This window comes from Microchirus variegatus, assembly GCF_963457635.1.
Source record: "Microchirus variegatus genome assembly, chromosome: 1".
NCBI classification, from domain to species: Eukaryota; Metazoa; Chordata; class Actinopteri; order Pleuronectiformes; family Soleidae; genus Microchirus; species Microchirus variegatus.
In genome coordinates this window covers 33,768,345-33,887,734 of record NC_139802.1, presented here as the reverse complement: position 1 = coordinate 33,887,734, position 119,390 = coordinate 33,768,345, and the positions used below count along the sequence as shown (strand labels likewise).

The following is a 119,390-nucleotide window of genomic DNA, read 5'->3' as shown; positions in this document are numbered from 1 at the left end:
CTCTGTCTTTTCTCAGGTGCGGCAGGTGCTGAAGGGAAACATGCTCAAGCTTAAGTAAAGCTCAAAAATCACTGTCAGTCAGACAGTCCTATCTATCTGAAGATTTGCCAAACACAAGGCAAATGCTAGTTGTTTCAGTGAAACAGTTGTTCATTACTAAGTAATGTACTTCTTTGTCTTATTGTTTATTCACTGTATTTGTTCAATTTTATTACTGGTTTATGCATTAGCTGGTTGTCAATGTGTTTTGAAAGTAATCACACCTTCAATGATAAGAACTTAATTATTACTTGCGGAAAATTGGGGTTTTGTACTGAGTTTGTGAGATTTTGCCGTCAAACTTTCACTTGTAATGTAATAAGAATGACTCATACATACATAATTTGTCTGTTTTTCTGAATTGTATTATTAGATTTAAAGGTGCATTATGTAATAAATCTAAAGCAATTGGCCATAAAATCCTCCTAATGCGTCACAGAGACTCGGGAATAATGTTCATATAACAAACTGAACTCACTAACAACAGTACAGCCAAAGAATTTGCATTAAAAAAAATCTTTTACAGACTGCAAATCATGTTTATATTTTGAAATCATGTTTTGGCATGTGGTGCCACCTATCGCCGTCTACCAATCATTGTAGTCAGTAGAGTCTCAGCTGCCGAGCAACCACGGGTTGCCAGTCACATCAAAAAACGAAACCTGAAAGACCTCGGTATTTTGAATTTGAATGTAACCGTTTTTGGCCACATTCTTACATATGGCACCTTTAAATATATTCCACATTGTGTATATAGATATTGTTGTTGGTTGTTCATTTTGCCTAATGAATCTGCTGATGAATATGCGTTTTGTGTTGGACAAATGTATTTAAAACCATACCTCTTAACTGCATAATAATGTTTATATAGATCCACAGATAATAGTGTGAACTAGTGGGTTCATGTTTGATCAAGTTAATGTGTCTGTCTTCATCTGAGGGTCTGACATTATCATCGTTGTCACTGAGAAAGCTTTTATTTTGTGAGTTTATTAAGAACAATCAGGGTCTTTTATGTGCAAAAGGTCACTGATGACGTCTTTCTCACTGTTCCATGTGTAAATACACACCTCCGTTTCTGTTTACTGACAACACGATGTTTTTTGACTGTAAACAAGTGTGTTGCTAAAGCATTCGCGTGACGAGACGTTTTCTCCTGCTCATTCAATGTGATTCTGTTTGTTATTAAATATAAATCTGAAATAAATTTTAAGTAGACATATTATACCCTATTTCTACAAGTTAACCTAGTTCCCTGGTGTCCTAATGAACATATCTGTGACATGCTTTGGTCAAAATACCTTAAGGATGAAGCACCACAGTAGTTCAATCACCCTGCCAAAACAGCCCTGTTCAGAACGCTCGGTTTTGAGTGTATGTCTCTTTAAATGCAAATGAGACACAGGAAACCTCATCGGTGTCACTGAGGCTCCGGCAGCTGATGGCAACTAGCATTTGGAAAAGCTGACTATTTGCTGACTCTAGCCGGCATATTGCCGTCATATATAAAATGTATAAATCGCGTTTTATAGGGACAAAGCGGAGCCCGCAAGACAACAATTCCAGGAATGTCTCATTGTAACGTTACAATGAGTGCGGAAGTCAACATCGCGTGTTTTATCTCCTGTACTTAGACTGAGGCGGACCACAAAAACATGAGTGAGTCATCTTTTTTCACACATAAGAATATTTTGTAGATTCTCTCCTTTTAATCTAAGTGAAGGCAGTACACAAACTGTCAAAAAAAAACTCATTTCCAGTCAACAAAATTGACAAACAGAAATACAGAAGATGCTGAAAAGCGAAGAGTCTCTTCTCTTAGTGGCTCAAACCACCAGTTCACAGAGATTTTCTCTGCACGCTCACAGTAAGACACCTCAGTGCTCATTTCTTCTTTTTATCCTGTGTGCTGGTGAACCACTGGTCCAGCAGCTTCTTGCTGTAGTAGATCTGCCAGCCGTGCACCTGCACGGCGATGACGATCACAAAGTACATGACGGAGACGGCCGAGAAGCCGAAGATGAAGCGGTACGCTTTGCCGTGGCGGTAGAGCTGCTGCGCCACGGGGAACATCTCCATGCCGCCATAGAGCAGCGGCGCCACGCAGAAGAGGCCGGCGCTGATCATGGAAATCACCAAGTAGCTGATGTTGTTGCGAGGCAGCGCTGAGAAGCTGAAGAGTGTGGGGATTATGCTCAGGAGGTACGGATACTCCCACTGGTAGGGTGAAGCTACCACTTTGTGGGAGACGAGGCTCAGCTGGCTCACCGTCACCTAAGAGAGAAGAGATGTCGCTATAAAAATATCGTTTGGTGTTTTCCAAAACTTGAAATAATGATGTTTACATATATCTTGTTTAGTCCATAAAATGTTGTCATGTGACTTGTGGTTTGTCATTACCTGAGCTGCCATCAGGACCCAGATCACAATATGGACAATGTTGAGTTTGCGGATTTCTGACTTCAAAGCAACGCTGCACAAGACCAGACAGAAGGGTGATGAGGAAATTATAATAAAAAAATTAAATGAAACACATTTTGTACACTCATGTCATACAAACCTCATCTGGTAGTGTGAAGCAACCCTTTCCCGGTGCTGGAAGTCACTGCCGTCTGTGCCTGCAGCTCTTGGACCTGCTCGAGAAGCCATGCTTGGACGTCTGGAAGCAAAACACCACAGAAGTCGATTGGTTAGCCCAGTGGTTTTTGTTCTCTCATCCTCCTCACATACACTTCACACACTGGTATAGTGACATGAGATCAAGATGGACCAAGAGATGAGGTGACTCTAATTATTACCACTACTTAGTTTATTATTATTCTTTGGCTGCGTGTGATTTTCTAGTGATGGCAGTGTGACGAAGCTTCAATACATGCTTCAAACCCTGAACTAAAATTCCATAGAACCACTGCTTTTAAAAAGGATCAAAGCAAAGATGATTCAGAACAAAGTGTCTTTTCCAAGTCGTTTCTCCAACACTGCTCATTGAGGTGTGTTGAATCATCATCATAATAACAACAATAATAATAATAAAAAACAGAGTTAAAAAAAAAAACATAACTAACCTGAGACTAAATGATGTGTTTACAAAATTAACTAAAACTAAAAATCCAAAGCTTATATAACCTTGGTGTGTAAATAAAGCCTCCTGTTCGCCTGCAGCCTTGCACTTCGCCAGGAGAGGTCACTGTAACTGAAGCTTCGTCTAATTAACCCATTTTCGAAAAACAGCTGGCTCAAGTGGTCCAGTTCTCCTCAAAAGCCTTATTTGCTCGTCACTATCCTTTTCTACACACCCCGGTCAAAAGTCCACCTCTCCACTCTCATCACATACCCTGGTAAATGCAGTGGAACAGTATTTCTCTTATGTAGCACAAGATGAAGCTCAGTTTGAGAACCACTGAGTTAGCCGATAAAAGTCTGACAATACAAATCGTTATAACAATGTATTTGGATATAGACTGCAAGCGCACGAACAATTGAATTTAAGAGAAAACATTTTTTTTTTTCTCGAAACATTAACAACAGTATACTGATACTCCCTGCTGGCTAACTGTTAGCTTATGTCGGTCAAACTTTTATATTGTTTGTTACGTTTTCTGTAGCATAAACTACGCGTCTATCAATCGTTTCTGGACTGTTTTGTGATGAAACACGTAACGAGTGAAACACAGCAACGTACCTTGTGTGTCCCGACAGTTATAACTGTGTGATAAGTACACGTATGGCGGCTAACACGGAGTTGAGAGCGTTCATGCTGTGCAATGATGATGCTGTCAACGTAGACTTCCGGGTTATTTAGGTAACATTTCCGCTTGTTCTGGAGCATAAGGGTCAAACAACAAAGAAAAACAAAGATGATCTTTCGAGAATAGGGAGTCGTAATATTGACACACAGTCTTTTTTCACCATTTAAATGACAAACATACGTATTGAAAATAAAAAAAATAATTTTATTTGATACAATAATGTCATAATGTCGCCAAATTTTGGACAACATACTAAAGTATGATTTTGTCAAATTTTGGACGACATACAAACATGACTTTTTGTCAAATTTTGGACGACATATAAATGTATGACTTTTTTTTGTCAAATTTTGTACGACTAACTCAACTATGACCTTTTTTTTGGTCAAATTTTGAATGACAAATAAGACTATTCTTTTTTAACTATTACATTTTTTAAGTGATTTTTGTACAACATACTATAATAACATTTCTTAGTGAGGCTTCACAAAAAAAGGAATCTGTGAGGAAGCGTGTCAGATGCTAAATGAACAGGCAAAGACGAAGGTGTAAACAGAGTGAGTTAATTAAATAATGATTAAAATGTTCCTCCACTAGAGGGAGCCAAGACTTAATGATGTCAGTGTTCATAGTAAACCGTCAAAAGCTCACAGAGAACCTCAAGGCTTGTGGGAGCTGCTGGCTCAGTGGGTAAAAGAGCTGCTGTGAAACTCACAAGCATCCCTGAGGTAGAGAGTTAAATTCTAACAGCCATCTGAAGTTCTTAGAACTTCTGACCAAAATAAGATACAATATCTTGTGCTGCAAGAAAAAGACTTGTATGTCTGAGGTTGTGAGATCAAACCTTATGGTCAACTTTTTGAGGGCAAGGTTAAAAGTAAACTCACTCAAAAGCTCAAAAAGAACCTGAGCGACTGTGGGAGCAGCTAGCTCAGTGGGCAAAACAGCTGGCTAGAAGTCCCCAAGTCATAGGTTCGGTTCTTGTGAGGAACAGGACATTTTTGAAAAGTGAAGATGTAAAAGAGAACACTAAGAAATTCAGAGAGAGATTGTAAGGACAAATAGCTCACACTGTCAGACGAAGTCTGTATGTCTGAGGTTGTGAGTTCAAACCTTATGGTCAACTGTTTGAGTGCAATGTTCAAAGTAAACACTCAAAATCTCTAAGAGAACCTGAGGAAGACAAGCTGCAGGTAGTTCAGTGGACAAGAACGCTGCATTGCAGTCGCTGAGGTTATAGGTTCAGTTCTTGTCAGGACCAGGACCTTTTAAAGGTCATCATCCAAAGTGAAGATTAAGATGAGACAAAAAGATCTAGACGAAGGCGGCATTGGTGGCGCGGAGGCTGTGTTCCCAACAAGAAAGTTGTGTCAGCAAGGTGGCAGGATCGGTTCCAGCACTCGATGGTTGTTGAGTGGAACTGAACCTAACCTCTTGCTAAGTGTCACTGTCGCCACCCCTCCACCACTCCTCTCTCTTCCTCTCATCCCTTGCCTCTCCTCCTCCGTCAACTCTCGCCTGTTGCAACCTGCAAGGGCCTGGAATCGAACCCACCACCATGTGGGCTCATTCCCATGGCTGTGAATAAAACCACCGCGCCACCATTTCTGACACCAATTGGGACTTTTGGTCTCCTTTCAATCTTCACTTTGGATGATGACCTTTAAAAGGTCCTGGTGCTGACAAGAACTGAACCCCCAACCTCAGCGATATCACAGCAGCGTTCTAGTCCACTGAGCTACCTGATCCGGTTTGAACTCATAACCTCAGAGACACTTGTGAACTTCGTTGCAGCTGCTTTACCCACTGAGCTAGCTGTTTCCACAGAGCTTCAGGTTCTCTTCAAGCCTTTGACTGTTTACTTTCAACATTGCGCTCAAAGAACAGTTGACCATAAAGTTTGAACTCACAACCTCACACATACAAGTCTTCCTCTTCCAGCGAGAGCTATTCTTGCTGACTTGCAGAACAGCACGTTGCTGGTATTTTTAAATTCTGATTTTGGTCAGACTTTCTAAAGTTGTAAGAAGTTCAGACGATTGTAAGATTTGAACTACCAACCTCAGAGATACTTGTGGACTTTTTTACCCAATGAACTAGATGCTCCCACCGGTCGCTCACGTGTTTTATGGACAAAGCAGAGCTCCACGAGACAACAATTCCAGGAAGTTAGCGCCTGTATATATATATATAAGTATTAAAATTATTAAAAAGTGGATTTGATTTACTTTAATTAACTCACTCTGTTTACACTGTCGTCTTTGCCTGTATATTTAGCATCTTCATCATATGTGATATTACGAAACATATTTGTTCTAACTTTTTCCAACTTCTAGCTTTTTATAGTATTAATATTAAATTATAAAAAAAAAAAAAAAAAAAAGGGGGGGGGGTATGCACAAGACATTTATTTATTTGACGTCAGTCATTCAATGTATTTTACAGATATAAGAGAAGCAGATAGAAATATCACATTGATTGATTGATTTAAAACAATATGTCTACTTATAAACCCCTTTACAACACCGACAATGAAGTGTTTTTACTTAGCATCAAATTATCATAATACATACAATAGTATGAGAAAACATACAGAAGGAAAGTGTCACAGTGCTGCTTTAAAAGCCTTTCTAAATAAATCTTTAACTGAAGTATGACTTTTTTGTCCAATTTTGGACGACATACTAAACTATGACTTTTTATTTTTCTGCAATAATCCAGTCAAGACAAATGTTTTAATTTCTTTATTAAAAGTCACCAGTTAAAGAAACACAGGCCTAAATGAACATATTTAGGCACAGTTGAATTTGCTTATGCTGTGCACCGTTGTCAAGAAGAAAAAAAATAAAGGAAAACAATAGGGAGGAAATTAATTTCATTTAAAAATGGCACATCTATGGATTAAACACTTGAGCTAAATGTAACAACTGTAATACACATACAAATGGATATGTGTTATTCATTTTTATTTTTACACAGAACATTTTTTATTGTGCTCTGCATTTTGTAACGAATCCCTTAATTTAGAGTTTAACAAAAAAACAGAGCAACCTCAACGAATCAGTAGTCAAACAAATAAATTACAGAGAATACTGACAAACTGACAAAAAAAAAAAAAACTTTCAAAAATCAATATTTAGTACAAAAACAAATATTTGGCATCAAATGGTCATACAGAAAGGACAGGATAACTTCCTATGACTGTTGAGTATTTTTGTTCTGGATTGAGATATGAAGTACATGAAGAACTGTCAACACGTATAAGAAAGCTGCATTATCCAAATGTCATAAAAAGACAAAGAATAATTTGACTACATGACCCCAAATACATAATCTGAATGTGTGCTGTGATAACTGAATAAATGCACTGTACAACAAAACCATCATATATGCCCAACGTAGAGTTTATTACTGTGAAGCCAAAGAGGAGTTTAAAAAAAATTAATACAATTCTGCAACAGAAAGTGATACTGTTTGAGGAATCATAAAGTGAAATGTCATAATAAATGCACAATGTAAGCATAGAATAATTATGGCAACTGAAATATGTAATGTTTTGACTCCCAAACAGAAACCGATATGGATATGCTGCTTCCTATGTCATGACCAACTGCCAGATGGTTTATCAGAATATTTATATACATACTGTGCTGATACTGCAATGTTAAGAACAGTTTAATGAGGTTTGTTGCCTCTATGAAAAACTATTTCACTTGACCCACATTGTACCATTTAGACAAAAATACTTTTACCATCAATATGGTACAATTTACAACTAAATGACATTACTGTCACTTTTCTTGAAACAACATTTCTTACATTGAGTACAACAGGTATCCAGAAAATGTTGAGTGCACATATTGACCAGCATAAAGTCCTGCAGCCTGGTCTGATGGCAGCTGCATATGCACAGTGTCTCCTTGTCGTAACGGGAGTACAGCACTCCCTGAAGCCTGATCCAGCAAGCCCTTCGTGTACTCATCGTAAGTGTACATTACTGGCTCATTGTTCTTCATGAGTGCCACCCACACGTTACTACCTTTGCAGTGGACATGGTAAGAAAAGTAATAGATTCCTGGTATGCTACAGGTGAAAATGCCAGTTTGGGGATTGTAGTCTTGATTACCATTGTGCAGAAGTTTGTCAAATATTACTGGAGAGCCAACAAGAGGGAATGGATTTGTGAGTTTAGCTGTGAACGAAGGCATCTCCACACCGTTTCCTCCAATCTCGCCTCCATTCTTCTGCTTCCTGTAGCTTTGTCTTTGGCCACTGTATGGACCAGTCACAGGGAGAATCTGTCCAAGGTCAGGAGAAACAGCAGGTTGTCCTGGGGGACCAGGTAGCCCAGGTTGTCCAGGTTGTCCTTGAAGTCCAGAAGGGCCACTGGGGCCAGGGTTACCTTGAGGACCAATATGACCAGGGGGTCCTTGCTTTCCATCACCAGGATAGCCAGGATTACCAGGCATGCCTAATTCCCCTTTTTGCCCTGGCAGTCCAGGAGGTCCAATTGGTCCACCTGGCCCTGTAAGCCCTGGAATTCCTTGAGGACCCTGGTGCCCTGTCTCTCCAGATTTTCCTGCATCTCCTTTTTGTCCTGTTAATCCTCCAGCACCAGGGGCTCCAGGTAAACCTCTCATACCAGCTTCTCCTTTTGGTCCGATAGGGCCTTGTAAACCTCTTGGTCCTTGTTGCCCAGCCTCTCCCGATCTACCAGGTTGTCCTGGAAGACCTGAATGCCCTAATTCACCTTTAATTCCAGGATTTCCCTTCAGTCCCATAACACCATCATCTCCCTTTTGCCCTGGGAAGCCAAGACTACCAGGAAGCCCTATTGGACCTGGTGGGCCAGGCATGCCACTAAGCCCACTAGGACCAATGACCCCTGCAGGCCCGCCATGACCTTTATCACCTTTAGGACCTGGAAATCCAGGAAGACCAGCATGTCCCTTGTGACCCTTAGGTCCAGGAAAACCTGGTTTGCCATAGCCTGGCATCCCTGCATTCCCTGGTAAACCGTGGGGACCTGGTTCTCCTTTCCCTCCTGGGTGCCCTGGTTGACCTCTAAAACCATCTTGTCCTGGTTTTCCAATGCCTTGCAAGCCAGATGGTCCTGGTTGGCCAGGTTCCCCAGGGGGTCCTGCCTGTCCTAGCTCTCCAGGAGGACCTGGCTTGCCTGGTATCCCTGGTTGTCCAGGTAGACCATTGAAACCAGTTTTACCAATGCCAGGGTTACCCACATGTCCACGTGGACCTGGTGGACCAACAGGTCCTTTCAAACCTGGCAAACCAGGTAGACCAACTCCGTTTTCCCCCCTAGAGCCTGTGGGGCCAGATTGCCCAGGTGGACCCTTTTGACCAGGCTCCCCTGGAGGCCCTTGCTGACCTGGGAACCCTTGTCCTCCGACTCTTGATATTGCAGGGAGTCCAGGTGGACCTGGAAGACCTGCCGGCCCAGGAAGTCCAGTTGGTCCTTCACCACCATGAGGGCCCAGGTCACCTTTTAGTCCTGGCAATCCTGGTCCTCCTGGTTTTCCTGGTAATCCTGGCATGCCAGGTTTTCCTATTCCAGAATAACCCTGAGGACCAGGAGACCCTGGCTTTCCTGGTAACCCTGGTAATCCTTGGCCCGGCAGTCCAGCAGGCCCCTGTGGTCCAATTGGTCCAGGGGGACCCTGAATTCCTCGTGGTCCCTCTCCACCAGGACCAGAAGGAGGTGGCCCTTTAGCGCCTCTGGGAAATGTTTGTCCTGGAAAAAAAAGGAAACGTTGAATGAATATTAACTCAAAATAACAATGAACACTAATCATGAAAAACTCATGATATTGATTATCTGATATTGTTTATTATTTACATCAGGTTATTGTATACAGTAAACATAAATGTGTAATTTAATAAAAATATTAATTTTAAATTTTTATTTGCCCTCAGTCAGTGGCCTTTCTATGCCTTTTTGGAAAGGCAGATGAGGAAGGTCTTTTCCAAACTGAGGCAACAATGGCATTAGTGGCATCTCATTCCCCAGAAACTGCTGCTGAGGATAGCCATCGTTGTGCTGTGGCAGGGGCTGGTGCTGTTGAGGTGGCTGCTTATGTCCATAATATGCTCCACCATGGGCCAGGCGAAATAAACACAACTGGAACACTGGTATGAGTAGATAGGAGAAGTGGAGGGATACAGCCTCCATTTTCTGCAGGAGAGAATTAAATACAAAGTAAAACCATGACACAAATATGAATCTCTCTTCATACAGGCAAAAATATTTATAAAGTGTGCTTATTCAGTAGTCACTGTCTTTAATATTTTTTTTTTTTATCAACAATCTATGCTGTATAAATGATAAACCTATATCTTGATATTCCTGGTCTCGTTCTTCTGTCCCTACGTGCCTAGTGCTTGCTCCTTGTGTTAATTGTTGGATTTCTCTTGTCTTCATAATACATATGTAAAACGTTTCTGCCTTACAATGAGTGTGATTTGGTACTATACTAATACAATTTACTTGAATTAATAATCGATGACAATTCATTTATTTGTTACATTTGACATTATTCAACTAACTGACTAACTGAAGCATAAACGGTAACCCTTTATATTCAGGAACACATATTCACCATTAATAAGGTGCTTACTAACATAAATAAGTAACATACAAGCCCTTTATTAGTAATTATTATGGATGTATTAAAAGGTGCATTATGTAATAAATCTAAAGCAACTGGCCATAAAATCCTCCTAATGTGTCACAGAGACTCAGGAATAATGTTCATATAACAAACTGAACTCACCAACAACAACAACAGTACAGACAAAATATTTTCATTAAAAAAAATATTTTGCAGACTGCAAATCATGTTTTTGTTTTGAAATCATGTTTTGGCATGTGGCGCCACCTACCGCTGTCTACCAATCATTGCAGTCAGTAGAGTCTCAGCTGCCGAGCAACCTTACATTTGAGGTTTATTTTATTGTCATTTTTGTATTTCTATTATGGTGTTTTTAATTAGTTTTACTGTTCAACCTATTGAGGCGGTACGGTTTTGCTCTATGAATGAATGAATGAATGAATGATGTGTCATAAAAGATCAGGCACTGACAGGGCAACTGGCTGTTGTTAAAGAGAGAAGACTTGATATTATTTGGTGACCAGCAGGCTGTGCTCTTCCATAAAGCTGATAAAAAAAGACATTATTTTCAAAGGCAACAGGTCGGTTCATATTAAAAGCCTCTGTGGTCAAACTCGACAATGAAAGAAAAGGCCCCTCTTTTCCCTGTGTTTACACATGGAAACCTCATAGTCTCATATGCTTGACGTGAATTACCCAAAGCACATTACTAAAATATATATCATAATTAACAGGGGCCCCACGTGGGCCAGTTTTGAGCATATTCTCCATCCTGAGACACGTCTGTGCTAAAGAGTCTGGTTCAACGCTGCCAAAGAGAACAGTGTGAAAACAAACAGTGGAGGGTGAACGTATGTTTTCCACCTCTGTGACGTTTGTGTGTTCTGAAATAGAACCAAAGAAGTGAAACAATGGAAATATAGTCCTGCTGACATTCTTTTTTTTGAAATGTGTGTCATTAATCAGCACCATCAATGTGTTGCAGATGGAAGAGGGTCGTCATGGGTTTCTCTGGAGGCTGATGAATGTCTTGAAGTTTAAAGGAACAGTTTGATGTTTTGGAAAAATATAAAGTACTATTTTTAAATACTGCAACAATGTCAGTTGGTTCAAATCACATTTTGCTGGATTTCTAGACCATGACTTGATGAATTTGGTTTGACGTAAGTACATTACAGAGCCTGTCCTTTCTTGCTTTTACTCATTTAACATTGTATTGAAACCTTTTTTAACCCTTTAACACTTGTATCACTGCACAAGCGCACTCTGCGTCACCGTAGTTCAAAAAATCCGCAAAAATCAGACGGTTTCTGAAAGCCGACACATGTCATTTGTGCTGTTGCAGGAAGCAGGAGGAGAGAGTGGGAAGAACACCTGTACATCGTTTCCATTTTTTTAACCTGTTTTTGGACATTGAGAGACAAAGACTAGAAAAATGTCAATCAAATATTAAATTTAACACGCAAAATCTGGTGTTCATGTACAGCGACAATGTTTTTCTTCATTTTAAATTGTTAATACTGCATTTTAAACATGCAGTACATTGTAAATAACTGCCAGGTATTGGAAGTTATTCTGGAAAAATTGGACAAAAACATTTACTTACAGGACATTTCCTGGTTAAAATAATAAAAGACAGACATTTTGGACATTGGATTAGGCGTTAAAGAGTTAAAGGTAAAGTTTGGTGATTTGCTGTGAACATGCTGTGTCCTCCAACTGAAAACTGACGGGGAGCATCTGACAAGAAGCATTTCGTCCATCTTAACGCTGAAATACGGATTTTTGCAAGCAGTACAATTCACTTGAGAAACTTTTCATGGACGCGTCTTTGTGTTTTAATGAGAAACAGAGAGAGTTGTGCGGAGCTGATTTTAGAGATTTGTTTGTCTTTACAAGTCACACACATGGTTTTAAGTAAAGAAAAAGTTTTACTTTTGCCATCTCCTGATGTATCATTTAAAACTGCACAATTAAAAGTTGACATTGGGTTGGTGTGCTCATATCTCATCTCACTTTCCCTGTAAAATCGACAAATTCTCTTGCTTTTCAAAGTTTAATCTGTTCCTCCTGTCAACCTGAAACCTCTCTCTGGCCAGCAGCTTCCTTTAAGTCGTCATTTCCAAGGCAAGAGTGGGACAGTGGCCACGCACGGGACTCCGGCCAGGTGTTAGCTATATATATGGATATGTATTGTATATATGGATATGAATGTCAGGTTCCTTAAACGTCTGCTTGGTGACATTTCACAGAGGGCTGGGATTTGTAACACTGTGCTGCCAAACACACGTGGTCGACATACTCTGGCCTTGATACAGTTGTGCAGAGACACACCTATTTCCTTGAGGAATGTCGGGACCAGGGGTAATAAAAACAAATAGAACAGGAGTGTAGAATTATAAAAGTGTCTTTTTGGAACATCTGGGAGATAAATATCCATTTTTCGAAACGCCGTGTGATGTAACACAGGAGAATTGTGAATGCAGATATGTGTGGAATCTCGCGCTACAATGGTCCGCTACTAGGATTACAAAGGAAATGAGTCGTTTGACGAGGAAAACAACCTGCAAAATGTACAGATCCTGCAGCTCGGACAGAGACTTCAGAGCCTGCACAGCTACAGTATATGACAGTGAACGGCTCATATTAGGAAAGTGCATCGAGGAGTTCTCTTTGGTTCTGTTTCATAGAGGAGTTTGAACCAGGAAAAGCAATCTCAAATACATTTTCATAGCCCCATTCACAAATTTCCTTCACAATCTACGAAACTGCAGTCAACGCAAATGTTGAATTCGTGATACGCAGATAAATAACTCTGTAGAACAGAGATGTCGAACTGGTGGCCCACCACTTAAAATCCTTTGACTTCCTCTATCCTTTAAACACAGTAGAATATAGTAATAAGAACATGTCATAATAGTATTTATATATGAGCTTATTAGGTGTTTTAATCACAGTTGACATGATTATTATTTATTGATTTAAGATTAATTTCCCCTTTTTTTGCACCATATGTTATTGCTGTGAACGATACATTGTTCCATGTCAACAACAAACACTTTTACTTTGAATTTCAGTGAAATATCATAATGAATATCTTGTCCAACCAAGACTGAACATTTTTTTTAATTGTATGACATATAATGTATTAGATACGATGTATATCGACTTATGGTGATAGAACATGGCTCTAACAACTATTTTCAGGTTGTTCATAATACGTTTTGTGAAAAAAAAAATACTGAATTAAATGTAAATCAAAGGGAAACAATCGGAGCTGTTGTTCTTCATAGGGTTCATTATGCTATTATTTTACTGGCCAAGCCCACTTGAGATTAAATTAAATTTGACACCCTTGGTGTATGATATATATATATAATGCATGTATGGTGTGTGATGTATGACATATATAAAGAAAGTGGAAAAGAGTTGACCTGTGTCTGTGTCGTATAGAGAGCAACAATCCTCTGTCCTTAGCCTCTCATTGTGGTAAACAACAACAACAACAGCAACAAACCCTTTAACTGACAATACTTTTGTTTTTATCATTTTAAAACGTCTTTGCACAAACGTGGACTCAATTTAACTTTCAGATTCAAATTCTTGTTTGTTGCCCACTCCCATTTTGAATGTCAACAGTGCACAGACGACAGAAGAACCAAGAGACATGACGTCCTTACACTGGCTCGCAGAATTGTATTTAATTTCTTTTAAAGTTATTTGTGGCCTGGCTCATTTTTTTTATACTGTGGGGTAGAATATTTGTTCTTAACAGTGACACGAACATCCAAGCACTAACCTGGCGAGGCCAGTTAAGATGACAAATTAAAATAACTTATATTTTATTAGCCCCAAACTCTGGTAATAAAAAAAAATGGACTGATCTTGTAAATTTGAACATGATTTCACACGGATGTTAAAGCCAATCTCAGCTGGTGTGAAAATCCTTTGCACTGTTCTCTCCAGACTAAATAGGGAGCATATGCTTTGGCGAGGAAATGAGACAAACTCCTGTAAAACAACCAGTCAGCAAAACAAAAGTTTCCTTCCACCTCCAAGGATACATCAAATGGTTTCATGGCTTATAGAAACAAAGGGAAAGGAAAAGATGCGCTTTTCCATCACATTTACAGAATGAGCTGCTTGAGTTGAGTTGAATGAACCTGGCTCGGTTCACTCTGTCTCTGTTATTATATAATGTTTACAACGTCTTCATCTCTGTTATTTGGTGTAACGTTACATGGCCTAAGACACATGGAAAAGTAGTATGTTGAAAACTCTCTGCTCTCACCTAAAAAAAACAATATCTAATAAGACCCAATTACACAAACGTTGACTATTCCAATTCTGAGGCAAAAAATATACCCCCCCCCCCCCCATCACCTGCCTCAGAATCATTTTCACAACATCCAGAACCATTTAAATGATCTATCAATATGTTGCTATGATCAATATGTACACAAAATAAAAGCTCACAGAATTTTGGATCCTTCATGAGTTTGGATTACAGATAAAGTGTCTGATAAAACAGATGAGACGGTTTAGTTTTGGGTATTTGGGTTTAAGGATTGACCTGGTGTTCGTCTTCTAAAATAAAATAAAAAACTAAAGAAGAAGAGTCTCAATTGTATCTTTATCACTTGGTATGAATACATATAGATATATAGAGCATTATTTAACACAATTTGTGAAAATGACATCTTATTGAAGAAGAGCTCAAACTAGTGATTGAGAGACCATTAGAACATCATCATTTCCAGATTTGACAAACACCGATCGACGATACCCATTCAAACGCTGCTGGTACAGCCGTCAGCCCAAGGACACATCGCCATGTAGACAAGCAGGGCCAGGATTCAAACCCACAACCATATGAAATGTGAGAGATGACTCACTACCACTGTTGTTGCCCCAGCCCCATAACTCCTTTTTACGGCAATGTCTACTGATGTTATGAATCAAGTCAGAAGTAGAATCTTATTTCATTCCAACGGAGTTGTTTTTGCCAGTGGAGTCGCCCTCTGGTGGCTATTCGGTATATTTTTTACTCAACCAAGGACACTGGAAGACTTGGGGTGAATTCCAATTCCTTGCTTAACCCTCAATCTCAGAAATGCGCTCCCTCTAGTGCAAGTACTGTCCCGATTGTCAGAAAAATCAAGTTGAGGGGCAAGTTTAAGGGATGTAACGCCCTCAATATTGAGACCACCCTTGGGAGCAACGGCTACCCAGAATGCATTGCGTGTTTTGACATAACAAAGATGGCGTCGAGAGCAATGAAACGAGTACGCTACAAATGAAGTATTTTCTTAGTTTAGGCCAATTTTATGGATTACTTACGTCATTGTTGCGTAACATTTATTTTTATTTTACGATCTTTTGTCAATAGCCGCCCGGTGCGGACAAGCGATTGTTTTTCCATCATTTACTTTTCAATAAGCCGTGTTGTGCGGTAACTGTCTGAATATGTCCGTGGTTGTGGTATTTGTATATATACGTATATACATATATGTATATACATATATATATCTATATGAAGATATATATAGATATATATATGCATTGAGTATCATCTTATAACTAACTGACAACCTAATAACTTGACTGACAAACGGATCATAATAAATAATCGTGACGTAAATGTGTTCTTCTTCTTCTTCTTTTGACAGACTGGATGCAGCTTTCGCGTTATTCTGCCCCCCACAGTCTGAAGACGTATGCTTTTTTTGCTTTTTAAGGGGTGTCCCATTTATAAGTGACAAAATAACCCTCAACACTTAAGATTAAGGGTTGAGCTTGAGGGTTAAGATTGAGGGTTAAGATAGGAATTGGAATTGGACCTTAGTCCTTTTTTTTTTTTTTTACTGTATATGGTTGTCCTGTCTTGTTACTCAAGGAACGTCCCTTACACCCACAGTTTAGTTGAACTAAAACAAATTTTCTTGACTCAACTGTGTCCTCCTTCACATCTCAGCACAAAAAAAAAAAAAAACCCAGGCAGAAAATATTTCTCAAGCGATTTCCTTGCTGATTTTCTGGAGTCTTTCATCTCGTGCATGACCTGCATTTTGATGAAAACTCCTCAGACAAACTCCACTCCTCCGTGATAATCCAGTGTAAACACAAGAGCTCTCGCTCCTCACAGCCAAATGTGGGCTCCTCTGGAACACGTTTGGCTGCGCTTGATGAGGAGACACATGTATTTTATCACCTCTAGCATATCTTTTGTTTTGAAAAAATAATCACATTTCCACTTCTCTTCTCTGACTGAGCCTCCTCTTCCTGACTGATTCCAGATGGAGGTGCTTTTGATAAACAAATGATGAAGAGCAGAGGCATGTCATTGCTTACAGATATGGCTGCCAGTCTTAACCACTTGTGGTCAGGCCTGGTTTGTGTGTTTTAAACAAAAGGAAGGTCATATATATGAAAATATATATGAAAACTGAGGGATTCTGTTATTAAGAAGTGGAGGAAAATCAAGATGGGAAGTCCAGCTCTTTTGGCTCGACCCCTCAGAAAAGCCATCTTCTCTTACTCAGAGTCTTCTTTTAGCCTAATTTAGCAATGGTTTGTGTGTTAGTGTTGGTTTTTGAATCAGTGTTTTCATAAAAGCCTAACCAACCAACCTAACCCTGCACTCTAACCCATTATCTTTGAAATGCAGCCACAGATGCCGCTACTTTTTTGTTTTTTTTGTTCATTTCTTTGTTTCCCCTGCGTGTGTACCTGGCCTGTACGGTTTGATTTCAAAACTTGGTAATAGTGTGGTCATAAGGAGACTATACGTCATTAATATAACTTTATTTCCAAAGGAATATCCTGGTAAAAGCTTGGTAATGAGAATGACTACAGTGAAATGACTTTGTCGACCATTGTTACTGCCAAAGTGCTTAGAAATATAATGGTTTCACTATAATATTATATAATAACACACTATTATGTCTTGTCAGGGTACTGTGATGTAAAGTGTTTAATTAAGTTTAAGTGACTCTCTCAAGCATCACTTTTAGGAGATTTTTATGCCAGATGCCGTTCCTGATGATGTATAGAGGCGCCCCAGCGCTTGATCCAAACTGGCAACCCTCTGGTTAGAAGCCCAATTCCCCTCTGCTCGGCCTTGAGCTGCCCTCTCAAGCAGTAGAGAGCTTTTAACTGATTGACTGCCAATGACGTCTATAGACGTCAATTTAAATACAATCATTCACTGCCAATGACGTCTGATGAAAGAAGGGAGTCTACTCTTTCTTTTGGTAGTTTTGGTGTTTACATTGTCATAGAACACACTGTTTTGTGGGTCTTGGAACATCAGTCAAAATGCTGTAAACGGTTGGCAGTATGGAGCTCTCTGTGCTGAAAATCTATCTATAAGTAAAAATCTGCCGCGGTTATTTCAAATGATGAATTATTAATTTTCTAGCAGCTTGACCGACTGAAATAGGGAATCTAACGGTCTATGGCTAAGTGTTTTCAGACTCCCCTTAACATTTTTAACAGCAAAATGAATCAAAAATACTTGCAATATTTCAGCCGGTGTGGCGTGGAAAACACACACACACTGAGGAATGCAAGCGAACAGCTAACATCAGTAGCATCCAAGAAATCTGGGGAATGCACCTGTGTGTGTGCGTATGTGTCCTTTCCTCAGGAACCCGTGGTCCGTGGAGACCAAAAACCTGGTCCTAATGAGGCAGAAACCTCGTTTCCTAGGAACTGGTTCATGTTTAGGGCTAAGATTTGAATTTTGGTTAGAGGTTATTAATCATTCACTGATTATGGTTAAAGGCTGGGGATTTTATTTTCGGTTGTCCAAATGAATGAATGACCTAAGAAAAATAGTTTTCTATAGTAACGCATAGGGGGAGTTTCTGAAGGCAAAAGATATCATTCAATTCATGAAATCATTAATCATTAACACCCTAAACTGGAATAATAATCTTTAGTTTTAATCAATGAACAGAGCACTGACTTCCCTGGGCGGAAAAAATTGCATTTTTATGCTTTAAATATGAAGATTTATTACCATTCTTAGAACCCACCAAAATTCTAATAAATAAAAACAAGGTATAGTACTTTATATTATATTCTAATCATGATGAAGGTCATGGGTCAAGGTCATATAGGCCATCGGTATGACATGACCCAAAGTGAGGCTGGAGCTTCAGTAGAGGGCACCAAACTCCATTTCTATTCCACTGATAGTTGTATCATTCTGCTGGAGGATTAAACGCTCTCTTTGTTGTGCCGATGACGGCGATTCAAACCCTTTTGTAAAGTGGTATTTTTCTATAATGAAGTGTAACTGGAGATTAGACGATGCATCCTGCGGTATTTTCCATCCACAGTGGTGGTTCAAGAGCAACATGTCGATCGATCAAAGCCGCATTATCCTCACAAACCATGAGTACATATTATTCTCAGCATATTCTGGACCTGGGGCTATTTTCCTTCTCTGAATTCACTGCCATTTACATCTGCGAGCAGGTAATTTATCCCGCCTCAGTCATTGAGCAACATTTTTTCGGTTTCCTCACATCCCAGCTTACGTAGTAGGGAGGCATGATATGGACTTTTGGATATGGACATGATATGGACTATTGGACTTCACTTAGAAATTACCTTATTTTTGAAGGAAAAACACTTTTTTTCAATGAATATAACATTAAATGAAATAGTTAACAAGTTAACCTAGTTCCCTCGTGTCCTAATGAACATGTCTGTGACATGCTTTGGTCAAAATACCTTAAGGATGAAGCACCACAGCAGTTCAATCACTCTGCCGAAACAGCCCTGTTCAGAACGCTTGGTTTTGAGTGTCTCTCTCTTTAAATGCATATGAGACACAGGAAACTACGTCAGCGTGAACAACCGAGGCTCCAGCAGCTAACAGCAGTTAGCATTTGGATAAGCGATCATTTGCCAACTCTAGCCGAGCACATTGGCATCATATACAACACGTAAATCCTCTGAGGCTGGAAGTTTGTGTCGAACTCTGTGCTGCACTGTGCAGCCAAGAATAGAACACTTCACGGACGTCTGTTCTATACTATTGCCCTCGCCAGCACTCTCGCGTTTTTTTAGGGACAAAGCGGAGCTCCGCGAGACAACAATTCCAGGAATTTGCACAATGTGACGTCACAATGAGTGCGGAAGTCAACATTACGTGTTTTCTATCCTGTATTTAGACTTAGAGGCGGACCACAAAAACATGAGTAAGTCATCTTTTTTCACACTTTGCCGACTCATAGGGCGTCCAGAATCCCAATTATAAGCATTAACATGATTAAAAAGTTGATTTTGCATCATATGTCCCCTTTAATACCAGGTGTATTATGCTTATATTTACCAAAGTCCTTGTGAGTGCTGCACTAATGCCTAACCCTAACCTAACCACAACTCCACTGCTACCTCTGTCATTATTCAGAGCCTCAGAAATAAAGTTCTGCCTCATTTAGTTTGGGCTTTGGTCCAGCTGAGGACTAGCGGTGCTGAAAAAGTCACAAACAGCACCTACTGTACACACACACACACACACACCCCCACACACGCACGCACGCACGGACGCACGCACGCACGCACGCACGCACGCACGCACGCACGCACGCACGCACGCACGCACGCACGCACGCACGCACGCACGCACGCACGCACGCACGCACGCACGCACGCACGCACACACACACACACACACACACACACACACACACACACACACACACACACACACACACACACACACACACACACACACAGAGCCTGAACGACCTGTTCACCCATCTCATCATTGACAGATTTTCTCCCTCCTACAGTTCTGGAAACCGCAGGCCACCGAATGTCTGGCCACAATTTTCATTTCAGGCAAAGATCGGAGAGGGAGGGAGGGTGGAGAATTATTTTCCTATTAGCTCTGAGCTCTGTCAAAACACAGTATCCGGTGTCAGTGGACAGAAAGTTAAAAGCAACTGCAGAACTGAGAGGCACTTCAGAGTTTCACATACTTTCACATCTTCACAGAGAATAAGCAATCAGTGGAAAACACGGGAGGACGCACTTTAGAGCTTATTTTACACGACGCGCTGCACTATCTCGGGCAGCGGGACAGAAACACTCGTGCGGTTGTCCGGACTTTTCCAAGTTTTTACTTTTAGTGACGGTCTCATCCAAGTTTCCCCCCTGAACTTCCTGTGATTTTTACCACATTTTTTACTGACCCCTCGTACTCTGGTTCTCAAAGGGACACTCCGCTGTCTGGTGATGATTATTTTTACAGGCAGCAACGGAGTTTGGCTACTAATCACATCTGATCACTTATGCTGCGCATAAACCGCAAACTCTGGGGGGAGTTCTGCCGTTCGCAGCTGCATAAACATATTTTGTGTAAACTGTGTAAATCAGAGAAGAGGCTGCATGTTGTTCCTTCTTTCTCTGTCTGAGCCTTTGCAGTGAACAGTGAAGGAAAGAAACTTCATTCACACAATTATTGCATGCAAGTACAGTTTTAAAGTAAGTGTATACACGATATCTTTTTTATTTTAAGTTCGAGAAAAAGCAATTCATGACAGCCAACGTGTTGTTTTAATCTCGAAATCTGAGGAAATGTACGTGCTTTGTCGTGATTTACACGCAGGCCTGCTGCCACAAGGTGACATAAGGTGAATTCTCTGGCTCTTCTGTTTACATTTTGCAGCCAATCGACGATGGAGAACATGTGTGAGACTATAGTGCACTGTTATACTGAAGTGGAACATTTTGACTGAAATAAGCAAGCGATATTGTGCTACATTCAGGTTATTTTGTCGCCTATACTCCAATTTATGTGTATTTAACTTTAGTTTAACCTTAAAGGTGCATTATGTAATAAATCTAAAGAAACTGGCCATAAAATCCTCCTAATATGTCACAGAGATTCAGGAATATTGTTCATATAACAAACTGAACTTACCAACAACAACAGTAAAGCCAAAATATTTGCATTAAAAAAATATTTTGCAGACTGCAAATCATGTTGTGGCGCCACCTACCGCCGTCTACCAATCATTACAGTCAGTAGAGTCTCATCTGCCAGTTACATCAGAAAATGAAACCTAAAAGACCTCGGTATTTTGAATTTGAATGTAGTAACTGTTTTTGGCCACATTCTTACACTTGGCACCTTTAATCTGTAACAATTTACAATAAGGGTCCCTTAATTAACGTTAGTTAGTACATTATTAAGCATTAACTCTTTAATAATATATTAGTTTTAAAGAGTTTTGAAGAACTCTTGACTGTGCTTATTCACTCCAAATAAACGCCATTAGTAAATGATTACCGGGGACATTATTAATGGCTTACTAATATATTAACTAATGTGTTAATTGATGCTGAGTAATGCATTCATAATGATAACTAATTACAATATGAAACTTTTATTAATGCTTAATATTCCATAAACATTAAACAACAACAATCCAGTAAACATGAATTAACTGCTTATTAATGCATTAACTGTTAACTAATGCTAAGTAACACATAATAATGATTGTTAATATATTATTAAACAGTTAATTAATGATTAATAATGTAGACATTTTGGCTCTGTCTGGTCTTCATGAACAGAAACCATGCAAAATGGATGAAATGTCCTTCATTTGAAAACAGGCTCTGTCAAACAATACTATCAGACCTGAACTGAGGGAGCGTTGTATGCAGCAGCAGAGCAGGGGGCGGGCACAAGAAGTGTTTATCCCATCAAACTGCTGGAGTTTTTTAAGCAGTATAAATCACCTCTGAATCAATTCGAGTGCACTTCTTTGGTTTTTCAGTCAAAGTCCAACCTGTTTGCAGTTGTCTCACTTTACTCGCGCAATGTTGCAAAATAATGTTTATAAATATGCAAAAGTACACAAAGAAAAGTATATTAAACCTAGTTTGAGGAAGCAAAACACACATTTTGTTTCTATTTAAATGTTATGTACGACAGCTTAAATAATGTAATAACGTTGTATCCAAAGATACATTTTGATCTTAGTTGTGAACACCTTATTTGACGATTTTTCTTGTCATGAATTCATTTTGGTATTTCTACTTTGTTCTTTCACCACTGCCATTTCACCGTATAAAGATCTCAACACGTCAAGAAAAAAAGCAATGCCACAAATTGACCATGATCACTTCAGAGGATTTCCGTCATCCTAGTGTTGAACGCTCTCGCAACTGAAACACACACAGAGGACAGCAAACAATTTAGTACAAGTGGGTGAAGGAAAGTTTCCAGAGGAGCTGTAATTGGTGGGCACGGTTTAATATTTAAAAAATGACTTGCTGGTGATTATATGTTGCTTTGAGAAAGAGAGAGTTTCTCAGGGTTTATTGCTGACAGTTCCACTTTGATGGTTTCCCCCCCCGAGAGGATTTTCAAACTCTACGTGAGGCGCACTGTCCAACAAGTCATCAGTCATTATGGCTTTCAGTCGTCTGCCTTTTCCAAACTCCAACAGCTCTGTGCACGTATCAATTTATTGAGATCACTGGGATCATTTTTACAGGCTCACTGCAACATGCACAGATCGTCTGTCTTGTGACGGACGTTTATCTACGACGGCGTTCTCGGGAGGCTTAATGCGTTACGCAGTTACACCGTAAAATATGCCACTCATGGAAGAAATATAATCCTTCCCTTTCCTAGTGTCCAGATGTTTCTGCGGTGGAGTATTTACGAGGCATAATAAGGACTACAACTCTGTCTACGAGGAGTTTAGATAAGAGATGCTTTGCAATAAATCTGCAGAATTTAAAACTGTACTTGCAGAATCGTGTATTTAAATTAAACTACCACTCGCTGGTGGCTAATGTGAGAGAATAATCGCTTGGTTCTTGATTTATAACGTGGAACAACCACAAGAGGGATTTAGGATTCCTATTCTGAGGCATCGGTGAGGCTGCAGCGCTCTGCACGGTAGCAGGAGGAGGAGTGTTTGGACACATGGCGCGACTCGCAGCTGCGGGATCAAGAGACACATTCTCTCTGCGCTACATAAACACTTCCTGTTCAGGAGGCGAGAACTTGCAAAGTGCAAGACAGAGACAGAGACAGAGGAAATACAGTCATGAGACTCGAACAGTAAGAGCCTGATGACAGGAGCATCGAGTCTGGAGACTCGGCATTCTATTCCTACAGCCTTGGATAAAAGCAAATATCTCAACAACAACATCATATTCAATCGGAATTTTACTTTTTAAAGGTCCAGTGTGTAAAAAATGTGTTAGTTTATTGACAATCTTGCCAGGCGCCAAGTTGATATCGTAACCCGAATGGGCAAACCATCCAGATTGTTGTTGATTGCAGGTTGCAGCACAGAGTTCTACACAAACGCACAGCCTCAGAGGATTTACATTTTATATATGACGGCAATGTGCAGGCTAGAGTCGGAAAATTATCAATTATCCAAATGCTAACTGCTGTTAGCTGCCGGAGCCTCAGTGACACTGATGTAGTTTCGTGTGTCTCATTTGCATTTAAAGAGACAGGCACTCAAAACCGAGCGTTCTGAACAGGGCTGTTTTGGCAGAGTGATTGAACTGCTGTGGTGCTTCATCCTTAAGGTATTTTGACCAAAGCATGTCACAGACATGTTCTTTAGGACACCAGGGAACTAGTTTAACTTGGAGAAATAGGTATGTCTCCTTTAACATCAAATTCCAAAGGGCTAACGTGACTGCTGACCAGTGAATACCTAGCTTAAAATGCGCACGTGTCCACCTTCCATCCACGGTATTAATCCACTGTGAAAACTCCCTGAATGTCCAATTATCATTTTTAAACAGTCAGCAGAACCCAATACATTTACGTTGAGTAAATGTGACAGTAAATAGAGTCAGTTCCTGGCAAGCACATAGTTTTGCAAAGCACAAGAGACATTTGTCTCCTGTGGAGCTTCTCGAGAGCCAAACCTCAGGAGTTCACGTGAGAAGCTCCATCTCAGACACACTTATACACACTTGGAGCCTCAAAAGCTATGCAATTGTCCATTGTTTAGTGTGGATGTGGTTGATTCTTTCCTTCACCTGGAACAGCTTCCAACAATGCGATGATTTGATTTGATCTCACACAGTTATAGTTATTTATTATAAAGTTCATTGTAAACATCAGGAATCATTTAAATGTATTCAGTCATAAGGGTTTGTTAAACTATAGAGCACTGTATAAAAATGTACTTACAGTATATCTTGCACTATTTGTCACATCCTAGTCAGAAATTATATAAATCTGTGCAAAAATCCTGTGACACTGCACTTTTTCATTTCTGTAGTTAAAAAGTGTGTATTCAGTATATTGCAACTGGTGTAATCATCAATATTTTTTCAATACTTGTAATAATATTTTCTCTCATGTTTCATATTTTGTTTTATTATCTTGTTGTATATATACCATATATATTATATTCTTATCAAATTGTGTATTTTTATATATCCTTATTGTCGATTTTTTTTTTTTTCTATTTTCATCAATATTTTTAAATAATAATAATAATTAAAAAAAATGTTTTATTGTTTGTTCTATTTCTATTTTCCGCTATTGCTTATCCTACTCATTATTTGTATGGGTATTTGTATATTCTTATTATTTTTGCTAATTCTATTCATATTGCATTTGTGCTTTTTTTTTTTTCTAGCTCCAAAAAACATCCTCAAAACGCATAAATTGTATGTTGAGAGGTCTGGTGTTCGGTCCAGACGTGCTGCTAGTTCTAAAATCTGCACTACGCTGTAATGCGAGTTTCCACTGTGCTAATTTAGTGTTTAACACTGATTAACCCTACTTTGCTTATACCAGCAGCCCTTCACGCTGACTTTAAGAGCTGTGGTAAACAAAATCCATCAGAAAGTGAATTGTCAGACTTATTTAATCTCAACTGTGTGAGCTCCTCTCACCACATTTTACCTCATTAGGAGTTTTCTCAGTGAGAAAGAGAAAAAACAAGAGCAAAAGCAAACATTGGGAGGATAGATCCATGAAACCTGACCTCATCATCATCTACTCCACCAGAACACGTCTACTGTGCTGCTTCTCTTGCATGCAATTCATTTTAACACATTTCTCACTCGCATGCAGCAGAAAAGTGAGGTGAAAAAAGCTCCATTTGTAAATTGGACATGCCTAACACTATGATAAAACTAAAGTGGGTGTGAAGCAGGGATTCCCAAATGCCTCCTGGCAGGTGCACACTCGGATACTCCGTGATCAGCTTGTGCTAAGAGGTTAAAGGTGCAAAAAGAATCTGTGTGAAAACGTTCACGTCTGCGTGTTTTTGGGTCAAAATGCAGAGAAAAACGTACAAAAGTTGCCTTAAAGATTTTTCTGAAACTTTCCATCTCTGAGTCATTTCTCAGCAAAGTGCTGCCAAGAAAGTCTCTTTTATAAAACGGATTCTAATCCTGTTTTCCTCTTATTTATGTGGAATAGTGGTGCAGTTAAAAAAACCTCAACACTGAATCCTTTTCTTCTTCAAACACTGGACGAAACAGTGTCTGCATTTTTCCCCCCCTTCTTTTCTTGAAAGACTAAAATTCCATTAACTCTTGCTTAATTCTATCAAGATGCTGTACAACATTTATTTGTACCAACGTTTTTATATGTATATGTGTGTGTGTTTCTTTGCATTTAGAAAACATTATCACAGCTGTGGAAGAATTTTGGAAGTCAAAGAAATCATCTAGATTTTCACTCTGCCCCTATAAACATTCCATTTTTTGAGTCATGCCATCCAAAAAAGTTGTTGAGATTGCTCCAAGAATTCAAAAAGACATGACTTTGCCAAGAGAGAAGGGGGAAATGTTCAAGTCAAGGCACAACAATGCAAGAAACACTCAAAAGTGTCAACTTGACTATGCCCTTTGTGGCCCATGATTGCTGATTCAGCACAAAAACAATGCCCAAACAAGACATGAACCCCTGCAGTGCCAGTGTCAAAGCATCCCTTACCTTAGTGCTGCTGTTGTGCAGGGTTGGAAGTATCACACAGCTCTGAGGGGTTTGCGTCAGACGCTGAACAGCAGCAGCTCCGTCGAGGGCTTGGCTTTTATCTGCAGGTGGGTGGAGCTGCCGGAGCTTGGAGAGGAGAAGCTCTGGATCTGGACATGTATGTGAGAGAAGGGAGGGGGGGAAACAGGGGGGGAAACAGAGACAAACATTACAGCAACTACATGTTTGCAGCGTCTGAGGCGATCAGACACACTTCATGAACTTCCCAATCAGCTGCACGTCCATATATCAAAAGGAGGAAAGATTCTTGTTTGACTTGGAGCTCATGTTGCATTCTTTGCATGCACAAAGATTTATGGGAATGGTCTCACTTTGGTTTCTCCAGCACTGGAGATCAGGATGAAGGGGAAGGGTTTTGTGTGACTACAAGTTGACAACAATGCCACCACAAGGCCCATTTACACGCAGTTCACATTGTTGACACATGTTTCATTTGGTCCAGTGTGTAAGATCAATAATTAGGAATAATGAATAGTTAGTTAGAATGAGCTCTTTGTCTTTACATCTGGAGTTGGTCTCCTCTACGCAGGACGCCGTGTTGGACCACCATGTTTTAAATGGACAACCCTTTTGAGCTTTAATGCTAACTGGCAGCTAACATAGGTTCTCCTACAAGCTTGGAGAAGAGTAAAGCTAGGTTTATGGTCGCCATATGGTTGCCGTGCGCGTGACAAAAATTCAGAGGTGCACGACCCAAAAATGAAGTCATTTTTGGGTCGTGCACCTCTGAATTTTTGTAACTTTGACAGCTGCGTTGCGCGCCAACTCAGGTCTTGTACAAGCATTTGTACAACTCTTCTGTCCGAGAGCACCGAGACAATCAAATGGCGTTAAATTCATGGAAGGAGATCGCCACCACGTTACAAAAAGACGATGGTTTTTGCCATAGTACGTGCAAAAACACATGGGAAATGGCTTTGTGGAAGTTGTTGTTTACTACTGTTGCGAGGCATTGTACTTTACTTACGCTTCATTTTGTGTGTTTATAGCACATGTTCTGTATTACTTATTGCACCACACAACAAAACAGTAAAATAAACTTGGTAACAACTCTGCTAAAGTCGTATATAGATGCAGCGTGGGTTGCCATTTTGGATAATGATGTATATCCGGCAGCACACGTCGACTTCCTGCTTATTCACTGAATATTTTGGTTGTACGCCCCCTGCCGTTGAGGTGAATACTGCAATGGACAACACGATGAGCATAAACGCATCCGTGCATGCTTGTAGGACTCACAAGCTTAAACAAGGCTTAAGGTGATAGATATTCACCTGCAACGCGCATCTCCTCCGAAAGATGTTGCTAAAACCTACACGCTGTACCTTCAAACTTAGTTTTATTCCAGTGCACTTTTTCTAGTTGGAGGTAGGATAAGTCCCACGTCAAACTGGTTTGGATGGGCTCTGGTACGCACCATTAGCTCAGGCCAATGTTTCCATCTTGCACCAACGAAGCACTAACCACAGTGCTAACCAATGACTTAGCTCACGGATGTGTAAGCCTTTGAAAGTACAGTAAAAACAAGTTTTTAGTCTGAAAAATCAAACATATTGAGCTCGCGTCCAAATTATTCACTTCACTGAAGGAACCAAACAGCTGGTTTACTTTAGAAGAATCAGTTTTTGTTAGCATTGCTGTTTTAGCTCATGCAGAACTTGTCTTGTAAATGTCCTTACGCTGCTAATACCTGATAGTTTGATTGATTTGCAAATTAAAAAAGTCATGATGAATTCTCAGCTTAGTTGAACACAAAAGACATCATAAGTCAAAAGTCATTTTGGCCTGTATTACACACAGCTTAAGAAAAAAGAACCTTTACTTTTCCTTCCAGTGGAGCAAGCTGGTACGCTTTGTTACAAGAATCTTTATTTTTTCCCCAGACTGAACAACAAGCAGTGGAAACACTGACGTCATACCCGTTTGCATGTTTATGTCGCTATTAACCTGCTTGATCTCAAAAATCAAAACACTGCAGCAACATTAAAAGCATAGAGAACTTCGCCCAGTTTCCTGTTCTCTAATCAGTGAATAATTTCATCCTGAAATGCAAACAGGTTCATGATACACATACACAGATTTTTCTTCTGTATCCTCTGTGAAAACACAGATGCCTTTTTTTCCCTGAACTTTTGGTCTTAGAATAAAAATGTCCATATCCAGAGATATCGAGCCAAACTTACAACATGACCTGTCAAACCGCTCCAATGTCTCCCTCATGCTGCAGCTGCTGTATATGACTGCCTGTGTTTCATTTTGATTGACTGGAACGTGATTAATCCAGTCACCGGGAATATAATTTGGCCAGAACTAGAAACACTTTGTGCTCCCAAACCAAAACTACAAAGACATGTATTGAAGTGGACAGTGGGAAAATGCCTTGACTTTCTTTTCAGGTTCTCGCAGTTCACAGAGAACTTTGTTCTCTGTGAACTCACAAACTTTTAATGTGGCCTTCATGGGATTTTTCAATCCATCAATACCACAGAAACAGCTGTACGATAAAAATATAAACATGTAAAAAAAAAAAAAAAGGTTTAATCATTGTTTTTTTTATTATAGCACTTCATAAAAAAGTGCATATCTGTTGATCCTTGTTCCAATGTTCACTTGTATTATTTTGTTTAATACTGCTTATTTTATACCCAGGCCTTAGAGAAAATGTCATATTTGTACCTGAAAACACATGTAAACCAGATAAGAAAAGTGACCTGGTTTATTTCCAAGGTAATTATGCAGATTTTTTGGCTTCTTCTGGAGGAAAGTGCACAGGAAATTAGTCTTTTTAAAGGACTGAAGTGATGAAAATTGGACCCACCTTAAAAATGTTAATCCTCAGTTTCAGCTTTCTGGTAAATGTAAGCACAGGAGTCGATTTTGGGGTTGAAGATGGTTCCTGCCATCCTTCACTTCTGCAGGGAATAGGTAAGGAAGCCTGATGGTGCAGGGGTTTCCAGGTGCGGCTCCCAAAGAGGCTGTGCCTAGGCGACCACAGAAATTCAAGTCTCTAACTTGACCAGCAAGGACAAAACTTGGCACAACAAGCTCAGTTGCGGCAACTCCGATACCCTTATGAGGTTTGTGGTGTGAACTGCAGTGGATGCTGGGAACAGGAGTTCTTAGAACAGTCCTTTGTCCTGAAGAAAGGACTCCCTTTGTGGGAATTTCCATCACTTCCATGCCGTCAGGCTTCTGACTTCTGCCACAACAATAGACGACATAGTCTGGGTTCTTCAGGGTACAGTCCATAATCCAAGAGCTCCTAGAGTTGGAAATGAGCACAGTTTATAGTCCAAGGTTTGACCGACATTGAGAATAGACTTCAACTGCTACACATTCTCTCTTTCGATAATTGAAAGGTTGAGTAGAAATCCTATCTCTTGACCTATCTCTTTTTATCTTTCCTATAGCTGCTCTACATTGCTCCATCTCACGTTGACTTAATTGTGAGTGACCTATGGCACCTGCCTGTCAAGAGATTTTTAACTATCACCCTCTATTGACAAATCTATATTCATTAATCCAGCCTCCAGCAGACTAACACACTAATCCAGCCTAGCTCCAGTTGACTTCAACATCTGAGAGAAAGAGAGCATCTCAGATTCTCCTAGTTAAGGCATACCTGGCTAACATAAGCCGGGTTATATGGCTTCTGGGGCCCCAGTAGTTGTGAAAATACTGGAATAGTAACAGAGAGAGGCTTGGGCTTCAGGGCCCAACAATAATCTATGTCCTGTAATCCTGTGAACGATTTAAACCTTAAAGGAGAATAAGGTATTAATCTTTGAGACAAGAAGGACTAACTGTGTGCAGATATGTTGAGCAAAGTAACTGATCTATTATGCAGTCAGCAGCTTCGACTCATCACTGTGAAACAAGCAAAGCCACTGCTGGAAGCAGTTACTACTTCATGCGGTGACGAGCCGTTAGCTCCCTCTCTTTCGCTCTCGCTCACGACCACCTCTGAATGTTTCTGTCTGGCTGTTAATCTGCTCGTCTCAATGGCTGCGACCCCAAACGTTCCTCTCCAAGTTTGGTGGATGTTTTTTTTTTGTGAATTTGGCAGAGGGGCAGCGACCGAGGGTGAGCGAGTCAGTGTGAACAGCACCAAGCTTTTCTCTCTGCAGTTACGACACAGCTGGCACAGACAGACGTGGAGGGAGACGTTCATGTCGTGACCACCAATGATGCTTTTGAGGTGCTGGGAAATAAGTTTGGCACACTCTCGCTCCCTGTGGATAGTTGTTTTTTTTTTTTTTTTACACTGGTGCTCATTTATAATTGACACATGTGCTGGCTGTCCCTCCAAATGTTGGGATGGAGCAATCAATCAAGAGCAATTTGACAGTTAAAGGTGCATTAAGTAATAAATCTAAATCAACTAGCCATAAAATCCTCGTAATATGTCACAGAGACTCTGGAATAATGTTCATATAACAAACTGAACTCACCAACAACAACAGTACAGACAAAATATTTGCATTAAAAAAAATATTTTGCAGACTGCAAATCATGTTTTGGCATGTGGCGCCACCTACTGCTGTCTACCAATCATTGCAGTCAGAGAGTAGAGTCACAGCTGCCGAGCAACCATGGGTTGCCAGTTATGTCACAAAACGAAACCTAAAAGACCTCTGTATTTTGAATTTTAATGTAGTAACCATTTTTGGCCACATTCTTACATATGGCACCTTTAATGATACAGAAACAGATCATACCAATATACACTACTGTTCTAAAGTTTGGGGTCACTTAGAAATGTCCTTATTTTTGAAGGGAAAGCACTTTTTTCAATGAATATAACATTAAATGAATCAGAAATACACTCATACATTGTTAATGTGGTAAACAACTATTAAATAGTTGTTTACCACACAACTATTAAATAGTTGTTTACCAGACGTTTGCAGCTAAAATTTTTAGCTGCAAACGTCTGGTTTTTAATAGAATATGTACATATGTATATAGAGGCCCATTTCCAGAAACCATCTCTCCAGTGTTCTAATGGTACATTGTGTTTGCTAATCGCATTAGAAGGCTATTGGATGATTAGCTCTTAATATATTGCATTTCTTCCATCTAACTGCTTTAAAATAGAGAACATATACAATGCCTAAATGTTCAAACTCCAGGTGCTTGTTGCAAACTAAATGACCCCGAAAGTCAAATATTATTGTTATTATCTCACAGCGAGCGAGCTGTTCACTGACGGCCTGTGCCACTTAGTCAAAGGGAAAAAACAACAACATTCTCTTGGTCACAGAGTGTGCTGTCACTGTGAAGTCAGTCAGTTCATTCACAGAACAAACCAAATTGCAGGGTGATATCACAGGAAAGGAATCATTAGCTGCAAAAAAACAAAAAAAACAAAACACCTTTCCCCGACATTTCCTCTGGTCATTAGGCCTGAAATGGGAGAGTTGCATGAGAGCAAACAGCCCTGACTCTGTACTGTACCACTCGGTGTGTGTTATTCCCTGTTGTTTTTGCTTAGTCAGTGTCACTGTCAGCATGTTAAGTGTGTGGATGGCAGGCAGCCATCTTGGTGATCCACTCCTCTTTCAGTTTGATTTTACTTGCGATGATGCAATCGTCTGGTTTGTGTAGACAAGGAAAAAACATTGTGATTTTAAACCATATAAAATGTTGGATTCTTTGGTTCTCAGTGTAATTTCACATGCGGCTCCACGGTTAGATATGATCAGTCTGCGGAACATTTCCATGTGGTTTTATTCTAACTTTTTTTGTTTTTGTTTTTTTTTATCGGCACACCCACTTTTATGGCCAACTGCCATTTTTGATTTCCTACATTTCCCAGAATGCAGCCTACAGGAGTTTTCTTTCTTTCTATGTGTCTATTTATTTGATGAATACATTAATCAAGCTCTATAAAAACAAGAGTTCCTATTTCCCACAATCCCATCTGATTGCATCTACACAGTTCAAACTTTCTTAAAAAAAACCCCAAAAAAACCATGTCAGTTCTGGCATGTTTATATTAGTACAATGTCATTTATACAGGCAGCAGCAGAGATTGTTGATAAAAAATGATACCGATATCAACTTTAATTATTGCATAATGATATTGATAATAATATACTGCTAATGGTAATAATAATAGCCTTGACACTGGATCTGGATCCTGCAGCCTGTAGGATGAGGACACAGAGAGGGAGCGAGGACAGGAAGTTTCTGATTCATAGGCACAGCAGCATTTTTTTTAATCAGGCCACTTAATTACTATCTTAATTAAAATCAACTATCTAATTAACCAATCACATGGGAGTAACTCGGCACATTTAAGTGTGTAGACGTGATGCAGATTAGCTGCTGAAGCACAAACCGTGCATTGGAATGGGGGAAAAAATGTGATTTAGGTGTCTTTGAATGTGCCAGCGGTCAGAGGAGGAGGATGACCAGACTGGTTTAAGAGGACATTAATTAAAATTTGTTACAACCAAGGTGTGAAGCTTATCAGCCCAAGGCATAAGCAAATTAATTTAAAACCAAACATAATCATAGTCAAGCACCAGTTACTACGAGGTGGTGGGAGGGGGACCCCCAAATTAAATTCTATGAGAACCGCATAAAGACTTGGGCCGGCACTGCTCTGAACAAACAAACACATCAAACCTTGAAGCAGCAAAAGACTGTGCCACTTTTAGGTGTACTTAATAGGAACCAATGAGTGTAAATGTCATAATTACAAATATTCACTCTGTGATTCAGGCCGATTTAAACCAAATTTAATGCACATGGGTTTGAGAGTTGATGTTTAAGCTCATGTTTGTAGCACACATAAGCCGAGTGACATCATTTTGGATTTTCCCTCCGAAGTTTCCACAGTTATGCGCTCCATGGTTAGCATCAGAGGTTCAGTTTCAGCTCAGTTTCTTTTTCGTCTCAGACTCGATGCTAACCAGAGCGTTTGTGTGCGTTCACGTGGCTTTAAGTCCATGTGTTTTTGTGTAAGTTACCTACAACCGGATTAGGGTCATTACATTAAGAGCATTACGGTGAATATGATCCACAACTGTATGCTTTTTCCTGCTTCTCTGCAGCCCGTCAGTCACCAAACACATCACACAGAAACACACACTCACGCGCCAAAAAAACATTGCGTGAGGAGATTTCACTGCACCAGACAGATTACATGTTCTACACGTACATAAAATAAGAACATTAAACAGTAAGGCTACATAACTCTGTTTAAAAATCGTCTATAATGTATAACTTTTTCAAGGTTCATGGTCTACTCTTTCATTAACTGTTTGCAAGCCAATTTAACCTGTGTACCTGTGCAAGCAAGTTTTATACTATAGAAGAACAATCAACTTGTCTTGTCTTAATAAGATATTACAGCTGACTTTATGATGTAAGTACCAGCACTTCAAAGAGACGTTATTTTACCAACAAGAAGTTCAATTTTGGCCCAGTTTTGTTGAGTTGCTTTCGTCAAAGAACCAGCAAAACTGTTTTCAGCTGTGCTAACATCATTGCACAAGGGTTTTCTAATCATCCAATAGCCTTTTAACACAGTTAGCAAACACAATGTACCATTAGAACACTGGAAATGGGCCTCTATACACCTATGTACATATTCCATTAAAAAGCAGACGTTTGCAGTTAGAATAGTTGTTCACCAGATTAACAATGTATAGAGTGTATTTCTGATTCATTTAATGTTATATTCATTGATAAAAAGTGTTTTTCCTTCAAAAATAAGGACATTTCTAAGTGAGCCCAAACTTTTGAACAGTAGTGTATATGCTGGTGTCTCACTCACTGGTATAAAGTGGGTCGGTACAACTTGTAAGAAAATGTACACTTTTCATAAACAAACAAACCAACCCCCAGGGTTCCACACCTTTTGCCATTTACTCTCCTCTCTGGTATTAACTTCATGTATATGAAGTTAATATGAAAAGTGTAAAGTAAATATCCTTCTATAATCTATAATAAAACCTATATTTTCCGCTACTTCGTGTCAACTTTATTGCGATTTGACTCTTTGGCCTTGGAGGTAATCTCAGTTGGTCGGGATTATGCAGCACGTATATGCGGCTTTAGGAGCGACTCCCTCTCTAATGTTCTATTTATGTGGCTCCAAGTTTGAGCCCAACACTTTGGTTTGTGTTTCATTCCCCTGCTGCCCTTGGAATTTGCGCCAGATACGTGTGGACTGGAAAAATCCCCGGTGCTCGATGTTGGGAAGCAAATTAATCAATTTTGGCAGATCTTTAAAAAAGACAGAAAGAGGGCTTTCTTGTAGCCGGGAAATCTGCTCAGTCATTGTATGTTTTATCTGGTCCTCAGGCTGGACAAAGTCTGGTTCCACTGGGGTTTTGGGGGCAAACGTTGTGAGTTAGCTCAGTGTGGATTCAGGAATTAGGCTGGAACATGAGCTCATGTCCAGGAGACCAAAGAAATATTGACTGTGAAAACAGCACAAGTGTTTAAATACACTTTTCTCACACTCAAATATAGCCTTAATAAAGCTAAAAATAACATATTCTCACACATCATATTTATAACCGTAACAGAGGATTTGACTTATTAAGTGCTGTAATCTTTATTCTCGTCAACCTTATGTACTCAGTAAATATTGTATTGGAATAGTGTTAAATGTTACTGTTTTTGGTGTCAATTTAATGGTAAAATAGCTCGGTAAATTTAACACTATTCTATGGTGGATTTGGTTCTAATCTGACTCTCATTTTAGCACTGCAAATTGTACAGTGCAACTCTGAGAGGAAACACAAAATGAGATATTTAAAGAAAGATTCAAAACAACTCCAATTTAGACCAAGAAAACGGGATAAAACCGTACAAACTACGTTTTGTTGATTGGCAAAATCTAATTTCAAAAGGAAACACTGTGGAGAAACACCGAGGCAAATCCTTCTGTAAAGACACATTCAGCCAGTGTTCAAACTTGTAATTTCAGCACTGTAATGGTCTGAATATTTGGGGCGTGTTCACTTTAATAATCTCATGTTTTTCTTCTGGAGTCAGGAGCGGCCGCTGTCTGACAGCCACGTGACTCGAGGTGAAGGTATGAAATGCCTCTTTCCTCTTTTCCATGAAGCTGTCTGCGCGAATTAAAAGACAATTTTCACATGAGTGATGGATTTTCCTGCTTCTCCTCTGTCGGTCACTCTGGAGTGAGAGGGTAAGGGGTCGTTTACAGGGCCCAGTACGAGCTTTTGAACTGTGAACAACATCGCACCGCAGCTATTGCAGCCCCCTGTTGTGAAACAGTCGAAGCTATCATTAGAGAGCCTTGTCATGCGAGATACTGAGCAAAACCATATAACACTGTTTCATTTCTGCACTTGGCACAAAAATATTCACATTAATAACTTCAAAACCAGGTCTACAATTCAACCACGCTGTGCAGCCTCAGAGGCTCTATGTTATAATCCCAGATTCTGGAAAACACAAGTGGACATTAATCTGAAATGTTACCGATGCCTTTGAAGCTGAACTTTGCAAGTGTGGTTACTTTTTCGTCTAACGTCTCTACGTAGCTCCCCCTACAGTTCTTCACAGGAAGAGGCAAAAGAATCAAACACAACGATGTCAAACTGTAGATCAGTTAAAAAGATTTAACAATCCTGAAAACGTGGGTTAATCTCCAACATTTAGCAAAGGGAACGTCTAAAACCTCTTAATTTAACAGACCATTTATCCACCATGTCTTAACGCTCCCTAAACGAGTCCTCGGATTCACAAAAACCTCATTCTGAAACCTTGATTTGTACAGTAACGGTCATATAATTTGGTGACACATTCCATTGAAAGACCCTTTAAAGCAAATGTTTCAGTCTTTCACATTGTATATTAAATATACAATGTGAAAGGGTCTCTGTAGTTCACGTCGAGGAACAACAAAACCGAGCCAAGCTGGAAACAGAACTTCGAGGAGACAGTGCAAACAATTCCCAACATTCCTCTGAGGAACAGACTAAACTCACCCTGACACTTATTTTCCACCGAGGCGGAGACACAGCGATGCCAGAGTGAGGGTGTTAACACGGTGGAACGTCCTCGTCGAGACTTCCTGTTGAACCTGAGTCTCTTACATTAGCAGAATAAATGAACCTCAGACGACTTAATTGGCCGTTCGCGAAGCAGGAATTTTGACAGAACACAGAAGGAAAAATCACACATGTAAACACTCACATTACTGAGTTACATTTTGCTTCCTCAGTTCCCCTGCTGTTTTCTTTTAGTAAAATACTGCATATATATATACATGTGTTTATATAGATCAAATAAACCAGACAGTATTCAAAGCTGAAAAATCATAGCACTGGATTAATTGATTATCAATTACAGACTATTTCATGTATATTAATAACATTTTTACTGATATGACACACAATGCTACTCTCTGCAAACTCTCACTGATTCTGTCTCGTCTTCTCACATTTACATAAACAGAGTACAAGCTTTTCTCTGTTGATACTTAAATCGTGATTTAATCAAGTTAATCTGTTTGTGTAAGTGCCATTTTACTATAGTGATTCATCAAAAATCTGGTAAACCTGCAAGAAAACAGGTGCGTATACACTGATCATACAATCGCAAGAAATAGCAAAAACTTTTGCTTTTTTTTAAAGGTGCATTATGTAATAAATCTAAAGCAACTGGCCATAAAATCCTCCTAATATGTCACAGAGACTCAGGAATAATGTTCATATAACAAACTGAACTCACCAACAACAACAGTACAGCCAAAATATTTGCATTAAAAAATATATTTTTCAGACTGCAAATCATGTTTATGTTTTGAAATCATGTTTTGGCATGTGGCGCCACCTACCGCCGTCTACCAATCATTGCAGTCAGTAGAGTCTCAGCTGCCGAGCAACCACTGGTTGCCAGTTACGTCAGAAAACAAAACCTAAAAGACGCCGGTATTTGAATGTAGTAACCGTTTTTGGCCACATTCTTACATATGGCACCTTTAAGACATGGATGCACTTTTATTTGGATGTTTTATATAGAAATAACCTAGAGTGAGTCAGCTCTGTAGATGCAGTCATTTTTAGCCCACCATCATTTGAGTTTGGATGCTAACTAGAGGCTACATAGCGTCATTCATCTGCAACTTCACCAACAAATATGGCTACATTTCACACACTGCACCTTTAAATCTACGCGTAACTTGCTAACGTTGCAGTTTTATGTACATTTGCCGTTTCAAAAAGTTACACACTACAGCTTTAACCCTTTAAGGTACGCACCAAGAAAAAAGCAAAAGCATTTTATATGATTTTATTTTATTTACTTATGATAACAATAATGTGAAATTAGACCCTACAGTATTTCAGATACAGGCTTCTACCAATCGGTTGAGACGTCTGTTCATAATAAACCTGGTTTGCATAATTCATAGAGTACAACATTCAGAACAAGTCACATTAAGTATTAGTGAGTTCAGCTTGATGCATTTTTCAATGAGATATAGTGACTTAAAGTGTGGTCGACCAAATGGTTGAGTAGAACCTTAAAGGGTTAAGAAATGCATTTACATTTTGCCTGATGAAGGATAAACACTGTATCTTGAAAACAAATATGCAAAGTATTTGTGTAGGGACAAAATGTGCTGTTGGCGCAAAAAAAATCATTTACATTTGGTGGAAAATGGAAAACAGCAGCCTCTTCTGAAACAAAGTCCGTTTTATAAGTTTCCACTGTTGCCTCTGGCACACGAGCCATGATTCATATGGAGTGAATGTAACCATGAACACTGCCCCTCCACTCTCTCACTGCCTCTTCTTGTTATGGGAAAAGCAACTCGTCTAATTCCACACTCATGCGTTCACAAACCATCACACTTCATTTCACTGGGTTGAGTTGCGTAGAGTGCGTGAGAGGTTTCGCTCCAGAGCCAAACCACAGCGCACACAGAGGTATGAGACGAGTGTCTTAATCGGGGTTTTAACTGATTCATTCTGCACTCTGCACAATAAAAAGGTGACTTAATTACCGTCAGTAATTGCTCAGATTCACGTGCAGTAAAAGATGATGATATCTGAGGCGTATTAAAGTCCCGCAGGACATTTCCCTTAAGTAGAAAATAATGTACTTTACAATCCAGCAAAATGACTTCCAGAGACAGAAAGGGGCTGAGGTCAGCCGCTTCCAGGAGACTTCATCAACTCATTAGCTCTCACAGCTCAGGGGCTAAACTGTTGATGTATTCATCTCATTCTGCCTGAGAGGATTCCATACAATTATAATATTTAAGTAAATGCACTTGTATTTTTCATTTATTTTACATGTGCCTGAATGCCCAAATATATTCTACCTAAAATTGTGTGCAAAAAAGCCATTATTAAGCTATAAAAGATCCCTGCTGAGAACCACAACACCATTATGCCCATAATGCCAAAAATGCACATACGACTGCCATCACTACCTCATGCTAAAACCACCAAAGACAATAATAATAATAATATATATCTGTATAAGTCTACAATACCTAAAGAATATGTTTGCCACAATTAGACACCGTTTCAAGCCGGAAACTGAAATAGCTTTCTCTCCTGCACAAAACTCCATAGAGAAAATCAATATATTTTTGGTTATGTTCTCGCTCATAGGTCACAGGAGCTGCTGCTCTACTGAGAACTTCATTCAGTTCTCACAATTCAAATTCAGTTCTCAAAAATCAGATTCAGAAAAATTACATTTCAAATTATACTATTCAGATTCAGTTTTTCAATGCAATAATTCAAATTAGACAATACAAATTCAAATTATGTGATTCAAATTCAGTTTTTTAATGCAATTATTCAAGTTTAGCAATTCAAATTCAAATATAAATGATTCAAATTCAGTTTCTGGTGGCACATATTTCAGCCCATATTTTTTGGCCTATTTTTGGACACACTCAAACAAATGTTATTTTAAATATGTTTTATACTGTTCAAATGTATGTCATCTTCATTTTAAATGGTTAATACACCATTTTTACGTGCAGTAAAGGTGGACATGTTGAGGCTTAGGGTTTATATTTGTAATCACACTGAATCTGAGATTGAGCAGCAGCTGATAGCAGCTCTCACACAAACTCAGTGCCCTCTACTCACCACTGGATGCAGGCTGGATGTGTCATCTCAAATCCCACTAATAGAAAAAGAAAGAGAGAAGAAAGAGTCTCTAAAGTGAGACACAACAATAACAAAGCCAGACAAGAAAAAGGCAAAAGCAGAGGCAGGAGGCTGCAGTCGGACTCTGCAGTGGCCTCCACAGCAGCTCACAAAGCTACACGGGCCTTGTTTGTCCAGCTTTGACCGACTCAGCATGCAGTCTCCTCATTTTGCCAGGAGAACAAGTTTTCTTTGGCCCCGTTTACTCGCAGGGTTACGGCTTCTACACGGAGTGTGTTGACTGAGAAATAACCTGCTGAAGAATTCATGACGATATGTTCACCGCTGTAGAATCCGACGAGACTGCGCCGTTTCCTGTTTGACCTCGCAAAACCTGCAGCTAGCGTCTGCTGAGGGCAACAGTGTACATTTGTAATTTCCCCAAAAAAGGACACAGGCTCACCTGCCACTTTGTTAGGTACACCTGTGCAGCCGATCAGGCATGGAGACATCGTGGAGATGAGTTGCAGGAGCTGGAGCCAGGCATCAGAATGAGGAGGAAACTGTTCATCCACAGTGCTGGGATTTTCACATACTGACATCTGTGGCTATCTCTAAAGGTAGAAGCTGGAAAGAAGAAGAAGACGTATTAAAATCAGAAAAAAATTACAATTGAATACACGATACATGACAAGTTCCTCATAGCCGAGTTTGTCATCAAGACCGAAACCGAGGTTCTATTTATAGGACTAGGTTCAATTTGTTTTCCCAGTTAGAATGGAAGGAGTTGCAATGTTTCCTGAAGAACACCATGCATTTTTTTTTATGATGGTCTAAGAGTCATTGGTTTAAATGTTTAAGACTCTGGGGGTGCTGCTGTGCCCAAATCCTTTTGTTAATTGATTGTTCCTCCGTAAAATGAACAGCTAAATCATTTTAGCATTTTAGAAAGGACTTTTGTCCGATCTGGGATTTGTTGTGTTTTGTCATTCTATTCTTTCATTATAAGAACAATTTTTGGAACGTTAATGTACTTCAAAATGTTTGAGCATCTCCTCCAAAAAACCGCTCACAAGAACTTTTGTTTATTTTGAAATCATCACATAATGTTCTCTTACATTTTTCTCTCCCACAGCAGCCGTATAACCTTCAGACATCTCTGGCGTTCAGAAAACCACATTTGAAGAGACACATCCTCTACCGAAGTGCTCTCGGGGTTTGGGAACCGAGCTGCGGCAGGATTCGCGCTCTTCTTTACGCACACACCGAGATGTGGACCGACTCCACGGACACCAGTGTGTTTCTGGCACGGCGGCGCCTACATGTGTCACAGGCCTCGCCGCCTCGGCTCCCAGCCTTCACTCTAATATCCTTTTTACTGGGGTTTTGCTTGGCGGAAGAGCGGAGCGGGGGGACTGGTTCGTCTCTGTGGCCAAGCTAAACACAGAAATGTAGCAGGGGAGGACAGATGGGCCGTGATGGCAGGCAAAGACAGTCTGCGGCTGTGGCCTTTGACCCTGACACTGTTGTTTTTCCAGCACGTGTTAGCATCTATACAACAGGGGTCTCAAACCCAAATGACCTGTGGGCTACGAGTCTGGTCTGGAGTGGTGGAAAAGTCAATAAAAGTCCAAAGTTGTGGGGAAAAGCGACTGTTCGGCAGTGGAGGCAGTTATCAGCTTAAAATGATATCCCAATATTTCACAGAATTCTGATACAGTTCACGGTAAAAACATATTTATCATGCAAAATGAATCTATTAGTAAAAGTAAAACATGCATTAATATCTCATTATGACCACGAGCCACAAGTTTGACACATCTGATTGATCTCTGTCATTTCCATTTCGAGTTAATCTCTTATTTGAGGATAAATTGTTTGTTTGGTTTGATTAAAAAGATTAAAAGCAAACTGAAACATTCAAAAACAGCAAATTCCCAGCACAGTGGTAACAATGAAATCCGAGTAGAAAATAGTAAACAACAACCATTGTATACTAACAAAGCATTATTCTTTATCAGTTTCCTATATGTAAATATATGTAAATGTAAAAGATAGCAGTAAAGTTACGAACAATTTTATGATTTTCTTACTACTTTATTGTAAAATCATAATTTTACAATAAAGTAGTATAAAATCCTAAAATAACTTCCCATTTCAAAGTACAAAACTAACTACAGTACTACATAAAGCATAAGACAATGGCTACTCCGATTCATATTGATGACACTGCCCTCTAATGGTGGCTTATGCTACTGTACATTATGCTTGTGCTGTTTTCAAGAACTACGGAACTGTGGCTAACATGTCGGAGAAACACATTGTTAGCTCTGTAATAAGTTAAAAACTTGCAACTCACTATTCCACACCAATATCCATAGAGAAAAGTGTTTTTAGCTTGCGGGGAAACCGGAGCTTCTCATCTAGTGCTGCCTCTTGTGGTAAGTTTGTGCCACTAAGGTAAATCTGAACAAAGGTTTTCAAACGTCAAAGTCACTAAATAACACGTTTTGAACTTACAAACGGAGGCAGCAGTCGACAACTTGTGTGCCGTGATGTGAAATATCACTGAATTTCTCCATGGACTTAAGTGTGGGGAAATTTTCAATCAGAAAATTCTGTCTTAATACATTTTTGTTTAGTAGCTAAAATGGCAGCCATCTTTTTATGATTTTGAGATCAGGTGTCCGTCTCCCAGGCTGGTTATTAAACCTACACGGGTGAGAACCTTCTCATTTCTGTGTTTGTGCCTTTGATACACACATATAATTGCAGAGACTGATACAATAGTTGCTGTGTGCCTTTTCCTCCTAAAAAGGAAAACATATTGAGGTCATTTCACAAGTGCCCAGATACAGAGTTATCCAGCCACAAGGCAAAAGACATGGGCAATTTGTATGTAATCCATTACCCACAATTCTTTGAGCCAGGATCCCGGCTGTCTCCTTGGCCCGGGTGAGTAAACAAGATCTGATTTCTGAAATTGACGTATTTGAGGTAACATTCCCATGCCTTGACTTTGCAGAGCATTTCAGGGCTCCAGGTTTTGGCAAAGGCGAGCAGAGAAACTTGGAGCCTGCGCTGAAAAAAAATGCAGGAATAACAAAAAAGAAAATTCAGCATGTGTGCAGCCAAAGCTCAGCCCATTTTCAGAACAGACTCATGCTCACGATACGTTTTTTTGGAGAGGTAAAGGAGTCTTTATTGATATTAGACTATTAAACTTAATGACAGGATGTGGATCTATGGTTCCAGCCCTGTGCTTGTATTACCTCGGTCTTGGCTGCGTCGCCGTGTTTGACCCTCAGATAAATATCTGTGTTTGCATAGTCGGAAAAGTGAAAGCTCTTGTTAGGTTGTGAACGGTGACTCCAGTCGAATCTGAAAATGAAGCCACCCATACTGCAGGAAAAGTGAAGGATCATTCATTCTTTATTATCCCAAGTATGTTCTATTTCTGCCAATAAGGCCTCATTACATACTGGACCCAAGGCCTCTCCCAACTGATACCAGGTATACTGTTATGATGCTTCCTCTATCTGATAAAATACACGCTTTATAATGAATATTATTACACAAAATTGCTTAGCCCTTAAACCCTTTAAGGTACTTCTCAACCATTTGGTCGACCACACTTTAAGTCACTATATCTCATTGAAAAATGCATCAAGCTGAACTCACTAACACTAAATTATTGTGACTTGTTCTGAATGTTGTACTTTATGAATTATGCAAACCAGGTTTATTATGAACAGACATCTCAACCGTTTGGTAGAAGCCTGTATCTAAAATACTGTAGGGGCTAATAAAAATAATAATATATATATATATATATATATATATATATATATATATATATATATATATATATATATATATAGTCATTATTGTTATCATTAATAAAATAAAATAATAAAAAAATGCAAAGAAATAATTTTTCCTTTGCTTTTTTCTTGGTGCGTACCTTAAAGGGTTAACACTGAGCGTTTACGTGATTACGCAGCGTTTTTTGTGCTATCGGAAAATCAGTTTCTGAAAGCCGAGAGGAGATAACGCAGGATTAACAATTTTCTGTAAGCAAATCTCTTCAACTTCAAGTCTTCACCTCTCATCCAAGAGGCTTCCTGAGTTGTGACTGGTGGAAAAATCAGGTATTCGACCTCTTGAGGCGGAATCCCGTCTTACCACTCATTAAAGGTGCATTATGTAATAAATCTAAAGCAACTGGCCATAAAATCCTCCTAATATGTCACTCAGAGACTCAGGAATAATATTAATATAACAAACTGAATTCACCAACAACAACAGTACAGCCAAAATATTTGCATTAAAAAAATCTTTTGCAGACTGCAAATCATGTCTTTTTGAAATCATGTTTTGGCATGTGGCGCCACCTACCGCCGTCAGTAGAGTCAGTCAGTTACGTCAGAAAACGTCATAAAGACCTCAGTATTTTGAATTTGAATGTAGTAACCGTTTCTGGCCACATTCTTACATATGGCGCCTTTCAGTTGAACCACAAATTCACACACAGCACACTATATTTAGTTTGTCACTGAGAGTTTGGGACCTTTGGTCCATGTGTAGCTCAGTCATTTCAACAGAAAACATTTTATTTAATTGAACGACAAAAACAAGAAGACATCGCAGAAACATGGTACAAGTCTAGCCGTTTAAAGGGCTAGCTCAGGGTTTTTGAAATACCGTTGTATGAGGGTTCTCGTTCACCCTCCCTGGTAACATGGCTGCCATCAGGGCCACAAGGGAAAGACATTTTAAGACTTTCACTTCAATAAAATCTATCTTAAGAATAGGTTTGCCGCTTTTTGCGCCGAGTACAGTCAATAGAGGAAATCAATGATGACTTAAGTGGCACAAACTTGCCAAACGAGGCAGCAGTAGATTTTCTCTGTGGACTTTGGTGTGGAAGAGTGAGTAGTTGACAAACTCTAGTTAGTGGCTAAATCCTTTTTTGTTAATTTTTTTTTTTTAAATACCTCGTACAAACACACCAAAGTACCTGAGCTATCCTCATGTACCTCGAAGGCCTTACATCAAATCAGACCATTCCTCCCCAGAACTTCAATTAAATCAAAAGCATGAATCAAAAAATAAAAGCGATGTCTGCCCTATTATATCATGCTTTAGCATTTTAGCTAGCATCATGAAAAGGAAGGGCTGCATGTATCAAACCTGTGGTTTTAAAGAATCATCGACCACAAAATCAAACATCAGTATTTCATGCTGGAGCTGGAGACGTTTCACATGACCTTCACCTCTTGCTTGCTATCCTCTTGGATCTCCTAAGACCAGCGCTCTGTGCCTCCTCTCCATCATCACGTGGAGCCGCCGCCGCAGCAGCAGCAGCTTTCCCTCTGCCGCGTGACGGTGCAGCCTGCAGAGGTTTGCAGGACTGCGCGTCCACACTTTTCACTTTAGTCAGTTGTGCGGTTTCTGCAGGTTTTGGTCTCCCTCTCACGCCTTGAACAGACTCCTGGGATTTAGCTTCTTGCTCCTGAACTTTCCTCTGAGGCCCTTTGGCTGCTTTCAGAGACCGGGATTTTGTCTGCACAGTTGTTGACGGAGTTGTTGACGGAGTTGTTGACGGAGTTGTTGACGGAGTTTCTTTTGTGTCATCTTTACCAGCCTGACTTTCTGTTTTACCATCTGCACGTTTGCCTCTGATGGGTTTCCTTTGGTTTTTTGTATCTGGCAACTTTTCCTTTGCCTTCTTCCTTGGTTTCTTTTGTTGTTTCCCTTCACTCGTCTCCTCAGTGGCGTCTGCTCCTTTGGCTTCCACTTTGTCGTCTTTGCTGGTCTCGATCTGCGTCTGAAGAGCTTGATAAACTTCCTGGGGAAAACAAAGAGTTTCTTTACTGGATGATTGAGCTTTTGCCCAAATGAACGTCCAGTGAAACGTGAAGTCAAATCTCACCTCTTGTCGTGCGAGTTCAGATGTCAGATCAGATAACTGCGTCATCATCTTCTGTATCTTCAGCTAAAAGAAAAAATCAAAATTATATATATATATATATATACATATACTGTATATATTACAATTATTTGATAATTAATTAACAAAAGCTATCAGGAGCTGCATTCACCTGCTCTTTTGCAATCACTTGTTCAAGCCGTCCTTTCTCTTCAGCCCCTTTTTTCCTCCTATCACAGGATGTTTTACCGGAGAAAACAACCAATAAATAATCCTTATGATGTGACATTGCACCAGGTGGAAAAATATCTGTTGAATTGTTGTACCATAAAACCTGAAAACTTAGTCTTTAGAAAAGTCTTTAGAAAAAAAAACAAAAAAAACAAAACTTAAAATAGTTTTCCAGGCCTGGCAATGTTCATGTTATGGTTTGGAAAATGCTTGATTTGAATTGTCCAAATAACATATCATATCCAAATGGATATGATCATTTAAAAGTGTTGCCAGTGATTGTCAAGGCTCTGTCAAGCAATACTATCAGCCCTGACTAAAGGATACAGCAGCAGAGCAGGGACAGATGGGAATAAAAACCTTTTGTGGGCACTTCTTTGTGTTTTCAGTCAAACATATTTGCAGCACACTTTACTAGCTTAACATTTGCTGTTGCCTTTGATTGTTTTTGACAAAAAACAAATCCATTCCTATGTGCAACAAGAGAATATGCCAACACCACTGTGGAACTGCTAAATGATTAAATTACTGGATTACTTTCATGCCGCTCTTTTTAAAATTGTATGTCACATTTATTACGTTTCTCTGTGTCTGGGCTGTCAAAGGATGCCAGTTAGTTACAAATCAAATAATTTTTACCTGTTTGTCAGGATCCTCTCCGTCTGCTTGATCTGGATCCTCGTCTTGTCCATGGCCGTGTGGACGTCTTCCTCCGTCACCGTGGCGAGGAGAGCCTTGGCGTCCAGGTCTGTTAAGTCCTTCAATGGTGACGTCACTTTGAGGACCACCTTTATCCACTCGCTGAGCTCTTCGCAGGATGGAAACTGAAAAAAAGAATTCCTTCATGTCAGGAAGAACATGTGTTGTTCTTCCTGACATAGAGAAATTCTTTTTTTCCGCATGGAGAGGAACCTGAGCACTTTTATGGCTGTGTGTGCTCAAAAGACACTGATTCTCGAACATGAATTTCCACCGAACAAGTAGAATAAAGTCATTTTAGCGAGGTCATGATCCTCACTACATGGTTTAGATTAAATTTTTAACATACATAGTGTACATGACATATAGAGGAATAAAAATAGTGTTTCCCCAGCCCCTGTGAATGTTTAAAAATATGGAATAATATGCTAAAATAGAATTTGATAAATAAATAAATTTTTAAATTATTATTGTATATAGGAATATATTATTTCAATATTTCATGTAATTGTTTTGTTATCAGTGTCATTTTTAGGTCAGGGTTTACCAAACTTTCTATAGGATGACCCACATTTGGGTCAGATGATGCCAAACCAAAATCGCAATATTAATTTAATAAATATAGAAAAAGAGCACACTTGATGTTATTATGAATCAGTAAAAGAGAATCATTTCCAAAGAGGTGCTTGGTAAATCAATTAAAACTTCTTCGTATGCATGTCATGAAAAAAAACATCTCACCCTTTCCCTTGTTTCCCGTAAACTCACCCTGTTGAGTTCAGCCTGCACTTTGTCTCTGGAAGCACACGCCAGCTCCAAGGCCATCCCCTCCCTCTTCAACAGCCTCTGCACCTCCATCAGCTCATCCTGAGGAGAGTCCACAAGTTGACTTTCACCAGGAACCTGCCATCTTAGTGTAAAATAACAACAACAACAAAAAAATAATAAATGGCAGCAACACAAGTACCTGCATGTGTTTGAGCAGTTTCTCTTCCTTCATCTCGTTAATAAACTCCAAGTCAGCTGGTGTCGGCTCATAACCTTTCATCCCTTTCAGCATGGAGTCAGTGCACGCCGGCTCTGAAGTGCAGAAACACAACTGTGTTAATCAAGTGTATGGTTTTCCTTTACTGCTGAATTAATCATTACTTTTGTACCAGTTTTTGTCTCGGTGGCGTCCAAAACAAACGTCCTCCTCTTATCAGTGTAATTTTTCTCTTCGGAAACTGTCTGTTGAGTTAGACAAACCGAAAAAAAGATATAACTGGGTGTCAGTGAAATAATTTGTATCCTGATTTATTGCATTTACCTCCATGTCAGGCTCATGATCCAAACTTGAATCATCTCCAGAAAAATCAAGGCGTTTCGTCACGTTCATCAAGGGAATCCTTTGTCCGTGTGACTGTCATGTCACAAAGAGAGTTCTGCTGTGTGTGTGTGTCTGTGAACAGGTGGAGCCAGTGTGTGCAATCACCACTGCATCACCTGTGGGCTGACCTTTCACTTCTCAACCCCAACCACTAGATGGCGGCAGGCTCCTGCTGGTTTGGAGGAGCGAGTCCAAAAGCAGGTCTCACGCCTCATCTCAACAGCTGACAGTCAAGGTCAAAATCAAGGTAGCAGTTGATCTTATATGGCTTATTTAACAACAGACAAATGAAATCAACATATTAAGGAGTAAAAAGTGAAATAAAACACAATAAAATAAAATCAGCAAATTAAGTAATAAAAGGCGAAATCGAGACATTTTTAACTGCAGTGAAGTTAGTTTTAAGTTGGATATTCGACAGACATTCACTCAGGATAAACGTCTTCTTTGCTCAGGATAAACGTCTTCTTCGCAAAACGTCTTCTTCGCTCAGGATAAACGTCTTCTTCGCAACATCTTCTTCGCTCAGGATAAACATCTTCTTCGCTCAGGATAAACGTCTTCTTCGCAACGTCTTCTTCGCTCAGGATAAACATCTTCTTCGCTCAGGATAAACGTCTTCTTCGCAACGTCTTCTTCGCTCAGGATAAACATCTTCATCTAAATAATGGATTTTAACACTTAACCTTTTACCTTTAAAATGAGTCAACACTTAGCAAAAAGCAAACACGGCTCAGATTCACCGGTCTGTTTGTCAGTGCACAGACAGACAGACAGATGGATCCTCCTGATACAAAATACAGCAAAACCCCGTCTATCTTTAAACCGGCGGTGTCACACTGCCAGTGTGAAGCTCCAGGAACTCTAGAGGTGAGTGCTGAGTCGTAAATACCTCTGTTTTTAAACTGTCCGCCCCCTGTCGTGCTGAGGCGGAGAGGAAGAGGGTCAGGGAGTGTGTCAGATAAATTGGTGCTTTATGACACCGTCTTGGCAAAGCCCAGTGGAAAACATTTAGATGGGTTTTGCGTTGCGACCAACAAATCACTCCTCAATAAAAATCAAATGCAAAACGACTTTTCTCATCATCTCCATGCCGACAATTCCTCTGTGCTGTAAGGATGTCGGCCTGACGTTTGTCAGTTATTGCAGTGAGAGGAAATGTTAGGCCCTGAAAACGTCACAGTAACGTCCTTATAGCTTCAGAAAAGAGTCCATGTGATATTAATATACGTTTTTTTAGGGGATAAATGGACTTGATTGAGCTCCCACTCACAGTCAGACATCATTCAATGCCTGCGGTGACCACAGTGTCCTGTAAAAGCTGTCCAGAGTCCAGAAAGGCCATTTACAGCTGCTCTGACATGTAGCATATTGAACAGGCCGAGCAGCAGACGGGTCGTAAATGGACTGATAAAACAACTCCCTGGTGGCCTGTGGACAAAAGCCAGAGTGAGGACTGGACACACACACACATGCTAATGGGACACAAATGGGTTAGAAATACACTTGGAGGAAGATGCTAAATTTTTACCTAGAAACAAAAGAAAGGATCTTATTTGCAAGCTTGGGGTAAAGATTCTACAGCTGTGTACGGCTTTCAGTGCAAAAATAGGCCAACACATGAGCAAAATTACAAATATTTCAGGCAAATTAATTTTAAATAAATTGGTTTTCCATTTTATAAGGTACACCACTACTTGTTTACAAAATAACATTGAGCATTTAGGCATGGGGACATGGTCAAAACGCCATTTTGAAGATTTCTCCCGCAACCAGGCTCCTATTGAACACTGAGGACAAGCCGCCTCCAGCTGTACTTTATCTTCTTGAATCTATAGCAGTTAAGATTTTACTGGCATTACAAATCAATGAAAAGCTAATTTTCTTCCAATTCCAATTATTATTTTTATTTTTTTTACAACCAGAGAATTTGCCCTCTGGTGGCTATTCAATTTATTTTACTTCCTGATTGGCCTGAGCAGGAAACTATGGATGCAGCACCAGGCACTTTATTAGGTGTACCATGTATCGTTGAAAAATGACGAGTTATCTCACACATGCTGAGATTATTTATTTACTTATTTTTCATGCATAATGTATTATTTTGTCTCATAATAATATTTTTTAAACAACATAGGTGTCTGGATATGTATGGACCTCACATGTGCATGTACATACGGACTCACACACACAACTCATGTTGATAAGAGACAGTTAGCTGGAAACCTCTCTGCCATGAAGCTCTTAGAGTCCGTCAGTGAGGGTTCAATTTCTGATGTTTGCCATTAGTGACCGGGGTAAAATGACTACATGCCTCAGACCAGCTGGGGATTTACACTGTAAAATAACAGCATTGTGCATTTTCTGCTCAAGTTTCCTCCAATGTGCCTTCAAGGCATTCATCCACGTGCTTCCATGTGCTTTTGAGGAGCACGTGGTGTATTTTTGACTGTTATCTGAGTAGTTTCATTACTTCGACATGCATGTAGCGCACTCATTAGCGGGCAGTCCAGTGCTAAATGTGGGCAGACATTGGTCATGACAATTCTAACCAGAACAAATACATGGATTAATACTCATTTTTGGCTGCGTTTTCAAAAACAGTATAAAACAGAAAGTTAATTCTGAGGTTAAGTGGATAGTTAAGGTGATTTAAGGTGTGGTTGTGTTAGATATTGACAGTTATGCTGTGACAGAAGATACAACTGACCTTATAAAAGGCTCATATTTTAAACTCATATTTTATTGACAGCTTTGATGACTAATTTTGCTGTAAACCACACTCACTCTCCCACACCAAAGTCCACAGAGGAAATCAGCACTTTTAGGTCACAGGGGACATTAAACGTAGTGTCACGTTTGTGACACTATAAGGTTAATCTGAAAGAAGGATTTTAAGCCCAGAAGTCACAAGATAACACATTTAAACTCACAAATGGAAGAAGCAGAGCATGAACAACTCTTATCTGCTGTGATGTAAAATTATAGATTTGATCTATGGGCTTTGGTACGGGGCGAGTGTGCGGCTTTCAGGTGGTTTCTACACAAATTCAGTGCTGGAAATGTATCAATACCTCATACAACCACACGTGCAGAAACTGAACAATCAGCCATATATGGCATAAATCTAAGCTCGACCACTAATAAAACCCTGTGTGCTTTCAGAGTTTGGAAAACACGGCGGTCATTTCCTCCTCCTGGAATCAAACCATTATTTTACAAGGCAAAACTGCACGTTGGTTTTGTTTGACATTTTACCTCAAGTGATGGTGATTGACCTTTCAAACACGATGACCCAAATGATCCTTTAACAATACGATGTTGTCCTTCAACAGGGAGGCACATTTTTGTGTCAATGCAGCCAAAAAAGCTGAGTCACCTCCCATATTCCACTGGCTGAAACACCATTTCTCCTTGGAAACAACAAGCCTTCAATGCAAACTGATGTACAAGTACACGTTTGATACTATGCATCACAGAATGGCTGACAATTGCAGGTCGCTGCATCTATCAACAACAAAAAATGACTAGTAACCATTTTCTATTTTTAAGCTTCGGAAAAGTAATTATTTCAAGGTCCAGCATATAGAGTACCATCACATTCTGCTGCCATGTTTCTACGGCAGCCCGGACAGACGAACAAGCAGAAGCTCACAATGCAAATAAGTAAGTACAACATCCTTTCCTAGAATGTGAAGGCCACTGTAGTTCCTCATTCTTACACATGGGGCATATGATGCTTTTCTTTGTCATATGACAATCAAAAATATTGTGCTGTGAAGATCCTTAAGGGTGATCCACACATTCAATTAACTTATTATAAGTGCATTTTTTCCCCTCGCGATGAGTGAAAATATCCCATAATGTCCGGTCACTATCATTCCTTTGCAGATAACATTGAGCTCCAATATTAGAGCCACACGTGTCTGCACGTACACACACACATCTGGGTAAATAAAGGTGCAAGAAAGGGGAGGAGGCTGAGAAATGTATGGCAGTGCGTCAAAGGACAGGAGCCAAATGACAGCTGGACACACACACACACACACACACACACACACACACACACACACACACACACACACACACACACACACACACACACACACACACACACACACACACACACACACACACACACACCAACAATCCTAATTCAGTTTCCTCGCTCGTCCAGAGACTGTGACGTCTGCTGAGGGCCTGACTCAGCCTCCTGTGACCCTCCAGCTTCAGACTACAGCAGCACAGAGGACCAACCCAGTTTTTTAACACTAACACCAGTGCAGGGGGCTGTCACTTCCACTCTTGTCGCTATTTTTGGAATCACCTCAACCTCCTCCAAGGTGGAAAGAAAGGAGGGAATGCTAAAGATTTAAAAACATCATAACTACCAAGAATCACCCAACAGGAACACAGTGAGCATGCACTTGGCAACAGTGGAGAGAAGAAACTCCATTTTTTAACTAAGGGGGTTAGTGAAGGAGATGAAAAGAACAATGGAAAGAAGAGAAGCAGATAGAGGAGATCATCATCACTACCATCTTTATCTTCTCATCCATCATGCCTCTTTCCCCAAAGCCATCTGTCTCCCATTCTATGCTTTTCCACTGTACAGTTCTAGCACGACTCGGCTCGACCCTACTTGGTTTATTTTGCTTTTCCATGAGTGATAGTACGAACATTTCAGGTTGTGTTTTTTTTTTTTTTTTTATAATACTACCAACTGTAGAGCAGGAGTGTCAGATTTGATAATGTGAAGATTCACAGGGGCTAATGGCCCTTTCAGACCTTTTTTAACAGTTACAGTTACATAGAAATGTACTGTTAAATAGTCATTTTACTTCCACTGTCACAATTATCATTTTAAATGGCAACGTAACCAAATCTAAGCCATGCTGGGGCCAATTTTCTGTCCAACTTTGAACATGCCTGACCTAGAGGAAGCATGTATGAGGTGAAAAGAATTGAATTGGGCCCAGTGCTGAAGCTTGTGAAACACCACATTTAATTCTATTTCATGCAGTTCCTTTGATCCCAATAACATGCTGCTGCCTCTGTGATGAAATGTGATGGTCAACAGTGTGGAACGCAGCACTCAGATGTAATAGAACGACTATATATACGAGGTCATTGTCCGAGGTCAACGGAAGGTCGTCGGTGACTTTCAGGAGTGCCGTTTCTGTGCTGTGATGTTTTCTGAAATCCTGACTGAAAATCCTCATAAAGATTGAAGATATAAGAAAATAATATGCCAGAAGAGGAGAGTTTCTTCTTCATTAAGGGCTTAATGGAAAGAACTTAAAAAGAAATAAAATAATAGAAAAAATAGAAAAAAAAACTGGAAAGTCTTACTATTCCAGTTTTAGATGTAAAAAATTATCATATAAAATATGCAAATATGGAAAAAAAACTTCCATAAAAAGACAAATGTTGACACAAAATGAGCTAAATGCTTATAAAAAAGAGACTCAAAATAGAAAATAATATGGGCGTTTAAATAAAACCCAACTAAATGTTTGTAAAATGAGTCAAATTAGGGTAAAATGATAAAAAAAATATATTCAAAAAAAAATATATTAAATTATAATTTGGTGAAAATTATACACTATGTTGTATATGATAGAAAACTATTGATGCTCAAGTGTTCTGCTGGGTAAAAAGAGAGTATAGAAGTTTCTCTAATTGAATTTTCAACTGAAAATAAATATATACTTTACATATATATATATATATACATATATGTATAGTACATTCTGGATTCCCCTGCCACCACTCTCTGTCTCTCCTCAGGGACACAAACAAACTCTCCAGGTCTCAGTCTTTGGTCAACAGCCATATGGTACCATTAGAGAGTGTGTGTGTGTCTATGTGTGTGAGAGGGACGGCAGGGACGGCAGCCGCGGCTCAAGGTGTCAGGAGGGAGGGTGGTTTATATTTAACTGTAACAGGGCTGATAGCTGCATGGCAGGTCCTGTCTGTCCCCTCTACTCTCTCGCTCTGTCGCACCCTCCCTCTCTCTAACACGCACACACACTTCACAATCCCCAGCCACAGACACCACCATCTCACACATACAGACACAAACACACACACACACACAGCAGCAGCAGCAGCTACTTCAGTCAGTGAAGAGACGCTCCTCTTCATCACCTGGATTGTACGAGTGAGCGGCTGAGGACGGAGGACACAGGAGGGGGGACAGAAAGGAGGGGACGCTCACTGCTGAGGACAGAGAGGAAAGAAAAAAAAATCACACTGAAGAGAAAGCTTCATCTGCAGGCTGAAGGCACAGCCAGTGGCACTGCAGAGGCACAGCAGCACAGTGGGTTACAGCTTTACTGCAAGAGGTAAGACTGTGTGTTTGTGCCTATCCAGTATTCATCCCTTGCATTTGGAGGCAACGTGAAAGGGTGCATCCCGTTGAGTGCGTCTGGTAAAAGCGTAGCGATATACTGTATGCAGTATGTTTGGCATACTGTACACGACATTGCATCATTTAAAAAAAAAAAAAAAAAAGTTTTCTAGATTTCATTAGATTTTTCTGTATCTGCAAACACACAGTCTCCATGCAAAGGGAGTGACACCTACAGTATAAGCTTCTCTGCAGCTTTTTATTGCTAATAGGGAAGACACAGGGAGTAGAGGGCAGAGGTGGAGGACTACTGGAGACTCTGAGGGAATGTATATTCATCTTAAATGCATGCACATTGCACGCTTTACACAACATTTCAAATAGTTTACTTTAGCCACTCCCCTGCTATGTGATTTTGTACACAAACTCGCCCAGTAAATTCCCATTAGATCCATTGAACTGCGCTATTTGTTCGCACTGCATCTGGGAAGTCAGCATTTTCCGTAGATGATGCGTGTGGAAAAACGCACTTCCACCGCTGATAATATGAGGAGCTGCTGCTCTTCTAAAAACTATATGGAAATGAATATAATAAGAAAGACAAGTGTTAATACATATAATATCGATAATACGCAACTCTCTGGTAGCAACGATTTCTCACCAGGAAATTGGCAGCGGTTTGTACCAGAACATGGAACCTGGATTGGTTACAGTTCATCAAGAGTTAATTACAAAGAACTGATTAACAGTGGTTAACGGTGAGTCTGAAATTGTATTACGCTGCTGGCTCCTGGGGCTCGTATTTGCATCCTCCAGGAAAGGAAGGCTTAACAACCACCGTGACAGTCAGAGCACGCTTCATCTCACGCTAACAAACAAGAAAATACAGGACACTCATGAGGTTTTGGAGAGAAAATTGCGGCCCAAGCTGCACACCAACTGCAGTGCAATGTACAATCGCCAAGTAGGATAGACCCTAGTGGACATGGAGGGTATGACCCGGGCATGAATGTTATCGTTGCTGTACCATGTGCTGTCTTTGTGTTGTTCTGCCAAGGGACTACGGATGTGAATTATATTCAAGCTAATTGTACATTTTAGGTCAAAACTGCACACTGTTCCTTTCAAAGTTAATAAGAATGAAAATAAATTTGCTGATGAGGGCAAAACGATATGACCCTGGAGGTGTTGACTATGTCAGTATGGCCACCACATCAAAGCCATGGCGATAACTCACGCGCGAGTGGACGTTGATGTTACCTGGCGGTGCATGTAGCTTCGCAGCCAGGGAATTTCCAAAAGGGCAGTGTGTCCACGAGAACCCGCCACAGTGTCATACAGTGCAGGGAGGACGTGTGAGGGGGGGGGGGGGGGTGGCTTTTGGAGAGGCATCATGTTACCAGTCCTGCACTCATGGCTCAGTTTGGAAACGTCCTAAGAGGGACGAGAGAGTCACAGTCAAACAGTCAAATGTCAGGCCTATAAAGCATTTTCAACTTTAGCTGAGTTTGACGACGAAACTCAGCCACAGACGTAGTAATGTGCCGCTACAGCTGAAGTTAAAAAAACAAACAAAAAAACCCCGACCCAGATTTTATCACATGCGCAGACGGAATGTCCTGCGCTGGCTGCGACCCTTTTGATGATGTGTCGGTATGTGGTGGTCAGCAGTCAAAGAGAGATGTTACCAAGAAAAGGATTAGCGGGGCTCTCTCTGCGATCATCATCGTAAATTGCGGTTACTCTCTCATTATGAATAAATAAAGCCTATAGTTATATTTATGACTGCAGATGCAACCTATAGCCCTGTTTCTTTTTATTACACCTGGCTTTAATGAGATTTCCTTTACCAGTGGGAATAGGTTTAATCAGCAAATAAGGATTTATACACAGAGTTTTCAGGTTCAGTATTAGTGGGGATCAAGACATGGTTAATATTTGCCCGTTAGCACAGCCATCAGCAATGAAACCTTACTTTTTACAACTCTGGTTAGTGCTTGGTATTTTTTTAAAATCAGGTGTCTCAAATTCAAATGACCTGGGGGCCAACACTGTGTTTAAAAGACGGTGAGGTCGTCAGCCATATTTTCATTATAACATGATATTAAGTGGGGGGCCGCATGTAATCGATTGGGGAGCCGCATGTGGCCCCGGGCCACCAGTTTGAGACCCCTGTTTTAAATCATCAACTGGATCAAGTGCAAGATTTGAGGAGTGACTGTGGTACAAGAAACAAAATGGAACTCCCCCAGTCGTAAAAAAGAAATGTTAGCTCAAAACAGTCTTTGCTAGCTACGATGCTAATGGGCGAAGGATTAATGTCGGTATTTGCATCGCTGCCAAAAGTAGAAGAAATTACTGTGTATGCTGTTCTATCAATTTCAACAAATTGAAATTATTATATCTTTATTAACTTTTAGTTATGTACAGATATTACATCAAATTTACAATTAGCTTACAGCTAATTAGCATCCATAGTCCCTCAGCACCACAAAGACCGCATGACCCTATGTGACCTCTCGATTTGGTGGCGCTCTTTTGATGACAGTAACCATGGAAACATGTATTCATTTGACCCTGGAGTGAATGACGATTTAACAAAACCCATTTAAAAGTGGGATTAAACAGTTTTTTTGATCGGTGGAAATCAGGTATCAATCAGAAATGGGGGATCGTGGCAAGTGGTTGACCATTTTCTTGGAAAGTAAACGTCAACAGGTGGTTGAAACAGTCTAACAAACCTCCCTTACTCTTGAGTAAATATTAACGCTGACAGAAGGACACCCCAGCACGCTACAGATGCAGCTTTAAAAGGGATTTGGCATGTGAGTAGAAGTGACAGGTTAATCTGTTTAAGCATGTACAATAGTGGGGCAGTGAGCCCGCGGCCGTCTGGTGCTGGTAAACACAACAATGAGGCGACGACGGCCAAAAAGATTGATCAGCAATTTTCGAGTGACTGAGGTGTCATTTTAGTCAGCTGGGTGGATTCAAAGCAGGGTTCATTGGATGAGTTGGCAACAAGTTCACGAAGCTTCTGCCGAGGTTGGACTTAGTAAAATGACTGCTTTCTAGCTGCTTCGTAAACCCCCCAAACTCCTTCTTTTTGAGCGTGATTGACAGTTTGAGGGTAGTGGGGCAAAGATCATTAAACCAAACGAGGATTAAGACAAAACTCATTGCGCCTTGAACTCCACCAGCTGCTGCTGGGATTAGACAGCCGGGATTTACTGTAGGCGTTTGAGTCATCATTATCGGTGTATTCCATGCTAAGTCGGTAGAGTGTGCTTTTCTGTTTTTGTGTGAACGAATCAAAGCTTCTCAATTAGCCCTGGAAAAACAGATAAAGCACACGAGCAGTTAAACTTTGCTTCATCCAAGTGTAGAGAGTGAATCACCGGCGAAGCACTTCAACATAAAAGAGCCAAAATCTGCCACGTCGAGTGCTTATGACCGGCTTCCACACACTTTATTGTTCTCGTATTCCCATCACATCTTCACTCAGTCACATAACGCCTGGTGAGAAGTTTATTGGTCATAGCTGTCATGCTCTGTGGCTGACATGTGGTGGCTACAGGAGGTGTCCTCATACCTGCCTTATACTGGACACATACACTTATACTGAGAAAAACAAAGAGGGGAATCAGTAAAATAATGACCAGGGCTCTGTCTTTCCTGACATCTTTAAATCTAAATAGACGACACAAAGAGTAAACAATGTTAAGTTCATACTCTTTACACCTCAAAATGACACTTTAATAAGCAGCTATTATAATACATGAAGTGATATAATTGATGTGATTACCTGACTGAGTGTTTGCAGCGGAAACCTTTACCCGGCAACAAGAAATATTATTTTCTGATTGGCCGATAGGTTGCTAATTCACGACAGCTGTATGAATGGACTACGCCGAGCAATCTGCCTTCACATCATCCATTCACAGATGACTAGTTTTATGTGCGGTGAGTTTTATCACTACTCAGCGTGAGAAATGTGCGAGCGTGTGAAGCTCTGATAATGACTCTAAAGGGAATCAGAATTCCTGAGTCATCGCTCCTCCTCAAGTGGACGAGATCAGCTGCTGACGTGAGCTGTGAACAGAGTTATTCATTTCAGGGTATTTCAGTGTTATTTTGTATATTTTAAGACTGATGGCCTACTCAAATTATTTAGATATCAAGGATATGAAGTCATTTCCTGTTGAGCTTTTGGTCCCAAAATAATGCAATGTAACCTAAGCTGGACATGCTGCCACTTATAGCAAACATGCTACTATGAAAGCAGATAATTGATGACCAACATTAAGCAACACACTTCTTAGGTTCCGCTGCAGACTGGGAATTAAAGCCCCTGTATATTACTGCCAATGACATTCATTCAATCTGGAAAATGACACACCACAGCCTCCAATTTCTGTCTTTATTTTTTTACAAGTCACTGAGCGTCAAGATGATGTTAAAGCTGCTATTTTAAGGTTAAAGTGTGGCTTTAATAATGAAAACTATACACTGCTTTTCCTGTATGAGATTGTAAATGTAGTGTAAGTCTAAATTACATGTTTACCACCCGCTGAATCACATGAATTGAGTTTGGATGAGCAGGACATTTATTTAGATAAATAGCTATAGCTAAAGCAACACTTCGTATTTGTGTGTAACAATAAGGTCAGTCTAATGGCAGAAAGTGAATAAACTTCACATTCACCATGTTTCTACGGTAGCCCAAATGGACCAACAACCAGATTTGTGTCGGTTTCACATTTTGAAGCGGAAGCTCACAATGAAGATGGAGAAATGGCCACTGAGGGCAACTGAGGGACAATCAGGGCCAATGGGGGACAATAAGGGACACTGAGGGCCAATGAGGGACACTGAGGGCTATTGAGGGACACTGAGGGCCACTGAGGGACACTGAGGGCTACTGAGAGCCAATGAGGAACACTGAGGGCCAATGAGGGACACTGAGGGGCACTGAGGGCCACTGAGATACACTGAGGGCCACTGAGGTACACTGAGGGCCAATGAGGGACACTGAGGGCCAATGAGGGATACTGAGGGCCACTGCGGGATACTGAGGGCCACTGAGGTACACTGAGGGCCAATGAGGGACACTGAGGGCCAATGAGGGATACTGAGGGACACTGAGGGCCAATGAGGGACACTGAGGGCCAATGAGGGATACTGAGGGCCACTGAGGGACACTGAGAGCCAATGAGGGACACTGAGGGACAATAAGGGACACTGAGGGCCAATGAGGGATACTGAGGGCCACTGAGGTACACTGAGGGACACTAAGGGACAATAAGGGACACTGAGGGATACTGAGGGCCACTGAGGTACACTGAGGGCCAATGAGGGACACTGAGGGACAATAAGGGACAAGGAGGGCCAATGAGGGATACTGAGGTACACTGAGGGACACTGAGGGACACTGAGGGACACTGAGGGACACTGAGGGACACTGCGGGACAATAAGGGATACTGAGGGCCACCGTTTTTTGCAATCTGCAGTTCCACAATTAGATGTCACCAATTCTTACACCCCTTACCTTAAAATAACACAATTATTTTGGTGGTTTTTGACTGATAGCATTCAACCAAATGATAGTTTAAGACTCAAACATAAATGATGTGCATCAAATGAAGTTCTATCTAATCATATGATTTAAGCATACAGTCTGCAGTACATGACAGCCTTTGGAGAAAGAAGGAACAGTACACTTGAGTTTCGTGTAGATTATCGTGGTAGCAATGTGTGGCTGAGGTCAGCGGGTCCAAGACGAGCGTGGACCGAGGGACACATGGCGTTTGGCCATAAAACAGTAGAGTGGTGGACCACGAACGGTGACTTGTTTCAATCGAGAGGCTCCTGTTTCTCACACAGAATACCAGCCGCTCGCAGCTCTGGGAAAAGAGCACTATATATACCAGGAGAGAAACGCCGGTGTTGTCCAACATTAGTCCCTCGCTCGCTCTCCTGCTGCCTGACCTGCAGGCCTTGGCTGCCAAGTGGTGTCAAAATAAGTCAGCTGAGATCAGTTTGTTCATCGGGGCGGACGCTGACAGACCAGATGGACGCTGCTTTTGCAGGAGCTGTTCCCATGTGAGCGAGTGAAGACATACAAACACGGGAGACTCAGGGACAGATGGCTATAAAAGTGGCCAAGGAAGACGGGGCTAGGAGCACAAATAGTCGGAGCATATTTCATCTGCTCAAACCTGTTTGCTCAGGATGTGACACTTTAATGTAGCACTTGATAAAACGCCCCGCGGATGCTTGTTCCATTATCTTTACGTAGCATTTTATTGCCGACACCTTCCTTGAGCGGAGGCTTCTCCCAGAGGCATCTCGACTTTAGCTGCATAAATAATTCACATCCATACCTTTCAGGCCCCTGAAGTCGGATCGAGGGGCTTACGCCGTTACCGCTATCATCTCCGTGGAAGTGTAAAAGTGAGTAATGCCTGTGCCGCATCTGTGCCCCCATGGAGCATTAGTGATGGATGGATGGCTGCCGCTGGGTGCTGTGTGAAAGTGTCTCAGCAGGGGATCATCTCTGGAAGCTCGGAGCATGTGTGGAAATGCAACATGGTGAAATCCTAAGGAAGAAAAATGGCAAAAAAAAATCGAATCAATGCTTGCTTCTTTTCCATCTGGCTTTGAAGTTTACTTTAATCCATTCTTCTCGTATCATTTAAAAAAAAAAAAACCCCAAAGCATATTATGTTTTAAATCACACGCATACAACATTCATTCACCTATTCAAAAATCATATTAGGTATTAAATAAGTCTTGCTCTTGTGATTTGGGTCGTGATAGTTTACCATCTTTAAAAAGTGGGTATTTCGGGAAGTACTGGACTAAATGTCTCGAGAACGCAGGCCCAGGCTGTTCGGTTTAGGAGTAATGGCTCATTTGAAGTTGAAAAAGCTCAGATATTGCACACAAAAATTCAGGAAAAAGTATGGCATACAACAAATGCAGTACAATAATCAACAGGAAGCAGATTAATCTAAAGCCTGACTATGCTTTTAAACTCTCCTTTGTGGCGACAGCTTAGCTTAGCGTGATTTGTAGCCTTTACAAATGCAAACATAGCTCTCTGTCACGCCAACCTCAGCATGTATTGTCACCGGGGACCTGCAGGCTTTGATTGTGAAATGCTCGGCATACGCGGCATGATTGGATAAAGCGTCACAGGTGGGCCCCCTGTGGCTCTGTTTGCCGTCGCTACGGGAACAGAATCAGCCGAGATGTGCGCGGCTTAGCGTGCCTCGGCTACTTTTGCGTTTTCCACATGGCGGGGTCAATTATGGGGGCTATTTTCTGATGACCCACTAACATTTTCCCCTCCAGCCCTCTTATTTAACAGAGGAGCAGAGAGAAATGTCACCGTCACCTCCTGTGACACTTAATTTACTCACTTTAGCCCTGGACAGATTCATCTTAAATGACCTGGGCAGTGTTGGACTGCAGCAGTGACTGTTTGGGATGAGGCACATAGTGTCTACATAGTGAAGGCGATCCATGAGCCAAGATGACTCATGAGCAGTTCAGGGGGCCAAAACCACAAAAGGATGGACTGCAGCTCCTCTTTGGGCAGCTCTTCAAAAACAATCTTGCATCCTCACTGTAGACATTTTACATCTTTCTCTCAGAGGCTGGCATTCACAGAATCTGCTGTTCACGTAGGCAGGCGCAGATTAAATCTGAGGGAGCTGACTTAAGGAAAACCAAACAATTTTTTTTTTTCCCCCACCCTATTCTGCAGCGATGACTCATGCTGTAGCGTGGGGCAGGACAATGCATCAATACACAGATCGCAGCAGCACTCGAGCTAATGGAGCAAAGTGATGTTAAAAAAAGCAAAGAAAGGACGAGAGAAAACATGAGTCAGCTCACTGAGAAATGCAGAGGAAAGCTGAAGAGTGACCTTGGGACAAACTTCAGTCATATTTAGATGTATTTGCTTATATCACCAATTACAGGCAGATTTAAAGTAACTTAAATCAATGTTTTTATATTAACACTGGAACATGGTTGCACCAAAAATGTTTAAACCACCAAACTCTGGTATTTGGAGCCTTTGAGCTCATTGTTTTCCAGCTCACAAGTTGACTCATTGCCATGCTTTCAGTAAAAAAACCCCCCCAAAATAAATAAATAGTTAATTATAATAACACAATAACAGATATGAGCAGGTGAACCAAGTGCAGCATTTGAGCCATGGATTTACTCGTGCAAACTCAATAACAATTGTTGTATCATGACACATTATATGACACATTCATGTTGATGATGATGATAAAAGTATTACGTCAATACTGTAAAATAAGATTAAAAACACCTAAATGATTAAATTTCATTTTTAACACATGTTGCAAACCACTAATTCATGCTACTGAAATAATCTGCGTCCATATTAAGATCTACAAATGTGCGGCACCATTCAGGTCCACTGCGTCCTCTCCTGCACCAAATCCCATAGAGAAAATCAACAATTTTACACCACGGCACACAGGAGTCGTGGATCCACTGCTGCCTGCTCAGGTAAGTTCGGACGGGTTGTTTTGTGACTTCGGTGTTTGAAATCCTTTGTTCAGGTGTACTACAATGACACAAACTGACCCAAAGGGGCAGCAGGAGACCAGCAGCTCCTGTGTCCCCATGGGCTAAAAATGCAGATTTTCTCTATGGACTTTGGTGCAAGAGAGCAAGCCGTTTATAAAAAGAAATTTAAATTTGTATGTACCAGGGTTATTATAGCGAACGAAAACTAAGTCTAAAACTTAAACTGAAATAAAAATAAAAACGACAATACTATACTAACTATAATAACCTTAGTATGTACATATATGTATTTGGAGTTGTAAAGCCATGAAGAAAAAAACTAAATCAAAATAGGCTATCAATGACGTACCGGTGACTCAGACACACAAACATAAACTGCTTGGCCACAACAAAAGCAGCGACTGTTTTGTTGTTGCTGTTGTTGTGGGGGATTTTAAAATGATTTCATGAGAAACTCAGCTCAAAAAGAAGAAGCGGTGGCTCTGCGGCCTGTGACTCATCCCTCCGCCAAAATTGAAGTAAATTGCTTCGGTCGACTTTGCGTAACATGAGCAATGTGACCTTGGTGGACATAAAAGACGTCGACATCATCCGCTTTGATTCAATAGAGGCGCAAACACGACATCTGTTACACATGTTTTTGAAGAAATACTCTGCACACGTCACTCACATCATGACTTAATCGCACAGAAATGATATTTAAGTCTGTTTTTCCCTCATTAATCTATCAGTGACTGAGTGAAGAGACTCAGCCATCTTTGATGAGCCAGGTCTTGAACATACTTTAATTCTGTTATTTTGGAATATGCACGATTACACGCCAACTCTGCTTTGAGATTCAGGCTGAAAGGTGGAAAGTACCGAACACTGGACGAGTGAAGCCTTGGCTGCTGGAGCTAAAACGCTGCAGACTACAGTACAGCTGGACCAGGGCCAACTCTGGCCTTCTCCTCTCTTGTACTCTGCAGGATTGGGTGACCTCTAAGTTTAGCTTGTGGTTTGTCGCCTGCTGGACAGTTTGGATTACAGGCAAAAAAAAAAAGGAGAGGCGTGTGAGAGTCATTATCTTGGATGATAATAGGGGAAGCTCGTGCCATTTCCACTTCATTAGTGACTTTGATTATATAGCCTTCCAGAGTAGGGAGGAGTTTACTCCCCCTCAAGCCTCTGAAGGTGTCCCCATTTGCTAAAAAATAACAATCTCAGTCACATTACACTTGTAACGTATGTCTTATGTACAGAAAATAGAGGTGAAGCCAAGCAGGAAATGAGAATATACTAAAACAACTCAGTTTGAATGCAACTCTGTGGGAAAAAATCTGCTTTTACTTGATGTATGCTAGTTTTAATTGCTTGTTTCAGGCGTTATAATATGATGTCAGTTTTGCACATTTTCGTCCCATTTAGAGGAAAATAGACGAGTAAATACTTATGAGAGGATAATAGGGGCCTGGTAAAAGGAGATGTCTGCAAAACATGAGATACTATTTTGAAAAATTAAAGAGGAAAAGAGTCAAAACATTGCATCATAGCAATAAGAAAAAATGGATTTAAAAGAAAGAAAAGTGCACATTTTGGTGTATATGAAGAAACAGAATTAAGTAGCAAGCCACTGTACCTTAGAGAAAGTGAGAAACTGTGAAATAGTATTACTTTAGTAACAAATAAATTATATTAGGTACCTTCAAAAAGGGTATATTGATATTCAAATATATTAAACACATTGATTTATATACCAAACCTTTGTTGTATTGATATTGGTGGACAATACGTAGTGTTATTTAAATACTGCCACCCTATACTGTATGTCCTATACGAAAATGACATGTGTGGTAGCCATTTATAGTATACCTCGTCCCTTATTTGCATATAAAACAGACATATAATCTGGTTGCACAGATGAAAGGATTGAGGGAGAAATCCGATTATGTGTGAGTTATTGAATTTATGTTACTCAGATAATTAAACGCACTCAGGTAAAATGTGATTTAGACACTTCAACACTGTGAGTTTTTGTATGTGTGTGTCACAGTGGAGCAGCTGATGGATGCTGTGGCCCTGTAATCCACTACTGTCAATCCCTCACAGAAGGATGGACAGAGCAGGAATGCGCGCAATAAAAATGAATGAATGAATTGATTTGATTTTGTTTACTTATTTGTTTATTCTGCCACTTTTATAGTTAACTTATTCCAGGGGTCTCAAACGCCGGTGACCAAAGGTTCAGTAGAGGTGGGCGATATAATCATAATCATGATATTTGTGACCCTTTTTTTGCAGAATTTCAAAATAAAAGTGCTAAATTTGGAAACAGTTGATGATAAAATAGCCTTACTTGTTATCTGAAAATGCTGAAGCCTCATAACAGAGATGAATTCAATGAAAAAACACAAAATAAAAGCACTAACTAAACACTTTAAACCATGCATGTATCTATTTTTTTACAGGCATAGTTGTGTTTTATGCACCATTAGGATGAGGCTGAGCATCATTCAGAGCCTGTAAGGTCACTCCCAAAAATTAAAATGTGCCGCCCTCTGCTGGCTGAACAGAGTAAACCAATATACCCTGAATAAAAGTAAGGGCAAGGCTTATTAAAACAAATTGGCACAGTTTTAATCCTGATATTGTAATTATATATATTTATATATATAGGAATAGGCTGAAGCACATGGTTTACTTTTGCCTATCCATTTTTTTTAAGCTACAAACTTGTTTTATCATGTTCTAAGTTATTTTATTGTATATTTTGACGTCTGTAAACAGTTTATGTGGCTACTTGTGGCTATAAAACCTACTGGCATCAACACCGGATTCATTAACCTGTTTGATTCAGCCAGTCTAACTCAAGAAGCTTCAATTCAAGTGCAATTTATGGCCTGTAAATAGTACTAGTAAAATGTTTGAGGGCGTGTGACTCAGTTCCCATAAATGCACAAAAACAACGCTTCCATACTGGGAGAGAGTTTGCTGAACGCGTGATCGTGAGCTTGTCCGTCAGAGCATGTTTATCTCCGGTGGAAAAGGATCACAGTGTCGGGGACGTTGGGGTTGCTTGTAGGTCGTCTACCCTGGTGGCCCTAGCTTGTGGTCAGAGTCTGTTTCAGCTATTCGCACCTTCCTATCATCGGATCTGTCTGGAGGCTGCTCTGTCATGCTGGGCACACAGGAACCTTTGGAGACGGGGGATGTGATGCGGGGAGGGGAATGAGGGGGGGACTCGTAAAGGCCTAGTGTGCAAGATTTAGTGACATCTAAGGGTCAGGTTTTCAGGAACTATGGTGGCCTTCACATATCAGGATGACCTTCTTCTTCTTCTTCTGTTTTTGTACAGTAAGCATCAGAAAATTCACGAAACACCCACTGTAGTTTGTCAACAATTTAACCTAATACAGTGGACCTTTAAAGGTGCATTATTTGACTAGTAAAGTCCCATAGATATTATTATTATTATATTAAGATTCTCCTCTTAAAGAGAGACGGGAAGAAAATAAAAGATGCTAACTTCCTAACTTCTTAATCTGATTACAGATACTGGGTAGTTGTGTACAAACATATAATAAGGAGTGCAAACAAGCAAAATACAGGACATGAAATATACTGGGCGTCTTTAAATCACATATTGAGACTGACGTCGGCTCGGGCTAAATATAGAGTCTGGTTTTGAGGTTCTGAGGCTTTGAGGCGCAAGAGTGAAGAAGCGGGAGAAGTGGAATCAAAACACCACGACTGGTCTCTGCAGCTTCTGTGCCGCTGCTGCGATAGCGTTTGTACCTGCTGGACCTGGTTAAATGGGAAGATCTGAATCTAAAAACACACACACTCACAAATGCACAAACCAGAGCCAGCTATGAGATCAGGAGCAAAACATCCTTATGTCAACACTGCTGCTCAAACAAACAAGCAGACAGCATACATACATTCACATATATATGCATGTATGTGTGTGTGTGTGTGTTTACACATTCAAGCAGGACAAAGTGCAGCTACTCTTGGCCTCATTTCACGGTTTTAACAGCAGAACTGGCTCTTTTCCCAGACTGAAAACTCCCCAGAATGCAAACCTAGCAGCAGAGGAAGCACAAGTCACCGTCCCTGTTCCCCGTCCCGTATTTTCCCACAGGACACATCACCTAAACTTCAGAGGTCATGGACATGTTTGTTTTGGCTCAGATTATTATTGTTTAACTCCCCATAGTTGAATATCTTGTCCTGCAGGTTCAACTGAAATGAGTTTTCACATTATTTCACAGCTTCAGTCGGTAAAAGAAAGCTCCAGGTTACTCAGAATCTGAGGGAAGTTGGAGGAATTTTTTTTACAGCAGTTCCATAAAGAAACATCTCAATTAATCTTTGGTCCATAAAATGCAAAAAAAAAAGGTGGGGGTGGAATGTCAAATAAGAAGCTTATTTTTTATTTTAAGACATAAAATAGTAAAACTAATAAATCATTGAAATAGTTTTTCTTAACCACTGAAGTTGAGCGGGAAACAAATTTAGCATTTTTTAAAAAATTTAATTCACTCTTAATACACATCTTAGATCATTATACAGATTAGTTATACATATAGACACTAGGTTCTATTGTTTTAGTCTAAAAAAATGTCATTTACTTTTTTTTACATAATTAATTGAGATTTTTCACATAGAAAATTTGACTTTTGAAGATTCCCATTGTAACGGCAACATGGCGCCCCCTGGTGAAGAGGAAATGCTCACTGCATTACACTAGTCCTGCAAAATGAGATCTGATTTTCCCACTCAAATCAAACTGTGTGATGTTAATGAAGGGAGTGAGATGTTACTATCGCCTATCTGTTTGCAAACGGAAAAGATGAGGCGCTTATTCCACATTATCAGAATTAGAAATGCACAATGAGGTACTCAGAGTGATCCTTGCATTTGAGAGGACACATTTTTGAGGCTAAGTGTTTCTGGACCAGTCCAGAGATTTCCTTGGATTGCATCATGCGGGGAGACCTTCATGCTGAGAAGCTGTGAGCATCTATCATGTATCCGACAGCATTCAATACCAGCGTGTGAATAAAGCGAGCACAAACATCGCCTGGTGGCCTCCTCAGGGCGCTCGTCTGCAGCCACTGTGCAGGAACCACGGTGCGTGTCCTGAGCTGTGGACGACCTCAGTGCACAGGAATTCCCACACCACATCTCTTGTTGCTTTACAGTCCAGCAGCGCTAATGCTGGCAGGAAACATCCCCGACAGTTTTATGGCACCTCGTGCAACCTGGAGGCCCGATTGTTGATCGCCGAGCTACCTGTTGCTGAGGCAACACTTCTTTGTTTGTACACAGCTCGGTGGGTTTTTGTTTTTTTTCTTCTTCCGTGGCGGCTGGATGACGTAAACCCCCGCAGCACAGCATTCTACTCTCTCACTGTCATTCTTTTGGTGCAGTTAGCTCCACTCACTTACAGTAACTCAAGTAGAACTGGATTAATATTTTCAAAAATACTCAAGAGGACCTATACTTTTTTTCTGTGGTATTTATCAAAAACAGCCCTCCATCTCTAGGACAGGGCTGTTTTTCATTCAGTTATTATTTTCTCCTTCTCCCATATAATAATCACATTTTGTGCAGCTTTAACACATATGAAAACCATGGGCTGCATGTACAAAAATGCTTGTAGTATTTATTGTCTGTCCCGAGGCCAACCAGGAAATGAAAGTATATCAGATAGCCACTACAAGGTAACTCCTCGCGTCTTGCAAAAAGAACTCCATTTGAATGAAAGTCTAGTGGAAAATGAGCGTCTTCTTCATAAAGACGCCCACATAAAACCAGCATGACTGACAGCTGGTATCATCCAATAGGAGCCATGCAACATACACTACCGTTCAAAAGTTTGGGGTCACATAGAAATGTCCTTATTTTGGAAGGAAAAGCACTTTATTCAATGAATATAACATGAAATGAATCAGAAATACACAGTTAATAGTTAGTTCCATACATAGTTAATGTGGTAAACGACTATTCTAGCTGCAAACGTCTGGTTTTTAATGGAATATTTACATAGGTGTATAGAGGCCCATTTACAGCAACCATCCCTTCAGTGTTCTAATGGTACATTGTGTTTGCTAATGGCGTTAGAAGGCTATTGGATGATTAGAAAACCCTTGAAAGCCCTTGTGCAATGATGTTAGCACAGCTGAAAACAGTTTTGCTGGTTCTTTGACAAAAGCAAATATTATTATTTTGAATAAAAATCATTGTTTCTAATCTTGTCAATGTCTTGACTATATTTTCTATTAATTTGGCAACTCTTTTGATGAATAAAAGTGTGAGTTTTAATGGAAAACACAAAACAATTGTAAAGGTGACCCCAAACTTTTGAACAGTAGTGCATTCACGGATAAAAAATAAACAATACTGAGTGTACGACTGATTTACTGCTCTGCTCATGCACTTCTTGCTAACCCCACGTCAGCACAAGTAGAAATACTGGAGAATCTCGATAAATATTTTACAATGGAATACTTTTTTCACATCAACAGCAACCATATCGAGGCATATATCTGATTGCATTCACATCGAGTGTCTGTCCACATATATCATAAGTAGTGAAAGGTGCTGTACAAGGAGGTGAGTGTTTTCACTTTGCAGTACATCACTGTAACAGCTAAACACAAAACAGCCACGCAAGTGCCGCGCCATAAAAAAAAAAAGAAGCAGAAAACATATTACACAAACTTTCTTTCATATTCTTATCAAGCTCATTTCAAGATGTTTTCACTCGGCGCTGCCAAATAAATCTGAACCTCCCACTGAGCCAAAGGGGGAAAGTAGTGATTTTGCATCTCAGGGCTTTCTGACCTATACTCGAGCTCTGCAAGTCTGTAGTTTAATCACCACTGACAGCATCTTTCTCTCTTTCACACAACATAAACACAACTCTCCCCACACTTCTAACTCCTCCATTGCTCCTTTACTCTTTATTGTTATATATATCAGGGTTATGCGGCTTAAATGTGCACAAGAAGGCAACCTCCGTAAGGCGTAAACAAGACACTAACGGCCTCTTTTAAGGCTATGAAAACATATTTTCATTTTAAATTGTTAATACTCTTATACAAACATATGCATGCATAGTTTGTGCAATTTCTGTCAATAAACCTGACTAAATTTCCCAGAAAACGGTAGAAAATCAAAAGCAAAACCTTGAATACAGACAAAGCGACTTGCAACTCATGCTTATGCTACAGCTTGTGAGTGAATAGGACCCACAGTGGCTTGTGTGTCTCAGTGGAATAAAAAACTCTATCAGTAGTCTAGCTTCTAGTGACACCATTAATGCCTTTGTTTATCCAGTGGGATTTTATAGAGGTTCAAAAATGTTACAGATTACCAAATCTTATCAAGGCAATGTGTGCAACACTAAGCTGCAGATCCACCACAGGATATACTGCTGCTTCTACATCTTCCCCTTTCCCCCTGCGCTCTTTTGATCTGCGCTTCTCCTCTCCTCAATCATTCTGACAGTGGCGTGATGTCAGGCTGCAGGAATTTACTCTCTCTCTCTCTCTGTGTGTGCAGCAGTGGCTTTGTACATGTATGCATATGTTCTGTGCATTACCAACAAGCGCTCCACTCAGGCTGCGCATGTGCAAGAGGTATACATTTTTTCTTTTTTAGTGGCACACCTGTTTCCTCACCTTTCATCCCCCTCTTATTTTTTAACGGCCCCGCCTCTCTCTGCTTTGCTCTCAGCTCACATGAAAAGTGAAGTCATCACTAAAGGGACGTCATTTTAAAAGATCCCAATGTCCTGGTGCGCTTGAACTTTAAGGGGAAAGATAGGGAAACGTGTGGGAACAGGGCTTTTATGCAGCGAGGCTGTGTTAAAGATTCACAATCACAGTCTCAAACTAATAGGTGTAATTGTTTTTCTTTAAGTGTCGGGACGTGTGATAAAATGACTCCAAAAGGTCATTAGAGAGGGACTTTATGTGCTTTTGAATGAGTGAGTAAGTGGTGGGTTGGTTTGCTTAGTGACTTCACTGCATAAAAACTTTGAATGAATGAGCCTTTTGACCCTTTTGAGAAACCTTGGTGGTCCTGGCTAGACGTGTCCATTCTGCCAAATGTTTCCAGTAACAGCTTTGCTTTTGGCTCCACACATTGTCTTCGCTGCTTAATGAGGGCACAAGGTAATGGAAGGGCCCCCGGTAAGGTGGAAATAGAGTAAAAAGCGTTATTAATGAATAAATTACCAACTTGTTTTAATTAATACAGCTCATTTTGAGCTAAGAATGAATGGATTGCCTCACCTCGGTGATTAATGAATATTCATCAAGGTCCATGTGTGGTTTTATTTCTGAATATATCAACAACATCAGTTAATTGTGTTGCTGAACAATTTAGGTGAACATATCTAATTGCAATCTTTCCTTGGTTTAAACGTGAGTGCAATTTGATTTGCGATACGACTTCCTAAAGTCACGCTCAATTACATGAAATGTTTTGCAAGGATGAAAACAAAAATAATAGTGTGTTTAAAATAGTTTTGCATAAAATACAGAATAAAAAAAAAAAAAAATTGCAGCTTTTGCTAATAATTGGCAAAAGCTGCAATTTAATTTTTTTTTTGAAAAACACCACAATGATTGTGGTGTTTTCAAATTGGATCAATGGTCAACGGGCCGAAAGCTTGGTGCTACTATAGCTATCAGAGATTAGCAAAACAGTGACTGACTGCAGCCAGAGTTGCTATGTTGCTAAAGTGATCGTGATGACAGAACCTCCTTGTTCAAGAAAGCTTTTTTGGGGTTTTTGAGCAAAATCATTTCCATGATTTGATTTGCCGTCGCTTGCACTGCTGATTGGAAAATTTAACATTTACAACTGCATGCAAACACGAAACCTAGGACCCACAATGCAGTTCAGCATTGCTTGACATCAATACATGCAAACAGGGGTAAGAGTTTAATTTTCATGTTAAACAACTGCTATTACCAACTTTGAACTATGATAAAGAACTTCAAACTGTCGTTAAGATCTTCAAAGAACTTCAAACTTGAGACGACCATTTTTTTTGTCCGATACCAATACCGATATCACAAACTAGAGTATCTACCGATACCGATGCTAGTCCGATGCAGTCATTTTAGACCATTTATGAACGATGAAGCTGTTAACAACACATTTATGCTGCTGGGTAATTTCAAAGAACCCATGCAACAAATATTGTTCTCCCAAAAAGAAATACGCTGCCCAAACATGACTCGGCTTAAATGCTTTTGCTGCTTTTTATTTAAATTTTTACAGTCTGTGCATAGTGAAGCACGCGACATAAAGGATTTTTTGGATAGTATCGGATTTGACATTTTTATTTGTCCAATATCCAATCCAGTTTTTGAACAATATCAGACCAATACCGATACTTACAACTGTGTTTAAGATCTTCAAACTGTGGTCAGGGCAGCATGGCATCTTTCAGTGTAGAGCCTGCCAAAAATTATAAAAAGGAGGATGACGGGTATCGTGGGAAAGATGGTATACTAGCATGTTAGCAGACTTTGCAGGTCGCTTTGTCTGTATACGTGTATGTGTAGTTGTGATCGCACTAAGCTTCTGTTCCATGCAACACGTCATCCATAAATGTGCAATATAAATAAATATAGGCTGGGATGACTCATTTGATTGTGTTGCATAAGAACACCTGTTAATCACAGCGTCACCCACTGGCTCTGCTCCAAACTCACAGAATGAAAAGTGACTGGATCGGGTTCAAGCCGACATCAGATTGACGGGATTATTACGAGGACAAAGTGCGGCTGAGTCTACTCTGGGCGGTTTCACACATGTCACACACCTGCTTGTTCATGCTCTGATTGTCTATTAGTGATTCAATAGGTGCAGAGATCATGATGTACTGCATTTGGAAGCACATTCAGGTACCAACACGATAGTGTGGGATGAAAACTGAGTAACATTATGACATCATTTGAAATATTTTTTGAATATTCCTTCACTGGTGACAGATTCACGTCTGGTTTCTTGTGATGTAAGCGTCGCTGATTATTTTGTGAGGCTCGCGGTTAATTAACTTTTTGGCAGTTTGCGTTTCACACATTCTGCAAGCTGATGACACAACACGACACAATCACTGGGGGGAAAATATGAGCTCACACAAGGCCTTTGAGAGCCAGTGTTGTTGTTTTCTGCAAGCGATGATGGCTGAAACATATTTGTCTGTCTTTGTTTAATGTAGATTTGAATTATGTTGCTGTTAAACTGAGAGCAGATGATGGGATTATAAGGCTAAATCTCATTTCACCCATTACCCTAAAACTACCCTACCCCTCGTTTTTGTGCATTCACATATACTGTGGTGAAGTTTAAATAAACAGACCGCTCCAGGTTGACTGTAGCCGCGCTAACGCAGCTAACGGAGCTAACTGGTAAACGGTGCCTGGACTCCGGTGCCACGGCAGGAAAAACTGTGTTACTTTAGAGACTAATTTTAACATCACATAAACATGACATCACACACGTCATTTTTAGTGCGTTAACATTGACGCCGTTAACATGCCCAGCACTATTTAAAAGTAAATTTACACTTACTCAACAATACATACAGGTAATATACTCAACATCTACCAATAAAACCTCTATTTTGCACACTGCACCTTTAAAAAACTGTTTGAGTTTGAGAGTGTGTTACTCAAAGCTCATTATGTATTAAATGTTTGTATATTTTAAGTATTTTCAGCATTGCGATGTGCTGTTGTTGCATCGTGTTACTACAGTTTGACAAATTATTACTTTTACAGTCAGGACATGAAACAGCAGGGGTTTGGAAAGATCTTTTGGACTTTTGCTCACCATTCCAGTGTTTCCAAGTTGAAGTTTCCAGTAACCAATAACACGGGCCATCACTGAGCAGATACAACACCCTTTTCTCTCGACCAGACCTCTTTATTCCATCCCCATTACAACAGTAAAGGACTGATTTGGAGACACAAATCCAATGTGAGGCTGTTTCCCTGTCCCTTCCCTCAACCTTCTTATGAACTATGTGATATATTTCTGATCCATCTTGGAGATTTTGCAGATATGTGATACTTGCACATGTAGGAATCCTGGCGGGGCTCAGTTACATGTCTGTGACCCTTGGTTTCATTGCACAATCGCCGCTCGTGGCTGTTTCCTCGAGTGCATGTGTGTGTCAGTGTGAGCAGAAGTGCGAACACAGACGGATGTCTATCCAGTTCCTTTATTTGTCATTCTGATGAAGCTCCGGGTAAGATTACGCACAAGCTAACAGAGCTCTATCCTTTACAAATTGCACAGAAATGCACGCACATTACCTAAATCTGCACAAACACACACTCACTCCCTCGATCGCCTGTGACTCTGAGTGAGTCGATGTGGAGTCTGTCTTAGACTGCAGGGAATTACCTCAGCTCTGAATCATGTGGCGCCATGCCTAGAGCATTCACAATGCAATCACCCAGCCATCGTTCTTGCTCATAACTGTCAGAGGGCCTCACACAGAGGCTCGACTCACACCACAGGAGGCTCTGACGCGTTGTTCCTGAGCTCTGATCGAAACTGTCTCAAGTCTCCTCGTCTGAGGAGTGAGATTATCATTTATGTCTCAGTGGCAGCCCTGAAATTATCCTGAATTATGTCATTTTGTGAACTTAGTTTAATTGGGCAGACATTAAACAGAAAAAAAGAAAGGTTTTAATGAAGTGCAGCGAAAGACAGACCACCAAGTACTAGCTACATAGGCTAGGTTGGATTATGGCTAAAAACACAAAGAAGCTTCACAAGTGAACCCAGTTGTTGAACAGTTTGATAGGACCAACACTTCTTGTCCCGCCCTCTGCTCTGCTGCTGTATACACACAAACGCTCCCTCAGTCTGTGTGATAGTATTGTTTTATGGAGCAACAAAAATTGCCTAGTGCAGCTTTAAATTAAAACTTCTAACGTATTATTAACCAAAATGCTGCCAACATTTACATTTTAAAAGACATACGAGCAGATTTATAATTATATACAGTATATAGGGTCCAATAGATCTGAATTTAAAGTGCTTTTTAAACTATTGTTGTAGTTGAATCCATTTATTATGGCTAATAACATGCATAATCTAAGTAGAAAAATATAGTATTCATTTTGGTAGAGTAGAACTTTAAAGGAGAGCATGAAGTGAAACTCGACTTTACCTCAAGTACATCAGTGCCGTTTTTACAAGCACTACAATACCTATTTTGACAGTCTGGCTATCAGCAGTTATACACTCCTATGTAGTTGATTTCTTCTAGCTTTTCACATAATCATCAAAGCCACATCTACTCCTGTGGTCTGCATGTGTGTGTCACTAAAGCACAGATAAAAGCCCACGCCGCCGCTCACCCCCGAGCTACCAGGAAGCCATTTTTTACTGTCAAGACTGACATCATCATGTTGTGTTTCCAAACTCGCTAATGACAAAATAAAAGCCAGTGCATTGTTGCAAATTGCATCTGACGTTGGATCGGCGAGTCTCGAACACGGTGAGTTGGAAACATTTGGATAGATGGTGATGTAATGCCTTCGGGCAGAATGTTCGCTCTTACATCAAACACAGAAATGAGTCTCTGCACGCTTTTGTTTCTGCCTGTTGGCCGTTTGAATATATTTACTTAGTCGAACATAATCCTGAAAAAAAAGAGAAAGAAATGAATTACATTTAGTCTTTTTCCGGGGTTTGCTGCTTACATGTATGTATTTATTATGGCTTGATGGATGTCAGTGAGTCACCGAGTGGCCCATTCATAAACCAGATGTCACACTGGAGGAACAGTGTATACAGACAGACGTTGGTCGACAGCCACAATGCTTTTTATTCATAGCTCACGGAGTCCTTTATTCTGATTGCTCTCAGGTCCAAACACATCACACAACCAATCAACATCTGTAATACAAAGTACTGTTGGTACACGGCACTGCCACGGCAAAGAAAAACCTTTCTCTTGAGAAAAAAGCGAAAAAGTAAATAATGTTGTGGTTAGGCAGCTTTTAAAGAAAAAATAGTTCCTACTTTCAAACAATTGACAATTGACTGGATGTGTGTTTTATTTCCTGAGCTACATTTAAATGTTAAGGTACTTTCTGTGTGGAGTTTGCATGTTCTCCCTATGTGTGTGTGGGTTCTCTCTGGGGTTCTCCAGTTTCCTCCCACAGTCCAAAAACATGCAGAGGTGAATTAGACTTACTACAGAAATTGAATATGTTATCCATAAGTAGGTTGTTGGCTGTGTGTTGGCCCTGGACTAGGTTCCCATGGACTTGTGACCTATACAGGGTGTGGCCCAACCTTTCGCCCAACACTCTTAGAAATAAAAGTACCATATAAGGTTCTTCGGCTTGTCCTCATAGGAGAACCCTTTTTGGCTCCAGGTAGAACCTTTTTATAAAGGTTCCACAAAGAACCCTTTTAAAACCCTTTATTCAAGAAAGGGGTTTTAAAGGGTTCTCTGGATCAAAATGGTTCTTACTGGAACCATTAGTGTTACCAAGAACCCTTGAAAAACCCTTTCTTTGGGAAACTTTAAATTGGAAGTGATGTTTCCACAAGTCTATAGCCACCTTAAAATAAAAGTATCCGTAGAATAACGCTTACATGTGGACTGTAGGTAAAGGTCTTGCTTTACAGAGGTGGCCATCTTTTGCCTGCATGTTTCTATTGCACCCACAACATGCATTTAAATTTGTGACACAGAGGCGTACTATGCAAAGAAGAATATACATATACATCACACTTTTTGGCGACTATAGAGTCTTTCATAATGGACCTTTAATGAAAATTTCTCTTGCCAAAAATGCCAAGTAAAATGTGACATCGATCACTACCCGAAGGCAATAAATGCAACATAAAAGCAAGTATGAGAGTGTAGAACATAATTATTCTCATTTTTACATGACCAACTTCATATAAGCTCACACAAAACACATGTTGCAGAAAACACATGCAAAACAAATGTCCACATCCTTTTATCTTTCCTTCTATCAACAGGTAGAAGAAGATGCGTTCCCGCAACAACAGTCTGGAGGACATAACCAAGGCCACGCCAGTGCAGCAGCAGCAGCAGCAACAGGCAGAAACACGCAAGCGATGTTCAGATCGAGAGTCGCCCTCAGGGAGGGCTGAGCACCGCAGCCGTCACCGCGAGCCGCCGAACGACACCGGCACCATTCAACGCAATCACAAGATGACCAAGAACAGCAGCTGTGCCAGCGGGAGTGGAAACAGCAGTGGTGCAATGAAAGGCGGTCGCAAGGAGAAGGGCAGGGACCTTTCCCGAGATGACCTTGTTTTTCTGCTGAGCTTGCTGGAGGGAGAGCTGCAGGTAATCCAAACTGCAGACATGACCCAAGAGCATGAGCACACTTGGACGTAGGCCTGTGGATGCTTTGCCAAAAAAGCAGCAGCAGACAGGGCTGCAGGCATTTCACTGACCACAGACAGACAGACATACAGTAGAGTATAGTCAGACACGATACACAGCTGAGGCGTTGCCTTGGAATCCCTTGGCAGTGTTGCTGTATGATATGAACATGGCAACCTCTGCTCTATTACTAGTTGAAAAACAACAACTAGATAGCCTACAAAATCATTATTTATTCAGGGTTGAAATCTTTTTTCTTACTCCACAAAAAAAGTTGCTTTGACCAAATTTGACTTAAGAGAAAGTAAAATTCCTGGTCTAATCTTCTCAAGTGAACGTACTATGACTCTGATGAAATATTACTTAAAGGTGCATTAGGTAATAAATCTAAAGCAACTGAAGTCAGAACTCAGGAATAATATTCATATAACAAACTGAACTCACCAACAACAACAGTACAGCCAAAATATTTGCACACTGCAAATCATGTTTATGTTTTGAAATCATGTTTTGGCATGTGGCGCCACCTACCGCCGTCTACCAATCATTGCAGTCAGTAGAGGCTCAGCTGCCGAGCAACCACGGGTTGCCAGTTACGTCAGAAAACGGGACCTAAAAGACCTTTGTATTTTGAATTTGAATGTAGTAACCGTTTTTGGCCATATTCTTACATATGGCACCTTTAAGAACAAATAGCATTTAATCTTTCCAAGTAAAAGTACTATTAATTTAATGAAATGTTACTTTCTTAAAAGTAAACACATGGACAGCAAGTGGACAACCTGTTACAATAACAGTCTCTTTTAGCTAGTGGATCTTTCGAGGGCTTGAGAAGATCATCTTAAGGGCAAGGATGAGTTTTAAACCAGCAAACTCAAGGTCCCTGGTGTTGAACAAGGGACATTGGGAAGAAGCTTGGGGAAACTCTTTGACTACAGCTTGAAGGACACACACTGCCATCCACAAAACCTGTGGTGACCTTGGATCCTGGCTTACCAAGGTTGACAAATATTTTCAAGTCGTTTCAAGGCTTCAATCTACCAGCATGCCACCATTCTTGGCCACTGCTACTGTCAAATTTGGAACCCTAACCACTCCAGGAACATCACTGATGATGCATCCCAGCACATCCTAGAGGTGTATCATGAAACCATAAAATAGAGAATAGTATTGTGGAATTTTACACTGTAGTTTCTTGTGCAAACCTTTATGGAGGCTTTTTGCCAAAGTAATGGATGATTTCTTTCAAAATCAATTCATGGTTAATAACAAATCCACTATCCTCTCCACAGGCCAGAGATGAAGTGATTACGGTGCTGAAGGCAGAGAAAATTGACTTGGCTCTGCTGGAGGCCAAATATGGCTTTGTCACACCACACAACGTCCTACAGGCTCTGCAGAGAGACGCCATCCAGGGAAAGACTGATGACTTCCAGGAGGACATTTATGAGAAGCCAATGATTGAGGTGACTTTAAAATGTAATTTAAACAGTTTCTAAAACACATTAGAAATTTTTTTGAACAATCTTTTTTTCTCCTCTGCAGCTTGATAAGTTGGTGGACAAGCAGAGGGAGACGCACCGACGCATGCTGGAGCAACTGCTGATGGTGGAGCAGTCACACAAACAGACTCTGTACAAGCTGGAGGACGAGAAGAAGAACCACAGAGAGTTCATGAAGAAGAGCGATGAGTTCACCAACCTGCTGGAGCAGGAACGTGAGAGGTAAGCGTATATGTGTGTTAACGTGTGCTCACGGTCATCACCAAGGGAAGCTTTAACCTTGCAATCTGTGAATGTACTTGTGTTGGTTTGTTTGGAGACAAATCTCTGACATGAGATTTGAAAGCAAAAACAGAAAATCACATTTTGCTTTCAGGGGAGAGCTCATATTTTCTAAAATTATAAAAATCTGATTTACTGTAAATACTGATTTTGAATACCCCCTAGCTACATTCGAGGGAAAGCTAGGGGTTTTTGAAGTGTGGTTGTATGAGGTAATAAAACACATTATCAATGCTGACTTCATTGAGCCTGCAGCCCCTTTCTGTGAACTGGCATGGAACCCAAACACTCACTGAAAACATGGCTGCTAGCAAGGACAGAAAGAAAAAAACAGATTTTAGCCACTGAACAATAGGATCACCTGATAAAATCTATGCCTACTTAACTTAACCGAGAAATATGGCTGCCTTTTTGTCCTCATCATTTCTGACTCTTTCCATTAAGATCCAATAGGCAGTAGAGTATAAGAGAGAATATGCAAAGTGACATGCTGGTGACAACACCACCACACGCTTTAAATTCCACGCATGAAGTCAGCCGCTAAGTGCAACATCAAGCTGAACCCAAAATTATAGTGAGTGCAGCTTTCTTATTTGGCAATATCCGTCATCGTCTTGAACTGCCTCACCGTCCCTGCGGTGTGAACATCTTTACCAGTCAGGCAGTTAGAGAACTCTTCTGAAAGCACTTCCCCAGACATTGTGGAAGTGGTGTGATCAAAGACTGTCTTTTCCCACGACTCTGTGATTCAGTAGATCTGTAGCAGCCACTGAAGACTCAAATATCATGTTTATTATGCGATACCCAATACCATCAAAGATATTAGGATCCACAGATTTGTTCGTTACTTTGCTTTCTATGGTGTGCATCCACAAATACATACACAAGCTGCTGTCAGATGCTTTGGTGTCATATCCACCCAAGACAACAGTTTAGCTTGCTCATGTCCTCTGTTGTCTCCACAAAACAACATCACGCTGCCTTCCATTTAAGTTGGAACTGGGAGTGATGTCACGCTCCGAGTTCACAGCGTTCCGGCCATTGTTACTGTAGCAATACCAGATGATAACATCCTCTGAATGGTATTCGGCAACATATCTACGGTAAAAAGTTAAACAGTACTGTGTGTATGACTGATTTACTGTACAAATAAAATACGACAGAAGTACATTTAATCATAAAGGTAGCAGTGTTTATATGGAGGCAGCCATCTTGGAATCCTAACTCAGCATTATGTGAGGTTATTCTGAATTTCCATTTTCCATGACCTCAGATATTCCGATTACAAATAACATGACGTCAATGTTGTTTTCGACTATCAGCCAAGTTGGTATGGATGCAGACCAAGTGCCCTCTGCTGGAAACGCTGTAATATGCGTGTGTATATTTATATATACATATATATAGAGTAGATCCAATGATGGAGCAACAGCTAAGTTAGGTTTGAGGTTCACTATACAGATAAGCGTTATATACAGTCGCACTACATGATAGTACCGGTGCTATTTTGGAACCACACAACAGCTGCACACACTGCTGGACTAATGTACAGCTACAGGGAAACTGTAGCCACAGCAGCTGTTAATGAAAGAGACGTATAAATTAGATTCATAATGTGATCATTTTCTAAACTGCAAATTCATAATGATATATAGTGCCATATTAAGAGTTGCTTGGCTTTATAGTTTTGCTTGCACTCACAGTTTTAACCATTAAAGCGGAACATCATAGCGCAGGACTCCTGGTAACACTTGGTGCTTTGGAACATAACTGAGAGCGATCGGCATCAGAAGTTCTGATAACAGACTTGAAACATGATGTGTGTCGTCAGATAGCAAATTGTAAACAGCCTCATCCCAGCTGGAGTTGCATCTGTGTCATGTTAGGAGATATTACTCTCCAAGTGTGCCGCATTATGTGATGTTACAACTATTTGTTTTATATCACTGTACAGCAGTGTTTTCCAAACTTTTTAAAGAGGACAAACTATTGTGAACCAATACATTATATGAATTGAGACAAGAGCAATTTGTTTTGTTTTAGACTATTTTAATTACCTGACTACTTTTATTTTTAGAGCCATCTCTGATTATTTTTGAATGAGTCAAACAGCAATTACCAACAGAGACATTTAATTGAATATATTTTCACTAAAAGCATGGTCAAAAAAATCTACAAATTGATTTGGTGACCCCCAAAAAATACTGTAACTATTGTGATCCAACAGTCTGGAAATAACTGTTGTACATGAATGTTGCAGAAGGCTAAACACTTGCCGTGGTACAAACAATATCCATAAAAATGATGTAATCTGAGATGAACATGGGTTTGAGTTATTTGGAGATGCTGATCGCCAAAACATAAATGGCTGAAGGCCTGAGGTGGAACAACGTCCAACTGATTTCCCCTGTAATATCACACCAACAAGGAAACTCACCTATAACACAAACACACCCATACACACTCAGCAAATTGATTTCACAAAGGAAACACAGCTGGACATCAGCCCATGACCTATTTGGGACAATCACATCATTGCACTGTAGCCGGAGCAGAGTTTGTTTGAGTTGGAGAAGAAAGCAGAGTGATGATGGCCTGTGCTTTGTCACTGAGTGTGTCAGGAAGAGTGGGCTGCCATGAAAAATAGGCGTCTATCCAGGGGTAAGCTAATTACCGCTTGAGAAAAGGCAAAAGATTTATTCGACTGAGAGAACCCCCCCCCCCCCCAAAAAAAAAGAAGAACAGAAAAACGGAGCTCATGCCACTGAGAAGCATCAATCACATCGCGTGTTCAACAAGATGCCAGATTACCACGGAAATAGTTGATGAGAGTGTTTTTTGTTTTTTTTCAATCCTGGGGTCACTGGCATTAATACACTTTCAGAGATGTGAGTAGAAAGTTTGTGCAAGGCGGCGTTCAACATCTGCTGTGGTCATCTGTGTTCAACGGTTGGACGCTAGCCTTGTTTGTGTAGCGGAGTACTCTGCTGGGCTCATGGTTACAAGAGTGAGTGAAGTTGTGAGGTAAATGTAAATGTGTTTGGAGCAGTCCTCTCAACCCATTGCCTCCCTGACTTGTTTTTCCAAACGATACTCGCATGAGAAATTATATTTTTCACTACTGCCATACGGATAATTATGAGTTCTTATACACTGTATGACAGTACATTATAGGGGCACCTCTTGCTTCTACTATTAGGGCCCAATCGGCAATTGTATATAAAACTGTACTTATTATGCATGGAGATTAAGCAACTGCTGCTCACTTAGCTGAATTTATTCAAATTTTAGTCATTAACCATGTTTGGACGATCTTCTGTGGCTGCTGCTTGACTGATGCTAATAGTGATGCTAACAGCGTCTTGAGTGAGTAGCTACACTCGTCCATGATGAGTTTTACATTGCATACAGGAATTTCTCCCAGTGTCAAAGCTGCAAGGCTTCTGCAGCTACATCAGCTATTCGTGTTGATCGAGTGTTGAATTTGTAATTGATTCATGGAGTTGCTAGCATTTACTCGTTTACACTTTTACGGTATTGCTTGCTTAGTTTTTGCTACATTTAGCAAAGTTAGCCCGGACTGAGAGAAAATAATGTAGCTAAACGTCCCCTACTCGTCAGTAGGGGGTGGTTGGGAAATGGGAAATGCGCCAGTAAACTGCCCTAGCATTTTCTTATTCCCACTTCTAAAGCAGAGTTAGAATAAACATAACATAAATATTGATAATCATATTCAAGAAGCATCTCCTGGACGCACTGGGGTGCTTCATCCATGATGTATCCTGGGGTCATAGGGTGTTTCAGCTCTCACAACATCTTACACCCTCGCCCAGGCGACCCAGCCATGGTCGATCAAACCCCGACTACAATTCCAGCAGCATATAATTTGTCCAGAAGCTTACTGATACTTTGGTATTGACCAATGAGGCACTGGTATTATCCCAACTGTTCGCCAGACAGGTTTTCCCCTCTTTTGGGCACAAGCCTGAAAATAATGTTCCCGCTAATAAAAATTGCTCTTCAGCTCCTTTGATTACAGTCATAACCCCGGTTTTCTTTGAAAAGTAACTCTTTGAACAAAGTGGATCCATGGCCACAAATCTGAAGCATTTCTCTGTCAACAGCTGTTATAGTGATATGGATCCTTAAATGCTTTACACAGACTGATTCGGAAAGCTTAAGAGCTTTCAAACAAGTTGGACCAAAACACAACTACTGCAGTGCTTGGGTGTATGTGCATTTAAAAGGTTAACAATGTGTGGAGTCAAAGCATGCACCTCTCAATAGTCCTCAATAGATTATTTCTTGGTCCGTTGCAGGCAGACATTGTTCTCGTCACTTATTGTGTTTCCAACAATATTTTCGAGAATTGTGAATAGGTAGAGTAGCATAAAACTGTTCAACCATATGCTTTACCCAATGCTAAGACTTTACTGTGAAGTTTCACAAAGCAGCACTTGAGGAACTTGGGTAAAAAGTTACTGCAAGAACACCCAACCCTAGGACATACTGTTCTAAAGCATGCAGGTGCTGATCACAAGCCAGTTTTTACAAGACAGAGGATAAAGATGTAGAGGTATGACATGTCATCAAGACTGCCTCAAGCAGGAAGAAACACAGAGTCCCAAAGGAGCTTGAGTAATCCCAGTTTTTGTCCTGCACCCAAGCACAAAACCCAGAGTTTGTTCAGCGGCTTCTGTTCGGCTCTGCTCTGCTTCCAAAACATTATTACAGGGGGCGAGAAAAAGTGCAAACCCTAATAAGCTTTGACTTCTCAAAGGAAAAGCCACTTATCACTTTGTTTGAGCGGAGCTAAAACAGCGCTCTGTGTTTTGAGAGTGGCTGCCACAGCCTCATATGTACAGTGGGAGAATCTCCGCACGGCACCAGGATTTCATTTCACCCTCTCTGTTAATCCATTGTTGTGCGAGGCATTTTAGCTGCATGTAATCATTTCCGTTCACTGGGGAAAGCAGCAAATTGGAATAGCATCCTGTGCTAATGTACCGCAGGGTTTAGCCATGGACAAAATGGACCATATTGCAAAGCAGGGAGCCTCTCACTGGTGACTGACCTCATCCCTGCATGGAAGCCCCTGAAAGCATGTAAATCCAGACAAGGTTTGGGGATGAACTCTGATTAATTGACGCTCAAGCAGGCGTCCGTGAGTGATGACCTCATCGCGCAGCAGGTACTGCAGGAGCAGCAGGGGTGTGAGAGCAAGAGCGACATCCTAACCACCAACAGATGTTTAAACATGACTTCAGCTCACAGACGCACACATAGCTCAACCACGGCAGGCCTTTTCGATCGCCTTTGTTCCTTTGTGAGGAAATGAAGGGCAGGGAGCAGATTTAATGACCACCTGAGTCCTTCGGTTTCATGTACTTTATTATAAGAGAATAGGGTTACGATACATCATGAGATATTGTTGTGTGCGGCACCAAACGCTGGGAGGAAAACATGAGCCTCTTTTCCATTTCAAGCTACGCAAGGAAACCTCACGTGTACGCTGACGTCCGCAGATGACATGAAACATGACCTCTGACTACCACAACTCTTATGATGTAATCTCAGGTCTACTGAGCCAGCTGGGCTCATTTTATAGCAGAGGGAGAAAGACTTGCACCCTGTTACCAATTTCAGGTTGTGTAGTTATTGTCATTGGTACAAAACAAATGGCTCTTGGCATGTTGTCTTATTTTATTTATTTTTACTATGATTTTTATTTTACGTTTTCTCATTGTCATTCATTGTCTACGGCTTTATCCTCCACATAAGGGTCGCGGGGCCACTGGAGCTATCAGCATCAGCAGCAATCCCAGCTGACATAAGGTAAAAACCCATGCACGGTTTTAAATCGTCCACTTTACTTTGTAGCTTTCGCGTACTTCCTATCACATCCTCACTAATGCAGTGTTTGCATCATGATACGGTTATGTCTGATACAGTATCCTACACTTTAGAATGGTAAATCGTGACGTCATATTGGTGCAACAACAACAAACAGCACTGTAGGCAACAATGGAGGCCAACTTTTTTTCCTCAACAATATGTTGTTGACTACTTCTTATATCAGATGTGTCCAAAGTCCGGAGTTGTGCTTTGAAAAAAGATTCACGGGTCCAAAACAATCTGTGCATCATTCGTTGAATTGGATAATGACTCTATATGATGTGCTCAAATGAAAAATTATTTTTTTATTTGAATTTCATCCAATTTTGATTTTTTAAATCTAACGCAAATTAAGCGACCCGAAAGTTACGTAACCTGGAAGTGACCTGTGACAGGGGGAGGATCTTCACACTTCAAACGATCATCAAGTGTCTGCAAATCAACACATCAACGACTCTACACTGCGTTATTGTGAAGTTATTGAATATTTTTAAAAATATATATATATATATATAGTCCCTGCACTCTGGTCTCACTGAGCTCAACGTAGTTTCTCCAGCTCTTTTTGATGAAAGCTATGTTGTAGCTCGTCGCCTACATTGCTACGATTTAAAATACATCTTGCAGGTGTTTCGACAATGTTTTGTTTAAATGTTATTGATCGCGCAAGTTTTGTATGAGAATAAACTATGGCCGTTTGCCTCGACCTTCATGGGATATTGACACCAATCGCAAGTGAGTGATGTTTCAGCTCACTCTCTTGGTCTAGATCCACCCTAACTGTACTGTACTGTTTTACTCTGGTACCCCAAGGGAAGGGTGCCAAATAATGGAATGGTTGGAGCTGTTTATTTTGGTTCTACTCCTGATGTGATGGAAACACAAACAAATACGTATTGTACTCTACCAAACCGAACCGCTCCAACACGGCTCCATGTCCTCATGTCCAACTAAGTCTACTACTCGGGGCCCAAAGCATACATACATCATTAAAGTCAGATGTATCTCAGCAACATTTCATGACTCACACTAATTCGATGTTTGTACTTTCCAATGCAATTTTGAAACATTGTAATTTTCTTAGTCACCGTTCTTGCACAATGCACCCAGACCTCTTGTTTGGGAAGTCCGACCGTGGTGAGGTCGCTATGGAAACAAAGCTGCGTGATGGAAAAAACAACATCTTGCACACAATATGTTTTATTTATTTCTTTATATATAAAAAATTTAATTTACTGGCACAGTAAGTGATAATCACTGCTTCAGGAGCGTTTGAATGCAGATAAAAGCGCGGCGGCGGCTCACAAAGCATGCTACCACATGACCTTCTTCCTGCCTTCTCGTAACGATTTGCAGTATATGTCCATGCCATCTGGTTGACTTAACTGCAGTGGCAGTGACATCACTCATGTGGATGTGATGCAGAACATTCTTCAGCGATGCTCTCATCATCGCTGAGATGGTTATTATCCAGACCTGCACTGTTTGAAATCAAACACACCAATGCGTGTGTGTGTGTTTTTCCCTTAAAACTAGGTTTTCCGGTTATTAGAGTGCCTGTCTCTGCAAGTTCAGAAAAAAACAAAACACTTTTTCTACAAAGGACTTCATGTTTTAGGAAGTTTTCAAGATGTACTGTATATACCCTACACATATCCCACTGCATGCATGAGCAGGATCTGTCTTCACCTGTGCAACGTTAAGATATTATCAGTCAGCAAAGGAGACAAAAATATGCCTCATCCATCATCTACAGTGGACGTGTGATCGCTGAGCATGTAGCAGAGAGGCTGTCAAGTCTTCTCCGACGCTGAGGACACCTGTTTTTATCCCAGAAATGTTTTTATCCGAGTGCATATTCGACATTCCTGCTCAAATCCAGTTGAAGTGTTTGATGTGATAAATGAGAGGATGAGAAATGTACGTGATAGCAGAGAGAGCGTCTGCTCAGTTTTAGCCCAGGAGATACTCTAGACTAGGAAAAAATGTGATGGTACTGGAAGGTATGCATCTCTATAATGTGTCTTTTGAAGTTCTGTGTCAAACATTCCCTTATATGGGAAGGAAAAGTGATTCCTCAGGCTCGCTATTGTACAGCACATGACGTTATTCAGATATTTGCAGTCGAAGCCCCACCAGCGAGCCTCCATGTTGAGGTCAGGAATCACACAAATACAACACATTCAGCAACACCCTTCAAACACACACACATGACATGGCAGCCACCCTCTTTACACTCCTTCAAAACACATTCTGCCTTGTCTCCAAATACGTCACTACATCGCTGGGCTTCATTTACTGAAAAATCAAGAGCAAATGGGTTCAGGTCGAAAGTTCGCAAGAGCTTATGGGAATGTTTTTCAGTTCAATCGGCAAACGTATACAGGAAAATAACGGATTTATTGATTAATCAAATCCAGACAGAGGAGGGAAGTGCAGACAGAAAGAAAGACGGAGAAAAGACACGATGTTTAATCTGGTGCTTGTTGATGTCTTTGTGGCTCAGTTACTCAAAAATCCTGTGATGCCTTGGCCTTTGTGAGCTCATAACGTTGCGTTCCAAACACATTTTGTGCAGCTTCATTGTCCTCACAATAGAACACAGATTATTTCAGTGTGCAGCCAGTGGAGCATCGACTCCATTTACACTAATTTGATGCATTTCCAGGAGCTAATGTGCCTTTTCTACAATCAACAGTACATTTACTGACTGTTTTTTGTCTCAAATCACCCTCTACACTAGTCATGGCGACACAAAATGTGATCAGTAACGTCAGTTCTTGCTAACAAATGGTAGGTGCTGTTTAATTCACCTCACTTTGTCTCTTTTAAAGAGGAGATGTAAGAATGTGGCCAAAAACGGTTACTACATTCAAATTCAAAATACAGAGGTCTTTTAGGTTTTGTTTTCTGACGTAACTGAGACTCTACTGACTGCAATGATTGGTAGATGGCGGTAGGTGGCTCCACATGCCAAAACATGATTTCAAAACATAAACATGATTTGCAGTCTGCAAAGGCTGATATTTTGGCTGTACTGTTGTTGTTGGTGAGTTCAGTTTGTTATATGAACATTATTCCTGAGTCTCTGTGACATATTAGGAGGATTTTATGGCCATTTGCTTTAGATTTATTACATAATGCACGTTTAAGACAATTTCATTTTTATATATATCAGTGTTTGTATTACTCCCCTCATATTTTCAGCAGTGGGTGACACTTATCTGCACCAGGGGGGATTGAGTGCCTTGCTCAAGGGTACCCCAGCCCTTGACCTGGTAGGGATTCGAACCGGAAACCCCTCCGGTTTGTTGCATTATGATTAAATTATTATTAAAATACAATTGATTTGTTTCCGTTTTAACTGTGAAGACAAAAATGATGTTTAAGTTTTTCAGTATGGCTGCATATACTGTGTATATACACATATATACACAGTAAATTTGCTGCAGATGTCTGTGGACAAACATGTTGCTGCTTCAAACACCACCTTTGTTTGTGTATCGGCGCACTTCTTCACTATCACTCTCGCATCATAGGAAAAAGTGAGCGGCTATACTGACCTAATCTGAGCTCTTCAGCCAACACTCCCCTTCTTTGGCCAGATAACGTCCAGATTCCTCCAAAGTCTCCCTCAACATCAGGCACATTTGTCTGAATCTGCTGTAACAAGGTCGATGGCATTAAGAGCGAAGAAGCTCAGCCTCCTCTCCTCTTTTAACTAAACCTTCAAAGCTGTCCAGTTGCACAACTTTAAGTGCAAACAGCAGCAACACTGAGTTTTCCTGCCGGCTGATTTATTTGGATAGCGATATTTCGTTCGGCCTCAAATCCGTTTAAAGTGTGAAGTATGATATTCTCATAATAAAACTCATGCTCTGGCTCTGCAGGATTTTCATTTGGTGCTTTGAAGTAAAACAGACCCCTGCATTTTCACATTTTGTCTCAATTAATGTGGAGGAAACCTGAGAAGGCTTTTGTGTTCTCGCAGCACGACTCCGCATGAGATTACTCTGAAGTGTAAATATGTGGAATTTTCATTTCAGATTATGAAAATAAATTAGGGTGCCATTTTCTTTAATATGGAAGACTTACTGGAAGTTTGCATTGCAGATGCTCTGAAGTGGCTTATTTTGTTATAGTTTGGGCACTGGTCTGTAGACAAAGCAATTCCTTATCATCTCTCCTTATTGACAGGCTACCATTGTGTGCTTTTGTGTTATTTATTCTTTTCTAAGCAGATGGGACCCACAGATGGGTCACAAATTTTTTTTTTTGCAGATATGTTTTCAGCCTTTGACTTCAGATTTAAATATGTATACAGTATGTATAAAGTGCATAATTCAGGCTGCATGTCTTGAGAACTGAGCCTGAGGGCTTGATGTTCGCACACATTCGGCAACAGTTTCCTTTTTCGTCTTCATACACAGAGAATTTTCCCCCGACATTTTGGATTATTTTCACACTATTATGAACTTCAGATGATGAAATACCTAGAATTGATTTTAGTTTCTCGCAAAACAGTCAGCTACAAACTTTTGTGTTGAGAAAATAACATTCCTCTTTAATTAGAAGTTTGCAAAATAAAGTGCAAATATTTTCTTTGTACAATTGTCTGTTAAATAAAAGATAACATTTCTATTTATCTTTGGACACAGTTAGTTTTCTCATACAATATTAAAAAAAAAAACATTTTGTAAATAGAAAATGTTTAATTATTTGCCAATTTATTTTTTATAATCCTTGTTTTGGTACACTTTGTTCTTTTTTTAAATATAAAATATCGCTGAAAGCCAAGGTTTTTTATTATAAGTTTTTCTCATAATTTCTCATTACTGGACAGTTTTTATTATAAAGGAATACACAACTGTTATAGAAATTAATCATATGCTGCGTTTACAGCTATTTAAACCCCTGTCTATTCTTCATTCTTCAGTCCTCAATTCTAACCCTTACAAATGAGTTCCTTTTTAAAAATATTTAATTGCCTGTCATATGGGGCAGCTGTGGCTTAGTGGTTAGGGCTTCGAGCTCGAGACCGGAAGGTAGCCGGTTCAATCCCCGACCAGTCCGCAGCTGAAGTGCTGTTGAGCAAGGCACCTAACCCCCTCACTGCTCCCCGAGCGCCGCTCACTGGCATGGCAGCTCACTGCGCTGGGTTACATGTTCTACACCTCACTGTGTGCTGTGTGTGTTCACTAACTCACTGCAGAATTGAATTTCCCCTTGCGGGACTTAAAGGGTTCTTAATCTTAATCTTAATCTAATAATATGTTAAATATAGGAGATGATCACTTATGCCATTCACCAATAATCCACTCTTGATATTCTGTTGTGAATTAGGTTGAAAAGTGGGTGTTCATATAAAAAGTTTAGGAAACATAATACATTTGACAGAAGTTTCTGAACTTAACAGATCTAAAAGAAGAGTTGGAGGACAGAAAACAGACACCGACACTGACATGAAAGTTTTCTTTTTTTTCCTACGGATACGATCTTGGTGTGTGACACTGTCAACATATAGCTCCTCTACATCTGTGAACCGGCTTTGTAATTAGGCCCAGAGAGTCGTCACCGCATGGCGTAATGTGATTACATCTCCCTGACAGAATGCAGCGATTAGACCTCACCAACCACGGCGAGATGCTCGCTGCAGCCGCTCTTTCCCTGGCCTTTTTTTAGACTCGGAATCGCAGCGAAAATAGAAACAGCATGTCATATGCCACTTCTGGAGTTTAGGTAATGAATGTGAGTGATTATGCATGTTCTTTTAGATCAGTTTAAGTGACATTAAAGGGGGGGAAACATGGTGTAAGAGACTGTTGTGTAACTTTTGGTTGTTGTTGTTGCCATTATTTTACCTCTGTTTGGCTTACGCTGTGGGTTCTGTCAAGCAATACTATCAGACTGGACTGAGCGGTGGGTGAGGACATACAGCATTAATCTTGTCAAACTGTTGAAAGTCTGTTTTTTTAACAGTAGAATTCACTTATAAATCTTTTTGTGGATGCAATTCCCACATCTGAGAAAGGCAAGTAGCATGAAGGGCCTTACCTAAGGGCCCACACTGGGTATTAGCTGACCAGGATTTGAACCCCACAGCCCTCCACACCAAGGTCTGTGGTCTATACCACTGAGCTATACCAGATGCTATGAAACATACAACAATGGCTTGAGTGTAACAGACACTGACTTAAATCTAAGGCCTAATCCACACGGACACTACTTTTCTGAAATTATCTTTTTTCCTTTAAAAAAATAAAAAAATAAACCTGTTCTGAGATTCCCACTCTGGGACCCATTTTCAAAAACTGCCAGTACAATAAAATACAATTTAGCGTAGTTACTTCCTTTGGTGCATTGGCTATTGATGGGAAACGGTTTTATTTTATAGTTAAATTTCCCTTTGAAGTTAGTATAGTATAGTATAGTATATGCGTGAAATGGCAATTCGTTTGGGCAGGTGAAGAAACAACTCTATAAAGTGAGGCCTAAATTATATATTAAAGTCTCATTCTAAGGCGATGAGAATTACATTTTTAATTGCTTATACACTCATACAATATGGATAGTGCATTCGGTTATTGCCCTCGTAACGTAACTTTTATGGTTTACTATCATGCTAGTGAATAGCTAAGGGTTTAGCTATGTCGTTGGGCAAGGCTTACAGACGCAAAGGTCATATTTCAGTCAAAACTGGGCACACACATTAAGAGCAGTGGCTGACAGAGTTGTGTAGTGCCAACATGGCACCCATGAGTTTTCATATAAAATATGGAGTTTTCTTGTAAAAGTAACTGAGCAGTGTTATTAGAGCAGTCTGACCACTAATTTGTAGCTGTTAATATGTGAAATAAAAATGAGAGCAACCAAATGTCAAGTGAGTGGCACGTTGACAAACGATCCTGGTGACTGGGAATCTGCAACAGTGATGTATGAGCTATTCTTCTATTTGTGAAAGGAAATAGCACCAAGGGTGGAGGGGCCGGGGGTCAAGTGGGAAAAATGTGGCTAATGTTGAGTTAGCATGACATTTTTCTGCGCTTGCTGTGAACCGTGCACGGCCTCTGCCAGAGCTGGAGACACAGCGACGGGACGGCAAGACTCGCGTTTAATAAGCAGCAGAAAAAAAGTCCAAGGGATGACGTGTAAACTTGACACCGTTAATCGCCCTTATTTGCCTTCTTCTCACATTCGAGCAAAATGCCTTCTTGAGTTACAGCCCTGGCAAAACATGGCAAAGGGAAGCCATTTTTCGCTCCTGGCCTGTCAGACTGGAAGGAAGCGACAGCGAGAAACTTGCACATTACGTCCTCGTAGCTGGCAGCTGCAGAGTCTGAACAATGAGTGTGTGCCTGTGCTGTCGGCCAAGTCACTGTCGAGATAGTGAGTGAAATATGGAGGGAGGAAAGCGCCTGCCTGGATCTGCCAAGTCAAATGTCTCATTGTGGTGAATGGGTTATCTGGAAGGTGCCCATGATGAACGGCGCAAATTGAGGACATTGAGTCAGAGCAGGGTTCTGTTTTAACAAAGACGAGACAACTGCTGTACAGGAGTCAGCTGTTGATTGGATTGAAATGTAGGAAATTCATGTTTTTGTATGTCGACAGTCCAGACTCAGGCTCAGTATACTGATGGATTAGTGTGTCAGTTTTTATAACTTCTACTGCTGTGAAAACAGTAATGGCTTCATCTGAAATAATCCTGATATAATTGATATAAATTATGGTTTTACAGAGGTATAGCCAAGTTTAAAAACATTAAACCAAGTGATCCTCAGATATTAAGTCAGTCAGTTGCTTCAGTCAGTCAGTTGGATAGTTGTATTCCTTTTGTATAGCACACTGTATAATAGTATCTATCTTGTTAAAAAACAAGAATGATTGACCGCTCTGACCTAAAAGGCAAAATTAAGAACAAGGAAACTTAAATACACCACAGAGTGTCTTCACGGTGTAGTTTGTCCATGTAAAATAGCTAATAATTACTAAAGTGACTGCCAAGATCATGGCAGATGAGTCCAGTGAGGATGTCCATGTCAACACATCTCATGACCTCATGTCCTGTTTCAGCTGGTGGGTGGAACTCCTCTGGGACTCTTGTTTGGCAACTTTGATGAAGCAGTATTCCCCACTACATTGCAGTATGTTTTCCTTCAAGTCCTCCTTCTGAGTTGTAGGACAAAGCAGCAACAATAATAGCCCCCAGCTATGTCTACATAGCACTGGGAAAATCAAATAATACTTTGACTAAAACTGGACTTTTGAAATAACATACATTTGTAATAAATTAAATTTCTCAAAAATAATGTGGTTGGGAGTTGAATTGAATATTCCCTACATCCAGACTTGTATCGCACCCGATTGGTGAAGTGGAATACTACAGCACCCTGACCCTGGTATATTCTGAAATATTTGAAGAAACTGTGGTAGACAAAAATGCTAAAATCCCGCTTGGAGAAGTTTTGGATTGATGAGGAGATTTATGATGAATTTATGCTCGACCTGCTAACAACTAGCCACCAGCTTAAGTTATGTTGGTCTGCAATGTAATATTTCAACTGTAAAAATGCATAATATCAACAAGCTGATATATAGTAAATCCGTGCTAGTGCTTCTGCACTTGACTAGGACAGTAGTCACAAAAACAAGGTACAACACAAATTCACAAATTTCACTACAATTGGGGATTTTCCCATCGAAGTAGCTGAAAATGACAAAAAAACTCTTGTTATATTGCAGCACATTGACATCCACTATGTTTGCAGCCACTATTGTGTAAAATTGAAAATAGCTCTTGTAACACTCTTGCTCAGAGTATTGGGAAAAGAAGGTGGTAGCTGTTAGAATTTTCATAACAGGAACAGGCGTCAATTTACCTTTCCTTTATGGAGTTTGTCTTGACAGAGTGAGACAAAGCTAACGTATTTGGTTGCACACAGCTCGTGAATGCAGCTCTTTATTTGTGGCTGAGGGATTTTCTTGTATTCAGTCATCTGACAATGTCATACATTCATCATCTCCTGGGAATTTGAAGATGTCAGGTTTCCTTCATTGTAAATGTCTGCATACGAAAGTAAGGAGTGTGTATTGTGGTTGTTGTGGGCGGAGAGGAATGTCAAGGCTGTGTGCTCGGGCTTGAGAAGGACCTGTCAAGACTGAGGTGGTCGGGTGTCAAGCTGTGATATGGAAACCAAAATTTCAAAAATTGGAGTTTAACACTTTGGTGGGGAACAATAGAGGGGAGCTGTGTTAGAGGGACCACCCTGTCCCAGTGCATCCTGGGCTTTGACTCGACTCTCATGAAGCGGAGAAATAAGAGCCATGGTTGGGTTTTAAATTCCCCTTCGGCAAGATCCAATGCAAGGTGCTGGGAATGATTGATGAGAATGTTATCCCGCGTGGTTATGAGACTGGAGACTAGCTCTGGTCTGCTTCACAGTTGAGATGCAAGAGAAAACATTATCATTTCAGACACAGTTTTCCCCACAATAATAATAACTATATTACTGCCTACTGAGAGGAAATTAATAAAACATGATTAAAACCCCAATTTACAGAAAAGTAAGTGAGTTGGGACAAAATAAAGCAATAAAAACTACAGCTGCAAGCAACACTGATCGGCGCTGGTCAACTACAGTAGTTATCAACCAAGCAAATTTGGTTGTGATTGGACCTTTTATTGCAAAGTTTCGTGTTTTTTAGTAAGTCATCAGAAATAGCTGTAACCTATGCACCTCCCAAAACTGTGTGAAATTAAGTGAATTTCATATCTCTTCTTGTGTAGTGACCTGAACTAAGTAGAAGTTGATTGCATTAAAGCTTTAGGGATGAGTTTGTGAGCCCATAATTTCTGTTTGACCCAAAATGGTTGCCTTCCTGTTGGGTTTAGGTAGTGCCAAGATACTTTTTTCCCCCCCAAATCTCATCCTGGGGCGATTTATTTAAAATTTTCTCGGTGGCACTGTGGATCATTTTGCCGCGCACAGTCCTGAGACTCAAAAATGTGCTATTGGTGACTAGTGTGTCAAGGTTTGTGAGTTAGTGACCACCTTTGGGTATATTTCATGATTGGGTATAAAAGGAGCATCTTCCAAAGTGGGAAATCTCAATGGATAAGGGCTAAGGGTGAAAACCGCTGCTGAATGTGTGTGAGCCCACAGGTGCTATGGTATGGGAAATCATCATGCAAATGGTTCGGTTTTGTTTTTATTGCATTTTTTTTCTTTAAGGTATCCCAAATTTTCCAGAAATGGGGTTTGTACGTATGTGTGGATTATTATGTACATGAGTAATGTGCTAGAAAATATCTCTCAGAATGTGGAAGCAACATTTCATGGTTTAAACTATTATAAAAGCCCTCTGAGCCTCTGCAAAAACACTGCAGACATGAAATTTAACTCTCAATAAGATGCATGAGCAGATTCTGTCTTTTTATGACAGGATACAAAACCAGAGCCAAGCTAATTAAAATATGCCGGTGCAACAGGCCCGGTGACTCCTGCGGTTAATACTTTATATTCATGGGCCGCAAAAGTGTGTAGTCGAGGACACAGAGTGAGCTGCAGTGTCATAACAGCAAAACAAACAACATCCACCTTCCTTCACCCAAAGCGCTGAACCACAATCTTCCTCAGAGTCATTTCCAGAGTGAAACTGCCTTTTCATTCCAGTCCAAAAACCTCAATTACATGGTATTTTTCCAAGATTAAATTATGCAGTCGATTTAGTTTTACTCAAAAGTCTCTATATCCCAACGTTGTGTTGACCTGGTGAGCCATAAATGGCTGCCTGGCACTCCGTTTGATACCCTTGTAACAGTGAAGGATGAAGACATACAGGAGATAATAGTTTGATTGAGTTGTGGGATTTATGATGGCAGCTCGCCATAAGGGATTAGAGCGATGAAATCAGACTTTTGTCAAAGTCCGGCAGCTGATATTGCAAGACAAATGTTTTTTTGGGGCTTAAAAAATGAGAGAATCCTACTGGCAGTGACGGAGGAGGGGCGCATGACTAAAGGGTGGAAAAATGGTTTTAAAGATCTATCCAGTTTCAGGAGCCTCTCAAGGCTTAGAGAAAGAGGAAGTATCTATGTCAGCAAGGAGACGAGTAAGGTCGGCTAGCAAACCTATACAAGGCTCTTGCAAAGAGCTGACGTGTGACACAAAGTGTTTTATTTGTTCTGGTGTCTTTTGTGCCGTAACCTGGATACACGTACAATTTCTTCTCCGGCTGCCCCAGGAGCACAATTTATTACATGGCCACACAAAATCATAGTTCCTCATCAGTAAACCCTCTCTTCTTGTATCACCTATAATCTCTTTAAAAGCCTCCAGCAATTAAAGACGGGTTCCTGTAAAGTCTGGAGCATGCCAAGGAGGAGGCATGGTGGTTTTGAAACACCAGAGAACATAAATGCTCTGGCTGGATCTCTCTAATTTAATGTAAGTATAGCATGAGCTCATTCTGAAGGCACTTTTTTCTTCTTCTTTTTTTAACAAACAAAGAAAATTAGAGCTCACATTTCGAGTTTTATGCTCGACCCAAAATAACCTAAAAGAATCTGATTTGGATTTTGGCTACTCTTTTTTCTCTAGGGACTGCACGACATTCAGTTTATATTATTACACTTTAAATGTTAGCCTTGCTGTTTCAGGAGAGGTTAAAATTGAATGCATTTTTTAAAATCACAAAATGAGTCGAAATGAAGTCCCAGCAGAGGCTGCGCTACAGTGCGGGAACCAGTGTACCCAAAGCAATCTTCAAGCTATGTGATTAACATGTTAAGCATAAGGAATAATTTGTTTTATGATATTTCTACAAATACATATATTTTTTTCATATTCAAACTGAGAGTGCCCTCTGCTGGCTCAAGCAGTAATTACTTTAGGCAATTTAATGCACTTCTAGGCTGTACATTTTAAGAAAATTGATACATCAACAATATATACTGTAAAATGTTTTATGTAGTGTTTTATACAGTGTATTTTGTGTTTTAGTACTTAATAGTAAAGATTGTAATGGTGTGTAAAAGCTGCTCTTTTTAATCTTTAAACGTTCTGTTAATCTGGAAATAAGTGGTTAAATTAAGTGTACGCGTCGATTCGTGCAACTACACCAGCAGATGTTTTTGGATTTTTAAAAAATATCTTGTAAAACCCCTCAAGAGCCGGCACCCTGCCAGTGCTAATTGCACTAAAAGAAAAAAGAAAATCGCCATCAATCCTCAACACCACTGCAAGTCAGTAGACAGAGCTAAAGCTCATAACCCTTGGTGCTAAAATGCCTCTCTGGAATCCATCCAGATGTGAGCCATCTGTTGTGTTCAGTCACTGAGGTGAGACTAGTCATGTCTATCCAGACGGTGACATCACCCGGAATAGAGATGGGTTCAGATCCAATATTCAGTCCTCTCATTAATAACACTGTTGGTCCAACGCTTTCAGGCAGCCCCTTGACAAGTACTAAAGGCATCCCACTGGTGCACTACATCAACATTAGAAGTGTTTTCTGCCACAGGGAGCCTAATGCAGCCAAGAGACCTGAAAGCACCATGTATCCCATATGTACCCATGTTTTCCTCCACTTCTCTAAAAGGTTTCACATTTTATAGACTGCCGTGGCGTAAAGTCATGGTTAGATCAACTTAACATGTGCACAATTTGACCCATGGGCTACAGGACATTAGTAAAAACACTGCAATGGATTGACTCCATTTGTCATGCTGAAACTTTTACTAATTTATAGGATTTAACTTCCATTATTTTTAACAATGCTTTACACTTTAGGCAAAAATTTATGCTACGAGCCTTTGTGAGGGGTTTTCTCATCGCACCTCATATTGCAAGGAGACATTCTATTGACCTCTGTGGTCCATGACTGATTGGAAAACCTGAAATATCTGAATAACCTATGAACTTTAGCCCACCTTAGCACCATTTAGCTATTTAAAGCATAATATAGATGTCCAAAACAAAATAATAAGAGTTTAAAGATAGTGATGTGATTGCGTTCTCCTGTACGTAGCTGATCATAAACGTTAGGAGGTTTTTGCTAAATTGACATAGTTGTGGACTAATGAAACTAACGTGATCAGCCACTATGCTTAAATACGTCTTTGAGAATAATTATTGATAACTAATTATTGATAACTAACTGGGATCTTGACTGGTATTTATTCTGAAAAATAAACATGGGACATACATATAGCATAAGCCGTAAGCCAACATTGGTATTTATAATTATAATACTTTTCTTTTATTAAAATTACAATCAAATATTCATGACACAATAATGAGTGTAGTATGTTGAAGTTTACTGTCACCCTACATCACCCAACAACCAAAGAATATTAAATGTGACGCCACCATCCATGACATCCGTTCTGTGCACTTATATTCACAAGAATAAATTATGACACGGTCTCTAAAGGATAAAAAAGGTTGCGACAACAACTACAGATGTGAGGATGACATGCCATACAAGAGGCCATGAGAAACGAACGCAGTGATGCAGCGGATGTGAGTCTGCTTTGCCTCACTTTAATTCGGAGTAGGTGACAATTTGAGGCCAGATGCCAAGTAAAGGAAGTGAGCAGACGTAAGGAAGAGCGTGTGCAGGATCACAAACCAAAACTCAGCTGGAGTCTCATCCTCTCTGAGCTTTCTGTGAGGGGATTTGGTCAGAGACACACACACACTCCATCACAGCTTTGTCTTGCTGAAGTCAATTCAACCGTCACACCCTACATCCTGAATCACCATCATTTACATTCCTCCCAAACAGAGAGTGAGGTTCGTGGCGAGTGGGAGGATCCAGGATGAGTGATCAGCTAACTGGATGTGATGGCAATGGTGAGAAAGAGGACGAAGATAAGATGAGGGAGAGACAAAGAACGAGGGGCTGGAAAAACAAGGGAGGGAAGGACGAGGACAGGAGGAGACAAAGAGTAGGAGTGATGTCGCCAATAAGCCATGTAAAGGATGTGGCTACAGTTGTTGAATGATTCATTTAGAGTCACTCAGTATGTCAACACGTCCAATGTAATAAATTCAAGTCGGACTTACATAATCAAGTCAAATTACGCCAAAAAGAAAGTGAACAAAATCTTGGAATATCAAGATTACACAAAAGTTTTTACAAATTCACATTTTTAAATAATTTTATCTCAAAGTAAGTCCACATACTACTGCTTAGTAAATGTCTGAGCCAGTGATTTGAACTTGTAGTCCAATACTGATACCATGTATCTTATTGACTCATCCATACTTAAAACAACTTATTTTTTCACATTAGATCAATCCTAAATTCTCAAAAAAGCAGAGACTTAATGCTAAATTTTAAATTAACTAAAAGATTTAAGAGTCACTATCTTGTGCCAACTCTGCCTATCTTGTGCCAACTGCCTTGGCCAACACTCAAACCATGATGATCTAAATACCAGAGCTGTGTTGGATTTTGTTGTATGTGTTACGTAATATACATCTTGTTGGCCACACTCCTCTGACCTGAACTGATTGTCCTGCAACCTTCAGTCCTGTCCCTTGATTTTCCTTTTTTTTCCCCCCGACTGATGCAGTTGTGAAATGATGACCAAATTAGGAAACCCATATCCTGTGTTTAAATATGCTGGCCAGTGTTTGTAGATAAGTCAGCGAGTGAGTAAAAGAGGCAAAACAAATCTGAGCTGGTCTTGGATACACAGCACCGATGACAGATTTTGTGAATTTCCTCTGCTGCTGTAGGTCGGCTATTTGACACAAGTTTGTTTGTCCCAGCTGTTGTTGGAAAGTGTGGGTGGTTAAACTGAAAACTTTATTAGCTCAGACCCGTTAGATGAGATGGGGTTTATGGGAAATCAAATGGAATGTAACTTTGTAATGTTCATGCGCTTGAAACATTTTCTTCCAGTGGCTGCTGGTCACAGTGTAATCATTAGATACTGTATGTTCCCTCCTCTCTTAAACACAGTCTCAGCACCAAAGTGAAGCCTTTGAAGCTTTGACTATCTTTAACTGCATAAACACAACCTTTGTTTTGGTGCAGGCTGTGCCACTGATAGGTGAGCCTGGGATGTGGTTGTTGCCCCTGGGAAGGCAAACATTAAGAGATTAGCCAGGTAGAGGCTGTGCTGTGAGCCAAGTGGTGGCCTCCTTCTACTTATTAATCTCTTTGCAAGCTGGGATTCATGGGATATCCTATAGATGTGAAAATACAGCTTTTAGAGCTCAAAAGAATAGCTGAGAGTCAAATCTATAAAGACACAGGTGGTTAAAAAAAAATGGCACGGAGCAGTTTAGGCTCTTTAACTTGAGCTCAGCTCCTTGAAATCTGATTAAAAAGCAGCTCTTGTGCTCCACCGACTTCAAATCAGTGCTAATCCATCAGGAAACCATCAAAGACTCTCTGGAGGAAGATCCACCCAGGTCACCTGACAGCTGAGCAGATGTGTGCGTGCATCCACAATACTCTTTTGTGTGCGCGCGTGTATGTGTGTGTATCGCAATTAGGGTGTGAATCCTCATTGAATCAGTGCCGTGTAGATTCTCGGCGCCATGAATCAGCGTTTGAGTAAGTTTGATTGCAGGAGTCTGGCTCTGAAGCTAAAACGGCCTAAACTTCTGTTTGCCAGCGAAAGTTCATGGATGGTAGGAAGATTCCGAATGGCGCTCAACATGCAAACAAGTAGCCGCCAGCTAAACCGGAAATATTCTGATACTCACAAGCAAAAAGAGAGCATAGCATAGCCACTCTAGCATAGCGGAGGCAGACACACTTTGTGTGGACCGCATACGCCCTACCATTTTCATAACGTGTATTCAATCTGCACAATACCCTAATAAGTATAAAGTTGTGTTCCATGTACATCGGAACACACCAAGTTCATGTTCCAGACAGAAGTTGGATAAAAACATGCATCCCGGGCTAACCATTTTTAGCGATTCCAGTCGAAATACATGGTATCACTTTCTTACTTCTTCCTAGTGCTATTAACACTAACTTGGTTAGCAGCCATCTTGGAATCTTTACTCAGGGAACGTAAGGTTGCTCCAAGTTGGAAATTTGACCATACAAGTGGAACATGGCATAAAATCTTCCTCTGATTACATTAATAAAAGTGTGAGCTGGTCAACCTTGCTGATTGTTGCCTTAAAAATATTAGTTTGATCCCATTTCTCTCAGGAAAGAGTCACATTTTCAAGTTTTTAAAAATGGGTGAAATGGCCTTTGAACCACACGTGACGACCTCTGTGTTTGCACTAGATGATACATTATGTAAAGCCAGATGGGGCCATGGCCCTCGCCCTATACTGTGCATGTAATGGCTGCTGGGTAATGTGTGGCCTCGGGGGGCTTTGAAATGTACCACATTTGTGCAAACAGTGATCGCAACATCCTCCTTAAGTGTTTGCGATTTACATCAAAGTCCACAGTGCGGGAGGGGTAATGATTATCAGCTGTACCAATTGAGAGCAGCAGACGAACGCCTCCTTTGTCAACTTTACACACAAAAACTGAGCACCTCTCTTAATTTCGCCCTCCAAGTATGATCCTGTGAGATCCTTTAGCGAGGCAATAGCTGTTGTGAGTCTGTTAATTACAGCTTGTGTGTCTGGTGCAGCCCTTCAATCTGAAACAGCATTTTTCTGAATCCTGCCCATAATCTTGTATCATTCCACGGCAGGATGACGTCTTTCATTTTGTACAAAGTACAAACTAAAGTGAGGACTACTTGTTCTTGTCACTGGAGGTAGGAGAGAAAAGCAAATGATTATTCTTTTCAGGACCTAAGACTCCCGATCAGATGTGGCATTACGATCGGTCCTGAGTGAGTTTCCAATCTTGAATGCATCCAATCACAAAATCCACTGTCAGGGGTGGTTTGAGGACACACGTGTCCAGATTACTGTGCTGCCTGAATGCAATCTGTCTTTAGGAAGGATTAGACACCACCTCATCAGCTTGGGTTATTATCTTAATATTCACAATTTTCTATATTGTATATTTATAGATTACAATTGACTGTCTTTGCTGCTGTAGAGCCATAGATTTCCCCATTGTGAGACTAATAAAGGTCTACCTTATCTAAAGAACATCATTTTGTTCTTTACTTAAATATAGGGCAGAGGATGCAAGATCCAAGAAGACACATCCAGAAAAAAAGTGAAAAAGCTGCTGTATAGGTTCCCTGAAGTTGCATGAGAATCCTTGTTATGTAACTTTGAGTAACTTATGGAGGCAGGTACAGACTCTCAGACTTAACATAAACAAATATTTACATTAGTCTGTATCCACATATTAACAACAACAGTTGACGAATCTGTAGAAGCTCCCAAAAGACATCCATGGCTTTTTTTTTTTAAGTTTCTGGGTGTGAACACAATGAGTTAATGGTTAAATAAATTATCAAATTCTTCTTTTTATGGATTCTCCATTTAGGGGTTTCCCACAGCGGATTATTCGCTTCCATCTTGCCAAAGACTTTCCGAAAAAAGGAGAAAATGAAACCAATAAAATATGTTTTAAGATCTACAAACCTCCCTCTCCTTAACTAGCAGAGGGAAGAGGTGAAAGTTCAAGGTCAAATGACCTCACTTCACTTTTCATTACACCGAGAAAAAAAAGCTTGTAAACACAACCTGTGCAAGGCACTGAAAAAAAAGAAGAAAAAAGGTGAGATCATGGCGACGATACAACAAAGAAAACAATATAATGCCAAAGTTAAAGAGCCAAAACACAAACGCACATGAATTCCACCTTTAAACAGGCAATTATGGCTATTTTGACTCCACCACATGACATCACAACAACGAAACACAAGGTCTTAAGCCAAAGAAAAGGCAGTAAAACCTGGTTTTAGCCATAAAAGGCCAGCAAATAACCACAGAAGGGTTATTAGCCGGGCAATCAGAATTATGTTCTATTTTAACAGCGAAGCCCATGCTGAGGCTGAGGCTGTGATCGGCAAGAAGACACAAGTCAGAAGGAAAGGTTGACGAGAGAAAATGGCTGTAACAGAAAGAGGAATATGACAGGAATAGAGGTAATAAGACAGAGTCAAGGGTGGATTTACAGAGAGACAGTGAGAAACGGAGAGCGTGACGAGGGAAAGGGGCATATGGGTTTGATTACAAGCCGATGATGTCATGTGCGTTTGTATGTCAGGTAATCAGGCCCGGGGGCTGTGTGTATCGCACAAGCATGTGCGTGTCAGGCAGTGTTGAGTGTGCGGGGCAAGACCAGGCCTCGTCTGTGACGGGAGAGGCGATTTGTCTCATGTGCTGCAGGAATCACAGCCAACACTATCACGCTCGGTGCACAGAGTTAGTGCGTGTGTCTCTCACTGAGTCTGGTTGCTCAGACAGTTAATCGGATGCTCAGCGCACGTGGTTTTCGCTATAGGGCAAAAGTAAACTCACCGACGGCATTGCGAATGTGTGTCAGACAGACGTGCAATCACTCTCTCTGTGCGATATCTCCTGTTTCCATCTGGTTTGGACATTAATGGTTTTACAGATTCACGCCTCATATCAGGTACCAGCCAGCGCCTGCAGACTCCGAACATGTGCGTGTGCGCCTGAGCACAGGTGCGGCTCTTCAACATGCTTGCATGACAGCTGCGCATTTTGTCAGTAGTAAGTAGGAGATATGGGTAAGCGAAATCAGGAATATTAACTATCGTTTGAAGTCTGATACAGTCAAATTTGGGTTAACGTGTTAACTACAGGTACATGTGGAAAAAAATGAAATGCAAATTCAAGAAAAGCAGGAATATGTCCAGTTTCTTTTCAAATCAAAACACATTAATGTGTGTTTCCTGTTAAAAATGAAGTGACAGGTGATATTAAATCATCGCAAATGAAGACAATGAGTAATGATATGATGTCATGACAGCACCATCTGTACCTCAAACCTCCAGCGACAACCAAGTCCACACTGGATGAGTAAGCAGTGCGTCTCTCCTGATATTGGAAGTTAACGTGATTATAGCAAGTCAACGCAAATTCCTGCTGTTGCCACAAATTGTTTTAAATGCAACACAACAACTCAAACTGCGCTTGAATGTGCAGTTGGTCTCAAATTGGATATTTGCATGCCGACTTACTCAGGAGAATATTCTGGACTGTATTTGTCATTATTTGAAAACACAGCAGCTATTTGAAAGACATTAGCATTAATGAAAACACATTTGTGTTGATAAGAGTATTAAAAACTTGAACAATATCTCTTTAAGGTACATTAAGAAGATATAAATTGAAATTGATTTGCCATTAATTGAGAGTTAACTTTAGACAATCCTGTAATTCATTGCAATTAAATATTTTGATAGCTTGACAGCAAAATAGACAGCGAAAAACAAAGTATATTTAAGCCCTCTCTGCATACACACCAATTATGACCCCAGCCTAATGATGGAACTGTGACACAATCAGGTACAGTTTTATTTTTTCACTGGCTTGAGTGACACTTACTGTGCATGTGATATTTCTGTACCTTTTCCAGTTTTTTGTTTTTTTCTTTAGGACAACTCTGTTTTTCTTTAAAATGTGTTTTGGCACAGACAGTGTGACAGCAGTCTGTTAAAATGGAAAAGGAAGTAGGGAGGGAGTAAGGGCCATGACATGCATTATACACTAGGTCCCCAGTTAGTATCAAAATGGAAACTTTGCAATTATACGGTAGGTGGGTTAACCGCGGGGCCACAGGGAAGCCCAGGGGCAGCTTTTCTTTTAACACAGAAATGAGTGGCAGCAAGAATCTGAACTCCCATTTTGAAACCTCAAGAATCACCATATGGCCGGCTTCATGTTGACATCTCGCATCATTCAGTTACCTGCAACCAGATTCATATTAGCTGACACCTCTGTCAATCACACTGGAGTCCACTTATCGTTTTCCTCTAAATGAGATCATAACTTACAAAACTGGCATCATATCCCATGAGAAAAGACCCCAAACTAGCTATTGCGACCATTAAATCCTCAGAAAAGACTTAACTGATGATATAAATCAAGTACATTTTCCATATTATATTATGCTTCCTATTTGGCCACAAGAATATCCAGTCTATGGTATGAAGATAGATACATCCTTGAAGTTGCAGTACAGTTGATAGAGTAAATGATCGCAACATCGACATTGCGCTAGTAAAGCAAGACAGCTGCACACACTGGTTGAAATATGACTGAAAAACAAAGAAAAGTTTCAAGAGTGAATTCTACTGCTCAAAAGACTTGCATGTGTCTAGTTCTGTCTCAGATCATGTCATTCATGTTGTGCCGAGAGGTTCCGATGGAATGAATGATCAATAATGCAACAGTTTTGTTACCTACCCCCCGTTTTTAATAACTCTCTGTATCTCATGTAATTTGCACAATCATGGAATTTCCGGCTGTGTTGAAATGTCAAAAAACCGAGCCTTTGAATTTTACAACTGCCTTTCCAAACTACACATAATGCTCATCCAAACCCGAATCCCAAAGCCCTTCATTTTTCTGTTTATTGTCAGCACAACAGTCATCCCGTGGAAGTTACATAATGCATCTCCATCTCCCAACTATTTGTCATTTGGCAGCGTCTTGTCACAGCAAACATGTTTGTGTGGCCTGCTCTTGTGTTTGATCCCTGACATCTGTTGTCAGTGTACAGAGCTCACGGCCTCGAAAATGTCCAGATCCCGAAATAGAAATATAATTCTGGATGACCGAATTGTTTGTTTCAAGAACAAACAGTTTGTTGCAGAGGGGGGAAGAGGACGAAAGTGCAAAAACCGAAATACATCACAGTTTAAAATTGAACCCTGTGACTTGAAAAAAGCAGATTGTGAAATACCATATTTTCAGTCGCCTGTAATCAATCCTCAACGTCACAGTTCACCAATTTATACTTTCTGCATCTTGCCTGTGTGCAATCAAAAAGGCAAAACTCAAATGCACTATAGATTTGTGATTGTCCAGAATAATCATTAGTCGGTCAGATTTCATTGGTCGTATAGTCACACTATAGTTTGCCAGTGTACGGCTGATATGCTGCTGACTAAACTACTAAGTTTATCCAATAGTACGTCAAGTAAGAAGTGTGGAAAAAGTTTGAGAAAGAGAAGGATGACCCCAAGAAGTTGACGTGCAAGCTTTGCAGGTGCTCACTTTTACAGACTTTTTAATATCATTTCTGTTGATGTGCAAGTACCTAAGTTGTGTGACAACTGATGGTCAAGGTATTCAGTTGCTCTGCCTGGCTAAATGTGCTCGTTTACATGTGTTGGAAAAGGAGTTGGGACCTGCCAAACATGCCATTTTGTGACCACACGGACCATTCACGCTGACTGTGCACGCTCCAGGTAGCACAAAACCCAACGGTCTAGCGGAGTGCCGTTGATTTGCCCTCTATCCGCAGAGGTCTGCTATGGTCTGAGTGACTGAAAAGTTATCATCCATCCATGCCATGACATAAGCAATGCAGACATGCGCAAGTGTGCCAACATTTGGCATAGGCCGCATGTTGGTGGCCCATTTTTGGTTGGGTCAAAGAAGACAACCGTGAATTTGCAGAGGTCCACTATGGGCCGAGTGAAATAACGTTGTTATCCACTGATGTCCGCGACGTAAGTATGGACCCTTTGTGGACTTACGTGAGCGCCAAGACATTTTGTGGTCTGAAACTCTTGGCAACAAACTGCCGTTACTGGAGTGGAGTGTGAACGCGGACCATCATTTTAGTATAAACAGAACCACACATTGTGCTGTGTAGCAACTACTGTATCTATGGACACAGAGTGCAGAAATTATGCAGAGGCCTTGAAATCAAGTCTAACTTTCTAATGCACACAGGAGTTGGTTTATTCCTTGTCGAACAGAGACAGAATTGAGACTCGCCAGGAAACTCAACCACGCCATTCTGGTTCCTTCACGTGACACTAACCATATGCCACTGAAAGAAAAGTCTACCCCATCACACTGTTCTGTAAATTCAATAACATGTTTAAGACTTGCAGTATTTCTCCAAACAAAGTCCAAATTGGTGTGTTTACACAGGCAACATGGAAAGTTCCTGACCAAAAACAAATGCTATCTTTGGCGTCTATCAACGACATCAGTGCCGAGTTGCCATCTTAACATTCTCACACAGCGTTATTCATTGTCATCCAAGTCTCTGTCGATTGGTCAAAAACCCTGAAAAAAAAAATTCAGTCACAACACATGTTTTCGGTTTACTTCTTTTCTAGGAATTGTGGCGTTTGTGTTAGCAGTTACATCAGAACAAACCAAATTAAATTTGTTGGTGATTTCTGTTTTACATTTCTGTACTTACATAATAAAAAAGTTGCTGGTGATTAAAATTTGACCCTGAACTCATCAGCCTGATTTCCCATAATTACTTTAATTTGTGTAATTACATCCTTTAAAGAACAGAAAGTCATACGAGTGCAGAGGGGACAAGAGGGGACTTGTCAGGTTGAACAATGAGCATTGATGGACCACTTGTGTGTATTTAATCTCCACCCTAGTTTTGGCCAATGATATATTTTTCCCCCCCATAAGAATCTTGTGTAATGACATTTGCATTAATCTACAAAATCTCTCTGCTTGGTTGGCAAAGCTCAAACATTCATAACAGTGACCTCAGTCATTGTGAAGCGATGACATAATTTATTTAACAGGCAGGAGACAGGAAGAGTCTTGCTGTTATTACTCTCTCACAGTGCTGGGATTATTTATAACACTAATGCACTGCCTGAAGCTTAGTTACAGAATACACTGTTTTGACAGACTGATATTAATATATGACTAATATGCAGTTAAATACACTCATTTTATGTCAAATATTCCACTCCCACTGGTTAAAAAAACTGTTCAGAGTTTAAACAGGTTTTTGACCAATAGGAATGTGTTTGATTGATTGACTCCCAGGTCAGGTTTATGACTGTGGGCTTTCATCAGCTTCAACTTCATTCAGTATTAGTTGGAACAAAAAACCCTAGTGAATGCACCAATTTCAAATTTTGTCTGGGTCACATTCCCGGGTCATTTCTGGCGCAAAGCTAATACGTGCAGTCATCTTCCGTCCATAGCTGTTAATCATGAATGATGGTCACAGCGAGCAAAAGAAGATGGAGCAATGGGAACCCACAATCAACAGATTATGTGGTTAAGTCTTGGTAAATCGTGGACTCAGACTAGATTTACCTAACGTTAGTCTGCACAGCAACATTAACAAAGCAATTATTTACATTACATTGCCCATTGCTAGCGGTAACTTTATGATAACGCAACAACTGAACCTTCCAGTGACAACAACGCTATCTTTAGCCGGTAGACTCCAGATATGAATGTTTGTCACAAAGCCAGATTGCGTCCATTTGTTTTCCCTCCAGGTTCATGTAAACCTTCAGTGACTCTCTGGAGTAAGATGAAGGGAAGTTAATCAGGAAGTTGAAGATGTCAGGATACTGCATGTCTGGAATAATGTCCTCTCCCGCTGTTTCTAAACTTGTTAAAAGCTGCAGGCATTATAAGAATCAGATATATTTAGATATATTGGTTGATGGATTTAAAGTGCAGTGAACTCTGACTGGTTGAATCCAGCACTGGTCCAATTCATTTTGAAGCATCTTGGGCTGCAATGATGGTAGTTCATAGAAACTATATCACAGTCCTATTGTTTTGAAATGCAACCGTTTGTTGGGAACAATGCAATGAGACTGACAGCGTGCTGAAATGTCTCTACAAAAAGTGATTTGCTAATGGGAGAGACACAATGCTAGGTCTTATCAGAGGCCGGATAAGTCACTTGCTACAGCCAGAGAACTCCGTGAGTTATAAGGTGTGAGTGAGCTGATAATGAAAGTAAAGATTGAGGCATTGTGAAGTGAACAATAAGCCACTGATAAAGACAAATGTGCGCTGGCCTAAACTGGGATTACACTCCTGCATGAAATCCAGTGTTTTGTTTGCAGAGCCATTAGCTTGACGCCACTTTTACACCCACCATTGGGATGTTTAATTACCCAACACTCTCCTCACATACACTCACAATGTTTGCTCTTGCGTGCAAGGCATGTAGCATATAGCATGCATGTTCACTAATGATATAATTGTTCATATTTCAGGAAATTTATATTTTCTTTCTTGCATAATTACTTAAATTGATACCACTCTCATGTACGTCTGTAGCTTAGCTTAGCATAAAGGCTGGAAACAGCTTGCTCGGACAAAGGTAACAAAAAACAACGAATGAAAATAATAATTTCATACTCTAACAGTATTTTAATGGTCCACTCTGCATGTTGAGTAGATTCAAAATATAATTTTCATTATTATTTTATTAGCTTATCAGTGTCAGATAATTTTACTATTGAAACATTTTTGATGCTGTAATTATAGATTATAATTTATCAGTTTAATGCGAAGTAAAATGAGTTTACTTTACATGATTCAACTTGTTTTGTGACAAAAAAAACTGTTTCTATAAAGATAAAAATAAACAGCACACATTTTTACAGTCTGTCTAAAAAAAAAAAAAACCCTAAAGTGCTTAGTCATCTAAGCACTTTAGGGTTTTTGAACTGTACCGTATTTTACATTTTATAGGGCAGATATTGCATCGACTCATCCCTTGTATGCTATTGATTTGTATGCACTTATAATGCTCAAAAAAAACAATGAAGAAATTAGATGGCCCTTGCCAGTAGTATAAGGCTTATTGTAAGGCTACAAAAAACAAACTATCTGCTATCTATAAAGCGATTATACACTTATACACCCGTAAAGATTTCATACATTTAAGTAGTTCTAGGAGCATTCGTTTTACCTCAGTGAAAGAACACATTGGCACAATGTGCTGGCATTATTTCCTGAAATTACACAGACACAGCAGCGAGGACCTATTGACGCTTTGATTTCAACTGATTTCAATCAGCAGCAATGCTGCAATTTACGTTGGAAATCTCAGTGGATGTCTTAGGTGTGGGCTGTAAATATACATTTCACATGTCAGAGGTACATGTCACATTAAAAATCCTCATCCAACAACTTATTAACTTTGCAAGCTGGATTTTTTTCTTCCTTCCCTCCCTTCCCGCTTGCCTCAATAAGTGACTTAAGTTGACAAGAGCCAGAGGGAAACACTGTAACCCGAACTCCTCGTCTCTCTTCACCTACTTCCCTGCCTCCGGAGCAGAGCAGACAGAGCAGCCAGATATTTCACACATTACATACATCAACAGAAACCCTTTCCCCTCATCCCTGCCACATCCTTTAGTTAAACGGCACCTCGCTCACACATGAACGCGGCAGCTTTTTCGCGAGCAAGCACACCCCCTTCTTGCAAGCCTCTGCAATGCAAAACGCCATATAAGGACATGTTGATGATGTAATGGTCCATAGGCAGGGAGCACATCCCTTATTGTTTGGTCTGAGTGTAGGAATGCCCACATTACAGCTACTCAGAGAGTGAGACACATGCAGAGGGAAGAGTTGAGGGTCGGGTGTTGTACAGGAGGATAATGAGCGTATGGCAGTGAAGCTGGGAAAAGCCTTTGGCACAGGTAGGCACAATCAACATGACTGCAAAAGTGTTTAAAAGTGAACTTTTAACAAAAGCTTTATTGCTCTTTTGACTGCGGAGGAAACATCTTCTCACAGAGTGTTTTAATTACTTCAATCATTTCTGTGCATGTACTTTAAATTACACTAAAAAAAAGGCTGACACACAAATGTTGCTAAATGAATGAAGTTTATTCAAACTAATGTAAGTTGTCATATAACATGAACTTAACTTAAGTTTGTCAACTATCTTTTTTTATTTTTCTGCGTATACTTTTGAAATGTGAGATGTTAACCATTATGTTAAGGACTGAAAAGGAAGTTGCACATGTGTTTAAATGGATTAATATTCAGTTTGGACTGGAACACATCAGATTACGTTATACTCAGATCCATGAGGAAATAAACATGGAAAGTTGGAACTGAAATTAATCTAATCCATTTAAACGGTGACGATAAGATTTAAAAATCTGGATCGCAGGCGGAACGAGGTGGTGAGCTCATGTTATATCACTGTCTGGGAATTCATCCAGATGGCATGATACACATCGCAATGACCTTGTATCGCATAGTAATTAATTACATAAATATTATTGTCACTGCTTGCGTTTGGGTCTTATCAAGGACAGTGTACAAAAAATATGAATGGCAGTAAGATGAACCAGATGAAGCTACGAGCTAATTTCCATCACAGGCAGGTGAACATTCACAATAAGATACACAGTATACACACACACATATGCATCCACAATAGTGGAATAAGTGTCAAAATAATGCTGGTAATTTAAAATCCATAATTAAATAACAAAATTCGGAGTCATGTCAGCATTTCAGCAAATCTCTTGGAAGCACAGCACTCCATTAGTCTCACTGTCTCTGCCAGGAAGTTAATAAATATCAAAGCTACATATTATATACTTGTAGACTGCACTCTCGGGGCATATCACTTTAACCTGTATGGACTTTATATAGTCCATGTAATACATTAAGCAGTGTTCTCCCCTCATTCCATGTCACACAGGGGGCCATTCAGTCCACAAGCACAATCTCCTTGTTAAAAAAACGGGTCCGTACATATATGAGTCAATCACTTGACATACAGAACATGTAGCGGAGCTTTGAGAAGCAGGTGAGCCACAGTTTCCCTGCTTAAAGCTGTGATGTTAACGCTGTGTCTAGTCATAGCTCCCACTTAAGCGTGTTTACATTTGGAGGATACAAAAAAAAAGAAGTTTTCCACAAAAGAGTAACAAGCCACGGTTGGTGGTCATGCATGAGTGGGGAAAGGAGACAGAAAGCGGTGCTGGTTGTGGAGGCAGAGTGGGTGGTAGGGAGCCAATAGTGTGAATATATATCTATATATTGATATATATAGATATATATATATACATATATATTTATCTCAGCATTAAAGGGTTTCTCTGTAATGAGATCAAACGCGATGGAGATGGAAATATGGACAAATGCTGGATAGATCAGCTGTGTCATCGGTGCACGTCCTCAATGCAAATGACAGCCGCTTCTGCTGACTTGTATTGGAGCTGCAATTCACCGAATTTTCACCAAAACTTCACTCTGGCTATTATTCCCATGTTTATTTAACGCAAAGTGTCTCAGATGTGGCCAAATGACTTCATGTCATGTGTTGCTTCGATGTGAAAAAAAACAAAATACAGATCAGGACCAACATTTAGTCCAATAAATTAATCACAAGAAGTGAGTTTACTGGTGTGAAATAAGCGGGGGGAATTCTAAGCATTTACAAGATGTTTCCTCTCAAAGGACATCGCCTTTATGGGAGAGTCCTTGCATCCATGTTAAAATCCTGCTCATTTTAAAAGGCATGATGGGAAATGTTTCCAGTCCTACTGGGACACACAAAGTACATTTCTTTCTTTTTTTCGACTCTGGCTGATGAGATCACTAGAAAAACAGAGGGGACTGAGATAAGAGATTGAATAAACAGTGATTAAAGGCAGGAGGCGAGTTTTTGGAAGAGTTTCACTCAACGTTTCTGCCTCGTCCTTCAAAGTAAAATACTTTTTTTTAACACAAGTCCTGGCCACAAGGCCAACACTTCTAATGGACAAGGTCACAGCTTTTATGTAAACGACAAGATTATCTATCACTCGGTTAACGCATTTTTTTTGGATTAAAGAATGACATTTTAGCCTTAAAACACCTACAAATGATGAGATTCCAGTCCTGTTAGCATGGAGAATGTAAAAAAAACAAAAAAACATCGATGACATAATGTAATAAGAAGCATGTAAGAAGTATTTTAATATGAATAAATTATGACCTTCAACAGGAAGTCGGACCACAGAAGTATATCAACTATAATTGAACTATTTTGTTCATTTAAATAAATGGAACAGTTGTTTCTCTGCCTATATATAATATTTTTTTAAATTAATTTATGTTCAAATAAATAAATAATAAAACTTGGTAGCTGCATTTAAAACAATACATGGCAATCTTTCTCTTTTTTTTATATTCAGAATCTGCAATGTAATTATAGAAAATTAGAAAAAAAAGTATTGTACTTTAGTACAGCACTAGAAACGCAAAACAATATCATGTAACATGGACGCGCACAGAAAAACGAACCCCTCCAAATCCACCCAAACCACACTAATAATTGGACTCTTCATTGTCATACATGTCCTTCTTAATATTTTATTGTGTGTCATATGGTCTGGATTCATGTGCAACACATGGATGTAGTTACACGTGCAAACCCCACCACCCCCGCCTACTCCCACCCTTTTAGCAGCTACTGAAGAAAGAAATGACATATACACTCACTGCTGAGAAGTGACCCACCCTACCACAGCTTACATCATGGCCCACAACCCCGGTGTACATGTGGAGTTCCTGAGAGAGAGTGTGTGTGTGGAGTTCAGTATAAATTCTGCGGGTCTGTAATTGCCTTTAGAAGCAGGGGGAATTCCTTTAAATGTATAAGGAAAAAAATCAGGAGGGTAGGTGGTGGTGGTGGTTTTGGTAAGGGGGAGAAGGGCAGCTTGTCGAGGAGGAACCCCTTCATTAAAGGATTGTACCATGCCAGTGCAGGGCCATCTGTGTGGAAATGCCTGGCAGTAACACACACATACACAGTGCAGTCATAACATGGCCTCTCCTGGGGCCGTAGACACTTTGTCCTGGTGATTTATGCATGGATCAGACGCACTGACCCTGGCAGCATACTGTACTTAAAGCTCTGTAACTATACCACCTGTGGGTTAACCAATAAATATGATAGGCTGTCAAATGGGTTTCTGAAAAGACTTCCATTGGTTCTGGTGACAGTGCAGCTCAAACCCAGTTTATGAATAATGTAAATTGCCTGTTTTATTCATGAGAACAACTGGTACATGTTTGATGAAAGATTGCACAAATAACTCAAGATAGGTGTTGAGAACTGATATTAAACTGGTACTGGTTTTGTCAGTGATCAGTAGCAAAGTATTGTGTTTAACTTCGCTCAATGCAGTGAAAAGGCAGCAACTTGTAAGATGAAGAAAGGGAACTGCAGCATCCTTGAATTGAGCTAATGCTATTAAAATGAAATGTGTCGCTAGTTTAGAACTTAGAGTGACCAAAATAGTAGTGTAGTATCAATAAGAGTATCAGTATCGGTGAGCAGTGAAGGTATCAGTATCGATAAAAACCTTACAATACCCATTTGGACCTCATCAAATTAGTCAGAAATCTGCAGATTAGTATTTTCTGAGGTCAACATCAACTTTTGGCTACGTGTCAGTCTTTTCTCCAAATTTCTCAGAGGACTGAACAGGTCTCACCCGAGAATACTGTGGAAACTTTTAGAAATTCACTGACTGTTAAACTCAAGGCTGAATATTTACAGCAGTGACTCAGGTTTCCAAACCATATGAGAATTAGTTGGCGACAAAAAAAAAAAAAAAAAAAAAAAAGAATGAACGAGAGGTATTTTAGGCGATTAACCCGAGAGAGTAAAAGTAATGGAATTTTATGATGTGTTAAAATTTCCATGACATAAAACCTTTAGTTCTATTCAGATATGCTGGGGAAATAACAGTGTTTATGACGTGCCATTGATTGGAGTTGACCCAATGAGGAATGACAGTGGGGGTGTAGATTCTCCCAAGCACTGTTTTTTTAATAAGCCAGAAAGAAAGAAAGGAATTTGAAGTTTCACAATCATTTAATTTACTTGGAAACTGCTCAGCAAGATAATAAAAATGATTAAATGTAATGTCCATGAGTATTAATAAAGAACAAGAGCACCTGCAGTGGGAAAGATTATGTCACCAAAAGAAAATCTAGCCTATCTTGCTCATTTTCCTTGTTTTTTTTTTTACAGATTGAAGCTGTTAATTGACCAGGAAAAGGCATACCAAGAGCGGAAAGAGGAAGAAAACAATAAAAAGGTCACAAGCCTGAAGGAGGAGCTGACAAAACTCAAGTCTTTTGCGTTGATGGTTGTGGATGAACAGCAGCGTCTCACTGAGCAGCTGAGTCAACAAACAGCTAAGGTCAAAGAACTGAGTGCCAGTGCTTCACAAGCTCAGGAAGAGCTGAGCGCAGCTAATGCCCGTCTGCAGGAAGAGGAGCAAAAGGTTGTTCGCTTGGAGTCTGACTTACATGACCAAGCTTGTCGATATCATCTGGAAAAAGAGACCATGACTGCCAAATTGACCAGCGAGGATGCCCAAAGCAGGCAGCTGCGCCAAAAACTGTCAACCCTCAGCAGGCAGCTTGATGAGCTGGAGGAGACCAACAAGACCCTGCGCAGAGCAGAAGAAGAACTGCAGGAGCTCAGGGACAAAATTAGCCGTGGTGAGTGTGGAAACTCCAGCCTCATGTCTGAGCTTGAAGAATTGCGCAAAAGGGTACTTGAAATGGAGGGAAAGGACGAAGAGTTGATTAGAATGGAGGACCACTGCAGGGACCTCAACAAGAAACTGGAGAAGGAGGCAAACCAAAGCCATAGCCTGAAGGCTGAAGTTGATAAACTAAACCACAGAATTATGGACTTAGAAAAGTTAGAGGATGCATTCACCAAAAGCAAACAAGAATGCAGCTCGCTCAAAACTAACTTGGAGAAAGAGAGGACAGTGTCAAAGGTTCTTACCAATGAGCTGGAAGTCTTAAAGGTCAGGGTCAAAGAACTAGAGGCAGCTGAATCCCAACTGGGAAAGACAGAGATGATGTTGAAGGAGGATTTAACCAAGTTGAAGACTCTGACAGTCATACTGGTGGATGAAAGGAAGGCAATGGCAGAAAAGCTAAAGCACATGGAGAACAAGGTCCAGAATAGCACTGGCAAACTTCAGGCTGAACAGGACAAAGTGACATCGGTCACAGAGAAGCTCATTGAGGAGAGCAAGAAAGCACTGCGGTCAAAGGCAGAGCTGGAGGAAAAAATGTGCAGTGCAACAAAGGAAAGGGATGACTTGAAGACCCAGCTGAAGGCTGAGGATGAGAAGAGCAAAGACTTAGAGTCAAAGATCAATATGATGAAGAAAAGGCTGCAGTCACTAGAGAACATAGAAAGAGAATATCTGAGGAGCAAAGCCAAAGAGGAGCACATCAAAACGACTAGTGCTAACCGCTTCCAACAAGAGGACAACAAGGTTAAGGATTTGACACAGGAGGTTGAACGCCTCAGACGCAAGTTAAAGGACATGAAGGTGGTAGAAGGTGATTTGTCAAAAACAGAAGACTTTGAATCACTGGAGAAGAGATTCACCAATGAACAAGAGAAAGCGAAAACATTGATGCAGGAGCTGGAAGTGTCCAGAAAAGAACTTTCCAAGTATCAACTGGCTGAAAAGAAAGAGTGCAACCAAGAGCATGTCCTTTACAAGCGCTTGAAGGATGAGGAAGCAAAGTCGAGTCATTTGACCCGAGAGGTTGCAGCACTGAAAGAGAAGATTCACGAATACATGGGGACAGAGGACTCGATGTGCCACATGAAGACCGATCACTCGACACTGCAAAGAAAACTGACCCAGCAGGAGGTCAGAAACAAAGAACTGGCCAGAGAAATGGAGACACTCACACGAGAGCTTGAAAGATACAGACGATTTAGCAAAAGTCTTCGTCCTGGCATGAACGGAAGGCGCTTTTCAGACCTTCATGTCTCCACCAAGGAAGTTCAGACAGAGCCACTTGACTTCATGTCTCCTAGTTGCACAACAGTGGCACCGCTGGAATGCGCCGTGGTGAATGGCAAGCTGTACGACGACAGTAAGCCTGAAGATAATGTGCACTACAGCAATGAGCTTCAGCTTTCCAAATGCAGCCCCACGATCATTAACAATGTAAATAACTTGAACAACAACATGAGGAGAGCACGAGTCCCATTCCTTAAAAACAGAGACACCCCGCATCAGGTGAATGGCAAAATGCAGCCACAGCAAAACGGCAATCACGTCCAGCCGCGAGATGTAGTGTTAACCCACAGTCCTGGTCAGCCGCTGCATATTAAAGTGACTCCTGACCATGGACACAACACAGCAACACTAGAGATCACCAGCCCGACCACAGAAAACGCCCAGTCATTCACCAGCACTGCTGTCATACCCACAAGTGGAGGTCCACCCAAACAGAGAATTACCATTATCCAGAATGCTTCCATATCCCCAACGACAAAATCCATTTCTCCCACAACAAAATCCAAAGGTTCCCCTGTGTCCGACGAGCTCTGTTCACCAGACAGAGCCCTCTCACCTTTCACCATGACTACCTACTCCAGAGCAATGACCCCAGACTCTTGTGGCTCTCTCACACCAGACAGAGCCATGTCACCGATTCAAATCGTATCCGTCACAACAGGCACGCCTGACCGCTCCCTCAGCACGGAGCCAGTGGAAGTCGTAGGAGGGCACGCGGTGTTCCGCGTGACCCCAGAGAGGCAGAGCAACTGGCAGGTCCAGCGGTCCAACAGCTCGGGACCAAACGTCATCACCACGGAGGACAACAAAATCCACATTCACTTAGGCAGCCCCTTCATTCAGAGCATCAGCACCCCGACACAAACGCTGAGTCCATGCCACACGCCCGCACTCCAAGAGCAAAGGACTCAGGTGATTGCGAATTGCAGCACAGCTACTGCCAAAGGCAACAGCAAAATCACAAGTAGCATCATGATTAAGCCCACCCCCACCCCACTCCAAAGGCCAACACAAATTACAGTAAGTAATGCCTACGACTGACCTGATAATCCCTGAATCCATCCATCCCATCCCACATGACATCCAATACAAGCTTAGACCCTGAAACCCAAACTCTAAACCCTAATACATTTGTCTGTTTTCCCTCGATTCAGGAGTTGAATGTTGTCATTTTTTATTTCGGTTGATTTGCTTGGTTTTTGTGTGATTACGTTCAAACAATTGTTTGCTTGCATGAGAAAAGAAAAAGCCAAATGAACACACTTTATCTGACTCAAACACCAGGTTCTAACTTATGTGCACTTACTGTATTGTACTCAATGGCAAACCTGCCATATAGTCAGACTTTTCACACTGATGTATCATACCAGTTTTTATACTTAATATTACACATAGAGCGTTACGATTTATGTTGTTTGACTTCCTGAGAATTAAAGTGTGTAAAAAGAAGTATTTTTGTTTTAGTCTGTCATCCATGCTTGCCAATTTCATTTATTCACTAAATTCAGCATGTTTTGATTGTGTTAAATTAAAGAAATAATCTGAGGAAAATGCAATTAGATTGAAATCATTTGTTTGACTTGATTTTTTTATTTTATTTTTTGGTGCATGCACAGTGACTTTTTAACACTTGAGATTTGAATCCATTGTATTACAACAAATCTGAATTTCCTCAGATTTCTAACATTGAAAACTGTCAAAACACTTTGTTAGATCTAATTAAATAATACCAAAGTGGAAGATTTGTCTGAAAAACATTTGTTGACCAGATTACAAGAGAGGAAAAACAAAACTTATGGGATTCTGACACATCATTCTCTTGCTTGAGTTACAATCATGGATGTCATAGTTTCTTCCCACATCCGGAGCACAGAAACCTAGAGAATGAAAACCAGCTTCATGTGAACTTCAGATTTGTGTTTAATGATACAGTGGGAACTCAACTTAAAACATTTAAACCTTCGACATTTACTGTATAATATCGATGTTGGTTGTTAAAAAGATGAAATAATTTGACTTTCATATTTTAGTGAAACATAGCTATTAATCAAACCCCCCATGCCTTATCAGAGTAAGGAAGGAAATATTCAGTCAACCAGTGCTTTTTTTCTCCCTTTCTTATTATTGTGTTTTTGGTACGAATGGCTCACGACTACTCATTGACATCTAACGCACATTCTGAGAGATGAAAAAACAACAATTCCCATGATCCCGCAGTGCTTCCCAATGGCATCAAACTGGGTCATTTGCTATTGCTTGATTGAAAGTGGCAGGAATTAAATACTGTGTTTTTAACGCCACAGTTTTGTACACCATGTTTATATGAACATTTATTTTATTTTTATTGATTATTGTAAAATGGCTGTCTGTCCAAGTCGTGCTCTATACCTAAATGTCCAAGACAGTCCACAACAACAGTGGTTATTATTAATACTTGTAGTTAATCTTGATAATCATGGCCAGGTTAATTACACTTTCCTTTGAGAAACCAGGGAAATTCTCCCTAAAATTCACCCTGTAGATTAATCTGAAATGGACTATTTATGAAAAGCTGTATCCCAGAAACACGACAACGTCATCTCGGTCACCTTTTAGCAGCAAAGTCTCACTCAGCCCTCGATTCACTTGCTGTAACCGAAAACGTCTGTTTTATTTTTCTTCCTCCCGTGAATAATGTCCTTTGAAATCAATCACCACCACGACGTATGAATGTTCCTCGGTGCATAAACATCCCTCGCTGTGTGTTTTTTTGTTTTTTTTTAAGCATACGAATCTGTGTGGAGGGTCAGGACAAGTTGATGGGAGACTCATTTTATGGATGAGGGGATAGTATATATTCTCCAAACAGGCAACAGCTCCTTATAGGCACACATTTAAAAACAAACAAAAAAAAACTATAAATATAT

The 119,390-nt window shown here is 40.3% G+C and overlaps 3 protein-coding genes across 4 annotated transcripts; 1 reads left to right on the top strand and 2 right to left on the bottom strand.

Annotated features, from left to right (window-relative positions):
- Window positions 1–1,751: 1,751 nt before the first annotated feature.
- LOC310924871 (protein jagunal homolog 1-B) lies at window positions 1,752–3,813 on the bottom strand. Its single transcript, XM_083886718.1, has 4 exons — window positions 3,722–3,813; window positions 2,600–2,698; window positions 2,440–2,512; window positions 1,752–2,313 (listed from the first exon to the last, which is right to left on the bottom strand). Exons 2-4 carry the CDS (start codon window positions 2,686–2,688, stop codon window positions 1,924–1,926), a joined length of 552 nt encoding a protein of 183 aa, XP_083742844.1. The 5' UTR covers window positions 2,689–2,698; window positions 3,722–3,813; the 3' UTR covers window positions 1,752–1,923.
- Window positions 3,814–6,840: 3,027 nt separating this feature from the next.
- On the bottom strand, window positions 6,841–9,975 carry LOC310927882 (uncharacterized protein; the record flags this gene model as incomplete). Its single annotated transcript, XM_083890290.1, is given in 2 exon segments — window positions 6,841–9,535; window positions 9,709–9,975. Coding segments are annotated over 2 exon segments (2,199 nt in total). The 3' UTR covers window positions 6,841–7,603.
- Window positions 9,976–76,731: 66,756 nt separating this feature from the next.
- filip1l (filamin A interacting protein 1-like) lies at window positions 76,732–117,838 on the top strand (the record flags this gene model as incomplete). 2 transcript variants are annotated; one of them, XM_083899035.1, is made up of 4 exons in its annotated part: window positions 76,732–77,055; window positions 78,387–78,560; window positions 78,640–78,818; window positions 114,669–117,838. In XM_083899035.1, 4 exons carry the CDS (start codon window positions 76,732–76,734, stop codon window positions 117,523–117,525), a joined length of 3,534 nt encoding a protein of 1,177 aa, XP_083755161.1. In that variant the 3' UTR covers window positions 117,526–117,838. The 2 variants fall into 2 exon arrangements, with proteins under 2 accessions (XP_083755161.1, XP_083755160.1); XM_083899034.1 differs by lacking the exons at window positions 76,732–77,055; window positions 78,387–78,560; window positions 78,640–78,818 and adding an exon at window positions 110,252–110,322.
- Between the last annotated feature and the right edge of the window lie 1,552 nt (window positions 117,839–119,390).

Excerpts from the sequence above, each read along its gene's own strand:
- LOC310924871 (XM_083886718.1), bottom strand. The coding sequence starts at position 2,688 with ATGGCTTCTCGAGCAGGTCCAAGAGCTGCAGGCACAGACGGCAGTGAC. Across the intron at positions 2,513-2,599 it reads GCTTCACACTACCAGATGAG|CGTTGCTTTGAAGTCAGAAA; the intron begins GTTTGTATGACA and ends GGTCTTGTGCAG. Across the intron at positions 2,314-2,439 it reads GGGTCCTGATGGCAGCTCAG|GTGACGGTGAGCCAGCTGAG; the intron begins GTAATGACAAAC and ends CTTCTCTCTTAG.